This window comes from Diospyros lotus, chromosome 9 (genome assembly GCF_014633365.1).
Source record: "Diospyros lotus cultivar Yz01 chromosome 9, ASM1463336v1, whole genome shotgun sequence".
Classification (NCBI taxonomy): domain Eukaryota; kingdom Viridiplantae; phylum Streptophyta; class Magnoliopsida; order Ericales; family Ebenaceae; genus Diospyros; species Diospyros lotus.
This window is the reverse complement of record NC_068346.1, coordinates 4789781-4901153: the sequence shown is the minus strand read 5'-3', so window position 1 is coordinate 4901153 and position 111373 is coordinate 4789781. Positions and strand designations below refer to the sequence as shown.

The following is a 111373-nucleotide window of genomic DNA, read 5'->3' as shown; positions in this document are numbered from 1 at the left end:
TGACTTAAGTTCTCAAGTTCGAATCTATTTTCTGCTCAATTACTATGAATTAGATTCAAATTTACTTTTTCTGTCGAAAATCGTGGGATCAAACATTAAGACCCGCAAAAGAAGACATCCTCAAAAGATTATAAGAGTGCGTATTGTCATGTCTATATGATGCATATTTTATTTTTGGGACCAAAAGGTGAAATCTCTCATCTCGGGGATCTTCGCAACTCAGCCCCAAGATTTTTTCAGGGGGTTAAAATTACGAAATCTAGCAACAAAATTCGAACATAGGACTTGTACCGACTATATAGAAGCTAAATTTAAGGCTCTTTGAAATCAATACATGTACGATTCAAACTATTAGGCTACACGCGTGGGGGCATATTTTATTTTTAATTATTGAGTAAACGGCTAAATCAAGTACTTTACAATCAACTAAATCTAATAGAAATTAATTTGTAAGGCTAGTCATGCCAAGATTATTGCTTCAAGTCATTTCAAGATATAATCTTTTAATTAAAAAACTTAATTAGTCATTTAAGTTAAGTGTCATCCATGTCACCCAGTTACTATAAATTTTATTAGTGATCATTATAAGTAAAACAAACAAATAAATAAAAATGCGCTTTGAAGTGTGAACTTGTATGTTGGCAGAGTTGGTCCTTAAGTTTTTAGCGCTGAGGACAAAAGTAAAATTTAGGCTCTCATGTATATATTTAAACTTAGTGATAATTCGCTCTTATTTTTTAATCAAGACCTAACATATTTAAATTAATTAAAAAAATTTAATCAAGACCTAACATATTTAAATTAATTAAAAATTTAACATTTAAGTAGAGTTAGGAATTTTGGACACGACCTGATTACATGACACGACATAACATAGAGTTAAGCGGGTTAAGATTAGGGTTAATAGGGTTCAGGTTATAAAATGGCTCAACCCGTTTATGACACGATTATTTTCGTATCTTAGGCGGGTCAACCCATCTAACCCCTTTATACACGTAATGACCCGTTTAATTAAACGTGTTAATGAGTTGACCTAAACATGTTAACATGATTATATACGAAATAACACGTTTAATTAAAAGGGTTAGTGGGTTGATATGAACACGTTAACACGATTATACACCAAATAACACGTTTAACAGGTGACACAGCACAACACATTTAGTTAAACGGGTTAAACAGGTCGTGTTGTGTTACACGTTTAATAAATGTGTCGTGTTCGGATTTAAGGTATTTGACACGATTATTAAATGGGTCATGTTCGAATTAGTCTGATACGTATTATTCGTACGTTTCAACATGACACGATTGCGACCCGCCAACCCGTATTGCCACCCCTACATTTAAGCCAAATAAATTATATCAATTTAAATTTCAATATATTAAAATTTAAAATAAAATGCTACAATATATAAACAAAATTAATACTTATAACAATTCAATAAATTCTTTTTTATTCAATAAAATAAATTCTTTTTCATCTAACCAAATTTTTTTTTTCCTATATGCTGAATGAATATCTGAAGAAAAATAAATTCTTTTACAATATAAAAATAAATTTTTAGTCTAAGCGAATTTCAAGTCCGCGGAAGGAAGTCCGCCCAGGCCCCAGCATTGCTGGGCGTTCAGGGTTTTTTTTTTTTAAAAATATTAAATTAATTAATAATTATAATAATATAATATAATATTTATTAAAAATAATTTGGGCCCCTGAATAATGGGCCCAGGGCGGTCGCACTGACCGCCCTAGTTCAGGGCCGGGCCTGTGTTGGCCCGAAGTCGGAAGCTTCGGGTTGCAGAGAGAAGAACGCATTTAAAGTTCAGCGTCGGAATCGCATTTAAGCCTACGTGCATGGCGATTGGCGAGAACAATGAGAAAGAAGAATAATGGCAGAAAAAGTAAAGTCGAATCACCGAAAGATATAAATATTTAAAGCAACAAAGGGAGTAGACTCTTGACTTCAAGTCAAGCAGCTCGTCGGAATTTGGTACGATGTTCTTCTTCATTGATTCAAGGCCCTGGGTCCTCCTCTGTTGCTTAGATTTAAAGCAGAGAAGAATGAGAAAGAAGAATTACTTAGTACCAGCATATATTTAGGAGATCAATGGCAGAAAACGTGAAGCCGAATCACCATTTTAAAGCAGTAAAGCAAAGGGAATAAGACTTTTCAAGTCAAGCAACTCGGGTACGGATTTTGGAACGACGTTCTTCTTCATTGGTCCAAGGCCCCTGCTGCTTCTCTCTAACTTTTCGATTTTCATCTTTCTTTTCCCAAAAGCTTTACATGTGTAAAAGAGAGCCTTACATGTACTGCCAGATTCCTCGTTTCATTTCCCTCTTTCATACTTCCTTACTTCACTACTAAGAAACCCCATTTCTTGCTTAAATAGTCTCTGTTTTTTGTGAACTGGGTTTTTGATGTTTTGCGTTGATATAGATTGGAGAAGAGCAGAGCAGAGAGGGGATTGAAAGAGTGAAAACGCGACGATGAGAGGCGTTGGCTCTCGTGAACCAGAGTTTACTGATTTGGTGTTCTCGTGGTCTGTTGACGACATCCGCAATGAGGATCTTTACAGGAATCAGGTGTGCTTTACGCTCCATTCTTCATCACTTCACTGCATTTTACTGTCCACATTGTAAAAAAATCCAAGGGAAGATAACTCAACCAAACCAAACTCTTACTATGATTAACTGGAAGTACATACAGGATTGAGACACCAAAAACATACAAGACCACCTATTAATGGACACGAGAACAATCTAGACATAGGAAGTAGATACAATAAAGACCTTGGAAAAACACTCATAGAAACCATCTAATAATTTTCTTGGGGATTGCATCACAGTTAATATCATAAAGATACCTTAAGAACAGAGAAGACAAACACACCATCATAAATATTTCAGGAATTATCAAAAAAAATTAACTTTGCTTCGAGAGTGATTTTGTAAAAATATCAGCAATATTTTCTTTGCTCCTGATCTCCACAGCATCAATTGTACCGTCTAATAACTTTTCCTGGATGAAGTGGTGTTCAGGCTCAATCTGCTTTGTCCTTGCATGGGAAACTAGATTAGTCGCAAGCTTAATAGCACTTTGATTATCTCCATGTAGAGGAATTGGCTTGTTAATAGGCTATATAGAGATCTTCAAAAAGTCTTCGAAGCCAAACACATTCTTGAGCCGCATGAGATGAAGTTTTATACTCTGCCTCAGTAATTGACAAGGACACCGTATCTTGCTTCTTGCTACACCAAAAAATACTTATGTCTCCGCATAAAAATACATAGCCAGTTGTAAATCTTCTATCATCTGGGTCTCTCCCAAAATCAGCATCCATGAAACCATGGAAAGAAAAATCAACTCCATTCTTGAACAATAAGCTCATATCAAGAGTAGAATTAATATACTTTAAAATTTTCTTCACAGCTTCCAAATGTGGTTTCCGAGGTGCTTGCATAAATCGACTAACCAATCCAACCAAGAATGCAATACCAGGCCTTGTGATGGTCAAGTAGAGGAGACTCCCAATCATAGCACAATAAGGCCGAGGATCGGATAAAAGAGAACCTTCATCATGCTTTAGACTTGTATTCACTTCAAGTGGAGTGGATCGTATTTTTCCTTTCTTCATTCCAAACTTTTCTACAATCATTTTTGCATAGCTTTGTTGAGTAACGAAAAAACCATTCCTCAATTTTTCGACCTCTAACCCACGAAAATTGCACGTCGCCTAATTTCTTCATCTCAAAACATACTAAGAGTTCTTCTTGAAGATGAGAAATTTCTGCGTCATTGTTACCTGTGATTATCATGCCATCCACTTATAAGAGAACAACCACGTGGATACCTTCATCTTTCTTGATAAATAAGTTGGCATCAAAATTGGAAGCCACATATCCGCAAAATTGCAAAAACTGAGAAACCCTCCCATATGGAGCTTGTGGATCTTGTTTTAATCCGTAAAGGGCCTTTTTAAGCTTGCATACATAGTCAGGATGTTCATGAGAAGTATAACCAAGTAGTTACTCCATATAAATTGTTTTATCAAGCTCCCCATACAAGAAAGCATTTTTAACGTCAAGCTGCCATAATTTCCAACCAAAACAAGTTGCCAAAGCTAAAATAGTACATACCGATGTCATTTTAGCCACTGGACTAAAGGTTTCTTCATAATATGTTCCATACTTTTGAGAGAAACCTCGAGCAACTAGCCTTGCCAAATCTTTCGATACTTCCATCAGCTTTCCTCTTGATTCGGTACACCCATTTACATGAAACAGGCTCAAGGTTCTCAGTTCTTTGAACCAAGTCTCAAGTTTCGTTCTTCATGAGAGCACTCATTTCTTCCTCCATGGCAGCCTCCCACTCTTTTATGCCTTTGGCCTCATCATAAGACGTAGGTTCTTCTTCATCAACTGGGCCTGCAAATAGACAAGAGTAGGTGGTGATAAAATTCGCGTCTCTATATCTAGCCGGCTTAAAATTCGCGTCGCTGGTTAGCCAATATTTCAACACTGGCCTCTTGATAATCATTCTGATAGTTAGGACTCCCTCTATCAGTTTGCACCTGCTCTGAATGAGCGGAACCCTAAACGGTAAACTTGTTTCCTCATACTTAGAGAAATCAGAATCTCCATGCTTGAGCGGAACTTCATTATGGCCATAATAAGAAGAGATTTCATCAAAAACAACATCACGTGAAACAACACACTTGTGTGTCAAAGGATCCATACATCTCCAGCCCGCCCTTTGCTCATCCTAGCCAACAAATATACATTTCTTGGCTTTTGCTTCCAGCTTTCTCCTCTGGGACTCCGGCACATGAACATAGCAATTGCATCCAAAAATTCTGAGATGCTTGACAGTTGGCTTTTCCCCATAAAGTAGCTCATAAGGAGATCTCATATTATTTGGGCTAAGTGGCGTCCGATTGATTACGTAAGCAGCACATTTAATGCCCTCTGCCCATAGAGCCTTAGGCAGATTTTTATCATGCAGCCAGCTATTGCATGTCTTCATAAGATGCCTGACTTTCTGCTCTGCCACTCCATTTTGCTGAAGCGTCTCCGGGCACTCTTTATGCCATGTTTTTGACAAAAAAGAGAAAAACTCATTTGATACAAATTTGCCTCCATTATCAGTTCGCAGAAATTTAATCCTCCTGCTTAGTTTTCTTTCCAGTCAACTTGAACTCCTGAAACTTGGATAGCGCCTCTGTCTTGTGCTTAACAAAAAATACCCAGGTAAATCTGGTAAAATCATCAACGAAGAGTAACATATAATGAAATCCCATATATGAGGCCGTTCCAGTTGGACCCATCTGGTCACTGTGAATCCGTTCGAGAGGAGCTTTGGACCGTGAAATAGCTTTGTCAAATGGAAGCCTGTGAGATTTCCCATATTGACAACGGTCACAAATTTTACCATCATCAAAGCTGGTCAAATTTGGAAGACCTTCAACTATAACTTTCAATTTGGTCATATTAATATGCCCAAATCTTGCATGCCAAAGAGACGCACCGTCATTGCTATTCATCTTCTCAACATAAGTGCTTGAAGCTGATAAAACATATAAATCATTTACACGTGTACCATTGTAAACCACATCTGCTTCTAACACTTTAATACTCCGTTGAAACTTCACATCTCGTGGACCAAATAAAACACAATTACCTGAATCAACCGCATTTGCCACCGAAAGAAGATTCTTTTTTACCCCCGGAACATGATACACAATGTTAAGCGTGATTGACTCGCCACCGCTGCTGTTGATGACAACAGTACCTCCCTTCTTAACATGATGACAAGTATTATCTGCAGTGATTATGGCTTCTTTTCCTTTATGCAGACGCAAATCAGAAAACTGCTTCTCATCTCCGGTTAGATGATGACTACAACCAAAATCGACAATCCACCCGTTGTTAAAGGTCTTAGTCGCCATTTCACATGCAGAGGTAGTCTTGGCCATGAAACACTTTTCCCATTCTTCGTCTTCCTTTAACTTGACACGGCAATCCTTCTTAAAATGGCCAAGCTTCCCACACTGGTAGCAATTGAAGTTTTTCTTATTTTCCTTGAAAGAATCTGCCACAGCTTCATCCTTCTTAGCTGTAAACTTCATCTTGGTTTTTCCTTTAGATTTTGTCTGCCTCCCAGTAATGAAAGCATTCCCAGTTCCTTCATGGATCTTAACTCCAGCCATTTGCAAGGCCAAGGACTCCTGTGAAGACAAAAGGTTTTCAAACTCCTACAAAGATGGTTGTTGAACCCATCCCTGGATTGACGTAACAAAAGATGTATATTCGGGACGTAATCCCCGAATAATAGTCCGCTTTACTCGAGCCTCCGAAATCTGTTCCTCTGGATTTAGAAGGTTGATCTCCGAGCATAATGTCTTCACTTTCAAAAAATACTGCGAAATCGAAGACTCCCCCTGTTTCACATTCGCCAACTCGTTCTCAAGCATTTGTAGACGAGTTTCATTCTTCTTGTTGAATAACTGATCAAGAGTCTGCCAAATTGAGCTTGCAGCGGTACACCGAGAAATGTGCTCAAATACCCCTGAGGATATTAACCTCTTCAGTGCAAATTCTGCCTTGGCATTTTTCCGGTTCCACTGTTTGAGCGTCTCAACATATGCGTCATCATCTTCTGGAGGAATTGTGTCATCACCACCCACAATGTCCCACAGGTCTTCACTGAGGAGATAAGACTCCATACCTGACTTCCACACCCGATAATTGGACTGGTTCAATAACTCCATACCAAGGCCAACTACACGGCCACTGGTATCCATAGTAAGAGCACTGAGTTCCTTCACCCACGATCTAGACCAGTACCAAGTTACCACAACCTGGCTCTGATACCATGTAAAAGATTGAAGGGAAGATAACTCAACCAAAACAAACTCTTACTATGATTAACTGGAAGTAGATACAATAAAGACCTTGAAAAACACTCATAGAAACCATCTAATAATTTTTCTGGGGACTGCATCAGATTTAATATCATAAAGATACCTTGAGAACAGAAAAGACATGCAGACCATCATAAATATTTCAGGAATTATCAAAAAAATTAACTAATTTTTAACAGACATTACCTGTTCTAGTAGTTCCTGAAATTCGTAAGAAAAAGAAAAGGATTTTTATTAACTTGATCAGAGTTTACGAATGCGGCTGACACTCGCAAAGCGGGGAGCCTGTGCATTAGGAACGCCATTTGTTAACATGATTGATTGTAATGCTTTTCAAATGATTTGCCACTCTAGTGGCATCTCATGATTGTTATCTATACTAGAATTGGAAGTGGGTATTTGAGGTGATTGTTTCTAGTAGAATTTACCATTTTATATTTAGTTGCTAATTCACTATACAAGTACTCGAAGCCTGTCATTAGCCTTTTGATCAACTGACAAATGATTCTGTTATCTTGGGAGCACTGGAGTCCACTCAAGTCTGCCGTATAGGATACACACACACGGATTGAACAATATAGAATAACAGAACAACAAAACAGAATTGAAAATGACAAAGAACAGAATTCAAACCAGAAGAGACACCAAATTTTATCCTGGTTCAGATCATCAATGAATTGATGATCCTACATTCAGCCCTGAATCCCCGAGAGCAATCTTTCTTATCAATGTTGAACAAACAGTACACCAGCACTATCTCATGAGTACACGAAACTACCGAGATTACAAAGGCTATCACTATAGTCTTTCCTCTCAAAACTTGCACTCGTTCATTCATCCTAAGCGACTGCCCAGACCTCTATTTATAGACAATAGGGGTGGACATTACAATGGGGATATAAGAACATAGCATTTCCGATTATAACCCTTTGTTAGTTACTGTTAAAAATAAACCTAACCAACTAACGGTTGCTTGAGGCTTGACTGGACTTCACTGATTCTTTAGGGCTGACTCGATGCAAACTTATAACAGATTCAATCCTCAGTTAGTAACTAGTTGTATATATGAAATTAATTGAAAAGATTTGATTGTGACTGAAAACTTACTGCTTTACTGATTTGCTGTCAAAACATTTTATTTAGTATAATACAGTCTTGTGACCTGCCAGCCCCGGCACAATATAACCAAGGTTACCTCTTTTATATGTATCTATATGCTGTTGTATAATGTTGCCCTTACTACAGGTATTCAAAGAACAATATTGTGTACTTGTACACATTTCCACCCTTGGTGGCTTCATTTCCACTGACTTTTATGTCTTCCAATGCTTATTTTTAGGTGGAGAAGATTCCAGAATCGTTTCAATCAGTGGGGGACTACCTTGGTTCTTTTGTTTATCCTTTGCTAGAGGAAACTCGAGCAGAATTAGCCTCAAGCATGGACATTATCCATGGAGCACCTTTTGCTGAAGTGAACTCCCTTGTTGCGTGGAAGCCCAATGCAACAGATGCAACATTGTGTTATAATGTTGTTGTTGATTATTGGAGAAACAAATTTAGTGACCGTTGCAAAGAACCCTACAGAACCTTGCCTGGAGATGTGTGTGTCATTTCCAATGTAAAACTGGAAACTGTATCTGATCTGCAACGGGATGGAAGAACCTGGACTTTTGCATTGGTCACTAAGATCACGGAAGATGGGAATGAAGATGATAGATCGTCGTCCACTATTTTCACAGTCAAGGCATCAAAGGATATAGAAATCAAGGATGGAATGAGGGAATCACTCTTTGTGACTTTCTTAATGAACATAACAACAAATCAAAGAATATGGAACTCTCTAAGGATGTCCAGAAATTTGAAGATAATCGAGTCAGTCCTATGCACTGATTCTCTGGTACGTATCGTGACTAAATTTCTCATTTGTTGGATGCTATGCGATTTAATCTTCTCCATTTGAGCATCTCTTGATCTGCCCTTTATGCAAAGAGCAAACAGATGTGGTTTAATTCGAATGGATTCAACATTTTTATTGCCAACGGCTACAACATAAAAATTAGCTGAAAATTGTAAATGTAGTGGTATTGAGGGAACTCATTGAAATGTTTTGAAATAGCTGATTGTATTTATAATTTGTTTGAATTGGACTATTTTTGTTAGTTGAAGTGATTGTAGGAGAAATCAAAACCTTAAGTTTATTAGATGCATGTAAAATGAGGAAAATAAACTCAAAATGGTTATAAGCTACGTATTTCCTAAAGTTTTTTTTGTTAGTAAGAGATATCTTTTCTCGTAAGGTAGCGATTGTTAAAATGAGTAAGATAAGGTTGTATCAAGATAACTTATCCGAAGGGGGGGGAAGATATAAATTTATTTGGAAAGTCCAAGATAAGGGGAAGCCACGTGACTTTTTTTTAGATAAATTTAACAAATACAATGAAAAACATTTTTGTTTGGGATGCTTTTCATATCCCACTTTTTCTTATTTATATCTTGGCTAACAAACACTACCTAAATATATAGATATTATCTGGGTGTCTGTATGTTCTCATTTTGTTAGACATCAAGAAATGAAAATAAAGTATACAAGTAAAATATGTGTATTTTAACTTTTTGGTGGGCTTTATTGATTTTCACTGTGGGAAACAGGCTCAGGAGGATTGCGAGCTTTGTTGTGTGAGACAATTTCCTGAAAGTTTTGCTACAAGTCTATTATCTAAGCTGAACAAATTCCAAATTCAAGCAATAGTAGCCTCTCTTCGTAGAATCAAATGTGGTCACAAGCCTACCGTGGAACTCATTTGGGGCCCACCAGGGACAGGGAAAACCAAGACGGTCGGTGTGATGCTTTTTGCTCTTTTGAGGATAAACTGTCGGGTCCTTGCATGTGCCCCTACCAATGTTGCTATAAAGGAGGTGGCTTCCAGGGTTCTAATGTTGGTGAGAGAGTCATTTGAGGCTGAGGAAAAGGATGCTTTATTCTGTTGTTTGGGCGATATTCTCTTATTTGGCAACAAAGACCGCCTGAAACTTGACTCTGATATTAAAGAGATATATCTAGATTATCGTGTTAAAAGGCTTGCAAAGTGTTTGGGACCATTGACTGGTTGGAGGCATTGTTTAACTTCAATGAGAGACTTTCTTGAAGGTTGTGTTTCTGAATATGATGTTTTTGTGGAGAACGAAATGATCAAACAAAAGGAAATGATCAAACAGAAGGAATGCAGCAACCAGGATGAAAGTGGCAAGGCAGAAATTAAATCATTTGTTGAGTTTGTGAGGGACAGATTTAAATCAATTGCATCATCCCTTAGAAAATGCATATTTGTATTTTGTACTCATTTTCCAAGAAGGTTCATTTTGGAGCAGAATTTTACAAACATGCTTATTCTTGTTGACCTCTTTGATTATTTGGAAATTTCGTTGTTTCGAGGCAACATCACTACTGTAGAACTTGAGGAAGTATTTTCACAGAAGGATGGAGGTGAAGAATTTTGTGAATCTATGGTAGGTATGCCATCCTTGAAAAACACAAGGAGCAAGTGTCTCTGTGTTGTCAAAACTCTTCAACATTCTCTTGAAGAACTTGATCTGCCAAGTGTTTTAAACAAAGATTCAATGGTGGAATTCTGTTTTCAAAGGGCTTCTTTAATTTTCTGCACTGCTTCTACTTCATATAAGCTGCATTCAGTAGCAATGGAACCACTGGACTTACTGGTCATTGATGAAGCTGCACAACTGAAGGAGTGTGAATCAACTATTCCTCTTCAGCTGCCTGGTCTGAATCATGCTATTCTTGCCGGTGACCAGTGCCAGTTACCAGCAATGGTTCATAGTAACGTAAGCTAATGCATGTAGTCATCAGTTAACTGATTTTAGAGCACTGCATTTTGTGTTCCTTTTAACCTCCCGGACTTTCCTACTGTAATTTCCTGACAATGCACGTTGACTGGCAGGTTTGTGAGGAAGCTCAGTTCGGAAGAAGCTTATTTGAAAGATTGAGTTTGTCGGGTCATTCTAAGCATCTTCTAAACATACAGTATAGGATGCACCCATCCATAAGTTTGTTCCCTAATGTGAAGTTCTATTTCAACCAAATTATGGATGCACCACATGTTCAGAGTGAAAGTTACAAGAGGCAATATCTTCCAGGGCCAATGTTTGGTCCTTATTCTTTTATAAATGTTATTGGTGGCAGGGAAGAAGTGGATGATGATGGACGTAGCAGAAAAAATATGGTAGAGGTGGCAATTGTGGTAAAGATAGTGCAGCATTTATACAGAGGTTTGTCAATTGAGATTTACGACGTTTTCATGTGAACTATTGTTATAAAAATTTTGCAGCACTTGAAACAATTTGTTTGGATTTTGAATCTTTTCTTTTGTAGTATTGCTGGACCATTTTGAAGTCCTAAGTAATTCAAGAGTTAATATTAAGCAGACAAAACTAAAATAGATAATTTTCCTGACTTGGTGATAGATATGTGCCAAAGCTAAAATATTCTATAGTTTTGACCATTGAGGAATATCCCAGAAGAGTAGCTTGAGAAGATAATGTAGGAAATGGGGACAAATGATCCACAATTTATGGGATCCTACAAATTGAGGGATCATGTGTCCACAATTTCTGGGTTTGCTTTTCTATCTTTTAGTTTGAATAATGGGAGGATTAGTGGGTTATTTTGTATATAAGATGTTGTAGGTTGATTAGGTTAGTGTGTGAAGATATCATTCTGTTTCAATTGTCTGATTATAGATAATATCCTGTCAATTACTCATTTTCCATGATAAGTGTGACACTGATAGAGGAAGCTTCTGTTAGTGATACCTTCTTTCACCACTTATGCTGTCAAAACATATGGCCAGCTGATTCATTTCTTCCAACAAAGCTAAAGTCTTTTTGCTACTCGGTTGTACTACTGCTTAAGCTTAGTGTCATTACATTCAAATAAGTGCATCTTCAAGCTGCTAAATTTACTAAAACTTTCTTGCGGCTGCGGTTATCATAAAGCTCAGTGTCATTACATTCAGGTAATAGCATCCTCAATCTACTTAAACTTAGGCATTAAATCCTATTGGATTTTGTCTTAAGCAGCTAATCTTAAGCCCAAACGCACCTTTTGCTCGACAAATTTTGTAATAGTTTGATTATTGAATCTTGTCTAGTTGAGTATGTTTGGCCTCCCGCATTGCAGAAGTTTGTTTTGAAGCTGCGCAAGTCATTTGACATGAGTTATACCCTTATGTGCCTCTTTTGGACTCAAAGGATATGTCAATAGTTGGTGGTGCTGATGTTTTATTAAAGCCTTAACTTTGTTAACTTTCCTTGGCACATAGGTTGTCTCTTGTTGAGCTTCAGTTGTGTTGAGACTTTATTTACCATTGTGTTGTTTATCTTCACCGCAAAGTTTTTTGCTAACAAGTAATCTCAATAAACCTCAGTAATTTACCTTGACCAGAAACAGATTTTTGCATTATGTTCCTTTGCGTTATATTGCGTGGCTTGTAATGGATTGGTTCATTAAATAGTTTTGTTAACTATTGCAGAGCTACAATTTCTAGTCAATACCAAGCCCTAATGGGTTTGTCAGTCTTCATCTTCTTCTTAACAAGTTTATTTTCACATAACTACTTTTTCAACATCTTCCTTACATTGCTAAATTTCTTTGCAAAATAAGCTTTCCAATTTGATTCTCCGCGAATATTCTTACTCATCATTCTCGTGATATTTAATGTTCAAAAATTCAAACTTCTCTCCTTCAAACGCCACTGTCTAATGTTAGGTTATTCCCTCTTCCTTTTCGATAATTTATGTTTTTATAACCATGTGTAGAAAAATTAACCTTTGTTGCAAAGTGAAAACTCTTTTTTGATAAGACTGTTACTGTCTTTGTGTATCTACATGCCTACTTGTTGCACTTGTACTCTGGTCCTTATCGAAGTAAAGGAAAAATGGATTTAGGTTTTTACTCAATAGACTGTAATGCAGGGGAAGAACAAAAAGGAAAACATTGTGATCAAGAAGAGTAGTATGAAAGAAAGAGCAAGATTACCTGTAGCGTCCCTTTAAACACTTGTTTCTTGATTTCTGATGGAATTTTTCTCTTAATCTTCTGTTATAAAAGTGAACATCCTGTTGAATCATAGAAGGTGTGCTACATCGTGCAACAAAGTTAAAATTTATTTAATTAAAATTTGTTGATTGTTGGCACAGCATGGAGAATCTCTGTGAATACACTTAGCATTGGTGTGGTATCTCCTTATGCTGCTCAAGTTGTGGCCATCCAGGACAAACTTGGGAAAAAGTATGAAAAACTTGATGGATTCACAGTGAAGGTGAAGACAATTGATGGTTTTCAGGGTGGAGAGGAGGATGTTGTAGTGATAACAACTGTTAGATCTAATAGCACCAGATCTGTTGGATTTCTATCCAGTCCTCAGAGAACTAATGTTGCATTAACAAGAGCTCGGTATGGGTTCACATTTTTCCTGCTAGGCAACTTCATAATATACACTTAAGATGATTAATATTGATGGCATTTGATACTTTTACAGGCACTGTCTATGGATTTTGGGAAATGATAGGACCCTAGCTAATAGTGATTCTATTTGGGAGGCATTAGTCCATGATGCGAAGAGCCGCCAATGTTTCTTTAGCGCTGATCAAGATAACGATATTGCCAAAGCTATATTAGATGTCAAGAAAGAGCTTGATCGACTGGACGATTTGTTTTATGAGAACAGTGTACTCTTCAAAAGTGCAAGGTGGAAGGTAAATAACTTTATTGTCTAAGTGATATGATCGTGGTTTAATTCTCTAAATCTGTGGAATTGTAGAGTTCAACATTGAATGCAATTTGTATTAACATTTATTTCCTATCGGCTCTTGCCAGGTTCTTTTTAGTGATAACTTCAAGATGTCATTTAAAAAATTGAGTTCACTCCGTATAAAAAAGTTAGTTATAAATCTCTTATTGAAACTTTCAAGTGGTTGGCGACCTAAAATGAGGCATATGGGCCAACCTTGCGAGAGTTCTTCACAAATCTTGGAAAGATTCAAGGTTGAAGGGCTTTATGTTGTTTGCTCTATTGACATAAAGAAAGAATCAACATACTTCCAAGTCCTGAAGGTCTGGGATATATTGCCTTTGGAGGAGATCCCAAAGTTGATTAAACGACTTGAAGGCATGTTTGCTTTGTGTACTGATGATTTCATTAGTCACTGCAAGGAGAAATGCCTAGAGGGGTATGTAACATTTCCAATGGATTAGGACTTGTGGTTCATTATTATTTTTTTTTCTATTGGGTCATAGTTAACTAGCTAAATACTATAACTTAGTTGCTAGTTTTTTGGAATTCTTAAGATGTGGAGACAATTGATTGCATATTTGAATTTCAAAGTTTAATTCACTTATTCACTTTTTTAATTTGCCTCTAGGGATTTGGAAGTTCCAAGAAGATGGGTGCAATCTGTTGATATTGTTCCGTTTAAGAATCGTGGAAACCATCAACTTGGGGATGAAGCAAGTGAGGGTATTATTGATGAAAGAAGTTATGTTGAGAACACAAAGGTGAGTGAGAGCTTGCTGTTAATGAAATTCTATTCCTTGTCATCTGGTGTGGTGAATCACTTGCTTTCTGATCGTGATGGGCGAGAGCTAGACCTCCCTTTTGAAGCAACTGACCAAGAATTGGAGATTATCTTATTCCAAAAAAGCACATTTATACTTGGACGGTCAGGCACTGGTAAGACTACTGTGTTAACCATGAAATTGTTTCAGAAGGAGCAACTGTACCATATTGCTTCAGAAGGACTTTATGAAGGTGAGACTAGTACTGGTACAAATGTGAGCCAGAGGAATGGTTTTGATAAGTGCATTGCAGATGTCAATGGAATCATCCTGCGACAACTTTTTGTGACAGTCAGTCCAAAACTATGTTTTGCTGTCAAACAACATGTGTCTGGACTGAAAAGGTGTGTAAAGTACTCTATTATTTGTTGCTGAACCTGCTCCACTTGATTAGATGGTTGGTTTGCAAATGAGCAATTAGGCCCATAAATTTAAACTAAGATGCAATTTAAGTGAGTTCTAATAATACAAAACAGATGTCAATAGTAGTATTCAAAAACCCTAAATCCTTGACACTTGAATTATTTCCATTATCTGCATTTTGCTTTAAATTGATTATGTATCCTAGTATATTCGTTGTGCAACTATGTACTCCTTAACAGAGAACTTGAACAAGCAACGCGAGTGTTGATGCATCTTCTTTGCCTATAGGCAATGAGCTATTGAAATCAACAAAGAAAAAGGATATCATTATTGATTCATCCTCATTCTGCTAGATCGTCATTACTAGGAATTTGGGTACCTGCCTTTGTTTTCTTATATTTCTTTTATTAAGAAGTGGGAATTGAGTGGCATTTAGTTATTTGTTTGTCTATCTTGAGGAAAGTTTTGGGCCTTTTCTAAATGGCAAACCTTCTCTGTGTTCATATTTGATCTTGTTACCCTTACAAGAGGAAATGAAAGCAGTTGAACCTTTAGTTTATGTATGGATATTCAACCATAACCAAAGTTGTGGCTAGGTTTCAACAAAGCATATATTTACTCCAAAAATGGTCCCCAGTGAGGGTCTACAGAAGGTCATTTCCATAAGTACCCTTATCCTCAAAGAGGCTGTTTCCACAACTTGAACTAGGGACCTTCAAGTCATCGAGGAGCAACCTTAGTAGTGCTACCAAGACTCAAACATGTGACCTTCTCACAAAGAAGCATAACTGTTTAGTTTTATTATTTTAGCGTGTCATAATGCATGTGTGATTAACTTATCCATATTTTATTGTCTATAATAATGCTCTATGAATTTGCTTTAATCGCATAATGACATCTTTTTTCACAATAAGCCTCATTTTGTGTATAGGTTTTCCGATGGGGGGAATCTATCCGAAGAAAACAGCTCGATTGATATGGATGATGCAGCCCAATTTAATGATATCCCGGATTCTTTTGCTAACATTGATCCTAACAAATACCCTCTTGTTGTTACTTTCCACAAGTTCTTAATGATGCTTGATGGAACAGTAGGTAATTCCTACTTTGAAAGGTTTCTTGGTCCGAGGGAACTTTTCAATTGTAAATCTAGTAGCTCAAGATCAGTTGCTCTGGAAACTTTCATAAGAACCAAGGAGGTTAACTATGGGAGGTTTTGTACAGAGTATTGGCCTCATTTTAATTGTCTACTAACAAAGAAGCTTGATCATTCCAGAGTGTTTATTGAGATAATTTCTCATATAAAAGGTGGTTTGGGAGCAGGCAACACACAAGAAGGTAAGCTCTCCCAAAAGGATTATGTTTCCCTTTCTGAGGGTCGGACCTCCTTGGACAAGGCTAAGAGAGAGACGATTTATGCTGTTTTCCAAGATTATGAGAAAAGAAAAATGGAAAATGGTGAGTTTGATTTATCTGATTTTGTGAATGATCTTCATCTTCGACTAAAACATGGCAAATTTAAGGGTGAAGCTATGGATTTTGTATATATTGATGAAGTTCAAGATCTTACAATGAGGCAAATTGCCCTCTTCAAATATGTCTGTCGGAATGTGGAGGAAGGCTTTGTTTTTGCAGGTGACACAGCACAGACTATTGCTAGGGGAATTGATTTTAGATTCCAAGATATACGATCTCTATTCTACAATGAGTTTGTAATGGATTCAAAGGGAGACAGTTGTGATGGAAGAAAAGAGAAAGGGCATATATCAAAAATTAAAAGCCTAAGCCAAAACTTTCGTACCCATGATGGTGTCCTTAGATTAGCACAGAGTGTGATTGACCTTCTTTACCGTTTCTTTCATCATTCTATTGATGTTCTGGAACCTGAGATGAGTCTTATATATGGTGAAGCTCCGCTGCTTCTTGAATCTGGAAATGATGAAAATGCAATTGTAACTATTTTTGGTAAGAGTGGAAATGCTGGTGGGCACATCGTAGGATTTGGTGCTGAGCAGGTTATCTTAGTACGTGATGATTGTGCTAGGATGGAAATATCTAGGTATGTTGGAAAGCAAGCTCTTGTTTTGACCATTGTGGAGTGCAAGGGCTTAGAGTTTCAGGTAACTTTTAGTTTCTCTTTATGTGTTGTTCATTAGTTTCTTGTTCTAAGGCACAGAGTTAATTCATTTTACTGCTGATTTTAGTTTAATATGACTTATAAGTGGAGCCTATTATTTTGTTTTATTTGATTCATATCAAGTCATATTCTATTTTGGCATTTCATTTTGCACATATTGAGCACGTAAGGAAAGCCTGCTTGCTCCGATGAACACTGAACAGAGGAAGCCATTTTAATTACTCCCATCATTTCGCTTCCTGATTTGGAGTTATATGCAAGTTTGGCGTGGGGAAATTTAATGGCTAAATAACGAATGAGATGCCATTTACAATTTTTTGTTGAACCATTCTCACGTTATTTATCAATCTCTCTATCTATCTATTATTTATTTTTTATGTTAAATTTAGGTCATTTATATCATTTTTTACTCTTTATAGGATGTATTATTGTACAACTTTTTTGGCTCATCACCTCTGAAAAATCAATGGAGAGTAATCTACCAGTTTATGAAAGAACTAGATCTTCTTGATGCTTCTGTCCCCTCTCCAAGTTTCAACGAGGCAAAGGACAATCTCTTGTGTTCTGAACTGAAGCAATTATATGTGGCAATTACTCGCACAAGACAAAGATTGTGGATTTGTGAAAACAATGAGGAGCTCTCAAAGCCAATTTTTGATTATTGGAAGAAGAAATCCCTTGTCCAAGTAAAACAATTGGATGATTCACTTGCACATGCTATGCAAGTTGCAAGCAGTCCAGAAGAATGGAAGTCACGCGGAATCAAGGTCCTACTTGTTTACTTTAGATAGTACTTGCGCAGCTTGAATTTACTATCATCGTCATTGTTTTTGTTTTTTATGGGATTTTTTTTTTTTTTTTTTTTTTTTTTGATTTAGTACTCCAATTTTGGCTCACAGATTTAGCTTTTTGTTTTGTGTTTTACAGCTATTTTATGAGAATAACTTTGAGATGGCAACAATGTGCTTTGAAAGGGCTGGGGACGCAATGTGGGAAAGAAGGGCCAAGGCTTCCGGCCTTAAGGCAGCTGCAGGCAGAATGCGGGGCTTGAATCCTGAAGGGTCTCGCACTGTCCTTAGGCAAGCTGCTGAGATATTTGACTCGATTGGTAGAGCTGAATCTGCTGCCGAGTGTTTTTGTGACTTGGGGGAGTATGAAACTGCCGGTACGTATCCTCTTATGTTTCTCAGTTCACTGTGATGTTGATTAAAAATTGTTGCTTAGAGCGCTGGACTGGACTTTTTATGTAAGTGTGGTGTTTTCATTGGCCTTGTGATTTTACTTAGCTTGCTTACACGTAATGTAAAAGAAGGCTGCTGATTGGATTGTGATTTCTCCTTGTTCCCAGCATTCAGTTTTTAGCATTGTATCTGTTATGTGGTTGCAGGGAGACTTTATTTGGATAAGTGTGGGGAATCCAGGCTTGAGAAAGCCGGGGAGTGTTTTTCTCTGGCAGGTTGTCATAAACTTGCAGCCGAAGTGTATGCTAGGGGAAATTATTTTTCAGAGTGCTTGTCGGTCTGCACCCAAGGAAAACTATTCGACATGGGTTTGCAGTACATCCACTACTGGAAACAGCACGCTGCTAGAGACAATGCCATGGTTAAAAGAGGTAAAGAAATAGACAAAATTGAACAACAGTTCCTAGAAAGCTGCGCGCTTCATTATTATGAGCTCAAGGATAACCGATACATGATGAAGTTTGTGATGGCTTTCAACTCAATGGATGCAAAACGCAACTTCTTGAAGTCCTTGAATTGTCTCGATGAGCTTCTAGTCGTGGAAGAAGAATCAGGAAACTTTTTGGAGGCTGCAGAGATTGCGAAGCTGAAAGGGGATCTTGTGCGTGAGTCTGATCTGTTGGGGAAGGCTGAGCATTTTAATGAGGCGTCCATGCTTATGTTATGGTATGCCTTCTCCAATTCTCTATGGGCATCTAGAGGCAGGGGTTGGCCACTTAAGGATTTTGCTCGAAAGGAGGAGATTCTAGCTAAAGCTATGTCATTGGCTGGAAAGACAGAGTCCGATGTTTTCTATGAGTTTGTTTGCACTGAAGTGAACATTTTATCAAAAGAAGAAACGGGCTTGCTCCAGTTGAACCGGTATTTGGATGCTTCTAGGCATAATAAGAGCCTCAGAGGTGAATTCTTGTCCATACGAAAAATACTGGATAGTCATCTGCATTCAAAAATCTCCAAGTATGAGTGGGAAGATGAGCTGCCTGATGATCATCTGATAAAACATTCAGGAGAAAGAATTTTGCATAACCGTGTTTCTGTTGGAACACTGATGTACTTTTGGAATCTTTGGAAGGACAAGGTTGAACATATATTTGAGTACCTAGGATGTCTTGAAACAGATGATGTTAGCAAACATATCAATTATGGCGATTTTATTTTGAACTATTTTGGTGTGCGGAGGCAGTTGAAAAATATGAATACCAGTTACAGTTACCTTTTGCTCATCCCTGATGCTGATTGGGTGAGAGAAATTGATGACAGGTATCTTCGGAGACGTGGGAAGTTGGTGTCTGCAGATGCTCGCCAGTTTGTTTCGGCTGCTAAAAGTCATTGGAGCTCAGAGTTGCTTGCTGTTGGCACGAAGGTGTTGGAAACTCTTGAATTACTTCACAAGCTCGCAATCAAGAATGCCTCATGTGTTTATGGCCAAAGCCTTCTCCTCCTCCATATCTTCGAGGTAACAAAGTTTCTTTTAGGGTCCAAGTATCTTGACCGTAAGTATCATGATACTCGGTCATTGGACATGTTTCTTGAGCTATCTATGGGGTACTTCCACAATGTGTTTCCTTTAGAGTGGCAAAAGTCATTGACCAAGAATATGGTTTCTCTGAGAGGGACTGAGCTTTCGCGAAATTTACTAGAAGAGGTTATTAACAAAAACATCCCCCCTAAGGGTATGCTGACCTATGGTCAGATTGGGAGGATAGTAATGATATGGCTTGGTTCTGGGAAGCCAACTGATGAACTATGCAAGAAGATTGCAGAAAGGGTTGAAGGGAATTTACCATGGATAAAATACATTGTGGACTTGAGTGGATTTACAGCATCAGGAATTTCAAAAGAACCTGCAAAAGACCATTTCCTTCAGAATCCAAGAGAGGTAGCTTCTGTGCTCAACTTTTATGAAGCTCTGGATGATACCTATCATGCTAACTGGAGACAATTAGATTATGTGTCGCCCAGTTGTTTTTTGTATCTGGTTGATCGGCTTTTGGTTTTGACATTTTGGTGTACTGGGAAGATTTTCATCACAAAATCTTCACTTGTTGAGTGGCTTATTTGTGAGCAACCCAATGCCAACCAAACTCCCAATGCAGAACTTGATACCCGGATTTTTAGTGGCGTTTTTGAATTTGTGGTTGGCATAATCAAGGAGATCCTGTATAATAAGCAAGTTACAGCAGAATGGATTCATAAATCAGGGATCAATTTCAATGTGTACTACCGGTTGATGGTGCTGAAACTGGTTATCACCTTATGCTTGCTGGCTGTGAATAGTGGTAGATATTTCAATATACTTTACGAGATGCTGAGGAAGGGTGATATCACTAATTGTTTGCCGAGGGAATTCTCAGATGTTCTTAGGAGGAGGAATCGTAATTCTCAGATGCATGTAAATGCAAATGTACTAGCAGAAGCGCTCGTGAAGATTGGGGATCCTCTAGTTATAGTGAGCTGGAGAGAGAATTCTTCCAACATTGCAATTCCAGCTGCCATTTTTGTGGACATGAGAGTTGCTCATTGCAGAGCGGACATCATGAACGTTTTGTTTCCGGTGAAGAATCAACCTTCTAAAGGTACAACAGCCAATTCAAGCTGCAAACAGAAATCTTCCGAGAAATCCAGTGAAGAAGGTAAGGCTTCTGGGGCTCCAGATTCAGGCCTAGTTTCCATGGAAGATCAGACGATGGTCAATGAGAATACAGATGAAGGCAAGGTGCAAATAAATTGTGGGCTCTTTCTGGAAATATCTGAGGCATTAAAGTCCCTGGAAAATATAGACGGAGGAAACCCTACAAAATTTGTTAGTATTGCCTCGAGGATGAAGGTATGTTCCAAATTGCTTGATGATACTCCGTGTGTCTTCCAACATTAAGAGATTTGGGTTTTAATTAGATTTCATTTTTTTCCTTCTACAGCTAAGGGCGGAAGTGGAGAATAGTATAAGCTTGATATCTGATGCAATGATCAACTCCTCAAAGGAGCCTTCTAGTGATGAAGATAGATCTATTCTTGCTCAATGGAAAGACATGCTCGACCAATTGAAGCTGCTATTGTCTGCACTTGATTCAAGGTCTGCTTTATCCATCTTAATTGCCATTGTTAACCAGTTAGATTATTTCAAATGCTTAGTCGATCAATTGCACTTGAAATTTTGTCGCCATTCCAATGTTACAATTTCTATATAAGCTGAACTGTGGAATATTTCCGTTGCTTTCAAGTGACAGGGAACCAGAGGAAAACATTTTTGCCGTTAAGGAACTTTTGAGGAGTTTGCAGTTGAAAAGGCCAAGGATGGAACCTTTCTTGAACCAGCTATTGCCTATCAATGCAAAGGCCAGTGTTGTTGTGGAATCAGAGATTGGTGAGAAGGAAGGCTATCAGAGCAAGGTTGAAGAAACAGGCAAAACCGGTAAGGGCAAGACTTCGGAGGCTACTCTTCCCTCTGAAACCCAAAATACTGGGGGCATACCCCCGGCTGAAAGCAGCAAGGGGAAGGCAAGTAAGTCCAAGAAGGGTAAAAAGGGTAACAAAGGAGGCCGAAGAAAATAAGCAAGTATGCGTACTGTCAATAGTTTTAAGGTTGCAGAGCTTCCATTTCTTTCCTTTTGCCTATGTTCATATTCGTATGCTGCATTTATAGTGTTTGGTCAAGTACCTCCCTCTTTGTGGTTTTTTATTGGAAGTCTTTTGAAGTAGAAGTGAAAAAGGAATCACACCAGAGGAAGTTGGTGTAAAGATACGTAGTAATTACATTCTATTGAGGACTGATGGTTTGGGCTGAATATTGCACAAAAAGAAATGTTTTACAGCAAATTTAGTGTTCGTATTTCAAAGTTACCGAGCTTTATGTTTATGTATTACAATTACCTTAAGTTTACAAATTTAGGTTGTCAACGTCCTCTCAGATATTTAGCAGGGTAACTGTCGAAGAATCCATAAATTGTCATAGAGAAAGAGTTTATCAAAGGTGCATTTTGAGTGAATGCAACTCCCAGCATTGCAATGGCAGGTAGTCATTTTTTGTAGCAATCTTACTTTTGTTTTGCAAAGAAACTGTTTTTACAACCCAAACCGAGAAAATCATGTAGCCAACCCCACTTCAACTGAATTAAGGTTAGGTCGTAGGGGCATTGTCTTTATTATTTTAACTTTTTGATGATGGTATGGAAGGCTGGTAACCAATTGCATTAAAAATTTCTCTCATTTTCCTTGTTCAGTGATCGAGAAGAGTGACCATTTACAATCCCCACCAAAGCTTAACGGGAAAACTTGAAGCTTGTTTAGAAATTTAAGGATTTCCTTCAAATAAAGAGCGGTCGTTTAATTGACTCATTGTTTTGTTTTGCCTGTAGTGAGAATTAAAGAGAAGCCCAGTGTTTCTTCGATTTGGATTCAGCTAAAACCCAAGTATAAAACCCATAAACTCCCCACACCAAACTAATGTTCTGTAATTACAAACTTCAACTCTCAGTGAAGTTCTTTGCCGCTTCCTCGAACTTGAACCTACAGATGGATACACAAGATAAATACATGAAATATTAAGAGAGGCTTCTAGGCCTTAAGAGGATTTCAATGGCTTCTCCAACAAAGAAGCTCATAATCAAAATTCAATGCACAGCTTCCCACAATTACCTGTCTATAGAAAAAAAACAACAAAAAAAGTGAGCTTAGCCAATCTCTTGTAGCTGTCCATAGCCATCTTTCACCGGGCAACTGTTTGGTGGGGGGGGGGCTATGATCAGAGTATCCTAATACCACAAAGGTTTTACTACATAATCTATTTAAAAAAAAAACTAAATACAACTAAAATACATGACAAGAAAATCAAAGAGGCCTAGTATTCTGAAGTTACTAAAGGGGCAGCCCTATTGCATGAAGTTCCCCAATTAGTGCATGTCAAGGGAGAGTCATGTTTGTACTCAACGTCACCCCCCTCCCCCCTCTTCAATTCAAATAGGCTATTTCAACAACTTGAATCCGTCCCTGGCAGGTATAAAGGAGCAACCTTACTGTTTCTTCCAAAGTTCTTAAATAAATAAAATCCTAAACTAACAGAGCTCTTATCTCCATCACTACAACTCTCAATAACTGCCTTGATGAATACTTGGCTACTAGTCAAGTATCAGAATCACATCCATAAGATGCATCCTTCATAGTTTCAAACTCCAGTGAAGGTAAAATAGAATGAAAAAAGCACCATATAATTGGTATTTCTGTCACGACCCAAAATTCGGGGATCGTGACCAGCACTACCCCCTAAGGAGCCGAAGACTCCAATAAGGGACAACAAGCCTGCAATACACATAATCCTCTAACATTTGAACCTTCAAATAATTTACAAAAAATATTACTATCTTCTTAATACATGAATTGAAATACCCATCGGCCTATAATTCATTACATGCTTACAATATTCAAAACAATTCAATTTACATACGAAGAAAACATTAAGCCTCCCTATACTCAACCCATGAGATGAGATGTATGTGCTGTAATTGGAGCGTGATTAGAGTAAATGAAGTAGAATCGTTTACCACGACTCATACCGTCAAAAATGATCTCAACCTACAAAATATGAAATATTAAAAGGTAAACCTATCATTGGCTTAGTGAAAGGTAAGAAGCATTATAATGGAGGGAAATATAGAATCAATGCATCCAAGAATAATCATCATGCCATGCCATGCCATACCCAATAGAACTTATAACAATATATGAGGTGATGAATAAACATGCATATATATGAGTTAATCATCTAGAACTAAAGTTCACATATTCCATTCTCTTAGGGTGAAACGACTCTCACCCACACGATTTGCTTCCGCGGAACCACTCTCGTCGGATAAGCATCATGGCAAAACCACTCTCGCCAAGTAAGGGCAGACCCACTCTCACCCTAATGTATACATGGTGTACCAACTGCTAATATTTAATGTAGTTAGCGATAGAGAGTTTTAGTTGTTACTCCATTTAACACACATCTCATACTATCATTTAATATTATCAAATGCCACATGAAACACATCACCTATAAGTACCACCTTCCACAATCCACATCAACAAAAATGCAATTCACCACAAGTGTCAATATGCACAAAATAGACAATATGGATTTTAATTTCTCGTATGAAACTAAAGAACGAGATCATGAATAATATATATATATATATAGAATACCTGAATAATAAGAGATATGAATGCAATAATTACCACCATAATATAATTTACCCACTCACAGTGTTATAGAAGATGTGAAATTCCCTCAAACGCCTCTTGATTGGAGCACGTCAAAATCACCTATCAAAATTATTAAATTACATAAGAATTAATTAAATACAAAATTAAATTCCCTAAGTATTTAATCGACCCAAGGCTACCACCATTGGCCAAAAACCAAGAAAAACAACAGCCTGAACCAATCACGCCGCCGGTAACCATCGCTAGCCAGAGGTTTCTACTATCTGAGCCTACAATTAGAATTGCCGAGCTAAGAAGGTTAATATATCTAAAAATGGGTTAGATTTAATGGCTGAATTTTCGTAGATCTAACTTTTAATTTTCGGCCAGATTTAAGAAACACACCCAGTCGTCTTCGGCTATCGTGGCGAACGTTTTCCAACAATCCAAGGTGACCACTCACACCTTTCCTTCAAATTCTATTTTAACTTCTTTGTCCCCTTGGAATACATGATTGTTAGGTGTCAAATTTCTTCTTAAAACATGGATTTGCTTTCGAAACTTGTGGAAGGAAAAGCCTGTAAACAGATTCGACAGTGCCAGTAAAGCAAGACTAAAAGGTGTTGGTTATGAAGAACTTTGCTTGAATTACTTTGTGTAGGAAGTAGTTAATGTGGTATCCATAATGATAGTTTACTCTTGTGTTAGTTTTTATGATAAAAAATAAATGATTTATATCCTGAGTCAAGTATGTTGTTTTTAAACAATAATCAATTTCAAGTATGGAGATTTGCAATAACTTTATATTTTGATTTAAACAAATCTCATAAATAATTTTCATAAATTGGTTTTGAACCATTGGATAAATGAAATAAAATATTTTCAAAGACAAAAGACCATGCATGCTCTTTATAGATTGATGTGTTTGTCTTTGACATGATTTTAATTATGAAATTCAATTGTATTTTATGATATAATTATTTTATTAATTTTTATTTACTTGATGCTCTAAATTTCTTTTATATGATTTATTAAGCATCAAAATAAAAATTAATCATACATTTAAATGTCAAAATTATTGTTATAAATTTTTTGATGGCTTTTGAAATATTATGTTTAAATTGTTGAATGAAAATTAATTTCAATGCCAAAATATCTTGTGATAAATTTTTTAATGGCATTTAGAATATTATGTTTTTAATTAATTAAAAACATGTTAAATGAAAATTAATTTCAGCAATCTAATCTTATGAAAAATTTTCTATGGCATTTGAAATATCATATTTTTATTTGATTAAAAATGCTACATAAAAATTATTTTTCAAAGAGCTCAAAAATAAATTAAATAACAAAAATAATTAAAAATATATATTAATTCAAGTGGCAGCCTCAAGGAATGAATCTCACGCTCTAGCCTTAATAGAAACTTAAGTTTGTGCATGGAGCCATTCCAACTAAGTGTTTCCTTGTTTCTCTAGGCACACAAACTTACATATATTATAACAAAAGAAAATTAACTTTAATTCACAAGCTGCCACATCCAGACTCGGACGTGCGCCTCCAGCCTCCCCCAAGTCCCAGCCGGAAGCATTTTGATTTACTAGTACGCACAAAAATATATTTATAATAAATCTAATTTTTTGCTTTCATCTCTCAACTAACACTATTGCATTTGTCAACTAATGTCTTTTATTTGTCGACTAATGCCTTCAATCTGTCGACGAACATAATCTTTAAACTAAATTTGTCGACTGAATTCATCGCTGAAAGCCTCAAACAACTCTAAGCGGCTAGTTTTTGGTTGAACCTTGTAGGATGCCTATAAATACAAGTCAAGTATGATTTAGAAGAGGCTAATGGATGGAAATGAAGTGAAGTGAGCTTACAAATTATTTACATCTTCTCAATTGTAATTGTGCTTTAAATTTTATCTCTCAAAGGCTTTGATCTTAATTTGTATTTTATCATGCAAGACTTATTTTTATTTTGAGAGACATTATAACTAAGAGATTCATCTTTTAGATTCTCTTTTATTGTAAAATTCTTGTATTTCCTAACTTGTATCTAGAGGATTTGCTTGTTTAAGCAAGAGATCCCTAATTTGTTGCTAGATGGTTTATCCGGAGAGATAAGAGACTTTTAGTGGATTGATTAAAAAAGTCGTAGTAATAAGTTAAAGTAGTAAATTAGGCTTAGTTTAAACCAAACCACTATAAATCTTGTATCTCTCACTTGCTTATGCTTTTTATTTCATTTATTATTTCAAACATTTCAATAATCCTCACTTGCATTATATTCTTATTTGTTTTTTAAAAAGATTTCAAGTTTTCAAGCTAAATTTTAAATAACCCAATTCACTCCCTCTTGGTTGGTGCCATAGCATTTCAAACCTATCACATAATACATTATCTTACCTTCTAAATTAATCTGATCCCTCCTACTAGAGCAGACATATATAGTTGTAGATTTCTTGAGAGAAAGGGTAATATGTATGGATGAAACTTAAGCATGTGCTGCTTATAGATACTTTCTGCATTTCTATTAGATTTCATCCTTGAATTTGTATGTTGTGTAAGATGGAACAAACAAAGCGGATGCCCCCTTAAATGTATGTTCGTTAAATGAGTAATTGAGTTATCCATGTTGTGTTTCTCATGGCATGATTTATTTTATTAAATAAAATATGTTTAAGATTTAGTAATTACTATTCATAATTATTGAAAGTGGACTACTCATTGAATACCCTTATTAGATGGTTATATATAATTTTCACATATTCAAGTACTATCTTTATTTTTCATCACCATTTTGAGAATCGGATTTGGGTCTTGGGAAAATGGGTTAGCAATTACATGACCCTATTCAATTTGTTTCAATCTATTCTCGGTCGAAACAGATGAGGAAGAGAGTGATAGAGATAAAGAGAGAGAGAGAGATCGTCTTAAAGTCAATTCGATCCAGAAGTCACTTGATGTTGCCATCATCAGTATGTTTTTTAATTTATTTTTGTGTTTGTTTTTCCTCTCTCTTTGGAAAGCTTCTTCTTCTCTAACGAAGCCTTTCTCTTTCTTTTTATTATCATGGAGTGCAAAGTTCTAGAATTTCAGGTATTTGAAAACTTTAATAGCTTAAGACCTTGCTTGTGTGATTTCTTTAAGCTTAAATCACTATGGTCTTTGCATGGCTAGGTCTACTCTGGTATGGATTGACCAAAGAACATGTATTCTTTTTATATGAATGTATAAAACTCTTTCTTTGGCAAGCTTTTTCTTCTCCAGCATAGCCTCTCGTCCTGTCTCTCTCTCTTTTTATTTTCATGGAGTACAAAGTTCTAGAATTTCAGGTATTTGAAAACTTTAATAGCTTGAGACCTTGCTTATGTGATTTCTTTAAACTTAAATCAGTGGTGTTGTTGTCAAAATATAACAATTGAAACTTCTTTGGAGTGAGGGAAACCGTCGTCTGGAGCCGTGTAAGATAATAATGTCCGAAAGTGCAACCATTGTAAGAGCTCTTTGAAAGAGAGGGCTTCTCGAGAAAAGAAAACCTCAGAAGGGCTAAAAAGGTATCCTGGATGGGATCTCTCAAAGAGGCTGTCTCTCGAAAGGGCTTAATTGGTTGGGTGTCCAGTTTCTATAGACAACTCTAGGAGAGGGTCTGAAACACCTATTGGAGAAGAATCAATTGGCTTTCGAAAAGGGTCTGAGCCTCTTTCGGGAAGGTATTTCAAGGGCCTTGGAAAGAACATAGGTTCTCTCTAAGAGATACTAATAACCTGTGACTCAACTTCTGGAAGAACTACAACATGAGATAAGTGTTAGAAGGCTCACAGGAAGGCCAAGATACAATAATTGAAACTTCTTTGGAGTGAGGGAAACCGTCGTCTGGAGTCATGTAAGATGATAATATCCGAAAGTGCAACCGCTATAAAAGCTCTCTTGAAAAAAAGGCTTCTCAAAAAAAGAGAATCGCGGAAGGGCTGAAAAGGTCTCTCGAATGGGATCTCTCTGAGAGGTTGTCTCTTAGAGAGGTTGTTTCTCAAAATGCTTTAACTGGTTAGGTGCCCAATTTCTGTAGACGACTCTCGGAAAGGGTCTGAAACACCTTTTGGAGAAGAATCAATCGACTTCTAAAAATGGTCTGAGCCACTTTCAAAAAAGTATTTCAAGGGCCTTGGAAAGAACAAAGATTCTCTTGGAGAGACACGAATGACCTAGGACTCGGCTTTCAAAAGAACTATAACATAAGACAAATGTTAAAAGGCTCACAAGAAGGATTTCCCTCACTTCAAAGAAGTTTCGATTGTTGTATTTTAGCAATAATAATTGTGGTCTTTGCATGGTCAGGTCTACTCTAATATGGATTAACCAAAGAACATGTATTCTTTTTATATGAATGTATAAAAACCTTTTTCTAAATTGAGATATCTTGTTATAAGCTTCTTAAATAACAACTTCTCCTATCTTAAACCCTAAATTCATTCCAAAGATGAGAAATGATATCAGGGTCACATAATGGGTATATAAAGGAACCAAACTTTGCTCAGCTTCTTTTAAATCCTTCCCAGCCTCTAGTCTTAAATTTCACATGAAGATGGGACTCTGAGTTCAAACAAATTATATGTAGCTATTACTAGGTACTTGTTGCCATAATCTCACATGAGATATTTTATTTTTTTAGTAAATAGATACTTTGGAATCTTGTCGCAACTTAATTTCAAATATATATACTTTAACCACAATTTAATTTCAAATATGTATACTTAAATCACAATTTAATTTTAAAATATGTATACTTAAACCACAACTTAATTTCAAACTAACAGAGCCAAAAAAATTTACCTGAGTAGGCAAAAATTAAATAGTAAAAGAAATTCTGAAATAATATAATACTAAAAAAATATATATCGATAAAATACTACAATTGTCTCGACGCATTTTCATATTTTGATAATTTCGCATAATGATATTATTATCAATTTCATTAAATATATTCTTTTCAAATCTCACTTTCTTGTCGAACAATATCAATTTTACTTTGATCCCAAGTAACATTAGATTTATTTCTATTAAGATTTTACTCTTCAATAAAAAATAAAGTTTTTCTTTTAATATATCTCTCCATAACTATTGACATTAAATTTAAATAAAAATTAAAAAATTAATATAATTTTTAAAATCAATTCCAATTAACAATTCATTTATATCAAACAAACAATCTCAATCAAATATCGAAATAATTAATTCTAATAAACAATCCCAACATTAAAAATAATGAAAATTTCAATACACAATTTCAAAAATTAAAATAATTAATTCCAATAAACAACCTCAATCAATATTAAATAATCACTAAATAATTCCAATTAACAATAGTTTATACATGTTCAACCTTCCAGCTATAATATTATCAAATAGTTTCAATTAATAATATCAAAAATTAAAATAATTAATTCCAATATACAATCCCAATCAAATATTACAATCTTAATAAACAATCTCAAAATAGCTATCTTGGCATCCAATGGAGAGCTAAGTGGAGGAATGACTAAACGAGGATGAAAGACATTAAGCTATTTTCTTTTGCCTACCAAACTACCAGCAAAATTTTCATGAATGCAAAAAAAAAAAAAAAAAAAAAAAATCCAAGATCTTTCAAGTATGCCTCAAAATACAATCCCAAAATCTTTCAAGAATTCTTCCAATTGCAATTTTAAGATTCTTAAAAATACCCCAAAAAATCAGTCCCTAAATACTTTAAAAAAATCCCAAAAAATAAGTCCATAAATCCTTTAAAATAATCCCAAAATTCAGTACTTAAATCTTTTAAAAAATCCCAAAATTTAGTCTGTAAATTCTTCAAAAAAAGCTCGAATCTTAAGCTTCTAAATCCTTTAAAAAAGTCCTAAAATTCAATTATTAATCTCTTCAAAGCATCCAAAATAGAAAAATTGAAGAAGAAGAAGAAGAAAACACTATTGTCAACCAATGTTCGATGACTAATTTTACTTAATCGACAATGGTGAAAGAGAATGATAAGAGATCAAGGGAGTCAAAGAGATGGAGGCTAAAAACTTTTGAATGTTGTGTTGAATATGTTTTGTAACTTTTGTTTGTTATTTTTTATTTTTTTTTTTAAATTAATTTTTAATTAACTAAAAAAATAAAAATTTATATTGCCCACCCTTGACGGTACCCGCCACTGATTTCAAATATGCATACTTCAAATCACAAAGTTGAAGTGCAATCACTGATGACTTTCTTTCTAAAATCTTATTTGAACATTTAATAATGACACCTGTAACGATATTTTATATTAATATTTTATGTATTTATGTTGATATAATCTATAATATAAAATATTAAAACACAATATTTTCACATATTACATTTAAATATCCAAATAACATTTTTAAAAATCCTTTGTACACAAAGAAAGAAAGCAAATAACTAAAAGCCACCTGCATGCTTGAATGCTGTTGATCACACACATACAGACTACTTCTACACACGTGTGCTTCTCAAGAGAGTTTGAGTGGGACTATCTCCCATCATAGGTCGAGTGATCGGATGAGTAATATGTCGATGTCAATTCGATAAATTGTGAGTTCGATCCTCACATTTTTAGTAATTCATCGAATTATTCGCTTATTATATGAGAATTATTTCATATTTTTATCAAAAGTATTATATTTGCATATTTTTTAAATATTCAAGTTAATTAGTGTATTTTAAATTTAAGAAGTATAAAATGCGTATTAGTCGAATTTTTAAAAATTCAGTTGAAAAATTCGTTGCTTGCTCATAAGGCCATGTGCAGCACACTCTGATAGTAAGATATTTTTTTTATTATTATAGCTAATGACTCGTGATGATTCTGTTATTTAATACATTTATAATCAATACTAAAAAAACATGTCTCCTAGTTTCCCTTCCTACTTTCCAATTTCACCCACATTTCCTTTAGTTTTTTTTTTTTAAATATTAATGAATATTACTATTCATTCATCTCATACATATCTCTCCTGTCTTTTTTATCGTCTCAACAATTCTTATTTTGTAATATTAGTGAAAATATAGAATTATATTTTTGTGTTTAATGAATTATTTTCTTATTTATTAGGAATATGTTTGTGTATATATATATATATAATATGCCAAATTTTTATTGTCAAATTTATTCAATTAAAGCGTATTCAACACGAATTAAGTCTTTGCTGAATATTTTTCGAATGACGAATGTTTGACCGTATTTAAAATATATCAAGTCGAATAATACTTGTACTTTTATCGTCCCGAATTTTTTTTGTTTATCAAATTGTTAATAAGGATCCTCGTCCTACGCAAGAGTCAAAGACCCAATCTGCAATTTATCTCCTCTGACATAATCGAAAACACGAGTAATGAGAGCTGCGCAATGACAATCATCTCAAGTTTCAATTGGATTAGATTCATCCTCATATAATATTTGAAAATATAAGTGAGGAGCAAAATAGTAAATTCCTTCTAAAAAAAACTGAAATGTAAATATCAATCAAAATCTTATAAATATTTTTATTTACTTTATTGTTCGTGAATAGCATGAATTATTATAATATAAGCAAACACTGTGATGTTATGACTGTTAACAAATTAAATTTATAAAATATTTTTTATAACTAAGTTAATAATAATATTTGAATTCACAACATATACAATTATAATAAATTTAAGAATACTTTTATCTTTATACCAAGACCCCTTCATATTTAAATTTTATCTAAAAAAATTAAAAGTCAATATGTAATTGTTAAACATCAACCAAACAAATATTTACTTAAAATCAATTATTTTTTTATTTTTACATACATAATACAGACTATCCCTCTCATTTATATTTATTTAATTAAAGATATATTTTACTTTTATTTATATAAAATCTAGAATACAAGTTAATTATTCGCGAGTCATCAGCCGCGTAGATAAAAGGGTCATAATATCGACTCTTATCATGCACATATGATACATAATTCATTATTGATTATTGAGAAGACAACAAGATAGACTCCTTTACAATCAAATAAGTTCAATAAAAATTAATTTATAAGACTAGTCATCGTCTCAAGATTATTGGCTCAAGATCATTCCAAGATATAATCTTATCTTGACTAAAAAGCTTAGTCTAGTCACACTCTCATCTAGGTACTAAAAATTCTATTAGTGGTCATTATTTTTGCTCAAAATATGTTTAATTAAAAAGAATTTATATTAAAGAGAAATGATATATTGCTCGCGTCAGATAATATTTAAAAAAGAATGATATATTACCTGACACAGACTAACAGAAGGTGGATCTCATCCCAATAGGCTCACACCCTCTTCTCACTATGTCTCCATTAGACAAATATTATGTTATTCAACGTAAACAACATAATAAAATTATATATTAAATTATCTATAATATTTTTTTATATATATATGATAAATAAACAAATATAATCATAATTATAACGAAAACAAACATATAATCTTTATTTTAAGGTATCATTTATTAAAATGAGTAAAATAGATAATTTATTCAAGAGATAAATTTATTTAAAAAATTTAAAATAAGAAGTAACATAAATATTTTTAGATGAATTTAATAAATATAATAAAAAATATTTTATATTTTATTTTTTTTAATATATTTTAGTTAAAAAGATTAGTCATTAATGGAAAGACGTTGAAGTCCGAACTTGTACGTTCAGCCCGAAGTCGGACGCTTCGGCTTGTAGGAAGAACGCATTTAAAGTTAAGCTAAGCGTCCGAATCGCGTCTTGTAAGCCTACATGCATGGGCGGGCGATTGGCGAGGAGAATGAGAAAGAAAATTAATGGCAATAAAAGTAAAGTCGAATCACCGAAAGAACAAAGGGAGAGAGACTCTTCAAGTCAAGTAGCTCGTACGGAATTTGGGACGACGTTCTTCTTCATTGGTCCAAGGCCCTGGGTAGTGGGTCCTCCGCTGTTGCTTCTAGACCTTCTCGATTTTCATCTCACTATCTCGGACCCGCTTTAAATCTTTCCTTCTCCAAAAAGCTTTGCATGTGTAAAAAAAAATCACTGTGCAGAAACAGAGAGGGTTTTGTAGGGTGATTGTACTGCCGGATTCCTAGTTTCATTTCCCTCTTTCATACTTCCTTACTTCACTACAAAGAAACCCCATTCCTTGCTTAAATAGTCTCTGTTTTTTTGTGAACTGGGTTTTTGATGTTTTGCGTTGATATCGATTGGAGCAGAGGAGAGAGGGGATTGGAAGAGTAAAGCGCGACGATGAGAGGCGTTGGCGTTACTTCGGAGGAGAAAACAGGGGCGTCTCATGAACCAGAGTTTACTCATTTGGTGTTCTCGTGGTCTGTTGACGACATCCGCAATGAGGATCTTTACAGGAATCAGGTGTGCTTTACGCTCCATTCTTCATCATTTCACTGCATTTTACTGTCTACATTACCTGTTCTAGTAGTTCCTGAAATTCGTGTGAAAAAGAAAAAAAGGATTTTTATTTACTTGATCAAAATGTACGAATGCGGCTGAAACTCGCAAAGCGGGGAGCCGGTGCACTAGGAACGCCATTTGTTAACATGATTGCTTGTAATGCTTTTCAAATGATTTGCCACTTTAGTAGCATCGCATGATTTCTATCTCTACTAAAATCGTTTTTAGTAGAATTTACCATTTTATACTTAGTTGCTAATTCACTATACAAGTACTCGAAGCCTGTCATTAGCCTTTTGATCAACTGACAAATAGTTCCATCCTCAGTTAGTAACTAGTTGTACATATAAAATTAATTGAAAATATTTGATTGTAACTGAAAACTTACTGCTTTACTGATTTCCTGTCAAAACATTTTATTTAGCATAATAGAGTCTTGTGACCTGCCAGCCCCAGCACAATATAACCAAGGTTACCTCTTTTATATGTATCTATATGCTGTTGTATAATGTTGCCCTTACTACAGGTTTTCAAAGAACAATACTGTGTACTTGTACCCATTTCCACCCTTGGTGGCTTCATTTGCACTGTCACTTTTATGTCTTCCAATGCTTATTTTTAGGTGGAGAAGATTCCAGAATCGTTTCAATCAGTGGGGGTCTACCTTGGTTCTTTTGTTTATCCTTTGCTAGAGGAAACTCGAGCAGAATTAGCCTCAAGCATGGACATTATCTATGGAGCACCCTTTGCTGAAGTGAACTCCCTTGTTGAGCGGAAGCTCAATTTAACAGATGCAACATTGCGTTATGATGTTGTTGTTGATTATTGGAGGAACAAATTTAGTGACCGTTGCAAAGAACCCTACAGAACCTTGCCCGGAGATGTGTGTATCATTTCCAATGCAAAACTGGAAACTGTATCTGACCTGCAACGGGATGGAAGGACCTGGACTTTTGCATTGGTCACTAAGATCACAGAAGACGGGATTGAAGATGATAGTTCGTCTTCCACTATTTTCACAGTCAAGGCATCGAAGGATATAGAAATCAAGGATGGAATGAGGGAATCACTCTTTGTGACTTTCTTGATGAACATAACAACATATCAAAGAATATGGAACTCTCTAAGGATGCCCAAAAATCTGAAGATAATCAAGGAAGTTCTATGCACTGATTCTCTGGTATGTATCATGACTAAATTTCCCATTTGTTGGATGCTATGTGATTGAATCTTCTCCATTTGAGCATCTCTTGATCTGCCCTTTATGCAAAGAGCAAACAGACGTGGTTTAATTTGAATGGATTCAACATTTTTATTGCCAATGGCTACAACATGAAACATTAGCTGAAAATTGTAAATGTAGTGCTATTGAGGAAACTCATTGAAACGTTTTGAAACAGCTGATTGTATTTATAATTTGTATGAATTGGACTATTTCTGTTAGTTGAAGCGATTGGAGGACAAAGCAAAACCTTAAGTTTATTAAGATGCATGTGAAATGAGAAAAATAAATTCAAAATAGTTATAAGCTACATATTTCCTAAAGTTAAAGTTTTTTTATTTTTTAATAAGAGATACTTTTTCTCCTAAATATATAGATATTATCTGGGTGTCTGTGTGTTCTTATTTTGTTAGACATCAAGGAGTGAAAATGAAGTATACAACTAAAATATGTGTATTTTAACTTTTTGGTTGGCTTTGTTGATTTCAATGTGGGAAACAGGCTCAGGAGGATTGCGAGCTTTGTTGTGTAAGCCAATTTCCCAAAAGTTTTGCTACAAGTCTATTATCTAAGCTGAATAAATTCCAAATTCAGGCAATAGTAGCCTCTCTTCATAGAATCAAATGTGATCACAAGCCTACTGTGGAACTCATTTGGGGCCCACCAGGGACGGGGAAAACCAAGACGGTCAGTGTGATGCTTTTTGCTCTTTTGATGATGAATTATCGGGTCCTTGCATGTGCCCCTACCAATGTTGCTATAAGGGAGGTGGCTTCCAGGGTTCTAATGTTGGTGAGAGAGTCATTTGAGGCTGAGGAAAAGGGTGCTTTATTCTGTTGTTGGGGCGATATTCTCTTATTTGGTAACAAGGACCGCCTGAAACTTGACTCTGATATTGAAGAGATATATCTAGATTATCGTGTTAAAAGGCTTGCAGAGTGTTTGGGACCATTGACTGGTTGGAGGCATTGTTTAACTTCAATGAGAGACTTTCTTGAAGGTTGTGTTTCTGAATATGATGTTTTTGTGGAGAACGAAATGATCAAACAAAAGGAAATGATCGAACAGAAGGAATGCAGCAACCAGGATGAAAGTGGCAAGGTGGAAATTAAATCATTTGTTGAGTTTGTGAGGGGCAGATTTAAATCAACTGCATTATCCCTTAGAAGATGCATATTTGTATTTTGTACTCATTTTCCAAGAAGGTTTATTTTGGAACAGAATTTTACAAGCATGCGTAGTCTTGTTGGCCTCCTTTATGATTTGGAAATGTCGTTGTTTCGAGACAACATCACTACTGAAGAACTTAAGGAAGTATTTTCACGGAAGGATGGAGGTGAAGAATTTTGTGAATCTATTGTAGGTATGCCATCCTTGAAAAACACAAGGAGCAAGTGCCTCTGTGTTGTCAAAACTCTTCAACATTCTCTTGAAGAACTTGATCTGCCAAGTGTTTTAAACAAAGATTCAATGATGGAATTCTGTTTTCAAAGAGCTTCTTTAATTTTCTGCACTGCTTCTACTTCATATAAGCTGCGTTCAGTAGAAATGGAACCACTGGACTTACTGGTCATTGATGAAGCTGCACAACTAAAGGAGTGTGAATCAACTATTCCTCTTCAGCTGCCTGGTCTGAATCATGCTATTCTCGCCGGTGACCAGTGCCAGTTACCAGCAATGGTTCATAGTAAAGTAAGCTAATGCATGTAGTCATCAGTTAACTGATTTTAGAGCACTGCATTTTGTGTTCTTTTTTAACCTCCCGGACTTGCCTACTGTAATTTCCTGACAATGCATGTTGACTGGCAGGTTTGTGAGGAAGCTCAGTTTGGAAGAAGCTTATTTGAAAGATTGAGTTTGTCGGGTCATTCTAAGCATCTTCTAAACATACAGTATAGGATGCATCCATCCATAAGTTTGTTCCCTAATGCAAAGTTCTATTTGAACCAAATTATGGATGCACCACATGTTCAGAGTAAAAGTTATGAGAAGCAATATCTTCCGGGGCCAATGTTTGGTCCTTATTCTTTCATAAATGTTATTGGTGGCAGGGAAGAAGTGGATGATGATGGACGGAGCAGAAGAAATATGGTAGAGGTGGCAATTGTGGTAAAGATAGTGCAGCATTTATACACAGGTTTGTCAATTGAGATTTACAACGTTTTCATGTGAACTATTGTTATCAAAATTTCATACTTCTTGAAATAATTTGTTTGGATTTTGAATCTTTTCTTTTGTAGTATTGCAGGACCATTTTGAAGCCTCAAGTAATTCAAGAGTTAATATTAAGCAGACAAAACTAAAATAGATAATTTTCTTGAGTTGGTGGTAGATATCTGCTAAAACTAAAATATTCTATAGTTTTGACCATTGAGGAATATCCTAGAAAAGTAGCTTGAGAAGATAATATCCTGTCAATTACTCATTTTCCATGATGAGTGTGACACTGATAGAGGAAGCTTCTCTTAGTGATGCCTTCTTTCACCACTTATGCTGTCTAAACATATGGCCAGCTGATTCATTTGCTCCAAGAAAGCTAAAGTCTTTTTGCTACTAGGTTATACTACTACTTATGCTTAGTGTCATTACATTCAAATATGCGCATTATTGTTGGAAGGAGATAAGGAAGAAATAGTAGTTCGGGAATGCTGATAAAGATGATAACTGATATACAATCCAAGAATAAGGATAAATCAGTCTAAAATCTGAATACTTGCTAATCTTAATCTGTAAAGTAGTTAGCTAAAATTGTTGTTAGGCACTCCTACAAAATAGGAGAATAGATAGGAGATTTAGGAAGTTTTCTATATATATATTTCCGTAGTTCAATGAATCATTCAAGGTGGAATGTTTTCATAATTCTATACCTAATTCTTTCATGGTATCAGACCCACGTTCTTGTGGCACTCGATAGCTTGAGTTCTAGTTTATATAAAACTCCTAAGCTCGTGGTATGGCTGAGAATCAAGCAACAAGCGAGATTTCCACCACAATCCCTCTTCCAATGAAGAATACTCAAGTTCCAATCAATCCTACAGCTCTCAACAGTCATTCTCTTCAAATCACTCTACACAAACTGAATGAAACCAACTTCAAAGAGTGGTCCCAATCAGTTTTGTTGGTAGTTCAAGGGAAGGGAAAAGAAGGCTACTTAACAGGAGCTATTTCAAAGCCAAGTCTCGAGGCAACAAACTATGGTGTATTGGAGGCAGAGAATGCTATTATCATGACATGGTTGGTCAAATTCATGGAACCCAAGAGTGGAAGAACTTATCTATTCTACAAGACAGCTAGTGAAATCTGGAAGGCTGTCCAAGAAATCTACTCTGACCTTGAAAACACAGCTCGAAGTTTTCAAATCCGGTCAATCATCCGAACCACTAAGCAAGGTACAAATTCAGTGATTGAGTATTACAATACTTTAACTGAATTATGGCAGGAGATGGACATTTCTATGAGATTAAATGGCAATGTTCAGAAGATGGTAGAAAATACGACAAGATGGTGGAGAAAGAAAGGGTATTTGATTTCCTACATGGCCTAAACTCAGATTTAGATGAGGTAAGAGGCAGATTACTTGGGACAAAGCCCTTCCCATCCATGAGAGAGGTATTTGTTGAAGTAAGATGAGAAGAGAGTAGGAAGAGGATAATGCTACCAGCATCAGGGCATTCAAGCAATGAGATATACACTCAAAACTCTTCCCTAAATATTTCTCGTGTGAGATTTCCTACTACAGCTAAAGGAGAAGTCCAGAAAGACAAATAGTGGTGTGACCACTAGAACAAACCCTATCATACTAGGGAAACCTACTGGAAAATCCATGGAATGCCAGCTAATTGAAAGCCAAGGAATCAGAGAAAAGTAGGTTAGTCTACATACATGGTAGAAGCTAAAAAAGGGAGTTCAACTAATGTCACCCTAACAGCTGATCAACTTAACGTTTTGCAACAATTATTCAACCAAACTAAGGTGAATAAAGCTGAAAGTACTGGCAACATAAATCCAATGGTATCTCTAGCCAAACAAGGTAATACAAATTATTTTCTACTCTCTCAAAAGTTCTCTACAAACGTTTGGATCATAGATACGGGAGCATCTGATCATATGACAGGTTCTCTTAAAATCTTATCCAATTATGAACCTTGTGATAAAGGGATTACGGTTTTTATGGCTGATGGTACAACCTCTTTAGCCAAGGGAAGAGGTACAGCTTACATAGTAGGATTAACTTTAAAATCAGTATTTTATGTACCTGATTTAACATGTGACCTGCTATCAGTGAGTAAATTAACCAAAGAAAGTGGTTGTGTAGTAATATTCTCTCAATCTTCTTGTGTTTTTCAGGACCTATTCTCGGGGAAGATGATTGGCAATGTAGAGGAGAAGGGAGGACTTTACTAGATTTCAAGACTTAATCATCCTATTGAATTTAGGTCATCTATTCAATTCTCTTTGGCTACTATTTCAGAATCTAACATAATGTTATAGCATTAACGATTAGGGCATCCTAGCTTTGAGTATCTTAGAGTTTTGTATCCTTCTATTTCCAGCAATAAAATTCAGAATTTCCATTGTGAACATTATATTCTTGCAAAGAAAACTAAGAACTCTCATCCAAACCACATCTATAAACCCTTAAAAACCATTCCACTTGATTCATAGTGATATTTGGGGACCAGCTAGGACTCCCAATCTAACTAATACTAGATGGTTCATCACATTTATAGATGACCATACAAGAGTTAGCTGGGTATTCCTAATGAAAGACAAATTTGAAGCCTATCTTGTTTTCAAAAGGTTTCATCAAATGATTCAAAATGTTTTTCAATCATCTATTCACATATTGAGATCTGATAATGGCTAAGAGTATTTTTCCAATGAATTCAATCAATATCTAACCGAGCATGGTATTATTCACCAAAGCTCATGTCCCTATAATCCCAACAAAATAGGGTAGTTGAAAGGAAGAACTGCCATTTTCTTGAGACAACAAGGGCTCTAATGTTTACCCAATCAGTTTCGTATGCCTATTGGGGAGAAGTTGTTCTTATAGTAGCTTATCTCATTAATAGGCTTCCCACTAAAATTTTGGAGTTTAAAACTCCCTTGGATGTCTTTCTTGAAACCTTTCCTCACCATACCAGAGTTTTAAACTCCCTTTCTCCTAAGGTTTTTGTTTGTATTGTTTTTGTACACAAAAACCAGCTCACTCAATCTAAATTAGACCCAAAAGTACTTAAGTGCATTTTTGTTGGATACTCTCCCACTCAACAAGGATATAAATGCTATAATCCCACTACCTTAAAGTTTATTGTGTCTTGTGATGTCTATTTTATTGAGCATCAACCATTTTTTCAAGACAACTCCTTGGATGAGAATACCTCCAATGCTGAAGGTTATTGGAATCCAATTAGTCCTATACCTGCTGGTCCAACGTCCACTTCAACCTATGATCCATTACCTACTCCTATTCTTGATCTTGAAACTTCTAATGACAGCTCAGGTTCTATTCACTCAACCCTAAACCATCAGGGGGGGGGGGGAGAAAGAGAACAACAAAATTCTAGAAGATGATCAAGTCCAAAATAAACCACCATTAAATGTTTATTCCAAAAAGCCCCATGATCCTCAAGTAACCAATTTATCTAACCTAGAGATAAGTTCAGAAAATATGGCTGCAAATGATGCTGAGGCACTGAACAGGATGGAGCATGAAGGGAGTAACAAAGAAGATGATCTAAGCATTCCAATTGCTCTAAGAAAAGGGGTAAGATCCTGCACAAAGCACCATATTTCTCATTTTTTGGGATACTCAAAATTATCTCCTCAATTCAGAGCATTCACTATTAATCTGGATAGTGTGGCTATTCCTAGAGACATTCATCGTGCACTATAGGATGATAGATGGAAGGCAACGGTCTTGGAAGAAATGCAAGCCTTAGAAAAGAATGAAACATGGGAAGTTGTAAACCTACCAGATGGAAAGAAGATAGTGGGCAACAAATGGGTATTCACTATGAAGTATAAAGCTGATGAGAGTATTGACAGGTACAAAGCTAGGCTTATGGCCCAAGACTTTACTCAAACTCAAGGCTTGGACTACGAGGAAACATTTGCTTCAGTGGCTAAGTTAAATTTCATCCGGGTATTGTTATCCTTGGCAGTAAATCTAGATTGGAGATTGCATCAATTAGATATCAAAAATGCTTTCTTGAATGGAAAGTTGAAAGAATAAGTATACATGAAAATACCACCTAGTTTTGAGAAGAATGACTCAAGAGGGAAGGTATGCAGGCTGAAAAAATCATTGTATGGTCTTAAACAATCCCCTAGGGCATGGTTTAAGAGATTCAATGATACCTTACACTAGCATGGATCCAAGCAAGGGCAAACAGATCACACTCTCTTCACAAAGATTGAAAATAATGAGAGAAGAACAATATTGATAGTGTATGTAGATGATATCATCATCATGGGAGATAGCAACCAAGAGATTGAAAAATTAAAGCATCAACTGAGGGAAGCATTTGAGGTGAAAGATTTGGGAGAATTAAGATACTTCCTAGGATTGGAAGTAGCTAGAAGCAAGGAAGGTATATTCATAACTCAAAGGAAATACATTTTAGATTTGCTAAGGGAAATCGGCAAACTAGAGTGTAAACTAGCAAGTACTCTCCTAGAGCCCAATTAGAAGAATAAAGAAGAAAAAGAAGAGTGTCAGGTTGACAAAGGAAGATATCAACGCCTAGTAGGGAAGCTTATCTACTTGTCCCACACAAGGCTGGATATAGCATATGCTGTAAGTATTATTAGCCAATACATGCATCTTCCTAATAAAAGACATCTTGAAACAGCTCACCATATCCTCAGGTATCTCAAAGGAACACTTGAGAAGGGGCTAATATTCAAGAAAAATCAGGATAGAGGAATTTGTGGCTATGTTGATTCAGATTATGCAGGCTCTATTGATGATAGTAGATCCATATTAGGGTATTGTACCAAGTTGTGGGGAAATTTAGTGACTTGGAGAAGTAAGAAACAACAGGTTGTTGCTCGTAGTAGTGTTCGAGGTTGAGTATCAAGCCATTGCTCAAGGTATTTGTGAAATAATATGGATAAAAAGAGTGATGAAAGACCTATCCATGCTTATATCATCTCCTAAATTACTTTACAGTGACACTAAATTAGCTATTAGTATTGTGAATAATCCGGTATAACATGACCGGATGAAGCATATAAGAATTGATAGACATTTTGTCAACCAAGAGATTGAAAGAGGAGACATATGACTTACTTATGTTCCTACTGAAGATAAAGAAGCAGATATCTTAACCAAAGCAATGCAAAAACAAGTCTTTGAATTGCTTAGAGGCAAGCTGAGAATGGTTGACATTTATTCTCCAGCTTGAGGGGGAGTGTTGGAAGGAGATAAGGAAGAAAGAGTAGTTCGGGAATGCTGATAAAGATGATAACTGGTATTCAATCCAAGAATAAGGATAAATCAGTCTAAAATCTGAATACTTGCTGATCTTAATCTGTAAAGTAGTTAGCTAAAATTGTTGTAATACACCCTACAAAATAGGAGAATAGATAGGAGATTTAGGAGATTTTATAGCAGAATTTTCTGGAAGTTTTCTGTATATATATTTCCATAGTTCAATGAATCATTCAAGGTGGAATGTTTTCATAATTCTGTACCTAATTCTTTCAATCATAAAGCTCAGTGTCGTTACATTCAGGTAAGAGCATCCTCAATCTACTTAAACTTAGGCATGAAATCCTGTTGGATTTTGTCTTAAGCAACTAATCTTAAGGCCAAACGCATCTTTTGCTTGACAAGTTTTGTAATAGTTTGATTATTGAGTCTTGTCTAATTGAGTATGTTTGGCCTCCCACATTGCAGAAGTTTATTTTGAAGCTGCGCAAGTCTATTGACATGAGTTATACCCTTGTGTGCCTCTTTTGGACTCAAAGGATATGTCAATAGTTGGTGGTGCTGATGTTTTATTAAAGCCTTAACTTTGTTAACTTTCCTTGGCACGTAGGTCATCTCTTGTTGAGCTTCAGTTGTGTTGAGACTTTATTTACCATTATGTTGTTTATCTTCACCACAAAGTTTTTGCTAACAAGTAATTTCAATAAACCTCAGTAATTTACCTTGACCACAGGCACATTTTGCATTATGTACCTTTGCATCACATTGCATGGCTTGTAATAGGATTGGTTAATTAAATAGTTTGGTTAACTATTGCAGACCTACAATTTCTAGTCAATACCAAGCCTTAATGGGTTTGTCAGTCTTCATCTTCTTCTTAGCAAAGTTCACTCTCTTAAGTCTCTAATTTTCCAAAAAAGAAAAAAAAAAATCATTCTGATCTCTTATCACTGCCACTTTCTTCAAATACAAAATTTGTTTGAATAACTTTCTTTTAATAACTTGGGAAAAATAATTTTAAAACCTCCCTTCAATTTTTACATCGTGTTTTTATACTTGAAATTCCCTTTTCTTTTATATTCTATATATTTGCACGTTAGTTTTTATCTGTCAAAATTTAATAAATTCAATATATTTGGGTAGTAATTTTGTAGCAACCTAAAATTATGCCTTGGATTTGTTTTATAACAAGTTCATTTTCGCATAGCTACTTTTTCAACATCTTCCTTGCACTACTAAATTTCTTTGCAAAATAAGCTTTCCAATTTGATTCTCCGAAAATATTCTTACTCATCATTCTTGTGATATTTAATGTTCAAAAATTCAAACTTCTCTCCTTCAAACGCCACTGTCTAATGTTAGGTTATTCCCTCTTCCTTTTTCATAATTTATGTTTTTATAACCACGTGTAGAACAATTAACCTACGTTGCAAAGTCAAAACTCTTTTATGATAAGACTGTTACGGTCTTTGTGTATCTACATGCCTACTTGTTGCATTTGTACTTTGTTCCTTATCCAAATAAAGGAAAAATGGATTTAGGTTTTAACTTAATACTGTAATGCAGGGGAAGAATAAAAAGGAAAACACTGCAATCAAGAAGAGTAGTATGAAAGAATGAGCAAGATTACCAGCAGCATCCCTTTAATAACTTGTTTCTTGATTTCTGATGGAATTTTTCTCCTAATGTTCTCTTATTTAAGTGAACTTCCTGTTGAATCACAGAAGTTGTGCTACATCGTGCGACAAAGTTAAAATTTATTTAATTAAAATTTGTTGATTGTTGGCACAGCATGGAGAATCTCTGGGAATACACTTAGCATTGGTGTGGTATCTCCTTATGCTGCTCAAGTTGTGGCCATCCAGGACAAACTTGGGAAAAAGTATGAAAAACTTGATGGATTCACAGTGAAGGTGAAGACAATTGATGGGTTTCAGGGTGGAGAGGAGGATGTTGTAGTGATAAGTACTGTTAGATCTAATAACACCGGATCTGTTGGATTCCTATCCAGTCCTCAGAGAACTAATGTTGCATTAACAAGAGCTAGGTATGGGTTCACATTTTTCCTGCTAGCCAACTTTGTAATATACTCTTAAGATGATTAATATTGATGGCATTTGATACTTTTCCAGGCACTGTCTATGGATTTTGGGAAATGATAGGACCCTATCTAATAGTGATTCTATTTGGGAGGCATTAGTCCATGATGCAAAGAGCCGCCAATGTTTCTTTTACGCTGATCAAGATAACGATATTGCCAAAACCATATTAGATGTCAAGAAAGAGCTTGATCAACTGGACGATTTGCTTAATGAGAACAGTGTACTCTTCAAAAGTGCAAGGTGGAAGGTATATAACTTTGTTGTCTTAAGTGATATTATTGTGGTTTAATTCTCTAAAACTGTGGAATTGTAACGTTCAACATTGAATGCAATTTGTATTAACATTTTTTTTTCCTATTGGCTCTTACCAGGTTCTTTTTAGTGATAACTTCAAGATGTCATTTAAAAAATTGAGTTCACTCCGTATAAAAAAGTCAATTATAAACCTCTTACTGAAACTTTCAAGTGGTTGGCGACCTAAAATGAGGCATATGGGCCAACCTTGCAAGGGTTCTTCACAGATCTTGAAAAGATTCAAGGTTGAAGGGCTTTATGTTGTTTGCTCTATTGACATAAAGAAAGAATCAACATACTTCCAAGTCCTGAAGGTCTGGGATATATTGCCTTTGGAGGAGATCCCAAAGTTGATAAAACGACTTGAAGGCATGTTTGCTTTGTATACTGATGATTTCATTAGTCACTGCAAGGAGAAATGCCTTGAGGGGTATGTAACATTTCCAATGGATTCGGACTAGTGGTTCATTATTATTATTTTTTCTATTGGGTCATAGTTAACTAGCTAATACTAAAACTTAGTTGCTAGTTTTTTTGAATTCTTAAGATGTGGAGACAATTTGTTGCGTATTTGAATTTCAAAGTTTAATTCACTTATTCACTTTTTTAATTTGCCTCTAGGGATTTGGAAGTTCCAAGAAGATGGGTGCAATCTGTCGATATTGTTCAGTTTAAGAATCGTGGAAATCGTGAACTTGGGGATGAAGCAAGTGAGGGTATTATTGATGAAAGAAGTTATGTTGAGAACACAAAGGTGAGTGAGAGCTTGTTGTTAATGAAATTCTATTCCTTATCATCTGGTGTGGTGAGTCACTTGCTTTCTGATCGTGATGGGCGAGAGCTAGACCTCCCTTTTGAAGTAACCGACCAAGAATTGGAGATTATCTTATTCCAAAAAAGCACATTTATTCTTGGACGGTCAGGCACTGGTAAGACTACTGTGTTAACCATGAAATTGTTTCAGAAGGAGCAATTGTACCATATTGCTTCAGGAGGACTTCATGCAGGTGAGACTAGTACTGGTACAGATGTGAGCCAGAGAAATGGTTTTGATAAGTGCATTGCAGAGGTCAATGGAAGTATCCTGCGACAACTTTTTGTGACAGTCAGTCCAAAACTATGTTTTGCTGTCAAAAAACATGTGTCTGGACTGAAAAGGTGTGTAAAGTACTCTATTATTTGTTGCTGAACCTGTTCCACTTGATTAGCTGGTTGGTTTGCAAATGAGCAATTGGGCCCTTGAATTTAAACTAAGATGCAATTTAAGTCACTTCTAATAATACAAAACTGAGGTCAGTAGTAGTATTCAAAAACCCTAAATCCTCGACACTTGAATTATTTCCATTATCTGCATTTTGCTTTAAATTGATTACACATCCTAGCATATTAGTTGTGCAACTATGTACTCTTTAACAGAGAACTTGAACAAGCAATGGGAGTGTTGATGCATCTTCTTTGCCTATAGGCAATGAGCTATTGAAATCAACAAAGAAAAAGGATATCATTATTGCTTCTTCCTTGTTCTGCTGAGATCTTCATTACTAGGAATTTGGGTACCTGCCTTAGTTTTCTTATATTTCTTTTATTAAGAAGTGGAAATTGGGTGGCATTTATTTATTTGTTCATATTTGATCTTGTTACCCATACAAGAGGAAATGAATGCAGTTGAACCTTTAGTTTATGTATGGATATTCAACCATAACCAAAGTTGTGGCTAGGTTTCAACAAAGCATATGTTTACTCCAAAATGGGCCCCAGTGAGGGTCTACATAGGGTCGTTTCCATAAGTACCCTTATCCTCAAAGAGGCTGTTTCCACAACTTGAACTAGGGAACTTCAAGTCATTGAGGAGCAACCTTAGTAGTGCTACCAAGACACAAACATGTGACCTCTCACAAAGAAGCATATACTTCATTCTAGGTAATTGCTGATCACTAGCGAATTAATTTATCAAAGCATTCTGTGTTGCTTGTTCTTTTTCTGCTACTTTTAATATTTGTTTATCCAACCAAGAGCCTGAATGGAAATTCACAGAGAAAAAGTAAAATTTCAGTTGTGTAGTAAAGGAGAAAACATTTCCTTGTTGCTGTTATTGTTTAAGAAAACATTTCTTTTCGCTGTTTAGTTTTATTATTTTAGCGTGTCTTAATGCATGTGTGATCAACTTATCCATATTTTATTGGCTATAATATTGCTCTATGAATTTGCTTTAATTGCATAAAGACATCTTTTTTCACAATAAGCCTCAATTTGTGTATAGGTTTTCTGGTGGGGGGAATCTATCTGAAGAAAACAGCTCGATTGATATGGATGATGCAGCCCAATTTAATGATATCCCGGATTCTTTTCTTAACATTGATCCTAGCAAATACCCTCTTGTGGTTACTTTCCACAAGTTCTTAATGATGCTTGATGGAACCGTAGGTAATTCCTACTTTGAAAGGTTTCTTGGTCCAAGGGAACTTTTCCATTGTAAATCTAGTAGCTCAAGATCAGTTGCTCTGGAAACTTTCATAAGAACCAAGGAGGTTAACTATGAGAGGTTTTGTACAGAGTATTGGCCTCATTTTAATTGTCTACGAACAAAGAAGCTTGATCCTTCTAGAGTGTTTACTGAGATAATTTCTCATATAAAAGGTGGTTTGGGAGCAGGCAAGACACAAGAAGGTAAGCTCTCCCAGAAGGATTATGTTTCCCTTTCTGAGGGTCGGACCACCTTGAACAAGGCGAAGAGAGAGACGATTTATGCTGTTTTCCAGGATTATGAGAAAAGAAAAATGGAAAATGGTGAGTTTGATTTATCTGATTTTGTGAATGATCTTCATCTTCGACTAAAACGTGACAAATTTGAGGGTGAAGCTATGGATTTTGTATATATTGATGAAGTTCAAGATCTAACAATGAGGCAAATTGCCCTCTTCAAATATGTCTGCCGGAATGTGGAGGAAGGCTTTGTTTTTGCAGGTGACACAGCACAGACTATTGCTAGGGGAATTGATTTTAGATTCCAAGATATACGATCTCTATTCTACAATGAGTTTGTAATGGATTCAAAGGGAGACAGTTGTGATGGAAGAAAGGAGAAAGGGCATATATCAGAAATTAAAAGCCTAAGCCAAAATTTCCGTACCCATGATGGTGTCCTTAGATTAGCACAAAGTGTGATTGACCTTCTTTACCATTTCTTTCATCATTCTATTGATGTTCTGGAACCTGAGATGAGTCTTATATATGGTGAAGCTCCGCTGCTTCTTGAATCTGGAAATGATGAAAATGCAATTGTAACTATTTTTGGTAAGAGTGGAAATGCTGGTGGGGACATTGTAGGCTTTGGTGCTGAGCAGGTTATCTTAGTACGTGATGATTGTGCTAGGAAGGAAACATCTAGCTATGTTGGAAAGCAAGCTCTTGTTTTGACTATAGTGGAGTGCAAGGGCTTAGAGTTTCAGGTAACTTTCAGTTTCTCTTTATGTGCTGTTCATTTGTCTTGTTATATGGCACAGAGTTGATACGTTTGACTGCTGATTTTAGTGTAATATTACTTATAAGTGGAGCCTACTCTTTTGTTTTATTTATTGAAGGAAACATATTCATATCAAGTCATATTCTATTTTGGCACTTCATTTTGCACATATTGAGCACGTAAGGAAAGCCTGCTTGCTTCGATGAACACTGAACAGAGGAAGCCATTTTGATTAATCCCATCATTTCGCTTCCTCATGTAGAGTTATATGCATGTTTGGCGTGGGGAAATTTAATGGCTAAATGACGTATGAGATGCCATTTACATTTTTTTGTTGAACCATTCTCATGTTATTTATCAATCTCTCTGTCTATCTGTTATTTATTTTTTATGTTAAATTTAGGTCATTTACATCATTTTTTACTCTTTATAGGATGTATTATTGTACAACTTTTTTGGCTCATCACCTCTGAAAAATCAATGGAGAGTAATCTACCAGTTTATGAAAGAACTAGATCTTCTTGATGCTTCTGTCCCCTCTCAAAGTTTCAACGAGGCAAAGCACAATGTCTTGTGTTCTGAACTGAAGCAATTATATGTGGCAATTACTCGCACAAGACAAAGATTGTGGATTTGTGAAAACAATGAGGAGCTCTCAAAGCCAATTTTTGATTATTGGAAGAAGAAATCCCTTGTCCAAGTAAAACAATTGGATGATTCACTTGCACAGGCTATGCAAGTTGCAAGCAGTCCAGAAGAATGGAAGTCACGTGGAATCAAGGTCCTACTTGTTTACTTTAGATAGTACTGGTGCAACTGGAATTTACCATCATCATGATTGTTTTTGCTTTTGATGCATTTTTTTTTTTTTTTTTTGGATTTAGTACTCCAATTTTGCCTCACAGCTTTGGCTTTTTTTTTGTGTTTTACAGCTATTTTATGAGAATAACTTTGAGATGGCAACAATGTGCTTTGAAAGGGCTGGGGACACAATGTGGGAAAGAAGGGCCAAGGCTTCTGGCCTTAAGGCAGCTGCAGACAGAATGCGGGGCTCGAATCCTGAATGGGCTCGTACTGACCTTAGGCAAGCTGCTGAGATATTTGACTCGATTGGTAGAGCTGAGTCTGCTGCCGAGTGTTTTTGTGATTTGGGGGAGTATGAAACTGCAGGTACATTTCCTCTTATGTTTCTCAGTTCATTGTCATGTTGATTAAAAATTGTTGCTTAGAGCGCTGGACTGGACTTTTTATGTAAATGTGGTGTTTTCATTGGCCTTGTGATTTCACCTTGTTCCCAGCATTCAGTTTTAAGCATTATATCTGTTTTGTGGTTGCAGGGAGACTTTATTTGGATAAGTGTGGGGAATCCAGGCTTGAGAAAGCTGGGGAGTGTTTTTCTCTGGCAGGTTGTCATAAACTTGCAGCCGAAGTGTATGCTAGGGGAAATTATTTTTCAGAGTGCTTGTCAGTTTGCACCCAAGGAAAACTATTCGACATGGGCTTGCAGTACATCCACTACTGGAAACAGCACGCTGCTAGAGATAATGTCATGGTTAAAAGAGGTAAAGAAATAGACAAAATTGAACAACAGTTCCTAGAAAGCTGCGCGCTTCATTATTATGAGCTCAAAGATAACCAATACATGATGAAGTTTGTGATGGCTTTCAACTCAATGGATGCAAAACGCAACTTCTTGAAGTCCTTGAATTGTCTTGATGAGCTTCTAGTCGTGGAAGAAGAATCAGGAAACTTTTTGGAGGCTGCAGAGATTGCAAAGCTGAAAGGGGATCTTTTGCTTGAGGCTGATCTGTTGGGGAAGGCTGAGCATTTTAACGAGGCATCCATGCTTATGTTATGGTATGCCTTCTCCAATTCTCTATGGGCATCTAGAGGCAGGGGTTGGCCACTTAGGGATTTTGCTCGAAAGGAGGAGATTGTAGCTAAAGCTATGTCATTCGCTGGAAAGACAGAGTCGAATGTTTTCTATGAGTTTGTTTGCACTGAAGCGAACATTTTATCAAAAGAAGAAATGGGCTTGCTCCAGTTGAACCAGTATTTGGATGCTTCTAGGCATAATAAGAGCCTCAGAGGTGAATTCTTGTCCATACGAAAAATACTGGATCTGCATTCAAAAATCTCTAAGTATGAGTGGGAAGATGAACTGGCTGATGATCATCTGATAAAACATTCAGGAGAAAGAATTTCGCATAACCGTGTTTCTGTTGGAACACTGATGTACTTTTGGAATCTTTGGAAGGACAAGGTTGAACATATATTTGAGTACCTAGGATGTCTTGAAACAGATGATGTTAGCAAACATATCAATTATGATGACTTTGTTTTGAACTATTTTGGTGTGCGGAGGCAATTGAAAAATACGAATACCAGTTACCTTTTTCTCATCCCTGACGCTGATTGGGTGAGAGAGATTGATGACAGGTATCTTCGGAGAAGTGGGAAGTTGGTGTCTGCAGATGCTCGCCAGTTTGTTTCAGCTGCTAAAAGTCATTGGAGCTCAGAGTTGCTTGCTGTTGGCATGAAGGTGTTGGAAACTCTTGAATTACTTCACAAGCTCGCAATCAAGAATGCCTCATGTGTTTCTGGCCAAAGCCTTCTCCTCCTCCATATCTTTGAGGTAACAAAGTTTCTTTTAGGGTCCAAATATCTTGACCGTAAGTATCATGATACTCGGTCATTGGACATGTTTCTTGAACTATCTATGGGGTACTTCCACAATGTGTTTCCTTTAGAGTGGCAAAAGTCGTTGACCAAGAATATGGTTTCTCTGAGAGGGACTGAGCTTTCGCGAAATTTACTAGAAGAGGTTATTAAAAAAAACATCCCCCCTAAGGGTATGCTGACCTATGGTCAGATTGGGAGGATAGTAATGATATGGCTTGGCTCTGGGAAGCCAAGTGATGAACTATGCCAGAAGATTGCAGACAGGGTTGAAGGGAATTTACCATGGATAACATACATTATGGACTTGAGTGGATTTACAGCATCAGAAATATCAAAAGAACCTGCAAAAGACCCTTTCCTTCAGAATCCAAGAGAGGTAGCTTCTATGCTCAACTTTTATAAAGCTCTGGATGATACCTATCGTGCTAACTGGAGACAATCGGATTATGTGTCACCCAGTTGTTTTTTGTATCTGGTTGATCGGCTTTTGGTTTTGACATTTCGGTCTACTGGACTCCTTTTCATCACAAAATCTTCACTTGTTGAGTGGCTTATTTGTGAGCAACCCAATGCCAACCAAACGCCCAATGCAGTACCTGATATTCGGATTTTTAGTGGCATTTTTGAATTTGTGGTTGGCATAATCAAGGAGATCCTGTATAATAAGCAAGTTACAGCAGAATGGATTCGTAAATCAGGGATCAATTTCAATGTGTACTACCCTTTGATGGTGCTGAAACTGGTTATCACCTTATGCTTGCTGGTTGTGAATAGTGGTAGATATTTCAATATACTTTATGAGATGCTGAGGAAGGGTGATATCACTAATTGGTTGCCAAGGGAATTCTCAGATGTTCTTAGGAGGAGGAATCGTAATTCTAGGATGCATGTAAATGCAAATGTACTTGCTGAAGCGCTTGTGAAGATTGGGGATCCTCTTGTTATAGTGAGCTGGAGAGAGAATTGTTCCAACATTGCAATTCCAGCTGCCAGTTTTGTAGACATGAGAGTTGCTCATTGCAGAGCGGACATCATGAGCTTGTTGTTTCCGGTGAAGAATCAACCTTCTAAAGGTACAACAGCCAATTCAAGCTGCAAACAGAATTCTTCCGAGAAATCCAGTGAAGAAGGTAAGCCTTCTGGGGCTCCAGATTCAGACTTAGTTTCCATGGAAGATCAGAAGATGGTCAATGAGAATACAGATGAAGGGAAGCAGCAAATAAATTGTGGGCTCTTTCTGGAAATATCTGATGCATTAAAGTCCCTGGAGAATATAAACGGAGGAAACCCTACAAAATTTGTTAGTATTGCCTCGAGGATGAAGGTAAGTTCCAAATTGCTTGATGATACTCCGTGTGTCTTCCAACATTAAGAGATTTGGGTTTTAATTAGATTTCGTTTTTTCCCGTCTACAGTTAAAGGCGGAAGTGGAGAATAGTATAAGCTTGATATCTGATGCAATGACCAACTTCTCAAAGGAGCCTTCTAGTGATGAAGATAGATCTATTTTTGCTCAATCGAAAGACATGCTCGACCAACTGAAGCTGCTATTGTCTGCACTTGATTCAAGGTCTGCTTTAACCATCATAATTACCATTGTTAAACCATTAGATTATTTCAAATGCTTCATCGATCAATTGCATTTGAAATTTTGTCGCCATTCCTATGTTACCATTTCTATATAACCTGAACTGTGGGATATTTCCATTGCTTTCAAGTGACAGGGAACCAGAGGAAAACATTTTTGCCGTTAAGGACTGTTTGAGGAGATTGCAGTTGAGAAGGCCAACGATGGAACCTTTCTTGAACCAGCTATTGCCTATCAATGCAAAGGCCAGTGTTGTTGTGGAATCGGAGATTGGTGAGAAGGAAGGCGATCAGAGCAAGGTTGAAGAAACTGGCAAAACCGGTAAGGGCAAGACTTCGGAGGCTACTCTTCCCTCTGGAACCCAAAATACTGGGGGCATACCCCCGGCTGAAAGCAGCAAGGGGAAGGCAAGTAAGTCCAAGAAGGGTAAAAAGTTTAACAAAGGGGGCCGAAGAAAATAAGCAAGTATGCGTACTGTCAATAGTTTTAACGTTGCAGAGCTTCCATTTCTTCCCTTTTGCATATGTTCATATACATATGCTGCATTTATAGTGTTTGGTCAAGTACCTCCCTCTTTGTGGTATTGGATTTGGAAGTCTTTTGAAGCAGAAGTGTAAAAGATATCACACCAGACGAAGTATAGTGTAAAGATATGTAGTAATTACATTCTATTGAGAACTGATGGTTTGGGCTGAATATTGCACAAAAAGAAATGTATTATAGCAAATTTAGTGTTCGTTTTTCCAAGTTATCGTGCTTTATGTGTGTGTGTGTATTACAATTATGCTTAAGTTTACAAATTTAGGTCGTCAGCGTCCTCTCATATATTTAGCAGGGTTATTTTTGTAGAATCTACAAGGCCGCGTTTGATAGCCAACTTTTTCTAAGGAAAAGTATTTTTTTCACCTAATTTTTCACTTTTGCAGTATTTGATAGCCATTTTTTTTTTCAAGAAACTTTTTCTCATTACCATATGTGAGGGGATTTTCTTCAAATCATGGAAACCAAATTCCTTAAGGGGAAGGGGAGAGGAGATGGAATTTTCTTTGTAATTGAAAGCAGAAACTTACTGAGCCAGAGAGTCGAGAGAGCTAGAAAGCCAACAAGCAAGAGAACGAGGGAAGAGTCGGCGGCCGACAAGGACGAGAGGCCAAGAGGACGACTGGCAAGGCAGCGAGAGGGAGGCCTAGGTCGAGTCGGTGTCAACGAGCGACGAAGCCAGATAGAAGCAAGAGCAACTAAGCGAGAGGCAAGTGACGATCCGAGGTCCAATGAAGGTAAGGAGGCCGGCGAGGGAGAAAAGCAGGGGGTCAAAAGCGACTAGGGAATGAGAGAGAATGGCAAGGGAATGAAGGTTTGCAAAATAATATATTTTTTATTTTTAATAATTAATAAATACAAATGTATAAAAATAAAAAATTGTATAAATTAATAAATTTGGAAAATATTTTTTTTTAATTTTATGATTTTATTTCGTTGAGAAAATAATTTAATTAACCTAAAATACGTTATTATTTTAATTTTTTTGTACCGGATTCAATGTTTTTTAATACATTTTCACTACTGAATTCATGAAAAATATTTCATTTTCTATGAAAAATAATACCTATCAAACACGAAATGTCAAGAAAATAACTAAATTATATAAAAAATATTACCAATCAAATACCAAAAGATAAAAAATAACATCATTTTTCAGGTAGAAAATTAGATTAATCAAACAACTTAAATTTTTAATTTTTAAGAATTCATTTTCCCTCCAATTCAATTATCTAGAATTTATTTTCTTTCCACCGAAATTCCACCCTTACAAGCTAAATTCCAGAGAGAAAGAGATGATTAAAGGGGCATTTTCAGTGAACGCAACTCCCAGCATTGCAATGGCTGGGAGTCATTTTTCATACCAATCTTACTCTTGTCTGGCAAAGAAACTGTTTTCACAACCCAAACTGAGAAAATCATGTAGCCAACCCCATTTCAACTGAATTAAGGTTAGGTCATAGGTGCATTGTTTTATTATTTTAACTTTTTGATAATGACATGGTAGGTCGGTAACCGATTGCATTAAAAATCTCTCCTTTTCCTCGTTCAATGATCCAAAAGAGTGACCATTTACGACCACCACCAAAGCATAAAGGGAAAACTTGAAGCTTGTTCAGAAATTTATGGATTTCCTTCAAATAAAGTACGGTCGTTTAACTGACTCATTGTCTTGCCTGTAGTGAGAACTAAAGACAAGCCCAGTGTTTCTTTGATTTGGATTCAACTGAAACCCTAGTATAAAAGCCATAAACTCTCCACACCAAACTAATGTTCTATAATTATAAACTTCAACACTGCTCTCAGTGAACTTCTTTGCCACTTCCTCGAACCTGAACCTACAGATGGATACACGAGATAAATACAGGAAATGTTAAGAGAGGCTTCTAGACCTTAAGAAGATCAACGGCTTCTCCAACAAAGAAGCTCATAATCAAAATTCAATGCACAACTTCCCGCAATTACCTCTGTATAGAATAAAAAAAAAAGTGAGCTTAGCCGATCTCTTGTAGCTGTCCATACCACTAAGGTTTTACTACATAATCTATTTAAAAAAAACCCTAAATACAACTAAAATACATTACAAGAAAATCAAAGAGCCCTAGTATTCTGAAGTGACTAAAAGGGCATCCCTATTACATGAAGTTTCCCGCATAGTGCATGTCAAGGGAGAGTCATGTTTGTACTCAACCTCCCCCCCCCCCTCCTCCTCTTGATTCAAGCAGGCTATTTCAACAACTTGAATCCGTCCCTGGCAGGTAAGGAGCAACCTTACTGTTTCTTCCAAAGTTCTTAAATAAATAAAATCCTAAACTAACAGAACTCCTTATCTCCATCACTACAACTCTCAATAACTGCCTTGATGCATACTTGGCTACTAGTCAAGTATCAGAATCACATCCATAAGATGCATCCTTCATAGTTTCAGACTCCAGTAAAGGTAAAATATAAATGAAAACAGCACGCAAGAAATGGTATTTCAGGGCAAGGAACAAAAAATTGAAAGTACAAATCCATAGAAAAAATAACAAATAACACCTGAACATAATCGAGATGAATGGAGACATAAGCACGGAATTGATACAACTGCTCCAACAAAAAACTGGAGGCTACCCAAACTCACCTCTCTCCAAGAAAACCCCTCCCCATAGTAGAGCAAAAGCTCGCTGGAGAAGCAATGACAGGGTAACCAGTAGATCAGAGCCATAGTCTACAGTAGTAAAACCACACCAGCAGAATTACTTGAAGAATGCATTCAGATATATGGCAATTCAACAATTCAGTGTTCTAGATTGAAGAAACAAAACCTATCAAGTCACGACTACCAAATTCAAAAGAAACAAGAGTGCAACCTATATTGCAGGAGATAAATGATACCCATGTCCTGGAAAATTATTTCCCATATACCCTTCAAATTCACTTTGAATAAGAGTTCATTCGTTATTCATGTATCTTCTTTGTCTTTGATGGTTCAACATTCTTGTATAGATTAAAACAAAACTCAACAAACTAACAACCATATTCATCAGATATTTGGGCTATTCCCAAGAATGGCCTATATTTGTACTCTTACAAGAGAGAAATATACCCATTTCTTGGACAATTATTTCTAATAGCTCTGGCTACACAAATCAACCTTGCACTCAACTTGACTTGCACCTATTCAATTATCCTCATTTGTACCAAAAAGCTTCATCCTTGACAATGGTGTCCTCAAGTACCCCTCCACCTCGAACTTCTTTGGTGAAAGCTCCCGGTACTTGGCAAACTCCTCCTTAGCCTCCTTGTTCCTATCAAGCAAGCTATATATCATCCCTTTGCAAAAATAAGGTCTAAAATCATTGGGATCCTCCCTTGCAAGCTCCTCATAGCTCCTCAAGGCTTCATCCACATTCTTCTGCAAGAATTGTATCTGTGCCATTATCAACCTCACATCCCTTGCCTCCTTCGCCTTTTTATCGTCCTCTGCAATCCTCAATGCTTCTTCCAACCTTGTGATCACTGCATTTTCCTCTCCACACCGGTCCATCAACAATGCATTCTCAAACAATGCCTCAAACGACAGTGGATTGAGCTTTAAAATCTCCTCGAAAACTTCCTTGGCTTCTTTGGGTTTCCCCATTTCGTTCAACAATCTCGCCATCAGGAACTTCCAATCCGTTTCCTCTGGTTGGGCCGCCACCAGCTTTTTCAACACTTCCAATGCTTCTTCGTCCTCCCCGGCCTCGAGCTTCTGCTGCAACAGCGATTTCAAGGCCTCTACCGCCTCCGAATTCAACTCCAGAAACTGAGACAACGGCGAAGAAGACGAATCCCTCAATTTCTCCTCTTCTTCCACTGTAACCGTTTCTTCCGTTACAGCCGTGGCAGCCTCGGCCCTGGCCGGCAAAGTTCCGAACTTTCCGGCTGCGGCAGAGGCGGCCAGGACAAAGGCGGTGGCGGCGGCGGCCGTTTTGAGCTTCTGGATAAATGGGTTTTGAGCCTTCTCCGAGGAACCGCCATTTCCGGGCATGTAGCCAGAAAAGGCCTTGACTTTGATAGATGACCCAAATGGAGGATTGAAGGAGGGGTTTCTTGAGATAGAGAAATATGACGGTGGTTTTAGGGATGGCTTGAAAGCGGCGCCGGCGATGGAAAATGGAGGGGTCTTGAGGTGGAAGACAGATGATGATCCTAATCCTATAGCAAGGGCCGAGTCCATTTCGGATGTAGAGAACTTTCTAGAGCTTTCTCTCTCTCTCTCTCTCTCTCTCTCTCTCTCTCGGGGCTGCTTCTGGTGGAGATTTTGATGGGGAAGAAAGGTTTTGGAGTTTGGTGGTGTGGTGAATTGGGTTGGGCGGGTAGGTAGAAAGAGGAAATGGTTTTTAGGGTTTTTGAGGGGCTGGGGTACTGGTATTGCGTGGGCAACAGCTACATTAATCAGCTTTTTAATTTTTAAGTAAGCTAAATTACATTTAAGCATTTTAGAGGTATGATCATGAAAAAGGCTAAAATACTCTGTTATAATTATAAAAAAAAAACAAAGCATAAATCTCCTCAACTCTTGAAGGCTTTTTATTATGAGAAATTAACTCTTAAAGTTTTATAAAGGATGAAAAATATTTTTTATTTTTTCTTTCTTCTTTCTTTTATATGATTCATCAAAACGTTTTTTTTCTATTATGAAAAAATAAATTATTAGGATCTCTAGTCTGACAATGAAATTCTTCTCATGAGTAAGTGAATTAAGGTTGAGAGAGAGAAGGAAATAGGGAGGAAGAAAATAACATAAGGTAAGACAAAGATCAGAGGAAGAAAAATTGAGATAGGGAATCAAATTTGTTTTTTATAAATTTCATAAGTATCTTATTCAATTGAGAAGCCTTTTATAGCTTCTCCTTGGTGCCAACTTCAGGTGGTTACAACTTCCAATAGAAGTTTAAGTGTAATTGCTCATGCTACCAATTCTAATTACAGCATGAAAAGACAAAAATATCCTTGATATTATCATAGAGTCCTGACAAATACCCCCTGAAAACTTTCTTGTCCTCAAGAAAAGGAAAAGAGTCTGGACACTTGAAAAAATTGCTATAGCAGATTAAGAAGATATTCTCACATGGTGTTGTCGAAATGGAGATGAGCCCATTGTACTAGCACCTAAGTAATAGCAACCCCTCGCTTATAGATCACCCTCATATCCAAAATCAAAGCAAGTTCCAACGAAAGAGTATTCGATAGAGATGGCAAACGGGCCGGGCCGGCCCAGCCCGCCACCAAGTGGCCCGTGGGCCAAGCGGGCAGGGCCAAATCGGCCCGCTTAAAAACGGGCCAGCAGATTGCTGGCCCTAGCCCGGCCCTACACGGGCCTGCGGGCCAAATGGGCCCGCCCAATTTTTTTTTTTTTTTTTTTGATACCATTTTTGGCCCAAAGACAGGCGACGTGAGCGAGAGAGGGCGAGGGGCGAGACTGAGAACGAGGGGCGCAGGCGACTGAGGGGCGAGGGCGAGAGCGAGGGGCACGGGCGAGGGCGAGATAGAGGGTGAGAGAGAGATAGAGGGTGAGAGCGAGACAGAGGGCGAGAGCGAGGGCGAGGGCGAGCGAGGGCGAGGGCGAGACAGAGAGCGAGAGCGAGGGGCGCGGGGGAGGGGCGAGGTGAGGGCGAGGGCGAGGCAGAGGGTGAGGGCGAGGGCGAGAGGCGAGGCTGAGGGGGGGATGGTTTGTGGCTGATTAGCGGGCCAAGCGGGCCGGGCCAAATCGGCCCGGCCTTAAATGGGCCAGCAAAATGCTGGCCCTAGCCCGGTCCCAGGCCGCGGCCCATTTTGCCATCTCTAGTATTTGAAATAAAATCAAGTAAAGGAAACCAATTGAGCTCCCACTAACTTCTTGAGCAGGGAGACATGGAAGACATGGTGTATGTGGGAAGTGGTCGGCAGCTATAGCTTATAAGCAACAATCCCAAATTTTTCCACGACTAGAAAATGGCTAAAGAATTTAGGACTAAGTTTAGATACTTGGTTGTGAGTAAGAGCTCATTGGTGGGAGTGTCTCAGCTTCAAGTAAATCATATCCCTCATGGAAAACTCCCATTTACTATGCCTACGATCAACAATTGTTTCATCCTGTGCTGGGCAATGGCCAACTCCTTTCGCAGTACCTGTAATGCTTCATGTTGCTGCTGTAAGTAATCATCAATGGCAGCCATATATGTGGGTTGTAGAGTAACAGGAAGGTGGGGAGGCTTGTAGCCATATAGGGCCTGAAACGAGGACATTTTGATGGAGCTATGGTAGTATAAGTTGTACCAAAAAGTAGTTGTTCCAGCAGCTCTTTAGTTCTCACAACCAAGGAATAGCTTGTTACCATCTCCTGCATCCAGTTCGAAACTATTATGGTAATGGTTGCAACCATCCCTTCATCAAAGCACCGGGACAAAGCATCCACGAATGCATTTTCCTTTCCCCGCCTATATTGAATTGTGTAGTCCAATCCAATCAACTTACTCGTTCATCTCCTTTGCAATTGAGATTGTAGTTTTTGCTGTAAGAGAAATTTCAAATTCTTATGATCAGTACATATCACAAAAGTCTCACTCTTCAAATAATGATGTCATTTCTCAACAACTATCAATATTGCCAACAATTCCTTATCATAGATGCTTATTCCCATGTCCTTGGGAACTAAGGTTTGGTTGAGGTAAGCTATAGGTTAACCCCATTGCATAAGAATAGTACCAACTCCCATATTACCCACATTAGTTTCCAACTCAAAAGGCTAGCTAAAATTAGGCAGAACCGGAACATGGGCCTCACTCATCACCTTCTTCAACTTCTCAAATGCTTCATCTGCTTGTGGGTTCCATTGGAAGTTATCTCTCTTCAACAGTTCGGTCAATGGCTTGCTAATAACTCCATAGTTCTGCACAAAACGTCGATAGTACCCTATTAACCCTAGGAGCCCATGCATAGCCTTCACATTGGCAGGCCTAGGCCAATCCAACATGGCACCACTTTTTTCAAATCAATACTCACTCTTCAAGTTGAGATGATGTGTCCCAAGTACTCAACCTGCCTTTGAGCAAAGGAAAACTTCGACTTCTTCACATACAACTAATTGAGCTTAAGAACCTCGAATGCATATCTAGGATGGCTGAGATGTTTGGCAAAGGTTAGGCTATAAATCAGGATGTCATCAAAGAAAACTAAGATGAATTTTCATAGAAATGGATCAAAGATTTGGTTCATCAAAGATTGGAAAGTTGTTGAGGCATTTGTTAACCCAAAGGGCATAACATTAAATTCATAGTACCATTGGTGTGTCTGGAAGGCTATTTTGTGAATATCCTCTAATCCAAAGGTCTAGCTTGGAAAAAATGGCAATATGTTTAAGCTCATCTAAAAGGTCTTCAATTATAGGTATACGAAACTTGTCCTTTAATGGTTATGACATTCAGTTGGCGATAGTCAACGTAGAATTGCCATGAACCATATTTCTTTTTGACGAGGACATGAGAAGTGAATAGGTTATGGCTAGGCTAATGTAACACCCCCTCCCCCAAGCTATCATATCCCTGGGGCAACCTAGAAAAGAGTGTTACGGATCATGAAATGATCAATAACCAGCCACATGCAAACATACATCTTATATTCCCCACAAAACTCAAACTAAAACAAAAACCTTAAAGGTTACAAGCACAATTCCATTCAAGCTATGATTAGTGGTTAATTTTGTAAAAAATTTGTTATAATTATACCCTTCTTTCGATCTTAAATATGGTTTAAATTAGATATTAATATATATTTTATGGTTATATGCAAGTTTAAATTGAAAGATAAATGAAATGAAGTTCTAAAGTAAATAATAATAATATATAAAATTATATATAATACATATACATCATTATATACATGCATGTACTATATATATATAATATAATCTAATATATATGTGTGCTATGTGTAATACATATATATAATATATAATTTATTAATAATATTAAATTATTTTTTTTATTTTTAGCCATAAAGAAATCAAATCCATGAAGAATTCAAGTCCATGAAGAAATCAAATCCATGAAGAATTCAAGCCCATGAAAAATTAAAATCCATGAAGAATTCAAGCCCATGAAGAATTAAGGCCCAATTTGAGCAACCCATGAAAGATATTATTTGGAGAAGGCTCAAGGATTATTTTTAATCCTAATGAAGATTAAAAATCAATTTATAGAAATTTTATTTTTTATGTGAGAGCTTTATTAGGTGTGTTTTTTAGCTAAAATCCATTTAACTATTAGGTGGATATTATAGCTAAAATCCATTTAACTTTATGAGTACTTTATTAGGTATGTATTTTAGCTAAAATCCATTTAATATTAGGTGTGTATTATAGCTAAAATCCATTTAACTTTAAGTGTGTGAGTGCCCATTAAATATAATTATGTCTAATTGAATAATTGAAATTGTGTGGTTTGTATTGCATCTTGTGGCCTATAAATAGCTCACTTGATTGCATTTGTAAGTGTGATTATTATTCTTGAATAAAAGTTTAGTTATTTCCTTATAATTCTCTCTTTGAGAATTGCATGGCCGGTTAGTTTCTTCTATTTTAATTCCTGTCATTTAAATTCTGTTATTTAAATTATGTCATTTAAATTCCTGTCAATTAATTTAATGGAGATGAGTAGCTAAATCTAATCTTGGGTTAAGGCAAGGACAATGTCCAACGCCAACGATTCCCAAAGAAAGCTACGCTTTAAATGAGTAACATTGGTTTAAACTTCAATATGAGTGTGTTTTGATTATTGAAAAATCACTAGGTTTGGATTGGAGCGTAAGCCTAACTTAGAGCTTTCATGTCACGCATGAGAGTTACTAGAACTGGAAACGCTATCATACCCAAACCCGGATGATTAATTTAGTTGTTTTGTGTATTAATTGTAATTGAATTTATGGTAGTTTCTTAAATTAGAATCCCGCATATCATGTATGGGGATTGCTTAAACAAGAGCTATCATTATCTTTAATTGCATTTAATAACAAACCCTCACATCTGAAATTAAATTAATGTTGCTAATCTTTTATGCTAAAATTTGGGAATCAACGGGTTGGCACTGAAATTATCTTAACTCAAGTACTATCCAATTTTATATTCTCACTTTAAGTATTTATTTCAATTACTGCCTTAATTTATTTCCTAGTATCTGTTGTTTAAAAAAAAAACCATAAAAAACTTTGTTGCCAATTTGTCCAAATGCGCGTGTGTTTGTGTGTGACATTCTTTTTATTTTGCCATAAATAAATCTCTCAGTGGACGACTTGGACTCTTCAAAAAATATAAATTTAAATTTGGACTACAACTGAACTCGTACACTGACGAGTATAAACCTCTCACCTAAATAAAAAAAATATAAAAAAATTTTATTGTGTTTTGTTTTGTGTTTTAATTGCAGGGTGGGAGTGCAGCCAAATTTTGGTGCCGTTGCCAGGGAGATTGAGGCAAAAACAAAAAGGAAAAAAAATATAAGAAGAAGCATCTCTTGATAAATTCGGTAACTCTGTTTCTTTTTACTTTATTTTTATTTGTGCATAATGTATGATACTTAGGTCAGGTAAAACTGTAGAAAATCAGTCACTCATGTCTCAACACAATGAGAACATGCCACTTCCACAGAATATGTCTGCACGTGGTAGTGACCACGGTGACCCTGATCCCATTGATCAGGAGATGATCAGACCCCTTAGGGAGTATCTTCATCCTCCTAGGCAAACAACCCCCTCATGCATTATTCTTCCCATCAATCATCATAGGTTTAACTTCAAACCTGGCACAATCCAATTGTTGCCAACTTTTCATGGCATGGATTCTGAAAATCCATATACTCATATGAAAGAATTTGAGGAAGTATGTAGCACTTGCATGGACCATACAGCAAATGAGGATGTCATAAGATTAAAACTCTTTCCATTCTCACTGAAAGATAAGGCAAAAATATGGTTAAGCACTCTCCCACCTAGATCTATAGGAACTTGGAGAGAAATGCAAACAACTTTCTTAAAAAAATACTTCCCTGCCAATAGAACTACTACTCTTCAAAGACAAATCATGAACTTTGCCTGTAAACCAAATGAGAATTTTGCTCAAGCGTGGGAAAGGTTTAAAGACCTTCTTCACACTTGTCCGCACCATGCTTTTGAGCAATGGAGAGTGGTCAGTTTCTTTCATGATTCACTCACTCCCCAATTGAAAATGCTAGTTTCTACAATGTGCAATGGAGAATTCTATGAGAAGACTCCAGAAGAAGCTTTCCACTTCTTTGACACATTGGCTGAGAATACAATGAACTGGGAAGTCGGTCCAACATCTGCTCTTGATTCAAGAGAAAATCCACAACCTAGAGGGAGATACCAACTGAGTGAGAGTGACGATTTAAATGCGAGACTAACTGCTTTAACAAAGAAAGTTGAAAACATGCAACCCAAAAAGGTGCAATCTGTTAATCAAGTGGAAGTAAAGTGTAAAGCGTGTTGTGTGTGATGCAACAGATCATTCAACTGAAGAATGTCCTACCCTACCTGCTTTCAAGGAGGTATTGTATGGGCAGACTAATAATAATCATTCACACAACTTTGAGGGGAGACAAAATCAAAATCAGAGTGGAGCCTATTATGGGAATAATCAAAACTACAATTCATACCATCCCAATAATAGAAATCACCTCAATTTTTCTTGGAGAAATGATTCTGGAAATCATTCTCAACCTCCATTCCCTACACAACAACACACCTTCCAACAAAATCAAGGTTCTTCATCCAATACTTACCAACCTTCTCATAGGAGATCTTTGGAAGATACCTTGCACCAGTTCATCCAAAGTCAAACAGGTATCAACAATCAGGTTGCTCAGCTTGTCAAAAATCAAGACCAAACAAACAGAGCCATAGAAGACATTAGGAGCCAGTTGACCAAGATAACACAAACATTGAGTGTGAGAGAACCCGGAAGGTTTCCATCCCAAACTAATCCTAACCCAATTAGGCAAACCAACCAAGTAAAAGCTTCAAATAGTGAAACCAACACTCATGAACAAGTGCAAGCAGTGACTGCCCTAAGAAGTTGAAGAATAATTGAGAAACCAACTGATCCTAGGATAAACCAACATGTTGATGAAGAAAAAGAATCAAAAGATCATGAATCCACCGTGGAGAAAAATGAAAAAAATGAGGAAAATGAAAAAAATTAAAAAAATGAGAAAAATGAAAAACAAAAAGAAGATGAGAAAGAAATTCAATACAGGCCCAAACCACATTTTCCACAAAGGTTGAATCATTTGAAAAAAAAAACAACAAAATGCAGATATATATGAAGTGTTTAAGCAAGTGAGAATCAACATCCCGCTGTTGGATGCAATCAAACAAACACCTTCATATGCAAAATTTTTGAAAGATCTGTGCACTGTCAAAAGAAAAACAAATGTGCATGAAAAGGCATTCTTGACTGAACAAGTCAGCGCCATTCTCCAATTGAAAACTCCTCCCAAATACAAAGACCCAGGCTGTCCAACCATTACATGCATCATAGGAAGTCAAAAGGTTGATCGGGCACTTTTTGATTTAGGAGCTAGTGTCAATTTGTTGCCATACAGTGTGTATCAACAGTTGGGATTAGGTGAGCTTAAACCCACTAGAGTGACCCTTCAGCTAGCTGATCGATCAGTCAAAGTTCCACGAGGAATTGTGGAGGATGTTTTGGTACAAATCGATAAGTTCTACTTTCCAGTGGACTTCATCGTTTTGGACACCCAGCCGCATCAGGGGCCTCAACCTCCTGTGCCAGTCATCTTAGGTCGACCATTCCTTGCCACATCAAATGCCATCATCAATTATAGGAATGGTGTGTTAAAGCTATCTTTTGGGAACATGACTGTAGAAATGAATATCTTCAAGGTAGCCAAACATCAGGACACTGAGAGTGAAGTGGAGGAGGTAGACTTGATCCAAACACTGACCAATGACTGTTTTGAAGAGTTCATGAGAAGACCCAAAGAAGGAAATCAAGATCTTGAAGAAATAAAAGAAGTAGAAGTCATAAACAAAGAAAGTGAGAAGCCTACATGGATGCCTGGTTTAGAGCCATTAAGGAACTTGGACAGTAAGCTCATGGCTCATGATAGCCATCAGTCCACGCCTGAGAGAAAGCCATTGCCCAGTGATTTGAAGTATGTCTTTCTAGGAGAAGGGGAAGCATTCCCAGTGGTGATCTCTTCAAGTTTGACACCTCAGCAAGAGCAACAACTGATAGAAGTTCTAAAAGCACACAGGAAGTCATTAGGATGGACCATTTCAGATTTGCAAGGTATTAGCCCTTTGATCTGTACTCATAAGATATTCTTGGAAGAAGGAGCAAAACCAGTTAGGCAAATGCAAAGGAGATTAAATCCCAACATGAAAGAAGTTGTCAGAAAAGAAGTGCTTAAGCTATTGGATGTTGGAATAATTTACCCAATCTCTGATTCTAAGTGGGTAAGTCCAACACAGGTAGTACCCAAAAAGTCTGGAGTCACTGTTGTAAAAAATGAGAACAATGAACTGATTCCCACGCGCATCTAGACAGGATGGCGTATGTGCATTGATTATAGAAAGCTCAATTCTGTGACAAGGAAAGATCATTTTCCTTTGCCTTTCTTGGATCAAGTTCTGGAGAGAATAGCAGGCCAAGCCTACTATTGTTTCTTAGATGGGTACTCAGGGTACAATCAGATAGAAATTGCACTAGAAGATCAAGAGAAGACTACTTTCACATGTCCATTTGGGACATTTGCATACAGGCGCATGCCATTTGGGTTATGCAATGCTCCAGTCACCTTTCAAAGGTGTATGATGAGCATTTTCAGTGAAATGGTTGAGCAGATTGTTGAAGTATTTATGGATGACTTTTCTGTTTATGGAAGTAACTTTGAGGCCTGTTTGGAGAATCTGAAAAAGGTTTTAGCAATATGTGAGGAAACAAATCTAATACTCAATTGGGAAAAATGTCACTTCATGGTGAAACAGGGCATAGTCTTGGGGCACATCGTTTCATCTAGGGGGATGGAGGTAGACAGGTCAAAAATTGAAACAATTCAAAAACTCCCCATCCCTAGGAATGTGAAAGACATCAGAAGTTTTTTGAGACATGCAGGGTTCTATAGGAGATTCATTGCTTCCTTTAGCACCATAACAAGACCCTTGTGCCATTTGTTGTCTCAAGATGTTCCGTTTGAATGGAGTCCTGCCTGTCAAAATGCTTTTGATAAATTGAAAGATGCACTCATTTCAGCACCTATCATTCAATCCCCTGATTGGTCCCTCCCGTTTGAACTTATGTGCGATGCTAGTGATTACGCGGTAGGAGCTGTGTTAGGGCAGAGGAAGGATAAGAAACCTCATGTGATATATTATGCTAGCAAAACTCTTAATGAGGCACAAAAGAATTACACCACTACAGAGAAAGAGTTACTAGCAGTTGTCTTTGCCCTGGACAAGTTCTGATCTTACCTCGTAGGGTCACTAGTGATCATTTTTACTGATCACGCTGCTCTGAAGTATTTGTTCACAAAGCAAGATGCAAAACCCCGTCTCCTCCGATGGATATTACTTTTGCAAGAATTCAACATTGAAATCAGAGACAAAAAGGGAGTAGAAAATGTGGTGGCTGACCATTTGTCAAGGATTCCAAGTCAAGATCTCACACAATTTGATGAACCAATTCATGACAATTTTCCTGATGAGCAACTGTTTGAAGTGAATGTTATTCGTGCATCATCTATTGTCCCTTGGTATGCCGACATTGCGAACTACCTGGCAACTGGTCTGATCCCAGACCATTGGAGTAAGCAAGATAGGCATAAATTCTTCAGAAAAGTCAGAACCTTCTTTTGGGATGAGCCCTACCTCTTCAAGTATTGTCCTGACCAAATCATCCATAGATGCATACCCGATCATGAGCAACAAAGTGTCATCAATTTCTGTCATACTCTTGCATGTGGAGGCCATTTTTCTATCAAGAAAACAGTTGCAAAAATTTTTCAGAGTGGATTTTATTGGCCGACACTGTTCAAGGATGTGTACAAGTTCTGTTCAAATTGTGATCGATGTCAAAGGTTAGGAAGTCTGTCAAGAAGAAACATGATGCTATTACATCCGATCCAAGTGTTAGAAGTTTTTGACTGTTGGGGTATGGATTTTATGGGCCCATTTGTCAATTCATTTGGTCATGAATACATCTTACTTGCTGTTGATTATGTGTCTAAATGGGTAGAAGCAATCCCGGCCAGAACAAATGACCATAGGACTGTCGTGAAATTTTTGAAAGAAAACATATTCAGTCGATTTGGGATGCCACGAGCAATCATCAGTGATGGGGGTTCCCATTTTTGTAATAAAGTTGTGGCAGGATTAATGAAGAAATATGGTGTACTGCATAAGGTTGTAACACCATACCATCCCCAAACCAATGGTCAAGCCGAGCTAGCCAATAGGGAGATTAAGCGCATATTGGAAAAGACTGTTGCTGCTAATCGTAAGGATTAGTCCTTAAGACTAGTAGACGCTCTTTGGGCATACAGGACAGCTTACAAAACAATTTTGGGAATGTCTCCCTATAGGCTAGTATACGGTAAATCTTGTCATCTGCCGGTGGAAATTGAGCATAAAGCATATTGGGCAATTCATAAGATCAACAAGAGTCTAACTGAAGCAGGCTTATCTAGGAAGCTCCAATTGAATGAACTTGAGGAAATTCGGAATGAAGCATTTGAAAATGCACGATTGGCCAAGGTTCGCATGAAAGAGTTACATGATCGGCACATCATTCGAAAAAGCTTTCAGGTAGGGCAACGGGTACTCTTGTACGATTCTCGATTGCATCTATTCCCAGGAAAATTGAAGTCTCGATGGGTCGGCCCCTTTGTAATCAGGTCCATCTCAGGATATGGGGCATTTGAGATAGAAAATCCAGAGTCAGGACAGCTTCTAACAGTCAATGGTCATAGGTTGAAACCATACCAGGGTAGTGTTGAGGAGAATGAAGGAGTTGTGGATTTGGATGATCCATCATCATCTGATGAGTAGGGAAAGTTTCCTATCGTCTGGGAATCTGACGTTAAAAGACCACCTTTCCATTTAGGTTAAATGGATGTTTATAGATCTGAACAAAAAAATAAAAAAAATAAAAAAAATAAAAAAAATAAAAAAATAAAATAAAAATAATAAAAATAATAAAGAAGTATATATATAAGTTGTTCATTTTCTGCATTACTTAATTAACTTTGATTCAAATAGTGTTTCTCTATGTGTAGTCTAAATAAAAAAATTTTTGCATACGAGTTCATGCATTGAAGACCACCAGGTATGCCTATCTTCTATCATTTTATTGTCGATTGAGGACAATGCGCAATTTAAGTTGGGGGGTAAGGTGTACTTGATTTTATTAGTGTTGATTTATTGGTGTTTGAAATTGATCCATTGTGCAAATAATTTTGTTAGACTCGATAATATTGTCTTGTGTGGTATGTATAATTTTATTGGGCCCCTAAAACAAAACATTTATTAAAAAAAAATCAAAAAAATCAAAAAAAATAATTAATAATAATAATAAGAATAAGAATAAAAAAATTAAAAAAATAATAAAATAATAATAATAAAAAAAAAATTGAATTGAGAGAGACAGAATTAACGCTGGTGGTAGCTATCTTTTCTTGGACAGTGCAATCACACTGCCCTATAAAGGATAAGGCATACTGCCAAATGTTGAAAAATGAGGCACCAAGCGTTGAAAAAGAGACGCCAAGCCTGACCCTGTAATTATGGTATGCCTCGAGCCGAGTGTAGAATAGTGATGGTCATTGCTCTATAAGAGACTCCATATCTGTATAAGGCAAGCCACCTTTCTTGAGCTCAGTCTTCTCTCCTTTGTGTTATTCTCCGATCAGGTACTCTCATCCTTTTTGTAAAGTTTATAGTTCTTTACTTTCTTCTTAGTATAGTTAAAAAAAAAAAATGGATCTTTATCTCTCAAAAATTCACAAGTACTATCCATCTCTCCCGCAGAATGATTTGAAAAAAATTTATACTGCTAGGTGTGAAAGACTTAGGCTGTTGATGCGTAATAACATCCCTGAAGATATTCGTTGGCTGATCGAAGCAAAAGTTCGATTAGCTAGTGAAACTTCACCTAGTTTTAAGCATTTTCCAGGCTTAGGGAAGAGTAGTTTTACGAAGAAAAGAAGAGCGAAAAGAGTGAATAGTTGTTACAAATGTGCTCGATGGACCTGTAACACACGATGCACATCTGTGGGGTTTACGTCCATAAATCGAGAAGATAAAATTAGTTTCATAAAGGATGGACTGAGTAAGGAGTCTTTGGATGATATCCGATTGACTCTTGAGACGCATCCATGTGGAATAGTGCAAAGAGAACTTCTTGCTTTATGGACCCAGTTCAGAAGTGACCACCAACGCTATAGTCTTGGGAATCTGACTAAAAACGACCATGTTTGCCAATCTATAAGAAAATTGGATGGGAAGCTTATCCCCGCTTCATAGAAAGTGTTTAAGCCGTTTCTGGACGTAAAACCAGAGGAAGATGTGAGCCACAATCACAACTACTTATACATACGCATGATTTTCGTTTGTATTTATTTCTTGTTGAATTGTTGTATAGCTACTTTTGATCGCCAAACTTCTTTTCAGGACATACAAAAGGAACAAACATGGAATGCCAGTTAGTTCGTCGAATCAATACCATATGCGTACTTTGTGGCTCTCAACTTGGGAGCGATATTTGTTACGCACTTGCAGCGAACGAACTTGGTAAAAAATTAGGAGAGAGAAAAATTAATTTGGTATATGGAGGGGGAAGTCGTGGATTGAATGGTTATGTTTCACAAGCTGTACATCTTGAAAATTCATCTGTGGTAGGTGTAATGCCAATCCCTTTAGCTGAACCACATATTTCCGGGATTACACGCGGTCAACTTATAGAAACGACTTCTATGTCTGAGCGCATGGCTTGTAAGATTTATCAGTCAGATGCCTTCATTGCTTTACTATGAGGTTTTGGAACACTTGAATAAATCTTTTGTATAATCTCCTGGGCCAAGAGTAATCTCCATACCAAACCCATTGGACTTTTAAATGTTAACCATTTTTTCGATGGGTTACTCTTTTTTCTTGATCAGGCTGTGGACCAACAGTTCATTTCTCGTTCAGCAAGAAAGATTCTCATTTCTGCATCCACCATTGATAAGCTGCTAGAGAAATTACATGCTTATGTTCCACAGTACGATCCTCATGAGCCTCGGATAGACTGGTCTAAGGCAATTAGTAACAAGCGCCCAAGAGGTCCGATTAATTTAGATTTATCACTGTGAGAAATGCTCTTTATTAAGATGGCTGAGTAAGGAGTACTTTTTGTACTCTTGAGACGCATCTAGTTATTGTACAACTTGCAGGATTTTTTGTTGTTGTGTTCTTAAGAAAAAAAAAAAAACTGTGGAATGTTGTTAGTAAAGTCTTCGATAAGATGGCTGAGTAAGGAGTACTTTTTGTACTCTTGAGATGCATTTTGCTTATCTTATGACTTGCATGAAATTTTTATTTTGGTGTGAAAATATAAATATATATCTATATGGTATGCTCATTTCTTGTTTTAGCAGTTCACAGCAAATCTATGGACTTGTGGAGTTACAAGTATTCCTAACAACCCTAATTTATTACTGCACTTCAAGTTAGGGGGTGTAAGGTCTAGTTATGAATCATTTGGTTTATATTTAACTGTGAGTTTGCTAGTTTGTAGTCTTGTGTGAATTGATTATCTTCATCTGCTCTTATTTAAAAAAAAAAAATATGTATTTTAAATAATGTTATTCCTAAAGCTTTGAAGTTATGTACTGATAGCCGGCTAAGTTTGCAATACGAAACATGAATGCATTGATTTCTTATTTGAAAACGTATATGCATTAGAATAAGTAATTTGCATTCATCAGGGATTCAAATTTAGAAATTGGTTATCGGTCATAAAGTCAAAGGTAACAGTAATTAGCTGATTAGTACACTGTATGATCTCTCAACAGAAGTGAAGACTATTACCCAAGTGAGTGTTTGAGCCTAATAACCGGTAATTCTGAGTAAAATAACACTTACTCTAAATATGTTTTATTGTTTATCTTATCTTTTCAATGGCTTCAAAATATCAATTCGTTTTGAATGTCTAGTATGATAATGGATAAGTTTGACTGGTTTCAAACTGTGAATTAGATGACTGAGTATCATCGTTTTGTAGAAGCATGATAGAGGGATCAATTTCTTTCATTTTGAGCTTATTAAACCTTTTTCTTTCTTTAAATTAACCTCATTTGCTATCCCATTTGAGCCATTTGTAGTACAATTTCTTTCGTTACCCTCGTTTGGTGTGATTTTGGGAATTAGTCTGTTTATCTATTTTCATATTTAAAGAGAAAAAAAAAAGAAAAAAAAAAGAAAAAAAAAAGAAAAAAAAAGAAGAAAAAAAAAAGGGAAAAATTCTCTTAGCTATTTAGCATAACTGTTTCAAAAGAAATGGTAAAAAAAAAAAAAATCCCGACACACTCTTTGCATACTCTACCTTTTCTTTGACAACCCGTATTAACCTTATAGCCCCATTACAACCCAGTCTGGTCCCTTTTTGATGCTATAAATCATGTGATCTCAGAATTCGAGTTTGGAGTAGGGAATCATGTTTAAATTCAGAAGTTACTCATCTAGAGCATTATTCCAATCATGAAGCTATGTCAATTTCCTTGTTCTTTCATGAAAATACGTTCCTTGTATTTGGGATGGCACCGAGTTTTGAACTTGTTCTGCATTTACTTTTATAACGGTGCACCCCCTTGTGTGTACACCTGAGGAATCCTTTTTATTGGAGAGAAAATCCATAGTGAGATTTGAAGTCAAAACTTCGAGAGAGTAAATCTGTGTATTGGTTATCCTAATTGCTATTCCTGAGATTGTATGGCCTTTAACAAAAAAAAAAAAAAATCTGATTTAGAATGCTAAATTATTTATTCAATTTTATGCATTTCGGTTTCAAATTTAAAATTTTTACATTCATACAGTTATTAAAGCTTGGCATGTGTATAGTCTGATTGCTAAGGGACTAGCAATGTTTAAGTTGGGAGGTATGATTAGTGGTTAATTTTGTAAAAAATTTGTTATAATTATACCCTTCTTTCGATCTTAAATATGGTTTAAATTAGATATTAATATATATTTTATGGTTATATGCAAGTTTAAATTGAAAGATAAATTAAATGAAGTTCTAAAGTAAATAATAATAATATATAAAATTATATATAATACATATACATCATTATATACATGCATGTACTATATATATATAATATAATCTAATATATATGTGTGCTATGTGTAATACATATATATAATATATAATTTATTAATAATATTAAATTATTTTTTTTATTTTTAGCCATGAAGAAATCAAATCCATGAAGAATTCAAGTCCATGAAGAAATCAAGTCCATGAAGAATTCAAGCCCATGAAAAATTAAAGTCCATGAAGAATTCAAGCCCATGAAGAATTAAGGCCCAATTTGAGCAACCCATGAAAGATATTATTTGGAGAAGGCCCAAGGATTATTTTTAAGCCTAATGAAGATTAAAAACCAATTTATAGAAATTTTATTTTTTATGTGAGAGCTTTATTAGGTGTGTTTTTTAGCTAAAATCCATTTAACTATTAGGTGGATATTATAGCTAAAATTCATTTAACTTTATGAGTACTTTATTAGGTATGTATTTTAGCTAAAATCCATTTAATATTAGGTGTGTATTATAGCTAAAATCCATTTAACTTTAAGTATGTGAGTGCCCATTAGATATAATTATGTCTAATTGAATAATTGAAATTGTGTGGTTTGTATTGCATCTTGTGGCCTATAAATAGCTCACTTGATTGTATTTGTAAGTGTGATTATTATTCTTGAATAAAAGTTTAGTTATTTCCTTAGAATTCTCTCTTTGAGAATTGCTTTTGTTCTCTCTCATTTTCTTTAGTATTTTCTCTTGTGATCTTATTTCCTTCCTTTCTTCTTTTAAATTCTTATGTCATTTATTATTACTTTATTATTCACCGCCTAAATGGACGGTTAGTTTTTGCCTTTAAATTTCTGTAATTTTCATTCTTGTATTTTAATTGTTCACCGCCTAAATGGATGGTTAGTTTATGCCTTTAAATTCTTGCAATTTTAATTCTTGTATTTTAATTATCTACCGCCTAAATGGCCGGTTAGTTTCTTCTATTTTAATTCCTGTCATTTAAATTCTGTTATTTAAATTATGTCATTTAAATTCCTGTCAATTAATTTAATGGAGATGAGTAGCTAAATCTAATCTTGGGTTAAGGCAAGGACAGTGTCCAACGCCAATGATTCCCAAAGAAAGCTACGCTTTAAATGAGTAACATTGGTTTAAACTTCAATATGAGTGTGTTTTGATTATTGAAAAATCACTAGGTTTGGATTGGAGCGTAAGCCTAACTTAGAGCTTTCATGTCACGCATGAGAGTTACTAGAACTGGAAACGCTATCATACCCAAACTCGGATGATTAATTTAGTTGTTTTGTGTATTAATTGTAATTGAATTTATGGTAGTTTCTTAAATTAGAATCTCGCATATCATGTATGGGGATTGCTTAAACTAGAGCTATTATTATCTTTAATTGCATTTAATAACAAACCCTCACATCTGAAATTAAATTAATGTTGCTAATCTTTTATGCTAAAATTTGGGAATCAACGGGTTGGCACTGAAATTGTCTTAACTCAAGTACTATCCAATTTTATATTCTCACTTTAAGTATTTATTTCAATTACTGCCTTAATTTATTTCCTAGTATCTGTTGTTTAAAAAAAAAACCATAAAAAACTTTGTTGCCAATTTGTCCAAATGCGTGTGTGTTTGTGTGTGACATTCTTTTTATTTTGCCATAAATAAATCTCTCAGTGGACGACCTGGACTCTTCAGAAAATATAAATTTAAATTTGGACTACAACTGCACTCGTACACTGACGAGTATAAACCTCTCACCTAAATAAAAAATATATATAAAATTTTTATTGTGTTTTGTTTTGTGTTTTAATTATAGGGTGAGAGTGCAGCCAAGCTACGTCATACAAAATACATTCTAAACAATCACAAACAATATCTCCTAAGACTTTTGATGTGAGAGTAAACCCGCACACACACATTTATACCCATCCTTCCTGCTTGGCTCATCGCCGGCTATTTCTTTACCTTTACCTGGAATGGTAGAGAGTACAAAGTGAGCTACAAAGCTCAGCAAGTATAAGAAATAAGAAGGAAAAACATGGTAGCTAATAATGCGATATAGGTATGGTGGGTGGTATCTGACAAGCATATATATGTGGATGATAGATCATAATGCATGGACCATGCACCCACCCAGGATAATGATGTCATGCATAACACACATAAAAGCCGGTAAGCACGTAACTGGCCAATGGCCTCACATAACAACATAAAACACATCATAACACATACCAACCTGTAGTTGATACCTGCAACCAAAGAAGCTGTGATAACATGTGGACCATAGGTCCTATCTCATATACTTGGCTATAGCCATACATATATAATCTTACCCATGGTCGTCATCATTGGGCGCGCCCTTCAGTCATCACAGTAGGAGCGTAACCCCAATCAAGCTAATGCCTATTGGTTTGGGGGGATATATCCCGACGGTACATAACCGCAGCGCGCATCAACTTCCCATTGCTTCCATGCAAATGCAATGCAACAAATTGGTGGCCACACTCTATGCTCATGCCCCAATAATTATCTGTGCTCCATGAGAGCATATGTAATGTGAAGGTAAATGCTCACACTCAACAACATGCCCATGATGCACAAATATCACACTGTCAAAACATGCCATGCTAGAGGTTAGCGTGTTCAACTTAAAATTATTCATATTCCATAATAATAATCGTCACAGAGTGTAAATCGCAACAAAAGATGGAACACATGATATCTAGGCCTCAAGAGCAAAATAAGGTATTTTATTGGACGTTCAAGGCAGTAACAGGGCATGATGAAGAGACAAACTTCTCACGCGAAAATCCCAACAAAATCACCATTCCATAGGAATAGATGGGAAGAACAAACCCCACTTGGTTGATAGAAACATCCCCAGACTCAAACAACGAAACCCCAGCAAAGCCCTCAAACCCATATTCAAAAGCAAGAAATATTCCAAGACAAGGGAAGAGTAAAAGGGAACTTGCATTTTTAAGCCTTCTTCAATGCTTAATAGTGGCTAAAGACTCTTCAAATGGTAGGGTTTGGCTTGATGTTGGAGAGAAAAAAAGGGTTCGAAGAAACACAAAGACTTATGAGAGAGAGAAAGAGAGAGTACTATGTTCGAGTAATATTTTTCTCACAAATTCTTCCTTTTATATTTTCTTCATAAGTCATGTTCATCTATTCATTTATTTCCCTAAATTCCTTTTTATTTCTCAATCCAAAATCTTCTATATGTTTCTTGAGTCAATGGTAGTTTGGATGATATATATATATATATATACACGCATTCGCAGTATGTGAGACACATTCAGATATGAGATTTAAGGGATGTGAGTCATTCGGATACAACAGTGAGCCATTCAGGTGGAAGGGTGGCTATTCGGATAAGAGGGTTTAATTTACTGAAAAACGGATTTTCGGTAATTTAGACACCTCTTTGAATTCTTGCCATAACTCTCTCATCCAAACTCTGATTGAGGTGATTCAAGATGCTATGGAACGACAAGAGAAAGATATACAACTTTCATGTTTTGCATTTTGAGAGATTTGGGTTGCATCATGGTCGAAATCGGGATGCAATGGGAAACCGCACACCTGAAACATGGGCAATCCGAATTGCTCACTCCCAATCCGGATTGCTGACTGTAGCATCTGGATCACACTCACAAAACTCAAAAAAACCCACCCAAACATGCTAGCCTTTCATCCTAATGCAAGACTTAAAGCAAAGGCACATCCGAATGAGCATTTTCCCATTCGAATACATTAGCCAAACCACTACACCTTATCTGAATGTCTCTCCCCTTGTTCAGATACCTCAAGCACCACATTCGAATACCTCTTCCTCTCATCCGGATGCAAGGCACAAAATAATAAGGAATATCCAAATACCCTCAAAACATTAACATACATACTTAGTCACACCACACTGAATCCTAAGCTAACTTAACAAACAATTCGACCTATAAGACACAAAATAATACCGAATTATTTATTAATATTGGCCCCCATCTTTAGGTCATTACAGCTAAATAATAGACTATTGTAACATGTCTCTACAAGGTTTTTAATTTCAGTCTTTTATTTAGGTGGATATCTATCAGACTGAATATTGACAAGTTTTGAATAAAATTAAGTGGAATGGCATGGGCAAATGTAGGTTAAGGAGGTAAAGATAAGGGTTCCGCAAAGAGATCCTTAAACTCTTCCTATAGGTTATGTTGTAATACTCGAGAATTTCTAAATGACTCAAGAGTAAATTATCTTAGGGCAAAAATAAAATTTACAGATAAATTGAGGTTATATGGTAATTTCTTACCAGTATGAATGATCGAATCGACTACAAGGAATGCCCTGGAGCAGAGATGCCAAAGGAAAATGATGTAGCATTGACGAGAATTTCAAGGCATGATTTATGGCATTGAAAGAAATTGAATTAGGAACGATTTTAGGTACAGATAAAATACAACGATGATTTAGGCTGCAAAACTGAATTATCGTAGGAGACTTCTGGGAAGTCAACGGAAGCCTGAGGGGGCCAGTTTTTTGTAAGGAACAACCTTTCAGCAATTTCAGGAAGAAACGAAAGGGTTTACAGCCAAAATAAAGATTTAGGCCTAAGTGCAATTTTTTGAAATTGCCAGGGGAGGTCGAAATGATATTTTTTCAAAATCTTCAAGAATGAAATGGAATTTTTAGGACTTGAGGGTCTTAATGGCAATTATGAAAAGTTTATGGGCTTTGTGAAAAGGGCCAAAGTGAGAAAGCCAAATCTAGAGGGGCAAAAGTGCAATTAAAGCAAAAGTTTGGCAAATGAGAAACTGACCAGCAGCTTTTCGATCGCTGACCAACGATTTCAGCCACAGGGATCGCGAGGGGGTGGTCGGGGGAAACTTTTGGGTCGGTCGTGGGCCGACAACAACCACCGGGATGGCTGGATTTTCAAGAAAATTGACCGAAAAGTTGGTCGTTTTGTCAAAGCTCTGCAAGTGGCTTTTTTGGTCGAGTAAGGTGGCTTCCAGGCCGATCTAGGGGAGGTAGATATGCCTGAGGGGTAGGATTAAGCGGCCAAAGGGGTTTCAAGGTTCGGATTTGGCTATAAATAACAACGGAGTGGCTGAGGGTTTTGAAGAAATGGGATTTTCAAATTGCTCCCATTTTTGAACGAATTGAGAGTCAAAATTAAGGGACTTTTGTTGTCCATGAGGTAAGGATCAAATCCAGAGATTTTGAAGCATTTTCGTTGAGGTTTGATGGAGTTTCAAAGCTCGCCAGAGAAAGGAAGTGGGCAGTCTGGCCGAAAAATCGAAGGCTTTCCGGTGCTCCTTTCAGGCCTCAAGATAGGCCATGTTGATCGACTGGAAGAGAAGAAGAAGATGGCATCAGAATCTCCCATCTCAAGTGTGACGTCGCTGGAGAAAAAGGCCGGAACGTGGCCTTCACGCGTGGCTTTCACGCACAGCAGCCATGCGCGGCGCGTGCGGGCGCGTCCTAGGCTGAAAAAATCAGGAAAAATATCTAAATTCCTGAAAAATCAAGATCTAGAGGGTTGTGCAAAAAGTTTTGATGTTTGTCTTCTTGATTTCTCAATTTTTGCAACAACCAACCTCGTTATGTGTGCAAACGAAGTTTGGAGGTAAGTTTTGGAATTTTTCTTTGAAATTCTTAGAATATAATGAATTGTTGTAAAAAAATATTGGAGAAAATAGTTAATGAGGTATTTATTTAGAATTTTAGAAGGGAAAATGGGAGAAAAATATGAAGAAATTGATGTATTGAGATATTTTGTGAATAAATATGATTTATAGGATTGTAGTGCTCGAGATAAAGTGATTTGTGCAACTTTTGAGGTTTGGCACAAAAATCGAGGTCGTGCACGCAAATCGAGGCGATATGCATTTTTTAAGGTATTCCAAACTTCATGTTAATGTGAGTGATTTTGTCCTAAGAACCTATATATGATATGATTGCTTATATTGTGCATAATATTTATGAAAGTTATGATCATCTTGTCATATTTGTTCATATACTATTGAATGGAAAGTCGTGATTTTTGCATGGCACGATATTATTGGCATATTGATACTCGTGCATGGGATTAGAATGTCGCCCTGATAGTGTAGCCGTAATTTCTCAAGGGCAATTGATGGAACAACGTTAGGATTATCCTACAAAAGGGTCGGGATTCTGCTTAGGGTTTCGTCTGCTTGGGGTTCCGTGCCGAGCTTGTGGGCCAGGGAAGTTACATTAAGGCATATGATTGTTCATGTTATTACATCATGCATTCATGTATCTATTTTTGGACCCTCACTAGAAGATTCATCTTCTAATCAGGTTATGCCCCTAAAACATTCAAACATTCCAATTGAGACTTGCAACTTAAGCAAGGAGATGATTGAGATATGATGGCACGAGGTGACGTGTCTGATGGATTCAGGTTATTCCGCTAATTTGTTTATTCATGAAGATTCGGATATGTTTCAGATGAGTTGAGAAATGACAATATATATTTGAGGTATCATTTGATTGCACCTGAGATGCTTAGTTGTTACCTCATGAAACGAGTCTCCATGTATTAAGGCTGTTGAAGATATGACGTTAAACTATGGTACGAATTCTTATATTGTGATTAAAATGAATATACCATATCAGATTTCGATTATTGCTTCCGCATTTGTAATGATATGTTGGGGATTTCTCTTTGAAATACGGTACTTGAGGCTTAAGAAATGTATTTAAAGAAGAGAATATGTATTTATATGTTAGGTCCTAGCATAGTGACACACTTGAGAAAAGTGGGGTGTTACATATGTAAAGAATCAGATTCATACACCTGCCACATAGATTGAATCAGGCTGCTAACTGTCCCCAACAACTATCCCTCTTATGGTTGAATCTTCTCCTCATCATCAATGGCCTGCAACGAGAACAATTGCGCCACCTGATCCAATTTCAATTTTAACAGCCTCTTTACAATTATCATCTTGTACGAGCCCATGTATGTACTTCCAACCAAGGTCACTACCCTCTCATCCTTAGTAACAATCACCTCCAGCTTCTTGAAATTGAAGTTGATAGGGCTAATAATTTTCATCCAATTAACTCCCGACACCACATCGCAACTTCCAAGCCTCAACAACCTTAGGTCAGTCATGAATGACTCCCCTTGCATCTCTCAACAAAAATTCACACAGGCATATCTACTTACCATTTTTTCTCTATTTGCCACTATCACCGTCAATGGCAGCATGTTGGTGGTTGTACATCCTAGTTCTTGGTTGTCTTTTCATCTAAAGATGTGCGTGCTTCTGCTATCAATCATAACCATCAACTTGTGGTTCCTGATCTTTGCTTCCACCTTAATAGTTTTGTTGTTCACTAAACCTCACAATGTAAAGAGATCTCACCATCTCTTGCTTCTTCCACCGCAATCACTTCTTCTTCCGAAGCTTTATCTATCTCCATTATCTCTTTATCTCCTTCCAACATCAGTAATTGCCTCCAACATTAGTGTCCAAGCTTATACTGATCTCCACATCTGTAGCACTAGTCTACCTGCCTTTGCTATTCAAAGGTTCTAAATGTACCTCCCATCAACTGATTTCCCACTATTGTAGGTTGGACAACAATGCCTCTCAAGACTTGACCGAATTTCATTAACTCCTTACTACCCCTAAGGTTTAGCACCACCTGACTTCCTCGAAAAGAGAATTTTTGTTTTATTTATTAAGGCTTCCACCATCATTTCCTACAATCGAGCACTTTTCGCAGCCTGTTTGACAGACTTCAACTGTTGCATCTTAACTGTTGGCCTTAGCTTATCATTCAACTCGCTAATAAAACTTGAAACAAAATAGGCCTCACTCGAACTAAGATTTAGTGTGAGCATGAGGGACTTAGGGGTTGTTCTCTTCATGTTTCACTTTTTAACTTTGACTTTTAAATTCATTTTCAATTTTATGTTTTGAGTGTCAGTTTTGAGATTGATAAAAATGTATTCTTTTTATCTGTAATATTTTTCATTTTTTGAAAATTTTGAACGTGTTTGTGATGAAAATAGCTAAAACGACTTTTTTTGTTTTGAGTTTTCTTTACAAAATTTTTCCTTATTTTCGAAAATGCGTTTCTAAAAATATAAAAATAAACACATTTTTACTATTTTGAAAAACTAAAAACAACAAAGAGAATAGAGCCTTGAGTTCTTCAAACTTCTTGTGATATTGCTAAATAGTCCCTTCCTGTTTCAACTTATTGAATTCTTCCACCACATCCACTAAATTCCAGTCTCCAAACCTGGCACAAAATTCCTCTACAAAATCTGACCAACTATTGTCCCCTTGTAATCCATTACAACCTTGGATCCAAGAGTCTACCACATCGTTTAGGCAAGTTGAGGCTAAAGTAATCTTCTAATGCTCCAAAATTTGATATAGAGTGAACAACTTTTTACATCAACGGATCCACCTCTATGGATTCTATCCTTCAAACATCAGCAAGCCCAACTTCATCATAGGGAAATAAGGATGAGACTGAGCAACCTACATTCCTTGCCTTCTGCCTGTCACTTGTTCCTCAAATATCTCCCCCAGAACAAATTATGCTTCCAAATCCAAGGATTCTGCTACCCAAGGGCTTGGTTTGAGTCCTAGCAGGACTAGATCAATTCTTTCCCTATGAGGAAAGTCAAGAGACAAATGCACCTAATTTTTCCCCATGAACATCACCATAAAGCTCTGCATTTGATCTCGGATCTAACTCCCTACGCTTTCTCGAATTTGGCTCACCATCTCCTCGCGCATTTGAGAGAACATGTGATCCAACTTCCGATCTATTACCTTGTCAATTCTAACTATTTGTATCTGCATGTCTAAGGCCACAGTTACCTGCTGAAGCTACGTTTCTATTTGCTTCATTCTTGTTCCATCTGTCATTGCTTCCTGCGTTCGATTGATTATCAAAGGCCAAGGTTCAAAGCTTTGTTACTAAATTTGTCAAGACCTTGAGTCTAACAATAGAATTCTCCTCATGAGGAAGAGAATTAGGGTTGAGAAAGAGAAAAATAAAATGAGAGACAGAGATTAGAGGGATAGAAATCGAGAGAGAGTCATATTTATTTTCTATGAATTTCATCGGTATCTTCTCATTCAATTAAAAAGCCTTTTATAGCTCCTCCTTGCGCCAACTTCGGGCAGTTACAATTTCCAATAAAAGTTTTAAGTATAACAACTCCTAACCGCTACCAATTCTACTTACATAATGGAAAGACAAAAATACCCCTAATATTATCATAGGGTCCTGTCATAAGTGTTAATTCTAAGTAAATTGTTTGGGGGATTTATTGGTCAACCACCATGACACTACAAAGACCCAAAATCTAGGTTTCTTCTATGGTGAGATAAAAGATGGAACAGAGAAAACCTTACTAATTTTTTTGTTTCTTTTTGTCAATTTCATTGACAGTAGAGTTGATAAAATTCTCATAAATGAAAACAAAATTATACCTAAAGATAATACATAAAAAGAAAATTTATAATAAAACATTATGAAACTTCTATATATAAAAAAGTAATAAAGAATGTACTTAAAAGAAATTGATCAAGGTGGAAGAAAAAACACACATTCTCGAATAAAAAATAATTCCCTTGTCATAATAAACGTTCCATTGAGGGTTCATCCCAATAACTTACTAGTTACGTAAGTTATCTTTAACTCAATTTCAATGCCATATTTGAAGTGTATGATTGACAAATACTAAAGATAGAGTTGATTATTCTAAAAGTTTTTCATTGTTCCAAATACATTAATACCAGTTATGTAAAAAAATTATTTTTATAGCTAAAACCCGTACGTGATCCAACCCTTGGAACATAAAAGAATAGCCTTACTCATATCCTACTAATTATTTTCAAATTTACGAAAAAACGATCTTGTTATCGTCAGTTAATTTCTAATATTGTAATAAAAATAACATTGATTCATCAGCTATTCAAAAGGGCAAACATCATGAAAGAATTAGAATCCATTTGGATAGGCCCACCATGTGAAATCTAAAATTCTAACTTTATGGTTCGGATACATCTTTGTTAAAAACAATTAGATTTAACTAAAAAATTCACCTTAAATTTAGACTAACGAAATAAAAGAATTTAAATGCAAATATTTCAAATGACATTATTCAAAATTTCTCTATCCAAACGCAACCTTATAGCATTGCCTCAATTGTGAGTCATTTACTACTTTGTCTCTGCCCTTGCATCATCAAACGGGGGATCAAATATCATAAAACCATACAAATTCAGATGCTACAAAAATGGCTGAAAGGAAAAGGAATTATGATATTTACAAGGAATTTATAGTCTACCAATTCAAACAACACGTCCTAATAATGACCATTGGAACAAGGTTCTGACCATTGGAGGCCTATAAACATGATGTTAAACTATCTGATATCAGATTCCTAACCTCTTGCCACCACATTCAGAGCAGAACTTGGAGGTTTCTCTCAAATATGGAGCTCCGCATTCATCACAAAACTTGGCAGGACTTGTTGGCTGAGATTTAAGCAAATGATAGAGCAGATTGATTAGTGAACATGAAGAAGACACAAGGATGACAAGTAAAATGATTGTTCATTATTAGGCAGCAAAGCAGAAGTCCTTTATCCAAACTATGACTCCGCAAAACTGAAGCACCATAGACTAAGAAGTGATCAGAGAAAAACTGATAATTGCACACCATATCATTCAGATATCTAAATAAAATGAATTGTAGTTTAAACCCCAACAAGAAAAGAAAAAACAGAACAGAAAACAAGACAAAACGCTTCCATGCAAGATCTTCCCTCTCCATAATGCAACTTGGGGAAAATTCAATTAAAATGTTCATGCCATTTAGAGAATTGTGTAAGATGTAAAACTAGGCAATGAAACCACAAGCAACAGAGTGCTCCCAAAAGCCTGGAGCTTTTCTGTTGGCTTACCTCAAGGGCATCTACAAATAAACAATTCATTCTACCCCAGCATATTTACTCACACACATAACTCACTAGATATTCAGGTTTCTAAATTAAACATGTGCCTTATTCTCTCCAGCAACCACCCTATGATTTCAAACTAAAGAATACCGGGAGCAGATGTAATGTACCACTGAAATTATTAGGAACAAATAAGCTCCGCCATAATAATTGATGCATGCTAAAAAATGAATGGGCGTCTCCAGTGCAAAAGGCTCTCTGCTTTGCAAGAATTGTGAGAAGCTTGTATTTGTATACAGCCTTAACCGATGTTTTCATTTTTTTTTTTTTTTTTGGGTGCAAATAAGAGGTTTCCATCACTCAAACTTGTGACCTTTTAGTCACAAAAAAACAACCTTATCATCGCTACCAAAGCTCACCCTCATATGCATCCTAACAATGATAGTAGATATAAAATGAAACTTGTGGTTATTTTCCTTTGAAAGGACCTAAAGATGTGCTACTCACTGCTCTCTTAGAAATATTTTCTTCTAGCACCAAAAACCAAGAAAAAAAATGTAGATGTATTTTTTATTATAAGACATTTGGACTCTATTCACATTTCAAAGTCAATCTATTCAACTTTCCATTAGCTATTCTACAAATTGACTGAATAGCTCCTTCCATATTGGCTTAAACTACTGTTCCCCTGAAAAGTAAAAACCTGTTTTGAGAAGCTCACCAAACACCCTCACTTCTAATCAAGGAGACTTCCTGGTTGGGAGACCCACTGGAAGCCTTCTAAAAAAGCTCACCTATCATGCTATGTCTCTAATTTAAACAACGTGATATCATGTCTTCTCTGACTCCTCGACTAACGTTCCTCTTCCTCTAAGCCTCTCTATTATCACTCTCCACTTAGTCGTTGTGACAAGCAGGGAGACAGGTGGTAAAGCCCAAGATCATGCAAATTATTAAAATGTCAGCAGTCAAAGAATTGGAGAACCAACTTGACCAAGAGTCCAGACTTTTTCAATTGAAGGAGATGAATTATCCAGATTCCATAGCATTGAATGTCAGATGCAAAATAGCAATAAGAAAAAGTTTAATTCCGAAAGTCCTTACCATTACATGTATGCGCCCTGCTACATGGCCTCCTGAGAACGTTTGTAAGCAAGCCATTTGCTGGGTTATGGTTGCAGACTGCTGTGAATGAGCAATTTCTGCCAAGTGTGAAGGTGCTCCACACTGATGGTTTTGAGAAAAGTGAGCTGCTTGTTGTGTTTGGTGAACAGGGTGCTGATGATTCTGGTGCAAGGGATGAAATTGTGCCTGGTGTGGCAGTTGTTGCATCTGATGTTTGGTTGGTGGTTGCGGTTGATTTTGTGTCTGCAATACCGGAAAAATGCATAGGAATTTCCCTGGTTAGCTGTTAATGTAATAAGACACCAACATAGTTCTGGTGGCAAGCTAATGGTTAAGGTTGCATGCGCCCTCTTATGTAACATCACACAACCAAAATTTGAAGGACATATCAACTAAACACCACAGTGACCAAACCACCACCCTGCCTCTCAAGTGTGAGCATTTTCATCCAATGGAGTCTAGAAACAAAATTTCCATGTTCAACACCGTTATGGCGAGCCTCAAACTCTGCCTCTTTCCTTCATGCGGAACAAAGGTGAAAAGTCAACACTTAATTCATATCTAATGAAATTAATGCCACCACCCAAGGACATATAATCCGTTTCATAAGATTCTAACCAATTAAAGTACATAAAATATAAAAGATGCAGTAATAGCAACATGAGTAGCAGATAAAAGATAAGGATGTTTAAGGTGTATGGGGCCATTTACATAAATAATAATATTTTATTTTTTCCACATTTTAAAAAGATTAAGAATAAGGTTCACAATTCTCCCTCCTGTTGCTTCATATTCCTTAATATGTTAAGATACCTATTTTATCTCGATTGATGGTAGGGGTTCTAGAATTCATGTAGCTGAATCACCTAGTGGGACTCAAGCTCGTGATTGTTGACACTTCTTCATTCTCAATTATTCTTTTTACAAATGAGCAAACACAAAAGCAGACAAAAACTAACCTGAAATGTAATTCACAACTTGAAGTAGACAAGCTTACTAATTCATGTACCAAAAGAAAAAACATACAAAGGCTAAAATGCAAATGGAAATCCATGAAAGGTATTTAGAAGCTTATTAGAATAATAAATCATTCCAGGAAACGTACAAGGCTAGAGAAAATATCTTACTTCATTGACAGAGCGGTAATTTTGGCCAGCAGTCATTGAAGATGAATTATCAGTGGCAGGAAAAGTCTGAGGAAATATGTCCAAAGGATGTTGCATTAGATCAAGTTTACTCATGATTTAATCTACAGTAAGCATGTGAGCATAAGGATATCAAACTTACAGGCAGACCAGGGAGATTGGGCACAGAGTGTGACGTGACTCGCCTGTATTTGTGTCTTGGAGAGTAAAACTTATAGTCTCGAGCAGAGACAGATACTTCATTTCGCCCGGTTAATCTCTTGAACCTATAAAAATTAGCAAGCTAGTCAGATGAAAAAGTAGATTCTGCAAGCATATACCAAAGTACATAACTTATATATTATTCAAAAACAATGAGTAATTAAAAAAATATATACTATATCTTCTTTTTTTTGTTTTTTTTTTTTTTTTCCTTTTCTAAGGAAACTCAGCATCAAACAAAGCAACTACAGTTGTAATATCAAGAAATAAGCATTACATCACCTTTTTGGATTGTCAAATGAACACTACATAAGGATTCAAATTTTTGTCCCTTTGTCTAGCAAAATTAAGATGATGATGAAGGATTTGATGAGCTGATTCTCAATGAATGGAATAATGAGATGACAACAAGGCCTTTGAATGCAGCAAGCACACATTTTTCTATTGACAAAAAAAAAAAAATGTGTTCTTGCTGCATTCAAAGGCCTTGTTGTCATCTCATTATTCCATTCATTGGGAATCAGCTCATCAAATCCTTCATCATCATCTTAATTTTGCCAGAGAAAGGGACAAAAACTTGAATCCAGCAAGCACGCATTACTGTGCATAAGATATGAGCGCGTGCCGATCTTTTGGATTTCCACAGGTTAACTTCAGGATTTGTAATTCCTTTACTGCTGAATCTGACAAAGTCTAACTCTAGAAGGCACATTAGATCAGATATTTATGAGACCTTCAAAGTCCTCCAGAACTCCTTTATTATACAACTATGTATTGGAGTTCAAGGCCTTTGGACTCTTAAGGCAACAAAGAATGGCTATGGATCTAGTCTAGCATAAGAATCATTAGTGGATTATGAAGGCAAGGTTGAGGTGTCTAGTATGAGGTATTGCACAAGGAACATTAAGCAAGGATTCGACAAGAGCAAGTTGTGGAGACACGGTTCAAGTGTCATAATGAAGACTTTCTTAGATGGTAGAAACAGTCTCCTTGTTTTCCTCCTTGGTTTGGGGTCTCCTCACATTCTTTGTCCTTTCTATGGCTTTGATAATGTTTATAATTGTGTGATTACATCCTTTCATTCTTTTGTTGGTAAAAGCAAGCCAGTAATTCCACATCCAAAGGAATTTTCCATTGGTATTAGAGCATATCTATTTTTTTAGTTTCTACAAAAAAAAAAAATGCATCAGACCTCCAATAACTAACTTATCCCAAAAAAAGAACATCTACTGTTTTTTAAGATCGTAAAGTGTTTTCCAAAGCATTGGATTCTAAACAACAAAGGAGTTTTAGCTGTCATTGAAGAATTGCACCAATAACACTAGGATCACATTGCCTTCATAAGTATGTTTCTCAAATTAGTGGGATATGAAAATGAACTGACCATTACTCGGGGACATAAATATGGAAATTATAGCAACCTTTTCCCCTTTTAGGCCATTGCTGAAAAATGAAAGTTCAAATCATCCTTCCTAATAATTGAAATTCAAATCAAGAATAACACTACTGTCCAGAGCTATAATGATTCCCAAATATCTTCGCATTCTCATCTACAAATTTTACTAACATTTTCAAATACATAAAAACCTAGTAATATTTTAAGAAATGATGAAATTTCTAACACAACAAAATATGTGTCCAAAACTAAGCACAAAAGGGTACAAAATTCAGGGTCCTCTTACCACTCTGCATCATCAATATGCATGCTAGTAGGTTTCTCAACAATATCTAAACCATTGACTACCACAAAACGAACTCGCTTTTCCTCTTGTATCACCAATTCTGGAAATCTTGTCCTTGTTTCAAGAGATGTTGCCAATTCTCTTCTTTTGAAAGTGCAAGTCCCTGTGTATTGTATCACATAAAGTATAAATGACAACTAATCAACAGAGCAGAAACAAGTTTAAGAAAAAGAGAAATCCCATTTTTCTCCTAAATAATTTTTAAAGTCCATAATAGGAACACCAAAATATGGAGAAAGATATATATATATATATAAGCTAATTAAGCAAAAGAAAGGAAAACAACAGATTTGAGCCAAGTGAAGCACATAAAAGATGAAAAATGCAGAGGCAATCAAGAAGAAATAGAGTAAGTATTTTTAAAAACTATTCAATGAATGTGGAACAGCAAACATTACTGGGAATCATCCTGAAAATTTCGGGAAAAAAAAAACTAAGAACTATATGTTCTATAAATGTATTAAATTTTTGCACATAATATCAAGATAAAAATATAAAATGCATGGATGAAGAAGGCATCTTTTGGTTAACAAAATTATTTAACATGATCCTTAAAGATAATGCTCAACAAAAGTGCTCTTTAACAAGAGCAAAGAAGATATTTGAAGTAGTGAAAAATATAGAGAAAATAAGCTAATGAAGCACATGATGGAACTTTGGAAGATGGTGATTGAGCAATAGTTACGAAGAGAAACCAATGTATGTATCTGCAAGCCAATTTAATTTCATACCTAGTAAGTCAACAATAGAAACTATCTAATTACTGAGACATTGATGAGGGATTAGAGTTATTAAATTTTTAATGTTTGATATTAGGATTTAAGTTTGATTTGAATTTGGGATTTACATTGTAGATTTAGATTTAAGATATTTATGACTTTTATTTAATTTGTTAGGATAATAATGACTAGGGTAATTTTGATAGAATATTTAGTTATTTATCTATTTTGTTTAAGTTTTATGTTCTTAGACTTTATATTTTATTTTGCTTCATATTTTGTATTTACTTTGTTGAGATAATCATAGTTAGGATTGAATTCCAACCTATAGTTAGAGATTTAACACAAAAATTTACTGATTATCCCCCGCCCCCCCCCCCCCCCCCCCCCCCCTCTCTGTGTTCCTGCTCCTTTTTCTTCCCTCCTTCCCTTAATTTCTTCTATTTCTTCAATCTTTTCAAATTTCTGGCTGTTCCACATTAGACATCTAATGATAAGGTGTGAAAATAATCAAAAGGATTTGTGCGGGGGTGTTTATAAACTTGAAAAAAACTTGTGACAAAATCCCCCAAAAAAGTATTCAATGTGTTTTAGAAAAGAAAGAAGTTTGGATTGCCTTACATATAGGCTATTAAAAACATGCATCATGAAATAAAAACATGTGTTATGTCAGGACCCAGTCCCACATTAGTAGTCAACTAGGGAGGGTATATTACTTGGTCCCGTGAACCACAAGTCACCTTCAGCTAGCATTTTTAGGTAAGAGTTGTGATGTTATAATGGTATCTGTTATGGGTATTTTCTGGACCAACTTTCTTATGGGTTGGACTCGACCCAGCAGATCAGCCCAATCTCCCGAAGCCCAATGGGCCCAAGGCCGAGGTCGTCAGAGCAAGGTCGCATATCTCCGAAACCCGAGCTCAAATAGCGAAAGTAAGGGAGCTCCCAACAATGCTATTAGCTCGCTAGCCGAACTATTCAGCTCGCATAGCAAAAAGACCACAGAATAATCGGAGGCGACACCCACCTGTCTTATCTGAGGCAAACCAAACCCCTGATAATGCGGAATCAATTCCCGATTTTATGGAATTGATAAGGACATCTTATCTCCATAATATTATCCTCCCATTTTTGGATTTTATGTAAATTGTAAACACCTCACACTATAAATAGGGGTCAAAGACCATTGTCTAAAGAGAATGGACAAGAATGATCTATTGTTACTCTGCTGGATTAACCAAAAAACAGTCATGAACTAGGTATCATTCTGGCCGAATCACGTAAAAACTTCTTTGTGTGTGATTTATAATTGGCTTTCTCCTCTTTGCACTTGTGCTCATTCTCTCATTGCGGGCCTACGAATTACAGTCGACCAACTCCAAATATCGACAGTATCAAAGCCAGGAAAATTGTTTTAGTGAATGTGCATTGTAACATTCTTAATAAATATATGTAAAATAAAATGAAAAGGTTCCAATTCCTTGCCCCAAGAAGTTCAGATCAAAAAAGGACCTGGAAGAACAGCTGAATACCTTTTCTAGGAAATTTTTTTGCAAGTTTTCTGTACAAGCCACCAGCAGCTTCAAGGGCCACACCCATGGTCTTTCCACGAAAACCATTCACAGAAGAAAGCCTTATGTTCACTTCATTTACCAATGTTTCATACATATTTGCCGCATACATCAAGGGCAAAACAAACCTTGCATCACCTTCATAATGGCTCTCTCTTGATTTCCTCTTGCTTAGCTTATCTTGAGTAGATTGACCAGTATAACCAGCCTCAGAATCTGGTACTTCAATTACATGCGAATCAATAAAGTGATCCACGATAATGTCCAAAAATCTTGCCCTTGCATTTTCAATTGGCGAAACATCTAGGTCAAAGTTAAATTCAAATTAGTAAATACAAACAAAATTCATCAATGAAACTTGTAGGATTATTAGACTAAAATCAAACAGATAATCAAGAGTGTCATCAACCATCAGCGTTCAAAATATCATAGGGACCCCTTGAAGAATCATTGTTCTCTAGGGAAGAGCGATCTTCCTCCACTCCTACATTATGAAGCGGTAAAGTGTTCCTGTATGATTCATGAATACAATCCTGAAAGAAAACAAATTACATGATGATAATATTTAACAAATGATGAGTAAAAAGGAAATTTCATTGAGTTAATAATTTGAATTTTTAAATTTAGTAATCTCTGAGTTCAAAAAAAATAAAACACTTAATTTGAATAGCCTAATACACTTTTTCCACTTTTTCCAACTTAAGCAAAGTTTTTATGGACACAAAGGCAACATTAAAGTTACTACTTTTTATCCTTACCCTCAGCTTACCAGCAATATATTGAATGAACTTTCAACTCAGTTCAGCTTATGTGAAGAGATCAATAGGAGCCTAAATGATAAGACAATGCAGAAAACTTCATGGTTCACCAAATGGCTATGGAGAGAACAATGAAGAAAATTGATATTGCAATGTGGATAGCAACTTATATTATTAGCATGATGGAGCATTCTAAGTCGAAAAATGCTCAGTGGTTTCCACCAGAATGAGAGGAGAACCCTTATGGCAAGCCTTTTGCTATACCATTTATCTTTTACTCGTTAAAAAAAGAGAGACTAAAAGGGAGAAGGCCCATCCACCTAACTATATTATATGCCAGTGATTAAATATTAAAGCTTACAAGTAGAAACTAAGGGTATGATAGCTTCTTGTGCCAGCCTCGTGAACTAGACATGCACTTAAAGCAGCTTTTAGTTTAATATTTATCTCTATCAAGAAGCCATAAAAGAAAAGGGGTGCCCACACTAACATCCTCAGACACTTCACATATTCTTGAGTTTTAGGTAATGTTTCATGCTTAAAATAAAACCAAGAATGTCAAGATACTCCATCTTCTTTGCTCATAAATGCTACTCAGATAAAGGATGCTAGAAAGCTGAATAAATGTACTACATTTCTTGAAGCTCTATTTAGCATGGACAAGTTCCCACAAATGAACCCCATCCTCACCTCCAGTAGAAGAAGAAAGTTAAGCAAGCCTACATCTGGAGGAAATTAAATGCCTTATTATTACTCACCACTTTTAGGCAAAAAAGAAAAGAAGCTGAAGTGCCATGATGTCATCTGAATGTCACAGACTATGATTGACAATATTAATACATGTAAAAAAAAAGCAGCTAATGAATCACTCTTCAAAATGCACATGGTTCATTGTTATATAATGAGGGCCAAGTTGGCTGTTGAAAAATGTAAACTGGGATAATATGAAAATATCCTAATCACGATATAGATAATCAACTGTATTTGGCAGTACATTGAAACAGTTTGAAATCTAGAAACTTTACTTTGATATTGAAATAACATTTGGTCACTATCCTAAAAGAGAAAAACAGAAGCACCTATTCTAAAACAAGACAACCCAAAATCAAATACACAAGTTTGAATCCATTTTTCCAATGCAGCAAAAGTCGAAATGAAAACAGCGTCACATGCACAAATTTTGACGTAAACTAAACCTGGCCATTATACAATTGGAAAACCCAAATTCTGAAGCCGACATCTAACAAATTTAAACCGACTCATCTTTAAATTTACACGTTCCCAAAATAGTAAGTTCGGCACACAAGCAGTTCCGTATCTACTAGCTTCAATTCGATTTGACAATTTAGATTTGATCACCTTGAATCAACTCAAATTCAACATTTACCAATTTCGCATCAGTTAATTCGAAAACGGAATTTCAATTTGCCCAATTCTAATGGTTAATAGAGTTTATAAGCAAAAATAGGGAGAGTAGCCATACAACAGTAGCGGAGTCGTCGTCGTGGTCCAGGCTGTCGTCCGTGACGGCGTCGCGATCGACGCTAGCGAGAGCTTCGATGTCGGCGGGACGTCCATCGACGGTATTGAGGTCGTGCAGAGAGCTGCCTATGAAGGAATTAGCCGATCTCAGGTTGTAGTGCTGCACCGGAACCAAAGCCCCCATCGATGCAATTCCAATTTCCGACCTCTCAACGCTTCAATTTCGTTCGAAGGCATTGTAAGCGAAGATACGAGAGAGAGAGAGAGAGAGAGAGAGAGAGAGAGAGAGAGTTTGAAGATGAACAGTGATTGACTACACCTGAAGAGAGAGAGAGAGAGAGAGAGAGTCCAAAGCTGTGGCCGTACCTGAGGTCAGTATCCAAGCCTACCTCCGATCTCCGCACCAGCTTCCAAGCCGGTAGGGCTTTTATACTCAATCACCCCCTCCTCTCTCTGGGCATTTCAAATAAATTTCATGTTTTAATTTGTGATTTCGAACCACATCATATTAAGGTTTAAATAATATTATATAACGATTCACTAATTCTACTTACAAATAAATTTATTTGATTTTTAAATTTCTCTATTTTTACCCTTTTACTTGTATTTGTATTCTTAGGCACTCTTTGTTAATGTTAATCAAAATATGGACCAAAAAATATAAAATATGTAAAATATTTTGAACTTTTGTTCATTTTAATGCGTTTATTAAATTTATTAAGCGACAATTAAAAAAAAAGTCACGTGATTTTTTATTTAATATTTTTTAGATATACTTATCTCTTTTTTCAAGATAAGTATATTTTAGAATTTACAAATAAAAAAAATTGACATATATGTCATTTAATATATTTTAAAAAATTTAATAAAGAATTTGATAAAAATTTTAAAATATTTTTTAACTTTATTTTAATCATTCTTTATGTCGGTTCAAAAAATATTTTAATTTATCTTAATATAATCTTATTTTACTCATTTTAACAAACGATATCTTAATGTATTTTATTTAATTTTTATTCTCATACTTAAATAATAAGACTCAGTTATCTAACATATATTTTTCTAATAAATTCATATTTATAGTTTAAATTATTTCAATACATTAGGTAATAAAGACATACCACCTTAATTTATTAATAACAAAGGTGAGAAACAATAAATATCATAAGTAACTTAGATTTAAAGTTTTGTGAAAATATATCTAATTTAAGTTATTATTTACATATATAAATTATAATATATAATTAAATAAATATAATATATACATAATTACATCTAAATAACATATTCTAATCCCATCTACTTATATGTATATATTAATTGAGTATTTTAAATACTTTAGTCCCATAAATATTCTTAATATTTAAACTCTTTCCATCAAAATAGGATACTCACTCCACTAGTATCCCTAGACTGAACTTTTGAATGGGATCATCTATATGAAAATTTTTTGAAGGTGCCATTTTAGTGTTTCTATTTCTCAAAGGTCAAAAAATATTTGTGGATTACTTTAGAACTTTAAAAAATTTATGTAGCTATTTTGTAATATAAAAAAAATATCAAAAACGTGTTTATGATTTGAAAACTCATATCTACGAATAGAGATAAAAAAAAAAATTAATTTGTTTGAACACATTATGAAATTTATGTTTATTTTTAGATTGAATAACTATTTTTTATATTAAAAATTATATTTACAAAAAATATTATTATATTTTTTAATTTACGTGTTTTCTCCATATTTTCATTTCTTATCTTTTTAAAAAATGATATTTTTTTATTTCTATTTTGTATTATATTCGTTTCCATACAATAAGGAGTCATAATTTAACCATTAGTCACATGGTTTCATGTAACAACCATTAGCATGTATTCATAAGTCATGTACAAATGTAAACTTGGAGATTTTTCAAGATACATATGAAAAATAGACCAAAATTTGATATTTTTTAGTTATTCATTATTAAATAATGTTAAATAAAATATAAAAGTATATAGAATGAGAAATGTTATATACTATGAGATTGAATGAAATATGCATATCTATAAATAGCAATATATCAATTCTAATAACATGAATGCAGGAAAACTACAAACAGTGGTAAATACTAAATAGAGATTTCTGGTCACTGAAGCCTGCTTGGAGCCACCACCCCCAGCATCTAGGAGGGATTAGATTGAACATCTCAGATTATATATACATCAAAAGAGTTGGTTTAATTGCCTTTACAAGTAGCAGGATTACTTTTCTTGAGCAAATACAGCAACAAAAACTGTCTCACTATATGCATTTACAATGCAAACAACTAAAAAGAAACTTCTTAAAGGTCAGACACGGGAAACGAGAATATGCTGCTACCTTCACTTCAGGACAGTATTTGTGCATAAAAATCCACAACCATGAGCCTGCTTCCATACTCCTCCAGAAAAGATCCCATATGTGATGTGTTAGCAGAAGGTACACCTGGCTGATTATCGAGCTCGTGGAAACAACTTGCTGGATTACTTCATGACACAGATAAAATCACACAAAGCGATTCCTTAAAAGAGTAGTAGCAATTATCAGGAAACATGAAAGGTTTCTTATCTCATGACACGTGCCGGCCCCAAATCTGTCCAGAATAAGAGGGAAAGTGAGTTGGAACTAGAATGAAACATTTCATCATTTAAGCTAAAAAATATGACATCAACTTTTCGGACAAAGAAGCTAGAAATAAAGGGTGACCACTTAAGGTTGTGGAGTACATTCTTGTTATTTGAAACAGTACAATAATTAATAATCAGGTAAAAGGCCTGATTATCATGCCAGCGATTTGATCTTTGTCGAGAAAAGAAAAGAAAGGTATAAATGAAAAGGTCAAAACTGTGACACTACGTTCCTAAATGTCAGGCATAACCAATCCCTGGATTTGCGCCCACCAAATGTGAAAACCATGACTGCTAACTTCTACAATGTGAAGGCCTGGCCCCATAAATCTAATAGGTCAAGAGGATTCCTTTTCACTTCTGTTTGTCCCTAAAGGAGAGGATCAATACCTAGGTAGTTGGTGGCATTTGCCAATGCCACCAAGATGATTATCAATGAGGCATGTCAGAGTTGAAGAGACTAGCAAAAAGAAACGCCCACCCAAATTTATAACTTGCCCAAAGGTCATACTGAATTTATATTTCAAATCTCGACACAACAGCTCCAGCAGCAATAAGCTAGAACATTTTTTGATGCCTTAACAAAAAAATTGGTGGATGGTATGAGCTTATATTGTTAGCCCATCTTCAGTGAATATCTTATATTCAAAAGGCAACTCTACAATTATCTATGGAAAAGTCTTTACGGTCATTATGCTGCAGTAAAGTTCCTTGAAATGTGTTGCTTCTCTGTGGCCAAGCTCACCGGGAGTTTTCTACCAACTTGTCGTGTCGTGTGAAAGGGATTGGATTTCTAAGACAACCTATTTGTTAAGGAATATTCTTCTCATTGTCTGTAGGTGACTTTTATAATTCATCAAGGTGATGAGAAAGGACGGTTATCATGGAAGGTAGCTAAGTAGTTCATCAAAAACACTTGGAATCAGGGTGGAAAAGATGGGAAAGAAGTTAATACTCTGACAAATATCATCTAAAGACTCTTGGGTTTATCTCTGTCATATATTGGTATCGTACATCAGTTTTCAACATTTTATATTTTCTTTTATGTGACTTTTTCTGTATAAACATGAAACAGCATAATAAACAACACAACCAAGGATTACCCAATCAAAAGACGTAACTGAATGGAAAGTCTATGTAAACTCATCCAATTAATCACACAAGTAAAATCTAACTAAAACTTGTCTTACAAAATTAGACTCAGCAGTTCAACCTCCCAAACAAACTTACAGGAAGTCCTGGCAATATATCCTTGAAAGGTCTGTTTCCCAAACAGCAGTTAACTTTCACTTCATTAAGCCATGAAATATCATGCCCAAGATAGCACAACTCCAACCTGAGATCCTGGCGGCTGCCATAAAAATTTCATGATTGTGAGTTGAAGAGTGATAATAGAAGTACCAAGTGCTAATATGAGGATAACCTGGTTTCACAAAATTAAACATGACTCTAAAACATGGTTCCTTCAAACCAATAAAGAATCCAAGTTCCAGCATTCACCTAGTAAAATCATTTGACATATTTGAACCAAAAAAACAGGAATCTAACTCCCTCCTGACAGCAACTCTGATTGTCAACTTCTCAGCAATATGCTGTGAGCCAACAGTGACCATGCACACCCCAAAAGCCATAAGGGTCTCCCATTAGCAAAAACAGAATCAACCAAAGGTTATAGCAAGTCATTCCCATTAATCTGGAATATTTCACAGCCTCTGTGTTTCTGTGGATCTTGTTCCTCTCAATTAAAAACGCACAAGCCATTGCCTTGATTGTGCCAAGGCATAAGAATCACCACCAGGGATGGATATAAACTTAGCACCTCTCAAGTTTGAACATCAGGAATTCGATAATCACTCATGTCAGTAATAAGACCCTTTTTCAACATTTCGTTTTGCAATTCAAGAGCTTCATCCATCTTGCCTAGCTCATAATACTTCCTCCACAGACAACCATAAACAACATTATCTGGAAGCACCCCTTTCTCAATCATTTCATTGAACAAGTTCCTTGCCTGTTGCATTAGGTCCCATTTTGAAAGCCCCGAAATCAAAGAGGTGTAGGCAAGAAGATCAAGCGCCAAACCACTTTCAATCATTCTCTTTTGCAAATCCAAGGCTTCTTGAATATTCCCATGCTTTAAGTTCCCATCAATCAATGATGTATACAGAGTTCTATCTGGAAGCATACCCTTGCTCAGCATTTCATCGAACAGATTTCTGGCAGTTTCCATGGAATTACTTTTACAAAGACCATAAATTAGGGCTGTGTAAACAAGAAGATTTGGTTGCAAGTCATTGTCTGGCATCCTGTGGAAATAATTCATGGCCTCCTGAACCAATCCCAATTTACACAATCCATCGATCAGTACACAATATGTAACCACTGTAGGGGCAATATTCAAATCCTGCATTTCCTGTAGCATATTCAGTGCCTGTGCGGCTTTCCCTTCCTTAAAATAAGCATTCATAAGGGTTGTGTAAATATATTGGTTTGCTTCCATACCACACGCTTTCATTTCAGAAAACAAAACCTTAGCTTCATCAACCTTTCCTTGGTTGCAAAGACCCCAAATGATAGTCCCATATGTCAGTAAATCTGGTTGAATATTCTTTTCTTTCATTTCTTTCAAAATATCAATGGCCTCATCTGTCTTTTTTGCCTTAAGATAACCATGAGCCAGGGCAGTGTATATTTGCAGGTTTGGAGCTACCTCAGCTTTCAGCATTTCTCTAAAAACTTCTCCAGCTTCATTGATCCTCCCTTCTTTGCATAGACCATCCAATAGTGCTGTGTATGTAACAATGTTCAACTGAACTCCTGCATTTAACATCTCCTTGACCAACTTTAAAGCATCACTAAAATTTGCCGCTTTACAATTTGCATCTATGAGAGAAGTATATGTGAATTCATTTGGGATAAGACCAACCCGCCTCATGTCCATAAAGAACTTGATGGCCTGTTGCATCATCCCATCCTTGCAAAAAGCATCAATGAATGTGCTGTAAGTCACAACATTTGGTTTCAAACCACTTTCCTTCATCTTATGGAGAAACTTAAATGCCGCTGGCATTCTTTCATATTTACAAAAACAATTGATCAAAGAATTATATGTTACAACATCGGGGACACAACCCGCAGCCTTCATTTCTTCAAATATACTAACAGAGGCATCTAATTGTCCACATTTTCCATGACCGTCAATAAGAGAATTATAAGTAACAATGTCTGGTGCCATACCCAGTTGCTTCATCTGCTCAAACAAGCTTCTTGCAGCTTTCACATCTCCTTCTTTACACATACAATCTATCATTATATTGTAGGTAAAAACAGATGCCACAACTCCAGCTGCAAGCATATCCTTAAAGAACTTCCTGGATAGTTCAGTTTTACCCCTCCTTGATAGACTCTGCAAAAGGTAATTGCAAGATCGCACTTTAGGAAAAACTCTAAATCTCTTCATCCTCAAAAAACACTCATTCGCTTCATCTAGCATTCCTAGCTCAACCAAGACGCTAAAAAATGCATCGAATACTCCATAACCTGGAACACAAACGTTCCTTGTTGACCACAAGACTTCAAATATATCACAACCCAGCAACACTTGATTTGAAGTAACTAACTCTTTAAGTATATTATGAGCATCAACATACATTCTTGAACAAAACAGTATGTGAGCAAGTATACAATAGGACTCGGTGGTGTGGCGAAACGCAGTTTGCCTTTCAGCCCATCTGAAGAACTTCAACGCTAAGGACGGGTTTCCCTGCAAGTCCGCCAAAATTTTCGAAACCCATATTGGAGCCAAAGCCGAATTGAACAAGCTAATGATCCTAAAATCATCCCACTTCTCTTCTCTAACAATCTCACAAATCAATTGCCTGTCAAAAACTACACTGAAATCGCCTAAACTTGCTTTGGAGGAAAATGGATATGGAGAGAAACAAAGAAATCCAGTAATCCAGCTCAAGAAAGCGTACGGAATCGGAGAAGCCAATTGCGAGACATTCAAGGAACAACTATAGACGCAATTATTATGGCTCCGAGTACTTGACAACAACACACTTGAATAAAAAGCTCTCCGTCCGGTTCCGTAGAGGCTGCGAAGGAAAATTAGCATCCTTTGGGCGAAGAAACATATAGATTCAAAGGCGGAAACCATTTTCACTGTACAGATGGGCATTCATGGCTCTGCATCGAATGCGGATGAAGATATTATACAGCATGAATATGTATGTATCGCGAATGAAGATGATGATGATGATTCCGGGAAGTGCTTGATCGAGCCGTTGTTTAGGGTTGAAGAAGAGCGTGGTTAGGGTTTTAGACTGGATCGATGAGCGGCAATGGTTTCGGTTTCATTCTGCTGCGAATCGGCTGGTTCGATTATTGTAACGGGTCGACCGGTTCGGGGGATATGTGGGCCAGAGAAGGGCCAAGCCCAGCAACAATATTCTTAATTAATAATAATAATGGCATAAATGTTTTAAAAATTAATTTTATTTTTGTTCTTAGAAAAATTAAAATTTCATCTAATTGATAAGTACAAGAAGCTAACATCAATAGTCTAGTAACAGGTGTTACCATAATCTCAAATTAAGTGAGTTTTTTTTTTTTTTTTTCTGTTAAGTTATAATTTTCAAGTGTTATAAAAAACTATTTTTATCATGAAAATCGGGGCAAGACCAGTCCCAAATAAATTTGATGCAGATATCATTTACACGTTATTAGTAGATTAATACATAAATAAAGAATACTTCCGACATTTTTAAGTTAATCATCTTAATCACATTTTACAAATAAAATTAAAGTGTGTTTAGTAGTATAAAAATTTCATAAAAAATATCACATTCGAAAAATTAAATTTCATTTTGACAGATTGCATTTTGCATTTAATTGAATTTTATGGTACAACACTTTAAAACATATTTTGACTATTTTCATGAAAATTTGCTTTTAGGGGTGGTTTTTATTTTTCACTAAGTTAAAAAATATTTTCTTTTCTATCGAAATACTATCAAATACATTCTTATATAAATTAAACTATAAAATAACTTAACTTTAACAGCACAATTGGAAAAAAATGAAGATTTGGATTTGAATTATTCTTTCCCTTTTAATTTGATTTCACAAAATATCATCTCCTACTAGTTTGTTTGGAAAAATCATTTCAAGCAATCTTTCTAACCATGTATATTTGTAGGGTGTATGACAAGGAGCAAACAGTGGGAATAGTCAGTCATATCAGTTACTCCCTGGCCATCTATAAGTTAACTTCAATAATTGATATGTAATGTACTATTATGTTATTAATAATTTTATTATTATTATGACCACAGCAGCAACCAGAAGAGGATGAATAATCCAACCAAGCTAGAAAGAGCGAGCGCAAAAAAGAATGGCACCAACCAGTAAATATGACTGGAAGGCCTAGTAATGTGTTGTTATTAACTCTCTAAATGTTACAGCCATAAATAGCAAAGAAAAATGTTACATCCATCTGCACTGCAAGCAAAATTAAGTTGATGGGGGGGGGGGGGGGCATGGATGGCCAAAAGCCACAACCAGTAAGAAAAAATTCCCATTCAAAATCAGGAGTTTAAATACAACAAGAAGGCGGCAAAAAAGAAAACAAAAAATCAAACAGTACAGTAAGACTCAATTATCACTACTTCTTCTTCTATCAGAACCCACAGCAACTGATTTGTTCTGTGAGAAGCAACCTAGCAGAGCTACAAAGGAGAAGCTTACATTCATGGAGCATGCACGCGCCTCGTCAGCTGCCAGTCCTCCCCCCTTTCTCAGGAGAACATGACGCCAATCTTCTTTGCGAAGTCGTCTCCATCATCATCATCCAGGTACTCCTCACCCTCTGCATGCTCAGCTTCGTCTAGGTTGAAGTCCTCTCCATCAAGCTGCTCGTAATCAGATTCGCCCTCCCTTTGTTCAAAGGTTTCAGGATCATGGTGATCTTCCATTGCATCATCAACTATTATCCCGTCTTCAACATCGACATCATCCGCATTATTATGTTGAAGAGACTGATAGTCAGCAGATTTAGTTTCTTCTCCGGGGATTGGATCATCTCTGTTTTCTGTTTCAAAAACATCAGCAGCGGATGCAGACTTGGATTCTTCCCTATTATTGCTGTGCTCGGGGGAGTGAGCTGGCTCCTTGGTTACAAGAGAGGAAATGCCTGTTCTAGTCTTCAAGCCACCTGACTTCTCTTCTTTCGGGTTAGCATCTTCTTCACTGGCAGACACCGAACCTTTCCAAGGAACTTCGGTTGCAGCTGCTCTTTTCCTCTTCAAAATCTCACTTAGAGGTTTCGGTCCTTCGAATGAGAGGTCTTCTTCAGGTTGTTGATGGCTCTCTAACTTTGAATATTTCCGTTTCCCAAGTGATTGTTCATCGCTCATTTGCTGCTTGTTCCTCTCAGTATTCTTCCCACCTTTAAGCTCTGCAAGACTTTTTGGACCAGCAAAATTCACGTTAGTGTCGTTCATAGCGTCTCTCATGCGTGGACCTCTAAAATTTCTCTCCTCGCTATTGATATCCTCAGGGAACCTTTCTTTTATTCTGTCCCGAACCCTCCCCTGGCGAGTGGAAACCTGTGACCTTCCTGGAGACAACCTGCCCCAACTCCTTCCCCTTTCCATTTCTCTGTCTGGATGTAACTCACTTCCATTAACAGGAGAGGATGATCTCTCCGGCAGTTTTATTCTTCCGCGAAGGCGATTACTAACAGTACCTTCATTTGGAAGTAAATAGTGAGCATCCCTTCGAGCTGGTCCTCGGTAACTTCGGTCCTCAGCATGGTTGTCACGGGTACGATCATGACTAATGACAGATCTCAAACCATTAACTCTCCTCTGCTTCGACAAGCGATACCTCAAATCTGACTCACCAATTTGATCGGGACTGTTGGCTCTAGGGTATCGCCTCCTTTCAAAATGCCCTGACCCCACTAAGATCTTCTCTGATGAATTCCTTCGCTGCTCCTTAGGATACTGCCCATGCATGCGGTCATATGAATCATATCCATGTGGATCACAATACATGTCTCGGTCAACATCAACCATTGAATCATAATCTGCAGAATGACCAATTTCATAATCATTAATTTGGCTCAAATTTCTTCCCTCATGAGCCCTTGTGCTTCCATAGTGGTCCTCATTATGATAATAATCAGAATCCCTAAGATCATCATCCACCAGAACATCAAAACCAGGGGAGGGCTCTCGTGAGAATTCATCAGCATCTCTACTGTTCATGATAGCATGATCATCCAACACATGAACTTGCTGCACACGGTTGGACCTGCTGATTGAATTTTCGGCAGGAGCAGGGGAAACATTTGTCTTCCTGTATCTAGGAGGCTGCTCATCCAGTCCGGTAGATGGTGGCACATATCTGTCAGTGGCAACTCCATTTTTGGGTGGACCAGATTCAACTTTGGCATGTGGCTTGAGCTGGGGAAGTAATTCAGCTGGTTTTGGTGTATTTGCTTGTTGAACATTTAGCTCTTGACTGCACTTTTCAAGGCCACCTAAAGACTTTTTAAGAGTTGGAGGCTCTGAAACATTAGCACCTCCAGGAACCTGCAGGATTTTGTTGTTGGCAGTTGGTGGTGCATGCAAGAAGGGACACCTGTCACCCTTTAGGCAGAGCCCCTTTTGGAAGAAAATGCAAGGAACAGCCTGTTTGGCTGAGTTATGAGGGGTGCTTGAAACAGGTGATGGCAGTGCAGTCTGTAACGTAGGCATGGAAGATCCAACAGGAGTAGGTGGTTGGTTCCCTAATAACCCGTCAAGAGGCTGAAAAGAAGAAAATTTTGGTTATCATCTCATTCTTATAATATAAAAGGAAACCAACAGAAACTATTATTTCATAGCTTTATATCAGTTTCTAAGCCACTAATATGACTAATAAAGGAAGCATACATTGAAGCTAGAGAAGAAGACGCACGTACCGGGTGTCGGAATCCACATTTTGGATTCAAGCAATTACCATTCAACCAAAACCAGCAGTCCCTGGGGTTAACCCGGGCAACATCGCTGTGCCGATACTCACAATCAGCTCCCTGCTCAAATATGATAAAAGAGAATATTGGATCAACACTTAATCAATACAGACAGCACGTATTTATTCTGGTAGTAACAGTGTTTTGAAAAGCGCTTAGCACACTTAAGTGTAGAAGGCCTACGGAACTTAAGCACAAAGCAAAGCACGCACTTAAGCAAAGTGAAGCGCATATAAATAAAATAAAGAGAAAAACTTTTATAAGCATTTAAAATATAAACTATTCAAAAAGTAATCATTAAAAAAGACTAAATAAGAATGAGGGCTGCAAATTTAACAAAAGATGAGATACCATTTTTCATTTATATTTTATACTAGTTTACAAGTTCATGCAACCATAGAAAATACACATAGGGGACATATAAAATAATACAATCTGGTCAGCTGTTGGACCTCATGGAACTTAGAAGACAAACTGGTCTAAACTCCCGATTGAAAGGATCTGAATATGTTAAGGATTCTTTTTTAATTTTTTTATTCTTTTATTTTGTTAAATCTTATTTTGTATTTTGTAAGTTTGGTAAAAAAACATATTCTATTTCATTAACTCATTATACAAAGGATTAGATAGAAGAATAAGGAAAAACAATCATCCCTAATTTACAAAAATCCCTAATCAATCAACCCCTAATTCACAAAATCAGGAATCAATCATCAATCTCTAATTTACAACAATCAGGATTTTATCATCAATCCCTAATTTACAGCAATTGGGGATAAATTAGCAACCCCTAACTTACCCTAATTACATGTTTCCTTCAATATCTTTTGCTTGGTAAATACAGTTGTCTTCATTCTTTTAAACAAATAGATATATGATTTATTTAGATCTTTCTAAGATCAGATAATAGCTCTTTTTTTTTTTTTTGGTAAGGATTTCATACAAGCAAACACATTACTGCAAAAGTTTTAAACAAATCCAACCATTCATATTAAAAAAAAAAACCCAAGTGTATTTCTGAAGCATGCTTTATTGCTCTTCGAAGCTTAGGTAAAAGCGTAACTTAAGCACACTTTAATCAAACTCAGCTAAAGTCGCTGAGCTACAAACAGAAAAAGCCCCGAGCATGCTGTGCTTCACGCTTTGCACTTAAAGTGCGCTTTCTTAAACAATGGGCAGTAAAACATCACATTCAATCTTCCACCCAAATCAGCATCGTTGAATGGCTTTACTAGAAGTTGCCAATATCAGATACAATGTGTTGGTGAAGAATTATAATGTATGCATAAAATAACAGAGTGCAAAAACCTAAGAAAAATAGATTGATGCATATACATTAGTTCTATTAAGAGAGAGAGAGAGAGAGTAAATTGTCTCTAATTGATTACATGTTATCAGTCTATAATAATATCGCACAGCTAACCAAATGAATTTGGACAATGAAATGCTAGGTATCGGAAAAATTAACAAACATAAAATACGACGATTATAAAGAACGTCAAAACAAAAGTGGCAAACAGCAAAGCAATGAAGATAGTCATGATTATATACAAAATCTACCGTGCATGCTGTTTAACAATCAACCCATATAATCCTTATTCCTTAACATGATAAGAGTGACTACCAATCATCATCGTACACAAATTATCAGGAAAGACACAAGTGCATGAAAGGTTCTTTTATACTGCACTTCGGCTAAACATAAGTTCCCTCCCATAAAACAAAAGGTAGTTATTTTATTCTTCCAAAACAATTGATCTCTTTTCCTCTATCTCTCTATCTCATATCTCTTTTCTTCCAAACTAAAAAAACCAAATCCAAAAATTATTTTTATGAACATTGAGCCACAATCAACTGGACCAATTGAAGAAGAATCTAAAGAAAGAAGTACATGTTCTCACTCTTGCAACGATTAGAACAGCCACAAACTCAAGAATACATCAGATGCAATTCAGTCAGATTTTTTTTTTAGAAAAAGAGCGACTTCTAGCGAAATCCGATACCGATCACGTGAATCAAAAAGAGATCCGGTACTCGAAAAAATCTAATCAGAAACAGGCCCTAATCAAGAGTCGGATCCCCATTTAAGTCCCCCTTTCACTACTAAGATCGCACAAAGATCTGGCTAAAAAGACAGAAACGGCAAAACCGTTGAGCAAAACAGCGCAAACAAACACCTCATTCCCCAACAATCCGACAAACACCCATGCATATATTCACACGCATGACTTGCCAGACCAAGATACACAACCATATATATATATATATGTGGAGAGAGAGAGAGAGAGAGAGAGAGAAGGATAAAGAATCGAACTTTTTTGCAGGTCAAAGGGGAAGCAAGAAAGTAGACGCAATCGGTGTTCCTCTTCAAGGCTTCTTCCTCAGCAGAGGTTGCTGCGGCGGCTGTGGACGCCGGAGGCTGAAGAGGTTGGTTCTGCGGATGAAGCTGCGTGGTTCCAACCATGGCGGCTATAATCGCACCGAAACCCTAGAAAACCTTTACAGATCGGCCAATTCTGGTCGGGATCGAAGAGAGAGACGAGCTAGCTAGGGTTTTGAACGAAGCTATAGTTCCTCCTCCGCAACTTCTAAACCCACATAGGGTTAGGGCAAAGAGGAATCGATCTGAGATCAGGCGAGTCCCAAAATCAACGGAAAGCGAACTCACTTTCTTGAGACAGAGAGGGAGAGCCGCCAGATAGAAGATGGGAACCGAGAGAGAGAGAGAGAGAGGAGTGTTTGTGTGTGTGTGTGTGTGTGAGAGAGAGAGAGAGAAGGGGCTGCCGTTGTAATTTCCAATATATATGCAGCTGTTGCATGTGGTAATGATTATACTATACTTTTGATTTTCCATTTTATGTACGGGAATTTTCCGTCTCATCCTTTGGCTTAATTACATTTAAATCTCTCAACTATTTCTTATTTCCCATCAACCCTCTAAAGTTCAAAAAAATATAAAAGCCAAAAATAATATTTTTGACTAAAAATTATGTAAATTTTCTTTCAATTGGGGAATTCCACACAACACACGCAAATAGAATATTTTCGATATCTATAAATTTACTTGAAAAAAAAATAGATATTATCTTTTAAAAATTATAATAAAATTATGATACAAAAATATAAATATTACCTATTAAAAATCTTAATTTTGATAAGATATTGAAATATTATGATAAAAATCATCTATAAAAAAATTCAAACCAAGGAGATGTATAATTGCTCTATACTTTTCTATAAACAAGTAAGCATTTATTTCAAAAAATGTGCGTGTGATACTAGTGAAAATTATATTTTATACTTTTTAACATCCTCAGTATCTGATTTAAGTATCAAAGCGCTTGTGTGAAGACCTCATGCACCATCTGATTGTGTTTCTTCTTTGCAAACTCATGTGATTTGATGATAACGTTCTTAATTAAATAAATTTATTATTGTATTTCGACAACAACAATTGATATTGTTTGGGGGAAATGTATGAAAAGTTAATGAACCAGTTTACAATAGTATGAACAAAAAACATTGCCAATCAACAGAGTTAAAAAGAGACAAATGCTCAATTATTGAGGCATTCATTTGGAACACAAGATGATTTCTCATGCCATACGAAACTGCTACCAGATAGTCTGTCTCACACCACTCAAACTTCTTTGCCCCATAACCCTCTATAAACTCTCTCACAATACCAACTAAGAATCCTTTTATAGGGACAGCTGGAGACTTATTCCCAATACTTACTCATAATCTTCTCCCAAAGCCAATTAAGAACTCACTTTCAAGACTAATTATAATTCTCGTTCTATAACCAACTAGGGACTCATGCCTAAGACCAAATGGGAATTCTCTCCTGGGGCCAGCTAGGGACTTATTCCCAAAATCAATTGGGAATCCCTTTTCAAAGCTAGTTAAGGACTTACTCTTATTACTAGCTATGAATTATTTTCTAAAGCCAACTGGGGATTCATTCCTAAAACGAGCTGGGAATCCTTTCCTAGGGTTAATAATGTGTGACTTATGTACAATTAATTCAGAAAAGTGCACATTAGTCAAATATGCATATAACGATGAAAGAAGTGTTGATTCTAAAAAGACTAAATCACAATACTAAAATAATTTTAAATTAATCTAAGTTGAACTAATTAATTAATTAAATGAATAAAAGAAAAATAAAAACTAATAAGATAAAATTAAAGCAAAACTAAATTATTTTATTATGAGAAAAACTAATAAATAAATACAACCGGATATTATATTTGATTTAATTTAGGTTATGTAATTATCTATTCAACCCAATTTAAAATAAAAAATATCGTTACAATATTTTAAAATTATTTACATGTGATGGTGAATTTTTCTCAATTAATTAATAAGCTTTCTTAAGTTATATTAATATTTTATTAATTCAATTCTATCATTAAATTTGTAAGTAGGTGTCAAAAGAATAAATAAGTATTAAGTTATTTAAAAATCTTTAGTCTTGGAAGGGAATTTGACTCACTAAGCTTCATCAATTCTCGCACATAAGCTACTTATCTTTCGATATCACAGTCTAACATGTGATTTATATTGTCTATGAATTTAGTTTATAACAATTATTTAGTTACTCGTACATAAATCATTAAAAGGTGACCAATCTTTTAAAACATTAAACACAATAATATAAATTTTTGATACAAATAATAATTAATTTTGAATTGAACTAAACAAATAATAACATAATCTTAAAATTAAAATTCATTCAAACCCTAGTTAAAATAATTTAACTAAATACAATTTAAATAAAAATAAAATTGGATGGAGAAGAAGAGAGCTCGTTGCCCAGATCTGAAACAGATCTGGGTCACACGGATCTGGACGCGTCCGTTTGCTGCGGCTTGATTGCGCTTCTCCGTTATTCCTCTGCCGTCCTCCCAATTCTCCTTCCAAATCCAATCTCTCCTCTCCATTTGCTTTATAATATCATATATATATATATATATATGCCTCTGTCGTAACCCTTCTCCAATTCCAATTTGAAGTATTTTAATCTCTTCATTTGCCTTGATGTCCTGCTGCTTATTTCCAACCTTCTTCATAATTAATTATTAAATTTTTAATTATATTATAATATTAATTTTAAAATTAACATTATAAATAAATTCTTTTAAACCGATTCTTTGACTTTAATTCATTTGTTTGCTTTTTATAAAAAGAAATTCAAATTATTTAAAATCTATATAAACTCACACCTTGAGTAAAAAAAATTATATAAAATTAAAATTAAATAAAATATGTATAAAATTAAGATCCATCAGCCAACTTGGGACTCACTCCCAAGACTAATTGGGAACCCCTTTCCAAGACTAGCTGAGGACTCACTTTCAATACCACCAGGGAATCATTTCTCGAGACCAACTGATGACTCACTCTCAAAAAAGACTAAAAATTTAAAATAATATTTTTTGATTAAAAATGTGTAAAATTCACTTTAATTGAGGGGTCTCGCCCAATGAAAAAATTAGATAATTCCGACATCAGCAAATCCTCTTGAGGGTCCCATAAAAATGATAGATATTATTCTTTAGGAATCTTTATAAATCCTTGGTACAAAATGTATAAATATTATCTATTAAAAATCTTAATTCTAATAAGATATTAGAATATTGAGATAAACATTATTTATAAAAAAATTCTAAACCAAGGAAATTTAGTATTGCTCCATTCTCCTTTATAAATAAGTAAAACTTTATTCTAAAAAATATACGTCACTAATACTAATAAAAATTTTGCTATATAATTTTTAACATTCTCAATATCTGACTTAAATATTGGAATGTTTGCATATGGATCTCTTCGTGCCCGCTGACAGTTTTCTTCTTTGCAGACTGAGGCAACTTCACGGTGACATTTTCAATTAAATAAATTAAATATTATACCTCGACAACGATAAATTTGGACCATAATCTAACAAATAAGACACCCTTTTTTCTTTATGTTTCTTTGTTATCTTTTTTTCTGGCTTTCTTTCTTTGTTTAAGGTTTTTAACCACTTCAAACTCTTCTGTTGACATTCAAAATTAGTTGATCGTGATTCGTATATCCGTAATGAGAAGATTAGCACAAACCCAAAGAAGAGGAACAAAATAGAAGCCAAGATAAACGATACATAAGAAAATTTTACGTGGTTCGACCAGAACGATGCATATTCCATGACTGTTCTCTGGGCATTCCGGCAAAGTAACCGTATATTATTCTTCTTGTTCCCTTTACAATAATATTTTGACCCTTATTTATAGTGAGGGGTATTTATAATTGCATAAAATTCAAAAGCGAAATAATGACATCATGGAGATAATGTGTCCTTATCAATTCCATAAAATCGGGAATAGGCTTTATATTATCAGGAATCTGGTTTGCCTCAAATAAAGTAGATGGGTCTATGTCTCCGGTTATTCAATAGCAATGTTGCTATGCGAGTTGGAGAATTAGACCAGCGAGCTGGAAGCCTTACTAAGAGCTCGCTTGGTTAGGCCAACGAGTTGGAAGCATCGCTTGGTTTCACAATTTGAGCTCAGGTCTTAGCGATGTGTGGCGTTGTCTTGACAAGCTTGATCTTAGGCCTATTGGGCTTTAGATGATTGGACCGACTTATTGGGTCAAATTTAGCCTATAAGAAGTGGTGTGGAAAACACCCATAACATCTTCCGTCTAAGAGTATATGGTAAGCAAGACTTTCTATGCTACGATCTTGCTTCTCCAATCCAGGCTTTAAAGGAAAGGAGATAGCTATTTGTCACAATTTTATCTTATGGGAAGAGCAATTATGTATAGTTTTATTATTTTTATTTGTCGTTATTATAGTCGAGTAGTTTATTTTCTTTGTCCAATTTTGTCTTACCGACTTCTTACCAACCCATAAAGGGTTGTTTCATTTTGAAGTTTTTAACTGGTTTAATTTAAGGGTAAATTTGAGTAAAAATTGTAATTTTTTTAAAAGTAAAGTGAATCAAAAAACTGTATTTTGAGGTATAATGAATCATTTTAAAAAGTTTAAAAGTGAACTAAACTAAAACAAATTTAGAAATTAAATTAAGCAGAATAAAAAAGTAGAGGATAAATTTGATTTTTTTTCTTTTGTTATTTAGGGATAATACATAAATCTACTCCAAATTCTATTTTATTACTCAAATAAACACCTGATTTGGTGTTAGTAAGTAAAATATATTTTTTATTTTTTTAAAACATATCCTTTATATGTTTTTCTTGAAAAGGAGTAGAATAATTAAAGAAATTACTTTTTAATTTCCTCTAAGTAACAATAAAATAAGAGTAACAATACATTTCTCTTTTTTTAAATGATTTTTTTTTTTTTTTTTTTTGGAGGGGTTTTGGTAATGCAATGCAATAGGTCAAAAATCGGGTTGTTTCTAATAATTAAAAGAACTTTGATGGTTATGTAAAATTTATGAAAACTCAATATTTAATATTTAAAGGTCAATAATATTATAAGACAATTGTTTATATTTGATAATTAAATGTATATTGTCACCATATTTTAAAAGTTGAGACAAAGAGAATAAACTAACTTCTCAAAACCTACTTAAAGCACTTTAATACAGATAAAAAATATTAGAATTATTAAATATTACTCAATATTACTGTAACTTGTTTTTATATAAGAAAATGTACATCTTATAGTCGAGTGTTTGGTTGAATTCATAAACAATTAAAAAAAAAAATCACCCTTATATATATATATAGACATGCGAGCTATACTCTTGCAAGTTAAAAAATAAAAATTTTAATTTTTTTTAAATAATAATTGACAGTTGCAATAGGTTTTATATATTTAAGAAGAATTTAAATAAAAATCAGATTTAATGTAGTTGTAAATTTAAATAAAATGTTATATTTTACATTTGTGATACAATATTTATTAAAATTATTAATATTGTTCAATAAAATGACAAATATTTCTTTTTAATCTTGGTTAGAGAGGATAAAAATTTAATATAATAATAATTTATATCTGTTAAAAGACCGTGACATATTTAAATATTATTTTTATATATGTTATCGAAAGAAATGATATCTCATAGCCAATCAATGTGTTAGATTCAGTCATCATATCTCTAATTTAAAGTTTTAAAATCTAAATCTCGTATTTAATGATTACTTAAAATCACCATCAAGTATATAATTTATGAGTTTAAAAATGAAAAAGTTTATTACCCAAAAACTATAATTATTCAGTTGATTATAACAATTTCTCAGCAGGAGTTGGAGATTAATCTAAGATGCTTGTAACTTATAAGTTGAGACTTGAATCTTAGAAACTCCTCCTGAAGATAACTAGATGAATGAGGGTGTCAAATGTGCATACCATCAAACAATAGACAATCACTAAAAGTGGAAAATCAAA

The 111373-nt window shown here is 35.9% G+C and overlaps 6 protein-coding genes across 10 annotated transcripts; 2 read left to right on the top strand and 4 right to left on the bottom strand.

Moving 5' to 3' along the window:
• Positions 1 to 1919: 1919 nt before the first annotated feature.
• LOC127809632 (uncharacterized) lies at positions 1920 to 22077 on the top strand. Its single transcript, XM_052348586.1, has 15 exons — positions 1920 to 2186; positions 2439 to 2584; positions 8261 to 8818; positions 9571 to 10761; positions 10878 to 11205; positions 13135 to 13390; positions 13476 to 13692; positions 13814 to 14166; positions 14359 to 14895; positions 15846 to 17034; positions 17471 to 17818; positions 17979 to 18216; positions 18439 to 21119; positions 21211 to 21365; positions 21520 to 22077. Exons 2-15 carry the CDS (start codon positions 2489 to 2491, stop codon positions 21842 to 21844), a joined length of 8472 nt encoding a protein of 2823 aa, XP_052204546.1. The 5' UTR covers positions 1920 to 2186; positions 2439 to 2488; the 3' UTR covers positions 21845 to 22077.
• An 11381-nt stretch (positions 22078 to 33458) lies between these two features.
• LOC127809631 (uncharacterized) lies at positions 33459 to 53450 on the top strand. 2 transcript variants are annotated; one of them, XM_052348585.1, is made up of 14 exons: positions 33459 to 33887; positions 34549 to 35106; positions 35650 to 36840; positions 36958 to 37285; positions 44378 to 44633; positions 44719 to 44935; positions 45060 to 45412; positions 45604 to 46140; positions 47243 to 48431; positions 48879 to 49226; positions 49378 to 49615; positions 49783 to 52451; positions 52543 to 52697; positions 52852 to 53450. In XM_052348585.1, exons 1-14 carry the CDS (start codon positions 33765 to 33767, stop codon positions 53174 to 53176), a joined length of 8487 nt encoding a protein of 2828 aa, XP_052204545.1. In that variant the 5' UTR covers positions 33459 to 33764; the 3' UTR covers positions 53177 to 53450. The 2 variants fall into 2 exon arrangements, with proteins under 2 accessions (XP_052204545.1, XP_052204544.1); XM_052348584.1 differs by having other exon boundaries at positions 33460 to 33887; positions 52846 to 53450.
• A 2687-nt stretch (positions 53451 to 56137) lies between these two features.
• On the bottom strand, positions 56138 to 57638 carry LOC127809165 (protein SLOW GREEN 1, chloroplastic). The gene has a single exon (XM_052347897.1). The coding sequence runs from the start codon at positions 57454 to 57456 to the stop codon at positions 56419 to 56421; it is 1038 nt and encodes a 345-aa protein (XP_052203857.1). The 5' UTR covers positions 57457 to 57638; the 3' UTR covers positions 56138 to 56418.
• Positions 57639 to 82771: 25133 nt separating this feature from the next.
• Positions 82772 to 92800, bottom strand: LOC127810515 (uncharacterized protein At2g02148). 3 transcript variants are annotated; one of them, XM_052350040.1, is made up of 9 exons: positions 92673 to 92800; positions 92308 to 92521; positions 90476 to 90599; positions 90028 to 90369; positions 87717 to 87879; positions 85976 to 86099; positions 85816 to 85881; positions 84668 to 84931; positions 82772 to 83141 (listed from the first exon to the last, which is right to left on the bottom strand). In XM_052350040.1, exons 2-9 carry the CDS (start codon positions 92488 to 92490, stop codon positions 83040 to 83042), a joined length of 1368 nt encoding a protein of 455 aa, XP_052206000.1. In that variant the 5' UTR covers positions 92491 to 92521; positions 92673 to 92800; the 3' UTR covers positions 82772 to 83039. The 3 variants fall into 3 exon arrangements, with proteins under 3 accessions (XP_052206000.1, XP_052206001.1, XP_052205999.1); XM_052350041.1 differs by having other exon boundaries at positions 92626 to 92692; XM_052350039.1 differs by lacking the exon at positions 92673 to 92800 and having other exon boundaries at positions 92308 to 92605.
• Positions 92801 to 94404: 1604 nt separating this feature from the next.
• LOC127810669 (putative pentatricopeptide repeat-containing protein At2g02150) lies at positions 94405 to 99321 on the bottom strand. Of its 2 annotated transcripts, XM_052350259.1 has the most exons (4): positions 98603 to 98740; positions 96453 to 98358; positions 96183 to 96303; positions 94407 to 94918 (listed from the first exon to the last, which is right to left on the bottom strand). In XM_052350259.1, the coding sequence occupies exon 2, from the start codon at positions 98305 to 98307 to the stop codon at positions 96775 to 96777; it is 1533 nt and encodes a 510-aa protein (XP_052206219.1). In that variant the 5' UTR covers positions 98308 to 98358; positions 98603 to 98740; the 3' UTR covers positions 94407 to 94918; positions 96183 to 96303; positions 96453 to 96774. The 2 variants fall into 2 exon arrangements, with proteins under 2 accessions (XP_052206218.1, XP_052206219.1); XM_052350258.1 differs by having other exon boundaries at positions 94405 to 94918; positions 96453 to 99321.
• Positions 99322 to 100493: 1172 nt separating this feature from the next.
• On the bottom strand, positions 100494 to 105756 carry LOC127810141 (zinc finger CCCH domain-containing protein 17). The gene is made up of 3 exons (XM_052349419.1): positions 105287 to 105756; positions 102922 to 103032; positions 100494 to 102766 (listed from the first exon to the last, which is right to left on the bottom strand). Exons 1-3 carry the CDS (start codon positions 105434 to 105436, stop codon positions 100751 to 100753), a joined length of 2277 nt encoding a protein of 758 aa, XP_052205379.1. The 5' UTR covers positions 105437 to 105756; the 3' UTR covers positions 100494 to 100750.
• Between the last annotated feature and the right edge of the window lie 5617 nt (positions 105757 to 111373).

Coding starts and splice junctions, on each gene's coding strand:
- LOC127809165 (XM_052347897.1), bottom strand. CDS start 57,456: ATGGACTCGGCCCTTGCTATAGGATTAGGATCATCATCTGTCTTCCAC.
- LOC127809631 (XM_052348584.1), top strand. CDS start 33,765: ATGAGAGGCGTTGGCGTTACTTCGGAGGAGAAAACAGGGGCGTCTCAT. Junction 37,286..44,377: donor AGTGCAGCATTTATACACAG/GTTTGTCAATTG, acceptor TTGTTGGCACAG/CATGGAGAATCTCTGGGAAT. Junction 49,616..49,782: donor GGGGGAGTATGAAACTGCAG/GTACATTTCCTC, acceptor TTGTGGTTGCAG/GGAGACTTTATTTGGATAAG.
- LOC127810515 (XM_052350040.1), bottom strand. CDS start 92,490: ATGGGGGCTTTGGTTCCGGTGCAGCACTACAACCTGAGATCGGCTAAT. Junction 90,600..92,307: donor ACGACGACTCCGCTACTGTT/GTATGGCTACTC, acceptor GTTTTCTTTCAG/GATTGTATTCATGAATCATA. Junction 83,142..84,667: donor CAGGGCGCATACATGTAATG/GTAAGGACTTTC, acceptor CTTAAATCTCAG/CCAACAAGTCCTGCCAAGTT.
- LOC127810669 (XM_052350258.1), bottom strand. CDS start 99,132: ATGCCCATCTGTACAGTGAAAATGGTTTCCGCCTTTGAATCTATATGT.
- LOC127809632 (XM_052348586.1), top strand. CDS start 2,489: ATGAGAGGCGTTGGCTCTCGTGAACCAGAGTTTACTGATTTGGTGTTC. Junction 2,585..8,260: donor AGGATCTTTACAGGAATCAG/GTGTGCTTTACG, acceptor GCTTATTTTTAG/GTGGAGAAGATTCCAGAATC. Junction 17,035..17,470: donor GCAAGGGCTTAGAGTTTCAG/GTAACTTTTAGT, acceptor TACTCTTTATAG/GATGTATTATTGTACAACTT.
- LOC127810141 (XM_052349419.1), bottom strand. CDS start 105,436: ATGGTTGGAACCACGCAGCTTCATCCGCAGAACCAACCTCTTCAGCCT. Junction 103,033..105,286: donor CCCCTTTGACCTGCAAAAAA/GTTCGATTCTTT, acceptor ATATTTGAGCAG/GGAGCTGATTGTGAGTATCG. Junction 102,767..102,921: donor AATGTGGATTCCGACACCCG/GTACGTGCGTCT, acceptor TCTTCTTTTCAG/CCTCTTGACGGGTTATTAGG.